The sequence below is a fragment of the Vombatus ursinus genome, unplaced genomic scaffold (genome assembly GCF_900497805.2).
Source record: "Vombatus ursinus unplaced genomic scaffold, bare-nosed wombat genome assembly UNPS02014768.1, whole genome shotgun sequence".
Lineage (NCBI taxonomy): Eukaryota > Metazoa > Chordata > Mammalia > Diprotodontia > Vombatidae > Vombatus > Vombatus ursinus.
Window position 1 is genome coordinate 21,867,499 of NW_020954546.1, and position 144,179 is coordinate 22,011,677.

Genomic DNA, 144,179 nt, shown 5'->3' on the forward strand with positions numbered 1-144,179 from the left:
TAAAACGAGAGACTTGGCTAAGCTGACCCTTGGGGAGTCCCAAAGTCCATCTGTGTCCAGCAGAAGCCTAGAGGAGGGCTGGATTCAAGCTGGGAGCAAGAGGGAGCACCCCCTCCGGCATCCCGGGTCTATACGACCAGGAAGGCAGAAGAGATGGCCCTCTGTGCTCCCGTCCATCCCCAAATTCACCAAGTATCCAATCATCGCTAAGCCTAGGACGCTTCGCCCCATCTGAGCCCCGATCCGGGCGAAAGCCAGAGCCTGCGAAGGGCAGTCCTGTGAACCGAGGAGCGGGAGCAGTTTGCAGGGGGTCGCGCCTCTGACTGCAGAGACCGTGGGAGCTGCTGAAGGCTTTGGAGCAGGCACGTGGGGGGTCCAGATCTGTGTCCTGGGGAAGATGGAGCGGAGCCGAAAGAGACTTGGAGGCAGACTGATTCCTCACTCCTCCTGTGATCTTGGACGAGCCCCTTCCCCATTGCTCCCGACCCCCGTCTGAGTCTTAGTTTTTCCTTTGGTGACCTGAGGAAGTTGCGTTAGGCACCCTGAATTTCCCTTCCAGCCCCAGCCTGTCCAAGTGGAAGGACACAGGTTACGGCCTGGGGGAAGGTTCTTGCATTTGCCTTCAGCTCAAGGTCACGCCGGAAGCCCCTCCCCTAGAAGTCTCTAGCCCCGAGCGTGTCTTCACCGGCCCGCCCCAGGCGCCCTTCCGAGGCAGCGCATGTCCCTTTAAGGCGTTCGGCAGCCGGGCGTGCGCGAGGCATTTTGTCCTCGGCCGGCCACCGTGCGCAGGGGCGGTGTGGGGGCGGGGCCGAGGCCGGGGCGGGGAGCGGCGGCGGCGGGGTCAAGGGTGACGCCGCGCACCACGTGGGCCGCTGCCTGACTCCGTCCTTCCCCGCAGGAGTCGCCGCGGCGCCAGGGCGCTCGGCTTGGGTTACAGGCGCGGCCCGAGCGAGCGCGGACGGTCCAGCGGAGCCCCAGCCGAGCCCGAGCGCGAGCCCCAGCACCGGCCCGCCATGGTCATCAAGACGGACGAGCTGCCGCCCGCCGCCCCCGCCGAGGGCCCCCGGGAGCCCGGCCCGCAGGGCGGCGGGAAGGCCCGACCGGGCCCGGCCGGTGAGCGGGGAGGGAGCGCGGGGCGGGGCCGGCAGGGCTCTCCCCCGACACCCCCTCCGAGACCCCCCGGGTCCGACCTGGGACTCTTCTCACCAGCCTTTCCCCTGAGCCTCGGTCTGAGACACCCCTAGACTTGAGCCTTTCCTGTCTTCCTCTCGACCTTGGAACCCTCTCCCGGTCTTTCCCTGAGGACGCCCCCAGGCTTCACTCCCCCGTCTCCTTCCGTCTTTGGACCCCCTCTCTGCCTTTCCCTGACCCCCCCATCTGAGCCCCTCCCCCCCCGGCTTCAGCCTCTCTGTCTCTTTCCGTCTTTGGATCCCCTCTCTGCTTTTCCCTGACACGCCAATCTGAGGCTCCCCCAGGCTTCAGCCCCCCTGTCTCCCCCCGACCTTGGACCCCCTCTCTGCCTTTCCCTGACACACCGATCTGAGACCCCCCCCACTTCAGCCTCACCGTCTCCCACCACCACCACCTTAGATCTCTCTCCCCTGCCTTTCCCCACCCCAATATGAGACCCTTCCCCCACTTGAGCATCCCGTTTCCCAACCTTATGTCCCTCCCCCACATTCCTGGCCTTTCCCTGGTTACCCCCAGACCTCCCCGGCCCTAATATTTCTGCGCCTTCTCTTGTCTCCCCCTATTTGCCCATGGACCCTAATCCTCCCAGGCCTCCTCCCCCCTCGGCATCCTTGCACTTGCTCTCAGACCCATGTTGTCCCTGCACCCCCCTCCACCAGCTCCTTCACCTTCCCTGGGCTGCCCAGCTCCCTTCCCTCCTCCCCTTGACCCCCTCCCTCTGCCTCGCACTGGACCCTCCCCTCCTAGACGTAGCCTCTCTATCTCGCTACCCTTCCACCTCTGGCCTCGGTTATGAGGAGGGGGCTGGGCTAGCCTGGGCCCTGGGGCTGAGTGGGGCCTGCTGGGCTTTCCTGCCCCACCCCCTTCCTGAAGGTCACCTTCACCACCCACCGGGCTGGACCCTTCCTCCAGCAGCGGCCCAGGGGAGGCAGAGGGTCACCCCTCTATCTCCCATTCTTGTGCTGTCCCATCAGGGGATCCCTGCCCCCCCCAACTCTGCACGTGGTCCCCCCCCCCCCCCCTGTTAAAGGGACATGGTCTAGATAGATGTTCCCCCTCCTCCCCTTTCTGCTCCCAGGGCCTTCCAGTGGGGACAGGGGATACCTGGCTGCAGTGGGGTGGGGGTGGGCGGCTGTCTTGTGGTTTCCTTGAGCATTTTGGCAGCTGTCATCCATCCAGGCCAGGGGATTGTGGGGACTAGTGTGTGGTAGTGGGGCTGTCCCTTCCCTGCCCCCTCTCCTTCTGCCCAGAACCACTTGGGCCTTTGCTGTTTGCCCTCCACCCGCAAGGGTCACTCTCCTCGTGTGGTGGGGGCCACAAGGGGGATCCGTGGAGGCCTGGTCCGTGGTCCCTTGCCCTGCTGCCAGGCCTATACAGTCTGTAGGCCTGTGCTTGCTGATAGGCCCCAAGTGTTAGCTTGTGGAAATGCCAGAGGCTCCTGGGGCCCTCTCCAGGCAGAAAGCCATCCCCCTGCCCCAAACTGCCGGGTGTCCTCTGTCCTTCCCCCTCTGCCCCACTTCTCTGACAGTGAGGGTCCTGGTTCCCTCAGTGCTTTAGGGGTTCATTTGTTGTGGCCCACGCTCCTCTTGCTTCCACACTTCCCTCTTTGGTGGGAGTGATGGATGTGTGTTGGGGAAGGGGAGGAGACCGGCCCTGTGCTTCTGAGTTTTTTAGTGTTTAGCACAGTGCCTGACACACAGTGAGTGCTGAATGGGGCCTGGTGATCCCAGCTCTGTTCCCCTGCATGGGGGAGCTGATCTGACTCCGAAGCCAAGACCAAGATCCTCTGCCAAGGGTCTGCCCATCCCTTGGTTTTCAGTGGATGGTTGGAGGCTGGCCAGGACCCTGTCCTCCAGACCCACTTAGGTCTAGTCTTTGCAGTGACCCCTCTTCTCCCAAGCACTTTCTGTGGTTGATATGAGGCTCAGGTGTGACCTTCATGTCGCTATGGGCCTGGGCAGCTTTTTAAGGATAGAGTGAATTTCTGGACATGGTTTTTCTGGGTGGGGGAGCCCTAAGGGCTTCTTGGTTCAGTACATGTGCTTTCCTTGTTGAGTGTCCCTGTTCCGTAGTGTGTGGAGCCAGGCTGGGAGGAACCTCTTGGATTTATGCTTTTTTTCCCTTTCCTATGGTTTCATCTTGGCCTGGCCCTGGGGAACATGGAGGGATGGGGGTGGCAGGGAAGGCATTTGCATCCTAACTTGATCATTAACCCACTGTATTGCGAAAAATGGGTCAGCTCCAGAGCTGCTGTTTTTAAACCAAAGTTCACTGGTGTGGATTCCCCCCCCCCCCCCCCCCCCGCCACTTTTCTCCACTCCCTTCTTTCCTCCCCTCCTTCCTCTCCTCCCATCACGGAACCCATCCCAGTGGGGCAGGTGTCAGCCAAGAAGGGAGTGGCAGGGGTGGGGCCAGCTTTCTCTGACTTTCACCTGAGTCCCTTCTGCCCATCTTTGGCCCACCTAGTCTTGTGCTACCAGAGTCTTTGAGGACCTGGGCCTCACAACTCCTTCCTAGTTCTGGGATGCCATGGAGTGAACATCCTAAGTCCCTGAGCCTGGGTTGCCCAGTTAGGGTTCAGCCAGTCTATGTGGGCTCCTCATTCTACCCTGGTGTTTGTTAGAGTAGGGAGTGTGCCTTCTGGCTCTCTCCCAGTCCTCTTTTTCCTAGAGGAGTGAGTGAGCTCTACCTGGGGCAGCCTCTGCTCTGGTGTGTTGCTGCCCACAAGAGTTGGGACTTTACAGGCACCTCCTCCTTTGCTGCCCTGAGTGAATCCTTGGGTTCTGGCCAAGGCCGGAGGACAAGGCTGTAGCGGAAGGCTGTGGCATTGCCTATGGTGAGCAGCTATAGCAGTCTCTCCCCAGGACAAGCCGGGGTGGAGAGGTGGAATTCCCCAGTCAGGGTCTCCAGGCTTCTCTGGGCCTGGGCCCAGGGTTGAGAGGTGGGGACAACTAGCCCAGATTCCTGTTTGGGAGAGGATAGGGCTGGTGTCAGCCACTCACCAGCAGAGGAGGCGTTAGGATGTTTGCACCAAGGTATGGGCCTAGAGTAGTCAGGGAAGGTGGCAGCAGACAGGACCCTGGAAGATTTTGGCACTGGAGATTTTGGGGGATGACCTTTGAGGTCCCATCCAACTCAAAATCTCTGCTCCTGTGATGACTCTTTTACAGCGGAGAAAATTGAGAAGTTCAGCCCAAGGACACACAGTTAAGTTAGTGGAGATCCAGGCCTAGAGTCAGGGGGAGGAGGGACCACCTAGGGTGTCTGAGTTTCTTTTACTCTTCTTCCCCTCCATCCAGTTTGCTTTGACAGGGAAGCATAGTGTATTCACATTATAAATGGAAAATATGAGCTGCAATTTGGGGTTGTTCCGTAGGGGTGGTGCAGGGGGTGGTCATAGAATCTCTGTGGCATTTGACCTGAGGCCCTCTGAAAGCCATCCCTTCTAGGGGAGCCAGCCATGGAATGTTAGAGCTGAGGGGAGCTCAGTGCCCTCATTCAGAGAGGAGGAAACTGAGGTTTAACAAAGTGGTGCTTAGGGGCCCTCTCCTCTGTCTGGCGAAAAGATTAACTTGTTGGGGTGAAGAGAGCAGGCATGTTTTTCAGGTTCTTTCTAATATGTTCTGTGTTCTTTTCTAAGTGGCTGATCACCTTAGGGAAAGCCAGCATTTTGTCAGGCTGGGAGGTTTTGGGGATTAAACTCTAGGGGAAGACAAGGGGGCAGCCTCCTACCCGAACTCCAGAGATTCCAGGTGACCTTCTGGCTTCTGGTCTGGAGCAGTAGGCTACTGCCCCGATCAGCTCAGTGCTTCTGCCAGCAGCTCCCCTCACTACTGTACCCAGGATCTTCTCATTTCCCACCCCCTTACTCTCTGGAGTAGAATGGGAGGATGAAGCCTGCTCGCTGTCTAGTCTCCCCTTTGTAGATTCCCTGAGGCAGGGGCGTAGCTCCTCACTAGGCAGGGTTACCTCCTACTGTGTTTAAGGGAAAAGTGTTGAGGCCTGGCTGGGCCTTGGGAGGGCCCTGGGCCCTGATCCAGACTCCAGGGAGAGAAGCTAGGCCAGGTGTGTGATAGGGGTGGGAGGGGGGAAGGAAGGAGTAGCAAAGAGCACGCCCAGCCACCTCGCTCATTTCTTTGCTCTGTGTGTGCGCATGTGTGTTTCTTGGTCAACTCCATTCTAGGCCTAATTTCTGTGTCAGGTTTGGGCCCCATCTGGTGAGGGACCTTGTGGGTCTGGACCCACCCTAGGAAGCTGTTCTTGATCCTGATTGCACTGATGGAGAACAATCAGGCAATGTGCAAAGAAGAATAAGATACTATGAAAACTTCATTTCACTCCCCTCCGTTGCTTGTTGGACATGAGATTTGGAGTAGAGTGAATAGGACCGCTGAGGGGTGGGCAAAAGTGATTTCGGATAGCTGGGATTCCCCCTTTTCTTCTGACCAGCCTTTGTTACCCCCCCCCTTCCCAAAGAGGCCCCAAGAGAAATACTTGAATACTTCCTATGTCAGGATGATGGGTGGGCTGGGTGGAGCACACAGGCCAACCCCCTTCAAGGGTAAAGGCAAGAAGCTGCATTTCGTTTCTTTGGTTGGGGCTAGGGGTTGGGGGAATGGTGCTGCTGACAAGCTGTGTGACCTTGGGAAAGTGAACTTCTCTGGGCCCACTTTGTAAGGTGAAGGGTGAAGGCTAAATGACCTCAAACTCCCAGTGATTTCCTGAGTATCCTGTCTTCTCTCTGTCCAATCCCAAGGAGAAGGAAGTGGGAGAGGGGGTGTGTCCCACAACCCCCCAAGTGAGAAAAGGAGCCTTCAAGTTCCTTGTAAGAATGCAGGCCTGTTTGGCCTTCAGAACTGGGCTCACCTTACAGAGGGGAAGGGGACTGACCTTTGTGTAATGGAATTAAGTTCGACTCTCACATTCACACTTTCTCCAGTTTCCTGGCCTAATTTCTACCCAGAGAATTTCCATGGTGGAAGTTAGGAAGGTGGAGAATGAGGCTTCTGGTTAAGAAGCTTAGAGGGTGAAAGGCCCTAGGGGCTTTTCGGGTAGGGGTCCAAGACACTTGTGCCTAGCTTCTGTGGGCTCCTTTTTTAGGAGACAGTGCCATGGGTTAGTGAGAGAAGGGAAGGCCTTGAGTAAGGAAGCCTTTTTTTTTTTTTTTTCCCAGGGGTGGGAGGAGGCCATATAGTGTCACCAAAGCCCCTCTATCCCCCATTCTTGGAAAATGGGGATGTGAATGAGTAACAGAAAACTCAGCTTGCAGCCGCCCTCCTTCCCCATCTCTCTGGATTAGTTAGCTCAAGATTGAGGGGAGGGAAGTTCCCCCACCCCCAGTGGACATTGTGGAGGGGAGCCTTGTGTGATGGGGATGTTCTACCACATCTATCTTGAAGTAGCCCTTGTTAAGGGAGTGTCTGACAGATAGCATCCTAGAGTAGGAGCCAGAAGGGACCTTGGAAGCCAGTGAAAGGAAACTGAGGTTCAGAGGGGTGAGATCTAGGATCTCTGACTAGGATCTTCAGGGGGCTTGGCGCCTGTGAGGAAACATTTAAGATTGTAGATCTCAGCTTCCTTCCTGGACTGATTTCTGCAACTGGGTCTGTGCCAAGGCCATTTTTGTCCTGGGGAGCTGTAGAGATGAGCAGAGGTATATGTTCTTTCAAATGGGGCTTTGCCCCTCTCCAAGCTGTGATCATTCCTGAGCATCAATGCCTGAGCACTTCTAGCCAGGCCCTGGTAACAAGGAGTCTGTCAGCCCAGGCTGGCCTGACAGTATCACTCCCACTGGGCTGGGGGCTGCTTTCCTTTAGCCTCTCTCCTATTCCTTTCAGGGCTTTACATTTTCCCTGCTGCCAACTGGGCTTCTCCTGGGAAAATTGCAGGGAGGAAAGAACTGGCTTCATTCCCCTCCCATCTCTGAGGCTAGTATTTCTCAGGGGGTGGGAGGGGGCAGGCTAGCTCCTCATTGGGGGCTGAGAGGCTGGGTCACGAGATCAGTAGTGAGGGAGAATTCACATTCCCCTTCGAGCTCCCTTCCTGCCCTCCTCTCTTCACGATGTGTGACTTATAAGGGAGGGGCACCAGGGCTAAGTCACCTATGGGGTTCCAGACAGACCTCCGGGCAGGCAGATCTAAGAAGAGTTGTGAGGGTCTGGGAAAGGTCATTTCCTCCCCATTCCACCACACCCTAGAGGAGTTTACAAGAGGATCTGGAGGAAGGACGTTTTGGTGAGGCCGTCCCCGATGTCCTGGGCTGGGGTCTGTGCCAGCTGCTGTTGGCGGCTGGCAGAGGCTGTTCTGTCTGCTCCTGCCAGAGATGAGGAGAGGGCCCCCCTCCTTCCCAAGACGCCTACCATTGAGAACCCTTTGCCAGTGCAGAGCGGGCCGGATGCTCCCTTTGCCAGGGACCCTTACCCAGATATTATCCCCAGCAGTTTAGCCATTAGTGAAGGACTTAGCGCTGTAGAGAGAAGGGTTGTGGGTTCCCTTGGAGTAGAGATGGCTAGTGATGGAAACTTTCAGGTTTTAAGAGTAGATTCAGATGCCTGTCCTGCTGCTGTCCTTCCAGCCGACCTTGAGCCAGGCACCAAGTGGGGGGAGTTAGCCTGTCCTCAGGCCAGTGGAGCAGAGCAGGGCCTTGTGAAACCTGAAGCTAGCAGTGCTGGCTTTAAAGAGGGCAGCTGGGCAGGGTCAGCTGGTGGGGTGGGTCTTGCCAATGAAGCCCCATTCACACATAGCAGCCATGAGTCCCGGAGCTGGGGGCCCACACATAAACTAGAGGCAGAGAGACAAGTTTCTCCTTGGCAGGGTGGATGGGGGGCTCCAGAATCAGATTCAGCATGCACCGGGAGTCCCTACCTCCCCCACGAAGAGCATTCCAGTCCCAGGGGCCCAGGGCCCTGTGGGGATGAGAGCTCTGAACTACTAAAGCAGAAAAAGGAGGAGATGCAGCAGCTGCTGCCATCACCACTGCCGCTGCCTGGACAAGGTGGGTCCAGGGTCAGGAGGGGGTCCTTGTGTCCTTGGGTGACAGGGGGCTGTACCAGAGATTTCTAAGCAGCATAGAGTCACATCCTCTAGCTGTTTTGTAGGGGGTTGAGTGGCCATGTGTATTGAAGGGCACTACCCCATGCCAGCCTCTGATATGTCGATATGTGTGGCTGGAACACGTGCTCTTGGTAGGTGAGGGAGGATCGGATTTCTGTCTTTGGCTAGTCTGCACAAGAAATGTGACCCCGGGCCCCAGTGAAGGGGGCCTCTTCATCTAAAGTTCCTGTGAGTACAGCTTAGGTCCCAAGCCCTTCAGAATGACTGGGACAGCCACCCACCCCTCAGAAACTTGGCCCTTGGAATGCCTTCACAGCTTAGATGTGGTGAAGTTTTGACCTCAAGAACTGGGGGCAGTGTTTTAGAGTGTGTGAGAGACTCTGTGTGTGTGTGTGTGTGTGTGTGTGTGTGTGTGTGTGTGTGCACGCCATGTGTGTATGTGTGCAAGTGTGAATGTGTTTGCATGTCTGTGAATGTACTTGTGGACACACTGCATGTGCGCATGCAGGTGTGTCCCTGTGAGTGTACTGTGCGTATGCACCATCTGTGCTCTGTCAGTATATACGTGCATCTGCATTCTGTGTGTATTCTTGCGCACCATGTATGTGCAAGTGTGTGAGAGTGTCTGTGTGTCACCTCCCATGACTGTGCTTTATTGCTGAAGGGGTGCAGTGCTGAAGCCGGTGTGTCCATGTTTGGGGCACAGACATCATGGTTGTTGGGCAGAAGTTCATTTTCTCCATTCTGTCCTCGTTTTCTGGGTGAGGAAACTGAGGTTGAGCAAAGGGGGGAGAGCTGGGTAGTGTGGCCTTCCAGAAGGCTTCTTGGAGTTTGCTGTTGTTTCACAGTTTGGAGATTTTCTTATCGTCCAAGTTCTGAGGTCTGTTCTGAATGTCACAGGAGAGCCGAGGGCTTGCCTCGGAGATGGCCCCAGTCAGCATCGCTCAGGTTTACAGAGCAGAGGCTTACATGGGCCCTCGGTCCCATTTTGTGGCAGAGCTGGAGGGCCCTGGCTTTCTGCTGCTGAGCCCAGTGCCCTTCCCGCTGTCCTGAGCTGATGTGCCCAGCACCCAAGTTTAGGGCCTCAGGCCTCAGAAGATTCTTTGGCCCCTGCCATGCCAGGCCACACCAGGCCACGGCCAGCTTCTCTCTCTTGCTCCCCTAGTCTTGGGTAGAAAGGAGCCATGCCCCACCCTTGGGCTAGGTAAAGAGCCATGTCTTGTTCCGTCCCTTGGGTGGTTTCTTGTGGCCTTTCACATTCAGGAAGTGGAAGGTTAGCTAGACCACTGGCTATTTCCAGAATACCCACCCATCTGCTGTGGCTGTTTGTCCTGGACCTTGGTTTCAGGCATCTGGGCTGGAGCCTGCAGGTAGCTCTGCTGCTGTCTTCAGAGATCAGCCCCACGAGGGGATTCCCCTGGTGTAAACCTGGTCAGTGTGTCAGATGCTGTCGAGCTCCCCCCTCTCCATTCCTGTGTGTGATGCCTGGAAGAGGGAGGGGGTCATCTTGTCACCCCACCCCCATTCTTTGTTGGGGGGTGGCTTTTGGACTCTGTATCTCTGTCTCCCTGTGGGTGGGGAGTGTCTCTGCATCTCTTGTCTGTCTCTTCCTCTGCTCCCCCACCAGGAATTGAGCCTGCTGTGTTCATATGGCTGACTCGCTGTCTTGCTACATTTGGCTCTGTCTGCCTCAGTTTCTGTGTTTTGTTCCCAACTTTGGCAGGGGGTGACTGGGGAAAAGGTGGCTTCGTACTGACACATGCTTGCTGTCTGCTCAGATGAGCAGATTTTCAGGATTGAGAGGGTCTGCTTTTAGACTGAGGCCTTGGGACCCGTCCTCCCCAAGCTCCCCTGTATGCTGGCCTCAGGGAAGAGAGAGCAGGGGCCAGACCCCTTGGCCTTGCTTCGAGGACCAGAGAAAGAAGGGGATGTTGGTGTCATTCTGCCCACGTCCTCACTGCGCAGAGGCCAGAGAAAGGGAGTGAGGTGGTCACCTGGTGGAGCTGGGTCAAGCATCCAGCGGCTCCTTCTACTCCCGAGCTGGTCGGGGTGGGGTGTGTGTGTGGGGGGGCACCTTCCAGTCCAGGCCTCCCAGCCAGGAGACCAGGGTTCAGATCTCACCTCTGTTCCTCATTGTCTGTGGAGGCACAGGCAGATGTGACTTCTTGGCCTCAGCTGCCTCTGTAAAATGGGAGAGGTGGACTAGATAACTAAGGGTTTCTCCCAGCTCATTGGCTGATTCAGGTGAGTCCGCCATATTAGAAATGACAGACAACAGGCAGGCAGGTCCTGAGTCCCAGGATCACATCTCGCCCTGGAGGATAAGTTTGGGCCATGATAAGTTCCCCTCAGTGGAGGCAGAGGCAGCTAGATGCCAGTTTGTGTGCTTGGCCTCCCTCTATGCCAGGCATGCTGCCCACTAGTAGGGGGCTTCTGCCATCATCTGCCCATCCTCAGGGAAGTCCTTCTAGAGCTGGGCCTGTTGGAATCTTTTCCTCTTCCCCCTGCATGACTCCCAGCACAAGCTCAAAGTCTCAGCCCCAGGGAAGAAGGATCAATTGATAGCAGACCCTGGGTAGGAGCTTGAGCCCTGGGCCACAGCCTGGGTGGATGGCAGTGGATGGTGAGTGGACTGCTCACCAGGCTGGGCATATCGCTGCTGTCCCAAGGAGCCCAGGGGGACAGCAGAAACAGGGACACTGAGTATTGAACACAAACAGATGGCCAGACTTGGGGTGTGGGCTGTGCTGAGGTCTCATGCCTGCCCAGGCCGGGTGCCAGACAGGAAGGGCGCCTCTTTGGGCCTGAGGAGCCAGGGCAGGGAGGCAGTACCTCCAGGAGGAATGGACCTTGTTCTGGTTCAGTCAACCAGGCCCTTCCTTCCCTGGAAGCAGAGGCAGCTGGTCCATTTAGGTGGGCCAAAGAGAGTTCTCTGAGCTTCCTTTATTGAGACTGGAGGTTCCTTGAGGGCAGGGACCATCAACGCTGGCAGATGAGTGTCTTAGAGGCACCCTCATGCAGTCCTCTCCTTTTACTTTGCGATTTCATTTCTTTCTTTCTTTTTTTTTTTTTTTTTTTTTTTTGGTGAGGGCAATTGGGGTTAAGCGACTTGCCCAGTCACACAGCTAGGGAGTGTTATGTGTCTGAGGCTGGATTTGAACTCAGGTCCTCCTGGCTCCAGGGCGGGTGCTCTGTCCACTGTGCCACCCAGCTGCCCCGTGTGATTTCATTTCTAATGTCAACTCCCCTGGTGCCGGCGACTTTGGATTCAACAGGAAAAAAAAAGGGGATTGTAAACAATTTCTTAGAAATATGTTGAACTCATAATGTAAGGTCTCCTTGATGGGGGTCTCCAGAACCATGAGAATGATGGGCTCAGGGCGGGGGTGGGGTGGGGTGTGGTGCGCACAGCCAGATTCCACTCCCCCTCACTTAATGGTTCCCATGGTCCTCTTTCTTGAGGAGTATCTCATTGGACCTCTTGGGTGTGAGGGGTGTAAGGGAAGCAAGAGTGTATGGGAGCAGCAGAGGCCTGGCCTGGGCTCCTGGAGGATGTCTCTAGCATGGTTGCAGGGTCAGGGAGTCCTCAGCCCTTGTTGAGCCAGAAGGCTAGTGTGGGACCCTGCTCCCCTCTGAGCTGTTCTCTTCTCCAATCTCAGAGCTCCCGGCAGTCATGCTGCTGAACGGGGACTGTCTGGACAAGAAGAGTGAGGAGCCCCGGGAGAATGGGTACCAGGAAGCCGAGGCCGGCGACGAGGCCAGCGGGCAGGAGGTCATCGTCATCCAGGACACTGGCTTCACTGTCAAGATCTTGGTCCCAGGGATTGAGGCTTTCTCATTGCAGGTGAGTAGGAGCTTGAATTAGGGGGTGCTCGAGGAAGCGGGGAAGGTGGGGCGAGGCAGTTTGGCCTAGCAGATCGAGGGTTTCAATTGGGGTCTGAGGATCTGTGTTCGGATCCCACCTCCAGCACCTAGTACCTGTGTGACTTGGGACAAGTCACAGCCCTTCCCCATCTCTCCCTCCAGCCCTCAATTGAGGATCCCGTGGTCCTACTTCAGGTTTGAATATCTTCTGAGCTTTATGGTCTGTGATTGTGGGAAAAGCTATCTGACCTTGGACCCTCAGCTTCCTCATCTTTAAATACTAATTCTTGTACAGTATACATATTTGTTGGGGGAACTTTTTTCCAGTTTTCTTTATTCACATTTTTTGTTTTTATCTCACTTTAATTTATCTACCACTCCCTATCACCACCACGCTACCCCCACCCTCCAGCCCCATGTCCAGCCCAGGAGAACATTCCAGGCAAGGGGTAAAGTCTGTGCAGACGAGATGAAATGTGTGTACCCATGGTTATAGAAGGAAGAAAAGTTAAGCCAAATGAACTTTTCTATCCCCTCTGTATGACAGGTGTGTTTAACATTCCACACTCATAACCCCCACCTCTGCAAAGTTGGGGAGAGGTCGCAGATAACATTCTGTGACAGTTGGAACATAGGAAATTCCCATGCTGGGGGTGGTTGTCAGAAGCCTGAGATGGGGAAAAACTAACTAGCTGCACATTTTCAAGATGGCTCTGGTTGTGGAATAGAATTTGAAGAAAGCGTTTTTAACTCTTAAAGCTCCGTATGAAAGAGTTATCAGATGGGCACAGGTGCTTGGCAGGAGGTATGGGCATCCAGTGCTTGCCCTTCTGGTCTTGTCATCCTGGAGGCTCCTAGACACTCAGAATACCAGAGCCAAAGGGGGATTTTGGGGGCCTTCTCGTTAAGCCCCAGTTGTCTGCTCCAAGGCTGGCATTGCCACCCTCCCCAACTCATAGGGTGTCCCTGGCCTCCAGAGGTGGAGGGAGCAGTGGGGGAGAGAAGAGGAGACTGTGGTTCCCCACAGAGGCTGCAGGCTCTCACTAAGGTGGTAGGGGATCTTTGTGAACTGCAAGGGGTGTGACCTTGGGCAAGGAACATCTCCCTGGGGCTCTGTCCCCATTTGGGAAAGGTGGCAGTTGAAGTAGAAGGTCTGTCGTGCCTTTGTTCCAGTTCTGAACATTTATGTTCTTGTGTAAGTTTGCTTGGGGGGGAGGGGGAGTGGGAGTGTACCCTGTCCCCACCCCACCCCCCAGTTTTGTACTTGGTATCATCCTCTCCCTATCCCTGTTGAAGGCTCTCTTGTCACTTGGGCTCTGACCCTGTTCCTGGGGAGGGGAGGTGACCAAGGCCACATCTTGAGGCTGCTGCTGCTGCGGGAGCACCTTGGGCCTAGACCCGTCCCTGCAGAGCTGCCTGCACTCTGGGCTCTGCTCCAGGCAGCAGCAGGAGGAGGGAGCTGGCTGCCGTGGGGGCCCCGCCTCAGTTGAGGGGGGAAGGGGGTTTGGATGGTTAGAGGAAAACACCAAGACAAATGATAAAATTCTCTTCCTTCCCTCCCTCTGTGCTTTACACACCTGAAGTAAAGGCAGTAGGAGCATCCATGTGGGCTTCTGGGAGGAGGAGTCAGGCAGGGCCCCTCCCTGGTGGCGGGAAAGACCAAATCTCTTTTGGGATCTAGCTTAGATCCCCCCACAACCTTGTTTGCCCTTGAGCTCTTCCTCTCTCTAGCCCTCCCCTGCCCCTGCAATTTTTTTTTGTTTTTGTTTTTGTTTTTGTTTTTGTTTTTGTTTTTTTTTTCCCTGCAATTCTTGTGGGCTCTTCTTAGTTACTGTACTTCCTTTCATGTGTGTGTTTTTCCTGCCCCAGTCCATTCTGGAGAAGCCAAGCTGGACTGAGCAGGCATAGAGCCAGAGGAGAAGCAGTCTTGGTGTGGGGGAAGGACCCCATGCCGGCCCTTAGTTGACTGAGTAACCTTAGGGAAGTCCTCAGAGCCTTTGTTTCCTTATGTACAATGTACATCATCTGATCATGGAATTGTGTTGTATGTGGCAAGTGAGGTTATGAATTTAATAAAGTCCTTTGTAAGCTAACCTTTTTTTCCCCCAAGAATATTTTTATTTTGTTTTTTTTTTCTTCAATTACATGTAAACCAATTTTCAACATTGGTGTTTTTTGTTTTTGTTTTTGGGGAGGTAATCAGGGTTAAGTGACTTGCCAGAGTCACACGGGTAGTAATGGTCAAGTGTCTGAGGCCAGATTTAAACTCAGGTCCTCCTGACTCCAGGGCTTCATCCACTGCACCACCTAACTGCTCCTTTAACATTCATGTTTTGTTGTGTCTTTTTGTTTGTTTGTTTTTTATAAATTTTGAGTTCCAAGCTCCCTTTCTCCCTCCTTCCTTTCCCTTCCCCTCTCCTTGAGAAGGCAAGATTGTGCATGCACAGTCACGCAAAACATTTCCATATTAGCCATGTTAAAAAAGAGAACATGGACTAAAAAAATACCCAAGAAAAATTATTAAAAGTATGCTTCAGCCTTCATTCCAACTCCATCAGTTCTTTCTGGTAGGTAGAGAGCATCTTTCATCATAAGTCCTTCAGGATTGTCTTGGATCATTGTATTGATCAGAATAGTTAAGTTATTCACAATTGATCATCATACAGTGTTGCTATTACTATGTACAGTATTCTTCTGACTCTTCTCATTTCACTTTGCATCAGTTCATGTATCAGTCTTCCCCAGATTTTTTCTGACACCTTCCTGTTCACTTCCTATAGTAGGATAGTATTCCATTGTAATCACATGCTCCAACTTGTTTGGCCATTCTCCAGTTGATGGGCATCCTCTAGATTTCCAATTCTTTGCCACCACAAAAAGATCTGCTATAAATATTTTTGTCCAAATAGTTTTTTTTCTTAATCCCTATGGAATACAAACCTAGAAATGGAATTGTTGCGTCAAAGGGTATGCACAGTGTTATAGCCCTTTGTGCATGGTTCCAAATTGCTCTCCAGAATGGTTGGATCAGATCATAACTCCACCAACAATGCATTAGTGTCCTAATTTTTTCACGTCCCCTCCAACATTTGTCATTTTCCTTTTCTGTCATATTAGCCAGTCTGATAGGTGTGAGGTGGTACCTCAGTGATGTTTTAATTTGCGTTTCTCTAGTCAGTAATGATTTAGAGTATTTTTTCATGTGACTGTAGATAATTTTGATTTCTTCTGAAAACTGCTTCATATCCTTTGACCATTTATCAATTGGGAAATGACTTGTATTCTTTTTTTTTTTAATTTTTAATTGATCTATTTTGAATTATCAACATCACTTCCATAAGCTTTTGAGTTTTAAATTTTCTCTTCCTTCATTCCCACCTCCCTTCCCAAGATGGCACTCAATCTGATATAGACTATACATATACATTCCTATTAAACATATTTTCACATTAGTGATGTTGTAAGGAAGAATTAGAAGCAATAGGAGGAACCACCAGAAAGAAACAAAACAAAACAGAAGAAAAAAATAGCAAAGAGTATGCTTTCATCTGCATTCCAAACTCCATAATTCTTTCTCTGGATGTGGATAACATTTTCCATCATGAGGCCTTTGGAGCTGTCTTAGGTCCTTGTATTGCTGAGAAGAGCTAAGTCTATCAACGTTAGTCATCGCACACCGTGGCTGTTACTGTGTGCAGTGTTCTTCTGGTTCTGCTCACTTCACTCAGCATCAGACCATACAAATGACTTGTATTCTTATAAATTTGACTTGTTTTCTATATATTTGAGGACTGAGGCCTTTATCAGAGAAACCTGCTATAAATTTTTCCCCAGTTTCCTACTTTTCTTCTAATCTTGGCTGCATTGGTTTGTTTGTGCAAGAACTTTTTAATTTAACGTAATCAAAATTATGTGTAAACTTAACATTTGATAGAAATAAGTCACTAGCGTTCTTTGTCTCATGTGTGCACACTTATGTATGTAATAATGCCCATTCAATTGAATTGTTGAATTTGTGGAGCAGAATAGATGTCCAGTAATTATTTGCATATTGACACTTCCCCTCGGGTTAGAAAAGGCATAGATTATGGAAGTCAGACCCAAACACAGATTGTCGTTGTATTTTTCCCCTGGAAGTGTGGTTGGGGTCCAGGTCCTCAGACTGGGAATCAGGGAGCTATCTTGCCCTCTCCCCCACTACCCCCACCAAGGGAGGTTCTTGATCCTATGTCCGGGTTGGGGATCAGGACCGGAGACTTCTTTTTGCCTTGGGGATGGCTCTCCAGACCATGGGGGAACTGGGAAGGCTCTCACACTCAGGTCGGGGCCTCTCTTGTACAGGTTTCTCCCCAAGAGATGGTCCAGGAGATCCACCAGGTGCTGATGGATCGGGAGGACACCTGCCACCGCACATGCTTCTCTTTGCAACTGGATGGCAACGTGCTGGACAACTTCTCAGAGCTGCGGACCATTGAGGGGCTGGAGGAAGGCTCTGTGCTGCGAGTGGTGGAAGGTCAGAGAAAAGGGTCACTTTTCATCCATGTGGATCCTTTCAAGCAGAAGGGGGGGTAAGGGGTGGGAGCTGGGGGCGTAGCTAATATGTTAGTGATCAAACCAAGGTCCTCAAAGGATCAGAGTCAGCTGAAACTGAGATAAATAATACTGTAAACATCTCAACATTGGTTCAAAAAATAATTAGTGTGCTACCAGATTGGATTGTTCTGGCTAGAAGACAGCATGTGGGAAGGCCATGGGGCTCTGTCTGAGTCAGCAGCTAGCTGGTAGCTGAAGAAGTTTCATTTCTTTAATGGCCTCAAAGGTTCTGACTCTAGGGGGCTGCCGTGGGACCCAGGTCTCATGCTGGAGTGGAGGTGACGCTTTTGCTGTATTTCCCCCACCAAGAAGAGTGAATTGTTCCTTGTCATCTCTCTTTGCCGGGGTTTAGACCAGAGGTGGAGACCCCACCTCTGTCTCCATATGGATTTAGAGATGGAAAGTGGGGAAAGTAAGGTTTCCTTCAAGCCTTCTACCTCCCACGTCTCTGGAAGTAGTCCTTTGCATTCCCCTCTAGGTCTCGTATTTTACCTCCTGTCTCCTTTTCTTCTGTTCCCATTCCTGCCTGAGGGTCGGGGGTCAGAACTTAACCAGGCTTTCCCGCATTTGGTCAGAGTGCTGGGTACAATAGCTGCCTTCCAGTTCTTTGAAGTTCTGTAGGGTTAGGCCTGGATTAGAGTCCTAGCTTGCTGCCTCCTAGCTAGCTGTGTGGTCTTGGGCCAGGTGCTGAGCTCCCCAGGCCAGGCTATCACCGCCTCTCAGATGGGGACTACGCTTCCTGCCCAGCTTTGCCTCTCCTCCTGTAGAATCTCATCTCCCTGACCTGCAGGCATGCCTGGCCTCCTATTTCAGAATGCTGGAGGATGTCAGTGAAGAGTCAGGAGATGTTTGAGTTTTTTCCCCCACTGTAACTTTCTGCTGCATAACCTGATTGTTGCTCTGAGGTCCTAATCTATGCTTGCTCACTGGCCTCACCAGGAAGGCCAGTCACCGTGCCCCCAGTCCCTACATGTATGATAGATGCCCTAGCCTCTTGCTTCCCTGGGAAGGTAGAGACCACTGGGTGGGAGCTGCCTTCCTCCTCTTTGTCCACCCCTGAGATTCTGGTTTTTTTTGATGTCCTTAGAGTGTTGAAACAAGTTTTTCTGTTCCCTGCGAGGACCATCCTCATGTATCTCCTGCTTCCAGCTGCAGGCTTCCCCCACAGTCCCTCCCCCGTCTTGGACTTCTTCAGCCTTAATTTCTCCATTGGCTCCTTTCTCTCTCTTTACTCCATTACCAGCCCGGCTTCCTCAGAAGGCTTCCCTGAGTCCTTTGGCCCCATGCAGCTGTCTCCATCTCTCCTCCCCTTCATGGCCATGCTTCTTGCACAATTCAGTTTCGGGTCTCTTTCCAGCCTCATTTTGTCTTCCTCCTTTTTGCACACTGCTTTGCAGGCAGATGGGCCTCTAGGCTGGTCCTGGGTCCAACATGCCACCCACTAGTAGGAGAGGAGCTTTCCATTCAGTTTTTGGGGATCCAGCGCTAGGGACGGTGCCTCACCTTTAGTAAACATCGGTGCTGGATTCGAATCTTCAGTCTTGGCCCTCTGGTTTCTGCCTGGCCACCTGAGAGATCCTGTTTTCAGAGGTCACTTGTGATCCCCTCGTCCAGCCCTTGGGTCCTTTGTAGGACTCCTTGGTTTCTCTGGAGTATTTGACACAGTCAGACAATTTCCCCCCTCTCCTTGGCTTTTCTTTTTGTTTTGTTTTGTTTTTTTTTGTTTTAGGTAATTGGGGTTAAGTGACTTGCCCAGAGTCACACAGCTAGTAAGTGTCAAGTGTTTGGTCTGAGGCTGGATTTGAACTCAGGTCCTCCTGACTTCAGGGCTGGTGCTGTATCCACTGCGCCACCTAGCTGCTCCCTTTTCCTTGGCTTTTCTATCCTCATGTCCTGCTCTCTTCTGGCTCCTTTCCATAGAATAACGACTAAAACCCTGGCTTGGTGTCATGGGACTTGGATTCAAATGCTGGCTCTGCCACTTCTACACTTCTACATGTGGTACCTTGTGCAAGGCCTCAGTTTCCTCATCTGTAAAATGAGGGGATTAGACCTGAGGGCATCTGAGATGGGTTTCATGATCATCAGCCCTGAAAGATAGATGTTCCCTCAGGCTCTACCCTCCCCGCCCCCCTTCCCTGAGGAGCCTCATTCCTTCCTATGCTTTCAACCTTTCCACAGACCCCCACCATCCCACCCACTTTCCCAAACAGCCTATTTCCTGCCTTCCCATCACTTTGGCAGTTGAGAAATGCACATGTCTCCAAGAGTGGCTCTTAGGGTTTGGGATGTTATGTTGTTACAGATGAAAGCCGATTTATAAGTAATTTTATTTAATACACATTTTACTCACCCATCATACCCAGCATGATTAGTAATAAAGCCTGCCAATTAAGTGCACTCATCCCCCAGACCCTGGGCTCAGACCCTGGTGGCACCACCTCCCATAGGCAGCGTGTTGCAGCGAGGCCTGGAACATTCAGAGCCCCTCTCTCAGGACGTCCCACGGAAGCATGGTTACAAATGTTCCAAACTCATCCTGTTCTTCCCCCCGGGCCAGTCAGCTCTGTACCTGTCTCAGGCACAGGCCCCTGGCCTCTCTCTCCGCATGGAAGCTGGTGCCAAGCTCCAGCAGCTCTGCCTGCTCGGCCTCTCTGGACCACACCCCTTGTCCTCTCCTCCTGCCCACCATCCCCAGACTGTTCACAGAGCCCCATTCCTCAGAAGTCTTTCAGGGGTGGTGGCCAGAGTGCTAGCCTTGTAATTGGGGGATGGGGGCTCTAATGCCAGCTCAATTGTTTAACCAGCTGTGTGACCTTGGTTGGGCAAGGCCTCAGTTTCCTCATTTATAAAATTGAGAGGTTTGGACTAGCTGACGTCAGAGGCCCTATCTAGCTCCACCTGAAGTGTCTTTGTGGCCAATCCTGGGCTGGGCAGTGGTTTCTCTGTCCTTTTCTGTGCTCCTAGGCCTTTCCTGGCTCCTTTTGGTCTGTGGGGTCCAATTCTGCCTCAGGCCAGTAGTCAGGGCCTCCCTTGAGCAGATTCTGGCCTTCCCCCTGCCCTGGGCAATCCCTTGGGCTGGAAGGATATCCCTTCTCTTCCCTCACCCCACCAGGGAATAATGACCTTTCCTTGGCCTTTGTATAACACTGTTTCTGCTCTTTTATCATACATTACAATACAACAGACATTTAGGAACTGGGCTAAGCATGCTGCCAGAGGAGACAGTGCTGTCTACACTGTCTCTTGCCCAGGGCATGGCTGCACTCTGCACGCAGTGCTTTGGTCAAGTTGAACTGAGGCTTGTGGGAAGGGCCTTGAGCAGGCTCCAGGGTGGGCAGGGCTGGGTGCCTTGTGGCAGCCAGGCCTGCCTGCTCGTCATCACACCATCACCTGTGAAGCGAGGAGGTCAGACCCATGACCCCTGAGGCCTGGCCTCGCTCTGCATTTGTGCTATGATCCTGTGACTTTGGCCTACCTGTGATGTGCCCTCGCTTCTTACCCAGAGCCGTATACGGTACGGGAAGCCCGAATCCACGTGCGCCACATCCGAGACCTTTTGAAAAGCCTGGATCCCTCAGATGCCTTCAACGGGGTAGACTGCAACTCCCTCTCCTTCCTCAGCGTCTTCACAGACGGCGACCTAGGAGGTACCCATCCCCATGGCTCCCCGGGGGTCCTCACCTCACATCCTCCTGGGGCTCCCAGCACTCTTGCCCTTCAGGGGCCCCTGCCTGGGCCTGAGGACTCTGTGTGTGTGTATGTGGGTGGGGGGAGACGACAGAAGAGCTTGGCCTCCTCTGCACGTGGGAGTGGGGGGACATGTCCCGTCCTCATGGCCAAGCCCCGCTTTGTCTCCCGATGAAACCTCCAGAGGCCTCAGATGGGCGGCTCGTCTGACTGGGCTGGCTTTTTTGCCTCTTCAGACAGTGGGAAGAGGAAGAAGAAGGGTGTTGAAATGGAGCCCATTGACTGCACGCCACCTGAGCACATCTTGCCTGGGAGCAGGGAGCGGCCGCTGTGCGCTCTGCAACCCCAGAACCGGGACTGGAAGGTGAGGCTGTCCAGGGCAGCCCCGGCTCCCACTGAGGGAACTCGGGCAGCAGCCTTCCCACTCCCCCACAGCCTGGACTCTTTAAGCTCAGCACTGAATAGGTCTGACTGCAGACTGCCCCTGTGGTGTTTGGGTTTTTACCTTTTTGGTGAGGCAGTGGGGTTAAGTGACTTGCCCAGGGTCACACAGCTAGTAAGTGTCAAGTGTCTGAGCCCTGACTCCAAGGCCGGAGCTCTATCCACTGTGCTACCCAGCTGCCCTGACTGCCCCTGTTCACATACACCCTGGTCCCCACAGCCCCTGCAGTGTCTAAAAGTGCTCACCATGAGCGGTTGGAACCCCCCACCTGGGAACCGCAAGATGCACGGGGATCTCATGTACCTCTTTGTGATCACGGCTGAAGACCGCCACGTTAGCATCACGGCCTCCACGCGGGGCTTTTATCTGAACCAGTGAGTGTTCCCCTTGTCCGCTCGGCACAGCCCAGCTCAGAAGCTCTCCCCGCCCCTCCTCCTCCTCCTCCCCCATTCCCGCCTCATCAGACCCTTAGCTCGGGGCCATCTCGGCATGGTTTCTGGGCCCTGATGACAGGGTTGGGGGCATGACCAGCCTGTGACCCCAGATGTTGCCTCGGCAGGTCCACGGCGTATAACTTCAACCCCAAACCCGCCAGTCCCCGATTCCTGAGCCATTCCTTGGTGGAGCTGCTCAACCAAATTAGTCCAACCTTCAAAAAAAACTTTGCTCTCCTGCAGAAGAAAAGGTAGGGTCCCTGCCTGCTTGGCCCTCCCCTCCCCCAGCTCTTCTCAGCCAGGCCCTAAGCTGGAGGGGCCAGCCCCATCCTCGTCCTCGTCCACAGCTGCTTCCCCTCTTCTCAGACCAGAAGGTGGGGCACAGTGACAGGGTGGACCTGGAGCTCACGTGGGGTACATTGGAGCCCTCCAGGAAGGGTTCTGCCCATCCGAGGCATTAGGGGTTCATTGCCTTGCATTGTGACTGCTGAGCCCGTCTGGACTGAGGGCACTTGAGGGCTTATTTTTACCTTCCTGGGTCTTGCTAGGGCCTGGAGAGGACAGTCTGGGGACAGGCAAGGGGAGAAAAGAGACAGTTTTGGAGAGCGGTCCAGCACAGGGAAGGCCAGAGGGGAGAGGGGTGTTAGGAATAACCTCGCTACGGTTTGCCGAAGGCTGTCCTGACTCATTTTATGTGCTGGAGTTGGAGGAGGCATATGTGGTGCTGAGGATATGCGGTGTGTGCCCCGGATGTAGGGTCCAGCGCCATCCTTTCGAGAGGATCGCAACCCCGTTCCAGGTTTACAGCTGGACAGCCCCCCAGGTGGAGCACGCCATGGACTGTGTGCGGGCTGAGGATGCCTACACATCCCGGCTGGGCTACGAAGAGCACATCCCTGGACAGGTGCCCTGCCAGCCCCCCCTTCCCTCAGCCTCTTAGCTACTTCTCCGAAGACCTTCACTTTCATGCTTGTCCTCTGTGCACCCCCCTCCTATGCAAAGGGAGGGGTGAGGAGGGAGGGACAGGGGGCTCAGGACAGCGACCCCTCACCTTGCCTAGGGGTAAGCACTGATGTCTTGTGAGCCGATGGAGGCGAGGGAAGGGAGCTCCCTAAGCCTGGCCTCGGGGAGCTGCAAGCTGTGTCCGGAGCTCTCTGACCTTCCGTGGGCTGTGGCCTTTCCTCAGACGCGAGACTGGAACGAGGAGCTGCAGACAACAAGGGAGCTTCCCCGCAAGAACCTTCCTGAGCGGCTGCTGAGGGAGCGCGCCATCTTTAAGGTGTGCGGAGGAGGGTTGGGAGTGCTCGTGTTCCTTGGCCTTGGCAGGATCACTAGGGGCTGGTGGGGGGGCTGCTTGCACCCTTGTTGGGTGCTCTGGGGGGCCCTTGGTATTCCTCGGCTCTTTGAATCTCTGATAAACTAGGACCTTATTGGGAAGGTTTGGGGAACAGAGTGTGTCTGACCATCTCCCTCTCCACCCCCTGACTTTCCATCTCACCCACCCCACTCTTCTTTGCTGCTGACTGAGGCCAGCTCATGGTGTGAGAGTTAGAGGAGCCTTTAGCTGTCTAGGTCCATCTTCATCTCAAGTTGTGGAAATTGAGGCACAGACAAGAGGAGGGAGTTGGCCCAGGTCATCTTGGTAGTTGAAGCGTGGCTAGAGCAGGACACCTGGGTACCTCTGACCCCGTCACTCCCATTCTCCAAAAGTTCTGATAGCTCTGCCTGTCTCTTGGAAAAACTACAACCTTCTGACCTTCTGTGTCCCTTCACACCATGGCTCCAGCCTTCCTTTCTGGCGTGATTGTACACAGATATCTTGCGTCCTCTCTACGTTGCCGTTTCCTCCCCATGGCGTTATACTTTCACCTTTGTACCTTCACATGGGCTCTCCCCCTGCGCCTTGAATGTGCTGGGGCCTCGCCTCGGTCACTTGGCACCTGTGGCTGCTGTCTTCGAGGCCTTTTCTGAGGCCTGTCTCTCCGCCTTCCTGCCTGTAGCACTCTGTAGTTACTCACTGACGTTTTGTATATTAATGTTGGGGGCCGTTTCCCCACTAGGATGCAATCTTCTTGGGGATAGAGACCATTTTTATGTTAGCACTGTGCTTGACCACCTCTGGTAGGCTTCTTACCTTGGGGCTGAGGATAGATTTCAGGAAATTTGTGAACTTGGGTGGGGAAAAAATGACCCCTGTATTTCAGCCTAATCAGTTTTCTTTTGCAGTCCCGTGCATTTGGTTTTACGGGTTTAAAAGCATTCCTCTGAGAAGGGATCCGTCCCCTGGGCTTCACCAGGATGATGCCGAGGGGTGGGGTCTGTGACACAAAGAAAGTGAAGACCCCTGAACAAATGCCAGACTGTCTCAGTAAGGGGGTCCCCTTGCCCAATAGGTCCATAGTGACTTCACAGCAGCGGCCACCCGGGGGGCCATGGCGGTCATTGATGGCAATGTCATGGCTATCAACCCCAGCGAGGAGACCAAGATGCAGATGTTCATCTGGAACAACATCTTCTTCAGTCTGGGCTTTGATGTCCGAGACCACTACAAGGACTTCGGTGGGGACGTGGCTGCCTACGTGGCCCCCACCAATGACCTGAACGGGGTGCGTACGTACAACGCGGTTGACGTCGAGGGCCTCTACACCCTGGGCACGGTGGTGGTAGACTACCGAGGGTACCGCGTCACGGCCCAGTCCATCATCCCCGGCATCCTGGAGCGGGAGCAGGAGCAGAGTGTCATCTACGGCTCTATCGACTTTGGCAAGACAGTGGTGTCGCACCCGCGCTACCTGGAGCTCCTGGAGAAGACGAGCCGGCCTCTGAAAATCCAGCGGCACCGAGTGCTCAATGACCGTGAGGAGGAGGTGGAGCTGTGCTCTTCCGTGGAGTGCAAAGGCATCATCGGCAACGACGGCCGGCACTACATCCTGGACCTGCTGCGCACCTTCCCCCCTGACCTCAACTTCTTGCCCGTGGCTGGCGAGGAGCTGCCTGAGGAGTGCCGGCGGGCCGGCTTCCCCAAGCCTCACCGCCACAAGCTCTGCTGTCTGCGCCAGGAGCTGGTGGACGCCTTTGTGGAGCACAGGTGAGTCTGGAGATATTTACATGTTTACCCTCCCCTGGACAGGGCTGATGACCATGGAGGGGGGTAGAAGGGTGGGGGAGTGGGGGGGGGGGGGTTTCTCATCCACTAGATTGGCTTGCAGAGCGCCAGCCCTGCCCTTCCCACTTGTGTCTGTGTCTGCGTGACGTGGCAGACAGTGTGGAGGACCTGGGCTCAGGCCCAGCTGCTCCGCCTGTGGGACCCGAGGCTGCAGCCACTTCCTGGGCTGAGGTGCATGGTCTAGAGGAGGGGGAGGAGGAAAAGGGGGGATCGGTCCTAGAGCTCTGTGTTGGCACTCTCCTCCGTCCCTGGGGCTGAGGCTGGCTGGGGCATGGGAGGCCTTCTGGCCTAAGCCCCAGGGGCCTGCTCCTCTAGGTACCTCCTCTTCATGAAACTGGCAGCCATTCAGCTCATGCAGCAGAAGGCCAAGAGGGTCGAGAGCCCGGGCCCTCTGGAGAACGGTACTTCTGAGGCCGGGGCTTCAGAGACGCCAGAGGCCATGGAGGCTGCAGGGGAGGAAGGGGCCAGTGGCCTAGCCAAGGTGAAGGAGCTCGCAGAGACCATCGCCTCTGACAATGGCCCAGGTAGGGCTGGGCTGGGAGGGAGCTCGACACTGATTAAGCGCCTGCTGTGTGCAGAGGACCGCCCTCAAGGCACCTCCCTTTGCCTATGCTCCTTTCTGCTTTGTGGCGTCAGGTTCATGAGCCTTCAGAATCCTCTTGATTGTCTCTGGCTGGGGCTTTGGGACAGGATCTTGACGTGATCTTCTCTTACATCTAGGGATGTGATTCATCTAGGGGCTAATGAGTTTATGGTCACTGAGTCCATCTCCTAGTTCATTTTACTCAGCCCTTTTGGGTACATCTTTATCACTTTCTAGTGACCCCAACTCCTCCAGAGTCAGAGCTAAGCAAAAGGGATAATCGTGCTGGCTGTGCCCCCTCAGTGTCTCAGCCACCACCTCTGTGAGGGCGTTTTGCTTCACCAACAATAGTCTTCAGGCCATGTCCCAAATCTGGCTGGCTCTCCCGCTCCCCATTGGCTGCTGTTAGAGGGGATGCTGAGTGAAGAGTGGTCATCTGACCTGAATGCAGCACATTGCTGCTGCTGGTGCCGTGGCCCTGATGACCAGGCCGAGGTGGTGGGGCTTGCTGCAGGGACGAGGGTAGAGCCTCTCCGCCACCCCAGCTGGTATTCCCCCAAGGAAAGCCAAGGTTCTTTGTGCACGTTCTGCCCAGAGGAGGGCGGGTGGGCATTTTTGGTGTCACTACCTGTGAGGTTTGGTGTTTGGAGCTGGGAAACCAGGCCTTGCTACCTAGAAGCGGGGCAAGCCTCTGGGCTTCTTCCTCATCTCCCCATGCCCTTCAATTTTCCCCAGCAGTGGACCCCAAGAGCCGGGAGGTGATTCAGAATGCCTGCAAGGCCGTGGGCTCTGTCAGCAGCACCTCCTTTGACATCCGCTTCAACCCTGACATCTTTTCACCAGGTATGGAGGCCCAGGGCAGTGTGTGTGGGTGGGTAGGAGGTGGTGTTTTGGAGAGGGAGCAGTAGCCTGAAGTCAGCCTTTTGTCACCCCTGACCTATTTGAGGGCTGAGTGCTTACCCCACCCCTACTCCGGCCCCAGTCACCTACCATTTACTGCGGATCGCACCCCATTCCTCTTATCCTGCTCATAGGTGTGAGATTCCCAGAGTCCTGCCAGGATGAAGTTCGGGACCAGAAACAGCTGCTGAAAGACGCCGCTGCCTTCTTGCTGTCCTGCCAGATTCCTGGCCTGGTGAGGAGCTGAGAGTCTGCTTGGGGCCCTTGAGGAAGCTGTCTCAGAGCAGGACACCCCCACCCTGTGCTGGGAGGAGAGGTGCACAGCCTCTCTAAAAAGCCATGGACACAGTGAACTTGAGCCAGTTGAGGAAAGGAAATTTTTTTTTAATAGAAAGCTTTGTATTTTCAGACTTTTCCTTTGTAAATCAATCAAAAGCCATTGTGTATAGTAATAGCTCCCATCCGCATTGTGCCTGACAAGTGGGAGGGGGCCTTCCTCGAAGTGGGATCATTGTGGTTTGCCCCGGTTTGGTGGAGGCAGTGTGGCTCAGTGGAGGGATAACTGGATTTGGAGTCAGAGGGCCTGGACCCGGCTTTGAATCTCACCTTTGCTTTTAGCACCTGGGTGACTTGGACAGGCCATGTCTCTGGGCCTCAGTGTCCTCATCTGTCAAAGTAGAGGGCTGGATTGCACGCTGACCCCTCTGGGGGCTGTCTAACCCAGAAAAATGGCCTTTGGGGAAGGAAGCTCGGTGCCATCATTCATCTTGGGGGGCCCTCGAGGAGGGGCAGTGCAGGGTGCTCAGCACTTGCTTCCCGTCTTGCTGGGCTCTTCTCGGGCAGTTTCCAGGAGAGTCAGGATAGGACAGGTGGCTGTTTTGAAATCTGGATTGAAGAAGCACCAGAAAGGAGAAGGGAGGGTGCTTGGGTTGGGTTGCTTTTGGAGTTTACGGGGCCCCGGTGCCATCCTGATGCCTCTGCCGATGCCCCAGGTGAAAGACTGCACAGACCATACGGTGCTGCCCATGGATGGGGCCACGTTGGCAGAAGCCATGCACCAGCGTGGCATCAACATCCGCTATCTAGGCAAGGTGCTGGACTTTGTGCTCAGGAGCCCCGCCCGACCTCAGCTGGACCACATTTATGTGAGTGGCATGGCAAGGGAGGTTGGAGGGGAAGCAAAGGAGAGACACCCTACAGGGAGCTAACAGCTTGTCTCTCCCCAACCCCTTGCAGAAAATTGGCATCAGTGAGCTCATCACACGGTCTGCCAAGCACATCTTCAAGACATACCTTCAGGTAGCCATGGCCCGGGCCTTCCCAGCTTGCCCCAGGCATCTCCCCTGGAGCTGGCCCAGAACAGAACAGGGGGCCTGGGCCTGGGGCTGGGGCTGGGGCTGGGGCTGGGGCTGGGGTGGGGGTGGGCCTTGGGCCTCATGCCCCGGGGCAGGCCCTGACCTCCAGTGTGCTTGACCCAGGGTGTGGAGCTCTCAGGCCTCTCAGCAGCCATCAGCCACTTCCTCAACTGCTTCCTCAGTTCCTTCCCCAACCCTGTTGCCCACCTCCCTGCTGATGAGCTTGTGTCCAAGAAGAAGAACAAGAGGAGGAAAAACCGGCCCCCAGGAGGGGCCGACAACACGGCCTGGGCTGTCGTGACCCCCCAGGAGCTCTGGAAGGACATCTGCCAGGAGGCCAAGAATTATTTTGATTTCAGCCTTGAGTGGTGAGGGAAGGAGGAGGGGGGAGGTACAGAGTGTGGGAGGAGTGGGGGTGGGGGGTGGCTGGGAGCAAGGCAGGTCGAGGGAATCCCAGGGGCTGTAGTTACACAGGCCAGGGACCTAGGCCTGAGGAGAGCTGTTAGTCTGCCCTGCCCTTTTCTGTCAGGGACAGAGGTCTAGGGACATTCATCTGTTTGGCTCATGAGCACAGATGTGTTCTGGGCACCATGGGAGGTGCTGGGAATATGGCTGTGAAAGAGAGACAGACCCCAGTCCGCAGGAGCCAGAGAAGGCAGGGGGATGCCCCGAGCCGAGCCCGTGCAGTGTGGTGTACGAGAGCCCTTCAAGAGACCTGTAAGGTCCAGTCTGGAGCCAGGTTCTGCCCATGTCCAAGGTCCAGGCCGTAGGCGCGTAGGAAGTGGACTGCAGAGCAGCAGATTGATTCCCTCTCCAGGGAGATTGTGCTCCTGCACCAGTAGATAGAAACCAGGAGCCCTGCCTGCCAAGGGGCTCCAGGGGCAGGTGACGTAGCCACTTCTCAGCACCCCCAGAGCAGCAGCATCCAAGGACCGGGGACCAGGATGCCACCCCCACCCCCCTTGTCCGGGACTTGGCCGGAGCAGGGGGCTGGGGAAGAGGCAGCCACGGGACCCCACCGGGGCTCAGAGGCACTTAACCCTTGCTGTTCCCCAGTGAGACCGTTGACCAGGCTGTGGAAACCTTTGGGCTGCAGAAGATAACCCTCCTCCGGGAGATCTCCCTGAAAACTGGAATCCAGGTGGGTGCAGAGACCTCCCCTGCCCCCCTCAGCCCTGCTTCAGACGGGCCACGTGGAGCTTCTGGCCTGGCTGGGGAGCTGTGAGGCCGCAGGGTTTGTGTGGCCTTGGCATGCTTTTCCTCAGGCCTGGCCAGTGGGGTAGAGGTAGTGACTCTGCAGAGCAGAAAGCCCCTTGGGCTCACCCTCTTCTCCTCCAACACCCCCTCGCTGCCCCCTGCAGATCTTACTGAAAGAATACAGCTTCGACAGCAGGCATAAGCCAGCCTTTACCGAGGAGGACGTCCTCAACATCTTCCCCGTGGTTAAGCACGTCAACCCCAAGGCCTCTGATGCCTTCCACTTCTTCCAGAGTGGCCAGGCCAAAGTGCAGCAGGGTAAATGGGGCCAGCCCAGGCCAGACCGCAGTGGGGAGGAGTGACCGGGAAGGGGGAGGGAGCAGGGAGGGAGGGGGTGGAGGCCACCAGGATCACAGGCCTCTTCCCTGCCAGGGTTCTTGAAGGAAGGCTGTGAGCTCATCACGGAGGCCCTGAACCTTTTCAATAACGTGTATGGGGCCATGCACGTAGAGATCTGTGCCTGCCTCCGCCTCCTAGCCAGGCTTCACTACATCATGGGGGACTATGCAGAGGTGGGTGCTTCTCCCTTACTGGCTGAGTCAGGACCTTGGGGCTTTCCTGCCCCAAAGTGGAGGGTGCGGCTTGACTTCATCAGCAAAGACCTTGGCCAAGATGTGGTGCGAGGGGGAAGGAGGTTATGTCCGTCGGGGGGGGGGGTGGCAAGCAGAAGGAGCAGCCTCTGTCCTGCCTGGGTGACCTCAGGCATGTGCCTTCCTCCTCAGTAAAACTGACCAGAGAGAGTGCTGTTCACATGGCTGTGGTATGGCTATGCTGGGGAGGGGGCTGTCTCTTACATGTGGGTGCTGAACAGTCTGACTTTTGCCTGCCGACTAGGACTTGGAAATGGCCAGTCTGAGGTGGGACAAGGCCCGCCCCCCCCCCCCCCCCCCCCCCCCGCGCCGGCCCCCCCCCCCCCCCCCCCCCCCACCCGGCCCAGGAAAGGGCCGGGGGGGGGGGGGCCCCCCCCCCCCCCCCCCCCCCCGCCCCGTGTGTCAGGACCAATGATCTCTCCTTTTCCTTCTCCCTCCAATGCTCCCTAGGCCTTAAGTAACCAGCAGAAGGCAGTGCTGATGAGTGAGCGAGTGCTGGGAATCGAGCACCCCAACACCATCCAGGAATATGTGAGTGACGGTATCCAGAGGCGGCGTCTGCCTTGGGGGGTGGGCAGGAGGAGGAGGTGGGGCCGGGGAGTCTTCTGGCCTCTTCAAACATAGGCCCAAGTCTGTGGTTCCCAGCTTTGGCCAAGGCACCAGACTTCTCTTGACTTGGGAGGGGGCTGTCGGTCAGTTGATGCATTTCTTAGATTTGCGTAGGGAAGGGGCAGACACACGCCTGTGTGTGTAAAAACAGAAACCCAGTATTTTTCATTTAAAGAATGAAGGGGGTTGGGCTGATGGCCTGAGTTGGTGCCCCCACAGGCTGTGAGCTGGGGGTGCACGGATTGGGGGTAGTGCTGACCCTGGTCCTCCGTCTCCCCAGATGCACCTGGCTCTCTACTGCTTCGCCAGCAGCCAGTTGTCCACAGCCTTGAGCCTGCTCTACCGTGCCCGCTACCTTCTGCTCTTGGTCTTTGGGGAGGACCATCCGGAAATGGCTCTGCTGGATGTGAGTGTACAGGGCAGGTGCTGGGGCAGGGGGGCCTGGGAGGCAGCGCCTGGCCCCTGCCTCATGCCTGGCTCCTCCCCAGAACAACATTGGCCTGGTACTGCACGGGGTCATGGAGTATGAGCTGGCACTGCGCTTCCTGGAGAATGCTCTGAGCATCAACGCCAAGTACCACGGGGCCAAGTCCCTCAAGGTGGCCCTCAGGTAGGGAGGGACCCCTCCCCAATTCTCTGCTCCTTTCCTCCCATCTCCTGCCCAGGCAGCACCGTCCCCTCCCCTCAGTCGGCGGTGTCTTCTGAACTCTCAACCTGCTCAGGTCTCTGCCTTTCTTCCTCGGGACTCTGGTCCCTCTTCCACAAGAAGACTCCCAAGGGAAAAACAGTCCACGCTTAGACTGCCCCCCAATAGAATGGATGATCCTTGAGGGCAGAGCCTGTTGGCCATTTGTCCTCGCAGCCCGAGGGCCTCCCATGGTGCCTTGCAGGGGGTCTGAGTTGGTAAATGCATTTCTCCAGTCCAGAGAGAGCACACTTTTGTGTTGCTTGGTCCTTGAGGAGATGAGTGATAGACAACAGCTTATAGGAGGCAGAGTCAGAAGGGTTCTCAGAGCCCTGGCCACCCTGAACGAGACTCCCCGGGATGTGATTGCTGCCATTGGCACTCCAGTTCCACTTGGGGCTGACTGCTGGGATGTGGGAGTCAGGACCTCCTGAGGACAGTCCTGAAGCTAGGGATGCTTCAGTGCAGGGCAGGCCCCAAGAGCCTTTCCCTTAGATTGTGAAATAGCTCCTCCTCCACCTCGTCCCCCATGGAATCCCTGGGCAGAGTGGAGGCGGTGTTACCTACCTCTAGACTGGGCCTGGGCTTTCCCTCATCTGGAAAGGAGACCTCTGTCTCCTGGGACTGCGGGGCAGGAGGTGGAGTCTCCCCCTCCATGGCTCCTGTTTGCCTCCACAGTCACCACCTGGTGGCCCGGGTCTATGAGAGCAAAGCCGAATTCCGATCAGCCCTGCAGCATGAGAAGGAGGGTTACACCATCTATAAGAGCCAGGTGAGGAAGCTGTCATGGCTCCCATGGCTGGCGGTGGGGACGGCAGGCTGGTGACAGGCCGGCGCTCAGGCCCCCTGACACTTTCTCTCTGCAGCTCGGAGAGAACCATGAGAAGACCAGGGAGAGCTCAGACTACCTGAAGTGCCTCACCCAGCAGGCCGTGGCCCTGCAGCGCACCATGAACGAAATCTACCGCAATGGCTCCAGTGCCAACATCGTGCCCCTCAAGGTACCCGGGCCCCACCCTGGCTGGGGCAGTGGGCCTGCCCGAGGTCCCTGGTCTCACGAGTGCCCTTGTCCATCCCTAGGTCACAGCCCCCAGCATGGCCAGTGTCCTGGAGCAGCTTCACATCATTAACGGCATCCTCTTCATTCCGCTCAGGTCAGTTCGAGGTTGAGGGGAGGACTGAGAGTCCCCTCAGGGAGCCTGGGGGTGGGAGAGGGAGAGGGGCCTCTCTGCCCTCTGAAACAGGATATGGAGCTTAGTTTAGTCTTTTCTTGATGACTGTCAGGAGCTTGGAAAGCAAGTCCACTCTGGGCACATGGAGGTGTCGCAGGCTGTTGGCCCTACCCTGAATGCCCCAGATTGCTGGGCTCGGGGCAGACTCCCTGCTGTCAGCCCAACTTCCCATCTGCTCATCATGGCAGGTCTTCAGACAGCACCTGAAAGGAGTGGAGCTCTTCGGGAGTGCGCTAAAAGGTGGCCTCCCAGGTCCCTTCATTTGGGAGATCTTTGAAACTGCTCAGTGCCAGCCTAGAACAGTCTTTCCCATTTGTTGTGGCCCAGGGAACCACATAAACAAACTTTATCATCCAGTTTCAGAGTTGGAAGGAACTTTGCAGTCCAGCTCCTTCCCTGAAGCCAGCTAGCAAGAATCACTTTGCAAGTGGGCTTCTCCTTAGGGATCTACGTTGGGGGGGGCAGCCCATTCCTTTGTATTTTTCAGCCAACAGAAATTTCTCCCCCTTCCATTCCTTTCAGTTGACAGTGAAAGAATAACAAAACTCATTTTGCAAATGTGTAGTCAAGCAGAAAACATTTTCTGCATTGACCCTGCCTAAGAACACATACTTCTCATTCTCTGTGAGGAGGTGGGTAGCTTGTCATGAGCCTTCTGGAACTGGAGTTGGTCATTAGACCCATCAGAGCTCCTTATGGTCTTTGTCCTGTTGTCCTGGTTCTGCTCACTTCACTGCAGCAGTTGATACAAGTCTTCTCAGGTTTCTCTGACCACCCTGCCCCCTCACACACACACATCATTTCTTCCAGCACAGTAGTATCCATCACATTCATAGGCCATGACTTGTCCAGCCATTCCTCAGTTGATGCCTTCCCTAATTGTTGAGTTCTTGTGTGAAATTTTTTCTCCCTGGTATCTTCATTCTGACTTGACAGGAATGTCCAAGGTCCTGGGGATGTTTAGAGGAACCCCCTGGGGGGATGTGAGGGATTGGCTTTCCCTCAGCAGGCCCTAGAGGCCAGGGCAGAACCAAGGAGTGGTAGGCACTGCTGAGCATTCTGTTCTCTCTCCTTTGTGGCCAGGGCCCCGCTGGCCCCAGACACCCATCTTTGTCTTCAGAATATCCCTTCAGCCTCCTCCTGGGGAGCTGGTGTTTGGTATCCGAGGTGTATGTCTCATTAGCTGGAGCCATCAGGAATTTCCCTGCAGTGCCATCTCCCACCCTCCACCCCCCTTTTTTCCCCCCTCCTTGAACATCTCTCCTCTATTAAGCTGCCTTTCCCTTAGAGAATTTAGTCTGGCCATGGGCTTTTCCCATCTAAGTCCACAGATTAAATCTGGCTAAGTTTTACTGTTTTCAGAGCTGGAACGAGGACCATAGGAGTCGTCTTTGTGTTTAACCTTCCCTGGGGTGACTTTGCCTCCTTTTCCTTTCTTCACTAAACTCTAACATGACAAAGTTCCGGCCCTTTTTGTTGGCCGGAAGTAGATTTTATTACAACTGTATGTAAAGTAAGGGAAAATGAGACTTGAGTGTGTCTTCTGACATAAGATGCCCAAGTTTCTGGGAATGTACGTTGTGGCATATTTTGGCTTTTTAAAGTCTCCTTCTGGGTTCTCAGCTGTGTTCTGGATAGGGGGGATCATGAGAGAAGGAGTCTCTGGATAAGTGAAATGAGTGTCCCTGTAAATCACCCCTCAAGCTGTTAGCACAGTGTCTGATGCAAGAAAGTTAAATACCAAGAGGGTAACGAAATTGAGTCTGCATTTCTATGAGGACCTGGGTCTGAGTCTCAGCTCCTCTAGCCAGCTCCATGACCTTGGTTGGCCAAGTTCTTTCCTTTTCCTGGGCCTCTATTAGAACTTTAAATCCTGTGCCTTCGTGAAGCAGAGCATACCATAGCAAGTGTGAGGGAGGTGACAGGGGGCTGGGGTTGGGCAGAAGATCCCCAGTTCCCTCTCTCTGACCAAGCGTGTCCCCCCTACCAACCCTCCTCCCCAGCCAAAAAGATCTGGAGAACCTGAAGGCCGAGGTGGTGCGGAGGCACCAGCTTCAAGAAACGAGCAAGGCCACCGTGCGGGATTCAGATGCTGCTGCTGCCGCTGCCGCCGCTGCCGCCGCTACCGCCGCTGAGTCTCGAGAGGAGGCAGAGTCTAGCCTTTTGCCTGGGGACGATTCCCCCACCTTGAGCTCAGTATGATGTTTCTAGGGGCAGAGAGGGAGAAACTGGACACTCGCCCCCCCAATGATTCACAGAGGGCAGGTATACACCATGCCCTGCTGACTGGGGAAGGGGTCACATCCCCTTACTCCTGAGCACCTTGGCCCCCAACAAAAATGTTCTTGCACTGGTACAATTAATACACAATGCAAAGTCCTTCTCGGAGACCTATAATTGGATGGAGCGTGTGAGCATGTAGCCGCTGGCCAGGGACAGTAGGTGCCAAGAGCAGCCTCTGTTCCCTCCCTTCTCCCCATGTATTATTGATCAGTCCATTTCTCATGTGTACATAGCCCCAGCTTATTTCCCCAAATGGACTCTGTGGAGATGAGATTGTTTCTCAGGTCATTTGTATGCTTGACATAAGGACGCTGCTGCTACTTCTGTTGCCGCTGTCACCACCACTTCCTAAGGGTCTGCCTGCCCTCAGCCTGGGCATCCAGGTTCCAAGCCAAAATGAGGGGACTTTCCTTCTCCACTGTCCTCACATGCCACCCTGGAGGGGATGGAGCATGCCCTGGTGTGTGGCTCGCATCCCCCAGGGCACCTTTGGGTCTGGGAGGGCCAGGGCTAACGTTAGCTTTTCTGCTTTAGGAAAGAGCCATCGCTGCCTCTGCAGCATTGTGTCGTCGTGACCATTGCCACAGGGGGTCCTAGTTCCCGCTTAGTGGGCCTAGTTGGGGGGAGGGGGGTGTTGTCTCTGTGATGTCTCTGCTGGGCCCCTTTGCCCACTGCCGCCCATCTGTCTGTCCGTAGTGCCTCATGTGGTGCTGAGGACTGTCTCTGCGCCCTGGCTCAAATACGCACAGTCCCATTCCTGCCCAACCCCCTCCCAAGCTTCTGAGCTGAGCACCCCCCCTTTCTCCAACTCCAGGTCCTCCTCTGGGACAAAGAGTAGGGGGAACACCAGGGGAGGGGAGGCTTTCAACGTGAATGTATTTTTTCTTCCTCCCCTGTCTCTTTGTCCTAAGCTGTTTGATGAATAGTACGGGGAAGGTGAGATTTACTGGGGGAGGGGAGAACCCCAGGAGGGAACCAGCGTGGAATCATGAGTGGAGAAATCAAACCCCCTCCCCCCCAAAAAAGGAACCTTTTTTAAAAAATTGTGTTATGTTGCTCATCTTGGGAGTCCTTTCTGTCTCTTGCTGATCATGGTCACTACTGAGGATGTTAATGCTGGGACACAGGCGGGGGATGGGGCCTGCTGGAGAGGTTGCCACTGTTTTTCCCAAGTGGGCTGTTTGTTGGCTTACTACAGGGAGCAGGGAAGAATGACCTCTACGCTGGGTGTGTATGTTAAGAGGGTGCGTGGCCTAGGATGTGAAATGCCACCTTCTACCCCTCACTTGAAGCCCTCGGGCCAAGGGTCTTAAGAGGTCCAGTCCATCCAACTGCCTTGTTTCAAAAAGTGTAGAGTGAGTGTGAGCGAGAAAGTGAGTGTGAGCGCGTCCCCACAGGCTGATCAAGAACTTGGTTTTCTTGTTTTTAGACCATCACATCTTCGTTTCACATTGGAATAAAGTGAATTTTTGAAACCTGCTGCCCCTGCCTCAGCACTGTGCTTTGTAAATTATGGGAGGGACAGGTCAAGGATGCTTCAGAGCCTCTGGGTTCTCTCCAGACTCACTGACCTGGCAACTAGCTCCTTTTGCTACTCTTAAAGACTGGGAATAGCTGTGGGTGGGGAGGCAGGACACCTGTGACCTCAAACAAGTCACTTCAACTCTCTGGGCCTTACTCAGTGGCCTCTTCCGACGTTTTGTTGTCCAGTGAGAACTGCAGCCGGAGCCAACGTGGCTGGACGTAGAATGAGGGAGGTGAGGCTTGTATTTGAGTTGCTTTGAGGTCTCCCAAGTTTTCATCGTGCCCTCCATTCTTGATTAAAATCTCTGGAGTAATTTCCTCTGGGTATGTGTAAGGGGCAGACTTGGGCTTCAAAAAAGCATTGGGACGCCGTGAAGGTAGGGCATGAGTGACTGGTGCACTAAACCATGTCTTTTTGAGGTCCTTGGTGACCCCAAGAAGTAGTACTGAGTAGAAGCTTCTGAAGAGGAAAGAACGGGGGCGGGGAAAGGAATGGAAGAACTAGCATGTTTCACCAAGAAGGGAAGAGAAGCTGAGTGACCAAGATGGGAGACCCTTTGCATGACAGCCCAAGCCTTAACACTGCTGCTGGCTAGTCTGTCCTTTGGAGAAGTTTCTGTCAATAATTGCTTTGTTAAGTCTTAGAAACCTGAGAGCACTCAAGGGGCTAGTTAACTTTGTGAGTCCTCAGTGACTTTTTTTTCCTTAGGTCCCCTCCTCCCTCCATTACTTTGGGATAGAAGACATTCATAAGTTTGTTTTTTCATAGTTTCAATGATTTACATACCAACATTTTCATCTTGTGCCTTTTTTTAAACTTTTAGGAAGCAAGCCTTTCACTGGATCCCATTTGCTTTTGGAATGGCCATCTGCCATTTTAAATGGCATTTTTCCAACACGTTAGAAGAAACCACCAAAACACACATTTTCCTTAAGTTACAAGAGTGGAGATAACTCCACTATCTTCTGGGGTATGTGCTCTGGTCTAAGGTCTGGACAATTTCTTGTGCTCAACACTAAAAGCACATGCACTGAGAAGATGCTAGATATTTCAGTCCTAATTCTGATCTTGGTCCAGTAATTTTAAATTAGGCTTTCAGTTTACAAAACTTTCCTCGCAACTCTTCTACGTTCTTTATTTTGAGATGAGGAGACAGAGTCAATGAAGCCGCAATCAAAATCTAGGCCTTAATGGTAGAACTTCACTTTGCACCATCCACCCTCTTCACTCACTTTCTCCTTCCTGGTCCACGTTTTCCTCGTGAACAGTTGAATGAGCTGTTCAGGTCCCTCTAGTACTATGTTCCCACCAGCCTAATCTTAAGAGTTTAGGGACACAACTACAACATGTTCCAGCCAGAGGGTGGCAGCAAAGAGTCAGGAAGAGCAGTGATTCCAATGGAGATGGTGCAATTTAAGTGGTTTCCCCAGATCTGGTGATTCTGAGGATTTCTGGGTGAGACCAATTAATATAATTCAATCCTAATTAGCACTTCCAGCAAATAGGGGGTTGGAAAGTGGAGAGAAGATGCCAGGATGGTTATCAGGTTCTTCCATGGATGTTGTGGAACACAGTCAAAGGAAACCAAGGCTAGCCAAAAATATCAGGAGACTCAATTTAATTCCTTGATTCCACAGCAAAAATATGATTTTTGGAAGGCAAAAAAATGCTTTCCATCTGAGGACAGGAATAGGGAAGGAGAAGAGGTAATGAAAGAAGATGGGGATGTCCGTGACTGCTAAGTCTGCTACCGAAAAGCATTTGAAGTCTCCATCAAAATCCACCAAAATATCTGCCCCCCACAGGCACTCTCAAACAACATTCTGCACCACTATACTTACAAATAAATCAGTAAAGTTCTCATCTAGGGGGGCCTAGAGATACTGCATTGCACAATGTCCAAACAAAGAATTTACACTGAAAGATTTACACTGAAAAGCATTTTGGTGGGTAGATGTCAGAGGTTTCTCCTGAGGACTTGCCCCCTTTATCTTCATATTATCAGTATTTCTCTTAATATCCTTTCTTGGCGTCAGCTTTCTAGCTTCCAACGGTTCTTGGTTTGCCTGTATCAGGGAGTAAAGGAAGCTACTGTGTTTTTAACTTGGTTACTTACACCCCAGAAAGATCAGCTCATTGGGGATGCAATAGCTACCCGCCTGAAAAATATGGTGACTGAAGGGGTCTGAGTCAATCTTAGGCTATTTCCCTGCAATCCCACCTGGATCCGAAACAGTGCTGGTTTGTTTAGCTGCCTTTTCCTCCTGGTTAGAACTGGGTACGTGGACAGGGTCTGCAAAAGCATCACAAGGACTTTAAAAGGGCTCAGCAGGCCACAGCCACAATGAGCTCAGAACAAATGGAGCACAAGATCAACTCCTAAAAAGTCTCGTAAAAACAATACTCTGAGGATGCTCAACACATCTACCACTTCCTACAGCGTCCTGATCAAAGATCAGATTGCTGGGTTGTTGTGGGAAATTCTAAGAATGAGGTTTTTTTTTAACCTTTTAATTCTGCGTACAAGGAGACAAAAAAAAAAAAAGCACACCTAGTTTTATATGCATTTAATAGTTTACCAATTGGTACAATAAGATTTTTAATATGCAGAAAACATGAATAAATTTTGTTTTACACAGTCTGAGCGCAACAAATCTTACTGTAAAACACAGAGCAATATTATATACATTCCTTTACTGATTTTTTAAAAATGGTGTCATTATCTTCAGTCTGGGGAACTGTTTTCTCCAATTATAACCTCGCCATCGTTCTTATGAAATCAATGCTTGCCTTCATGTCAGTGTCAGGATCAACTTCTATTTAGCTTCAAGATTTTTTTCTAACTTATCTTCAGAATGCGCTTGGGTGTCTGAAGGATAGGCAGGACAAGAAAGCAGCTACTTACATGATACAGTGGAAAGATAAAAAGGCCAGTTCAATCCAGTCGTGACTTGTAAATCCATTTACCCCCCCCCTTCCACCCCCCAAAAAAGGTTTTCTCCCCAACAATTTTGTACACATTGGCTTCTCTACCAGGAGAGTCTTCTTTGTGTCAGCTATTTTAATTCACACATTGGACTTATGTACAGCTGGACAGAAAATACGTAGCCATTTTAAGTGCCTTTTTCCTTCATTCAATTCAGCAATTAATTTTTTTTAGTTTAAGGATTATCAAGCCACCACTGTCAACAGAACAAAATTTCCTTTATTTTTTTAAATAGTTTTTAAAAAATTTGTTTTTTTAAAAAACTATTTAAAGAGTGATATTACCACCAGGCAGTTCACATAAAATCAGAAAGAGGCAGACAGGAGAAGCAGGGACAATAAAGGAGATGGGGCTTGGTGCATCTATAGCCAAAGCTCTCAAAAACATTAGCGTGCTCCACAGCCCGGCACAACTCACTAGCGACTAGTTATTTTTAGATGAGTGCCCTGGGCACACCATTGGTCACACCACACACATACACAACAGCAGGACGGTCTTTGTCTCCTAAAGTGCAAGATGCTAAAAAAAAAAGCCGTCATTTTCCAGACTGTGTCTAAAGCACGCGCTCTCTCTCTTTCTCTTTTGCACTCTCTTCAGAGTGCCTGTGAGACTTCTCCAGCACTTCACATCATTGTGGCACAGGAATGTCTGTTCTCTTAACAAGGAGAAAGAAACTATCTGAGAATGCAATTCTACTTCTTTAAAAAATTTCTTAAATTAATAGCCAATCTGAGTAAGAAAATTGACAAAGCAGCAGTGAACCTCTAAACCTTCCAGATATTCCTCTACTTACAATCCAAGCCAGTAACCTCATCATTGTACTTATCGCAGGCAAGGCACAGGATTAGACAGCTAACAGAGAAAACATAGGAAACAGTGAGAAATGTGAATCAGCACAGTCTATAATGGAACATGGCAGGAAACCTTTGTACATCTGACTCCGGCATTGTGGATGGGATCTTTTCTCCCCCTCTGCATTATGATTCAAACAGGGCTTAGGACATTTTGATCCAGTTTGGGACCATCCCTGAGATTCAATTTTCGCTGCTTTCAAATGGAAGAAGTTGGGAAGGGGCACAGTCACAAATTATTTAAATAGCAGGGTGTTACACATTCCCAAGTACACAATTTGCTGCTTCTTCCTTTGTCCGTGAAAGTCATGCTATGCTATAGGGAGAGAAACCCACTGGACACAGCTTATTTATTTCCTCAGAAATCGGTACCTTTTTTTACCATTCAAATCTGCGAATGGCATGCATATTGTGGCTTACCCTTAAGTAATTCCCATCGCTACATTCCAAAGAAGAATTAAAACACAGAAAGAACTACGTTTGTTTACATTTGAAGATGTACAGACAGAGGTCAAGATGCATTTCCGTGTTATTTCTCATTCTCAAAATAGGAGAGAAAAATAGCAGCAAATCAAAACAAGTATCTTTTCCCAAAGCTTCTGTAGAAAATTCCAGTCAGAACAGTTGAGGGGGGGAAAGCCATACCACCTACGTTTCAGCAGGAATAGTATGAATTAATATTGTCCTGAAAGTCATTCTCCATGATATTTAAGGAATTATCTTGAGTTTTCATTTTTGTCCTGAAAACACACATTAGTTTTCAACAAGTTCCCTCCCAGAGACTTCTCTCAGGGGAAAAGAAAAGAAAAAAGGAATAGAAAAGAAAAGAAGCTGGACTCAAATCTGCTTCAAGTCAATATATGGCCCATTCTCTGTGACTATGGGAAATTAACTTATCCTTTATCATTTTCAGTAACCTGCAGCCCAATGTTTTCTGTTAAATATTTTCTTCTATAGGGGCAGTCTTAAAAGCCACATATTACACAAATGAATGAAATGCAGACAGAATAAATTTACTTCTATTAAAATGTCAGACTGTTAGTTCATTATACTGTAAGTTTTCAAGTGGACTGCTAAAAGACCTCATTTAGCTAAGCCAGGGGGGTTACTACCTACAACAGAATTTGTAAACAAAAGCAGTCAGATTAAAATTCTCTTAAATATATCAGTCAAAAAAAGTAAATCTTTCCGGGATATACAATTAAAACATTTTCTACACTGAGATGGCCACATAAGGAATAATCAACTTCTCTATCCAGCTGGATGGGATTTTTCTTTTGCTGGAAGAACAGATTTTCTAGAGCCAGAGTCTACTGAAGAAGCTTCTGGATCAAAACTATTTCCTCCAGAGTACTGCACTCCTCCAGGACAAAGCTTATTCTAACCTATGTGTTTTAGTATTTCAAAGAACCAAGATGCAAAACATGGAGGGCACATGTATGTAGGGAGTGATAGATGAACATTGTACACAATCATGTCTATATGCTCTGGATATAGATACATCTCTGCCAGAGGACAAGACAGTGTTTGAATGCAAGCTCTGTTAAACCCTGTTTTGTTTTTAAGAACCTAAATGAAACAGTGTCAAGTAGATGTTAGGGTAACAGAGATGATCCCCCATATTCTTCCCATTTCCTGCAGAATGGGAGAAAACAACCTTTCCAATAGCTCTCTGTTCTTATGTAGTGTGCACTACGCATCCCTAAGAAAACATCAAAAGTGAACTGTACTATGATATATTCTCAATGGGAAGATTAAGTTCTACTTGGAAATCACATCACTAACGTATCTAACAGGACATAGGGGACAACTGGAAAGACGTCTAGTGTGGAAAAGAGAAGCTTAAAGTGTTACAGTGTTGTTTTTAAAACCTGTTTACAAAAATTCAAGAACCAAATAAAATAAATGGTTGATCATATTAGCTGCTGAGATTTTTCTTCTTATTTGAGGTTTACAGTCATTTTCGTATATAAATATACCACTAGTCTTTGCTTGATTGGCTACCAAAACAAATGTATCCTATTGTTTTGGCAAAAGTGTCATGACAAAAATTCTAAGGTTTCATTCCCATTAATTACATAGAAGGTTCAGAAGATTTTCAATTGCAGCCTTATTATCTAGCATCCTTAGAGAAGATTTATTAAGCACACTTAAGTGATGTTACATAGATACACATTTCTGAAAGAGCCCTAACAACAACCATTCTTTTTTTTCCCCAAATGAGGCCACCAACCCAGGCACCAACAGACAGCAGAAAGAAAAACAGGAATTAATAACCCGACATAGAATGACACCATCAACTCTTCAGTTTAGTGCCCTAGTTCAATTTATCCAACTTCTGCCTTCTTAGGCCTGGTGTGACCAATGCCAGCCCAGGTTTTTAACCCTATGGTACTTCTAGACAACGTATGTAAATTTACAGTATACAATTTGGATTCACCATGCATGAATACTTTGTGTGTAACATTTAATAAGCTCAATCTACATCCAGAATAATTTACATGAAAGGACAATATTTATTTAAACAGAGCTCAATGGGGGTAACCATGGTATCTGAGTGCATCCAGGAAAGGGAGGGGGAGTCATCAAATGTGAATCAATCAACGGCACTCCCACACTTTTACTGTTTGATCTACACTTCCAGTAACCACGTATGGTGCCGTCTTGTGGAAATCTGCAATTAAAAAAAAAAAAAAAAAAAAAACCAAACCAAAAAAACAAACAAACAAACAAACAAAAAAACAGGCAAAAAAAAGAGAAAAGAAAGAAAAGGCTCATTTGAAACTCAAGTTGAGTTCAATCAATTACCAGGCCAGGGAGTGCCCAAAACCTCATAAGGAATAAACAAAAGCCAAGGGGACAGACAACGGCTCAAAAACAATCATTCTTTCTTAGACAATGGTGCCAGACATGCTAGCTCATCTTGCTTGGGGAATCAACTATCTCAATTTGTGCCTTAATAAGAAAAAAACTCAGCAGCTATTTTTAAAAAAATATTTAATTTCTCTCCCCAGAGTACACCACAATTATAAATTATAAGGCAAATGTGCCAGTTGGAATTTCCTCCTGGAATTCTAAGGGAGGGAGGAGAGACTTTTGAAATGTTTTCCTTAGTCAGGACACTTCACCATCCCCACACACACATGTACAACTAAAAAGAAAAAAACTCTTACTGTTCCCCAAATGAAAGTTAAAGATAACCAGAGAATCTTGTCCGCTGCCCAAAAGAGGGAAACAAGGGTGCTAAATAAAAGCTCAGACTTCATCTTCAACTAGTGACAAATGAATCCAGCCATGAACTAGATCTATGCTAATTAAAGGATCAACTCCAGAACTTGGGCATTAACATTTTAGTTATGGTGATGAGGCTAAGTAGGCATCATACCAGTGAGAGATATGTTAAGCAAAGGAGAAACAGCAGTCAAAGAAAAAAAAATTTACAAAATTCTATCTGCTGGCTTTCTTCTCCAACCCTAAAATCACCTCAGGGTGAAAGACTCAGATAACTGTAACTTCCATAACTCACATAATATCTAACTTTAGCTCTCTGTAGGGCACTCCCCAAAATAACAGCTCAAAAACCCAAGCAGTCCTAGTACATACCCAAGGAGGTAACAAAGTGTTCATGCGCGTTGAGGGTCTTCATGCATCGTTTGTTCTTATAGTCCCACACACGTAGGGTCTTGTCATCAGCACAACTCAAAATAAACTTTCCCCCAGAATGGAAGAGAACTCCACGTACCCAATTATCATGGCCCACCTTAAAAAACAGAAAAGTAATCTAAGTACTTGGGTCTCTGTAGAAAAATGAGCAGTAACTTAAATAGATCACAGGCTAATAGATTTCAGGCTGGAAGGGATTTTGCAGTTATTTAGTCTAACTCAATTACTTTACAGATGAAGACACAGAGGCCCCAAAAAGACAACAGACGTGCTCATGGTCGCAAGGGGGGCAAGGTTCAGCTCTGAACCCAGATCTCCTCTGGTTCTAAATGCAGGAGTCTTCCCATTGTACCATACAGCCTCCATGGCTAACATGTGCCTCTCCTGGGAACAAAGTACCTGCTTTAATGGCTGTGACCTACTTCCTATCTGCCAGAGGAAGGAAGGAAATCACAGCAAAATAAGTTTATCCTAGTTGTTTCAGGCAGACCTTCAGAACCAGCGTCAACCACTGAGTCATGTAGACATTCAGTCATACATTCATCAAATCTGTGAAGGGACCTTGGGTCATCTAATTCAACTCCTACATAAAATGTGAAGCAAGAATACTCTCTAATGTCACTGACAGATAAGATGCTTTATGTATGAAAACAAAAGGATGGAGAGCATAACATTCCCTGCTTTGAAATGTGTAGGCTCCAGTATTATGTTTATTCTAAGTAGCAGAAAAATCCCCTTAACACACAAATTACAACTGAACTAGCACCAGTAAAGTAGTGACAGGCTCGAGAGCAACTTCCCAATTATTTGACACTTTCACATGAATATTCACAAGACATATGCTGATATGTGATCTTATTAAAATCATTCCCCCACATATACACACATACCCACATTACAGAAATGGTTACCGGTGTTCTAGATTAACTTGCTCAAAAATTCATTCAGTATTCATTCCTGTAGCCAGACAGAGAACTTATTAAGAGGGTCATCCACATCTCCTTTTCATAATGAAACACAGATATTTCTGTATTAAAGTGAAAATTCCCAGGACATCCAAATGGGATTATTAACTTCAGAATGCTAAAATAAATCTCAGGAGGCTGGTGTCACATGAATAAGTAAGTGAATGTGACCAAGTAAAGGCTTCACATCCAAATGAAACACTCTCTATGTGAATAAAAAAACCAGCAGGCTACAGACTTAAACAGCAGCAAACTGCGTTTCAGTAAGAAGCTTCTCAAAGTCTTGTTCTCCTTCACAAGGAGAGCTACCCAAACAGTGATCTTGTGAACATCACTGTGTTATGAAATCTTAACGATTTTGGTGAGATTTTCAAAAAAAAAGATTCTCCTTTGAAGGAGATTGTTTTGCAGAGCCTCTTTATACAACAACACAGCCATTTGCACAGACAAGATTCCTAAAAGAGTGACAGCCAAATATAAAGGAAAAACATAACCCTTCAGCCATTACTAACTGCTTGGGGGGGGGGGGGGAAGGGGAAAGAAAGGAGAGAGAAGAGAGTAGCCTCAGATTTAATGGATTACAAGCAGCTCAAACCCCGAAGTCGTAAGTGGCAAAGGGTAAGAAAACAAACAAAAACAAAAGAACTTACAAGGGTCATAAGGCACATGCCAGTGATAACGTCCCACATCTTAATGGTCTTGTCTCTGGATCCAGACAGCAAGATCGGCCCAGGTTTGCTACTTTTTTTAGTCTACAGAGGCAATATTTCAAAATTAGACTTCCCATGCAAGAAAAAATAAAACCACGTGAAGGCTTTCTAGAGTTTCCATTTAGCAATGACCTATATTTCTAATTCAGTGAAGCAGAAATTTAGTTTTAACCACACATACAAATACAGATGAACAAAAGCAGGTGACTGAAGTTGTTTCTGAAAGTAAACAAGAACTGGAAGCATAAGAATTGGTTGGAAATTAGCTGGATACAATACACACTCTCACACATCAGACCAAGATTTTTTTGAAGAATGATCACCATCATTATCAGCTAGCATTTATATATGCCAAGCACACTGCTAAATGCTTTACAAATATTATCTCATCTGATCCTCACAACAACCCTGGGAGGCAGTTGCTGTTATTACCCTATTTTACAGATGAAGAAACTGAAGCAAACAGAAGTTCCCTCACTTTTCAGCTGAGGAAACGGAGGCCCAGCAGATTCAGAAACTTGTCCAAGTGTGACACATAATAAGTAAGTGTCTTAAGCAGGCCTCATACCCAGATAACTCCAAGTCCAGTGCACTCCCTACTACTACGAGTACTCAGCTTTTTCATTGGTATAATGCTTCACACTGTCCAAATATAGTTAACAATTCATAATGGAATGTGATCTTAGAGGCCCCATCCAGTATAAATCCATCAAGTGGATACCCTGCATGGTACAGAGAACTAATTATCATAGGAGGCAGTAGTTCATTCCTGTTCTAAATGTTAGAAACCTCTTATAGTGAGTTTTTCAAAAATCTACCTGTCACTTCTATCCATTCTTTTACCTAGTTTTGTTAAAACTCTCTTAAAATGAGTGATCCAAAATTCAGTGATATAGATACTACACTATTACTTTCCTTGCTTCTGAAAATTTTTGGGGGGAGAGAGGAACTGTTCCTGGGATATCATTGGGGTAGGGGATTCCCAGTGAAGAGATTCCTTCTGCAACATTATGGAAATCACACTCTTATTAATGCAGTATTTGTTTTGGGGCAGTCACATCATACTTGCTGTCGGCTAAAGTAAAATCCCTTCTTTAGGATATTAACTGTAGGCTAGCCAAGGGTCCCCCATTCTCTACTTGGTCAACTTACTGTGAACCTGTGGGCAAGACTATCTTGATCCTATTCCATTATGTCTTCCTACCTTTCTGTCACAATCCTTTTAGAACCAAATTCTTTACCCCAATTCCATCCCTTCCAGCTGAGTCTTCATTCACAAAGTAGGTAAGTATTGTTCGCATTTAAGACTTCACCAGAAGCTTCACTAAAATGATGACTGGAAGGATGGCTGAGGGAAAGGGTGGCTCATGTCTATTAATCACTTCACATTTGGAGGAGGATCTAACTTTGATCAGTTCTGCCTCCATCCAACAGTCTCAGATATTTCTTCTTCCACAATCCTATGTGGTTAACAGTAAATGTAAAAGCTATATCTTCATTATGAAGACTCTTTAATCTGGCCTTTATATAAGGAATGGTGTGGTTTTCAACCAACCAGTAAGGTTAATGCTAATTACCCTTAGTAACTACTAATTAGACTACCTCAAGAAAGAAGTAAAGAGAATTTTCCAGGGAAATTAGCTGGCCAATAGGGATTATTTAACATTCTGATTTTCATCAAAACAAATGAGTATTTTCTTTGCTGGAACACATTAAAGGTAAATTTATGAGTGAATCTGTTGCCACTTAACAGGCAAGATTTTAGTGAGGAAATTTAATAATTTAAAAGAAAATGACTTTTAAACTCCTTACTGAAAAAATGTCTCTATATTACAGAAACCCATTATTTCTAATCAATAATAAGGTGATAAGGACTGGTTCCCTGTGATTTCAGTGATTTAAGGAACTCCCAGGTGAGGAAACTCCCTCCACCAAGGCAGGCTGGCACCTTCTCTGCATGTCCTATCATTTAAAGATTGATTGACTTGCTAGGGTCACACAGTCAGCCAGTGTCAAAGGCAACACTTGAACCCAAGTCTTTTTGATTTGGAGGCCAACTGTCTAGCCACTTTACTATGTTGCCCCCTTGACCTTCTAATCAATACAATCACAACTGGGGATAAAATGTCTTCTTAAAATATATGAACCTGGACTTGCTTCTGAAAGACCAAAAATAGCTCCAGAAATTTACAAATAAAAATTTCTTCAATTTTAAAGCTACTTAACAAGTTTCTTTTTCAAACGGCTTCCTCTAATGAAGGCTCAGTAGGGTGCATGCACCTCACTCTATGTCATGTTGACCACAACATTCAGGATTCAGTTTCTGTCTACAAACTCCATGTCACAACAGGGTTACATGAAACCAGGGATGTGCCAACAGCATGGATACTCACTAGTTTACACCAATATCTACACACCTAGAACGGGTTGGAGGCAGCTGGGGCCCAATCATAGGATAACACAAACAATATGGTGTACCTCAGATCCTGTAGCTTCAGAGATAGAGGAATAAGAGCTTTCTGGGGCCCAGGAAATGCACTCGACCACATGCTCATGTTCTCGGAGCTCAGCTTTGCATTCCTTTGTGGCTACTACCCATACACGTACTGTCTGGTCATTAGAACAGCTGGCAATTAAGGTGCCATCCTGATTTGGCCGCACCATGCGTACCCATTCTCTGTGTCCTGTGAAAGTCTTCACACAGTAGCTACAAAAAAATCCAAGTCATATTGTAATGAACACGGCACAGTTTCAAATGATAAAAAGTTACTGAGGCTACTGCTTATGGTAGAGCTCCAAGTCAGGGAGTGCACATACAAACGTGGGGAAGAGGAAAGTTAATTTGTTCACAAAGGAAGGAAGCTAAAATGACTGAACACTTGTGGGGAAGAATATGGAAGACAATTGACAAAATATATCTACAGGGGATACCTAAAACATATTCGAGGGTGAAGAGATCAAGGAAAGAAGCTCTGTAAAGCAAGCATAACAAACCAAATCAAACAAATCCTAACTCGGCTGGGAGGGGAGAAGGCAAATACTATGTCAGGAGCAAAAACATGAGCTAATGTCTTATTACAAGAATTGTTATTCTGAACAAAAGATGAAGAAATTCAGTCTGACAAAGGAGGGGCAGTTTTGTGAACGTGGGGATCTCCTCAAATAGACCTCAAAGAACATAAGCTAAGACACATTACTTGAGTTCTTCAAGTCTCTCTTTCAAGACAGCCCTTAATGTTCCAAAAATCCCACCCCCAGCACACATAGCTTAAAAACTGTTTTTTAAGGTTAACTCTTACTTAAAGTACACAATCTTATCAGGCATGATAACTACATTGGGTTAAGGTTGAAATCTTTACCAGTAAGTCCAACAAGCATTTATTAAGTGCTTACTATGTGCCAAGTACTATGCTGCCACACACTGAATAAACTGTTCCTTATCACTGACTGTTCTTTTTTTTTTCAACTAGATTCACTCACCCAGTTTGCACTTCCCACATTTTTATAGTTTTGTCCCTGGAGGCAGATACTATATGATCTCCATTAGGCATGATGGCTACTGAAGAGACATTGTGATCATGTCCTGAAACACACAAATGGGAAACTTGAATAATGTCCCCCCAGTGGTACATAAAAGTCCACATTATTCCATTAGGACACAAATTCCAGAGAATTTAAATAACATAATTACAGATATATACCTGAAGTTAAATAAGCCTGGAATGACAAATCTATTCACACAAAAGAAATGATGATGCCACTAAACAGCAAGCTTTCCTGACACATTTAAAATGAACCTTTAGGAACATGTCTCATCATCAAGAAACATTTATTGAGTTATCTATAAATCTCTACTGTCTGAATGGTCACCAGTAAACATTAGAAACAAGAAGACCAATTAGGTTCAAGATTTAAATTTACCCAGATGGGCAGGGAAAGGGGTGGGGTTTTTTTGTGTGTGCAATTCTGCAAATACTTGTTATATGTAAAGAAAGATATATTTTAGTTTAATGGTGATAAGAAATTGTATTCACTTCTGTATAGCTTTCAATAGACCACACTTCTGAATCAGTTATCCTATTTCTAGTTATGGGGCAAGCCCTGGATATCCTACAGAAACAGTGAATTTTCATTTCCTTCAAGGAACACTCAATAGATGAAGAATAGCTTTTTCCTGCAAGTTGGAAGGTAAAATGGTCAACTTTTCACAATACTCCATACTCTAACCAAACCTAATATGAAAATTCCAATGGATCACTTATCACTCCACAAAAGGATTTACCACAGAATTATCATTAATAGAAAGTTTTCCCACAAACTTTATTTACAAAATTTGATGGCACAGACCTGAAGATATTCTCGTCAAGGTTCAGAGTATATTTAGGACTGTGTGGAGATGGAAAATTCAGTTTTCAGCTTTAACCCTATGCTTACTCAAGTGAGGCTTCAGTTTCTTTTTCGATTTTGTTGTTGGTTTTTTAAAAAAGAAACTTCATAAAAAAAGGGGGGGGGGCAGCTAGATGGTGCAGTGGATAGAGCACGGGCGTCCTAGAGTCAAGAGTTCAAATCTGACCTCAGACACTTAACACTTACTAGCTGTTTGACCTTGGGCAAGTCACTTAACCCCATTGCCTAGTCAAAAAAAAAAAAAAAAAAAAAAAGGAAAAGAGAAAAAGAAAGAAAGAAACTTCATCACCATATTAGTATAAGGGTGTTTACTTGTCCTTGGAAATATTTTAAGTCAAAAATGTCTTTTTAAAAAATGGAAAAGGCTAATATTGTAAAATTTCAGCTACAGGCATCTCTTAAATAACTGTTAGTTTATTACACAAACGATCTGTTATATTCACCCACACACTCCAACCCCACCCTGCCAATGTGGATAATCAAAAGATGACTTTAGTCAGCTTTGGTACTCGTAATTACAATTTGACATCAAAACAACTAATTATAATTCAACCATGATCAAAATACAAACTACACACTCATGAGAAGGCTTAAGGAAAGCCTGTGTGTGTGCTCTGTGTTTCTCTTATGTGTTCTCTCTGGGTCAAAATTTGGATGTTCCCCGCCTTTCCCCACCCCCCCACTCCTGGTCATTTACAGCTCACTGATGAATCCGTCTCCTCTATATCTTACCATGCATGGTTCTGATGCACTCAAAGCCCTGGAAGTCCCATAGTTTAATGGTCATATCAGCAGAACAGGAAGCCAAAAGCTTGCCACTGTGGTCAAAGGAAATGTCCTGCACAGAGTCTGTGTGTCCCTTAAGGGTTCGTTCAAAATCTCCAGTTTCATAATCCCACACCTGCCAATGAACAGAAGATTAGTTAACACCAGCCGATCACTCCTCACACTCTCTAGTCTTACATTTGCACTCAGCAGGCCAGTCGGACACCTTATTGAATAATTAATTGAACAAATGACAAAGGATGCCTGTTCTAGAAAATCACAGGGTGAGAGAAAAAAATAAATGTTATAGCATCAAAAGTCTAAATTACCCTTTGATTTGTGATCTTAACAATGACCAAGTACATGTATTAAAATATTTATAGATAATATTCCCTTTGTAAAGCACCAATTTTAGAGGTCAGCAATTATCTGACCAAACACTATCAAAACGAAGAAACTGTTCCCACATTTCTTAAAGTAATTTCTTTAAAAAAACATGAAATAGATAGCCAAGATCTTACTATACCTAGCACTCAATGATGTATATATCCTGACAGGTGGTCAAAGTATTAGATAAATTGCCAGATTCAAGTTAAACCTTCAAGCACTGCCCATTGTTATCCTCCTTATGTTAGGCAGGTCTAATATATAGTTCGTCCCCATGATCAAAGACATCTGCATTAAACTGTATATAAATCAGTCTTAGGAAATTGAAGAACTGAAATAAGTTTTTAAAAAAATGCATCTTTAACAAAACTAATTGCTTCTGGCAAAGACACTGCTCCAGTTCAGACATTCATAAAACTCAGTCACTTCTGTGCAAAACATTTCATCCTTTGCTAACTACCAATTAATATTTAACAACCACTCAATTTTCACCTCTTCAATTAGATTAGAGCTTTATTATCACAAAATCACATAAGACAATGAAGGGTTTTCTCATTCTTGAAAACAAAGGAAAAACATGATTCAGATGGTCAGTTCTTTCTATACAGAACTGATTAACAAGCATATTTTTAGTGCCAAGTACAAACTAACATTTTAGAAACTGAAAAGAAACATGCTGTGATCCTATAACATAATCTGTCTCTAAATTTCTGCGTGTTTTCCACGTATTTAATACCATACTCCTTAAAAAATTACAAGGCCTTAGTTTTTAAATGTTAATTTCTGGACAACATTCTTTAGATAAAAAAAACCCTATTCTGAATAATTTATATTTAAAAGAAAAATTCTAGTTTAAATGCTCAACAGTATTACTTTCCAAATAGCCCATCCTTTCCTATTTCGGGTAGTAAATAATGCAAAGTTAATAATACAATTACAAATTGTTTTAAAATAGGTTTTCCTATTTTTGAAGTATTCCAAGAACAACAAAGATTGTGGGTTTTGGTTCCCCCTCTTCCCCTAATATAATGAAAGGAATACTTTTTCCACAGCAAACATCACTTAAACACAGAAGTCAACATTATAGCAACCAAAGAAACAACTTCACACCAAGTACTATTTGCTCACATCTTCCACTTCCCCCAAAACATGTTATGCATTTTCCCCAGGAGACTGAGATAATACCATCACAGGTGATGATCATCACTTAAACACATAGGATCTGACATCCCATGATGGTATTATGTTCTCTGTGATCCAGAATCCACTAAATATTTTTTTAAGTAATTTAAAAAACATGAGATAGATAGCAAAGATCTTTATTACACTCAGCACTCAATAATACAGTGAGTCTTTACAGGTGGTCAAAGTCTTATAAAATTGCCACATTAGAATCTAAGCTTCAAGCATTGTGCTTTACACATATTACTTGTGCATGACAAGAAATCGACTTGTAAGTTGATCTTTAAGGTTCCCTTCTAGATCTAATATTCTTTAATTCTAGAATATATTTTTGATGATACATTTATATGATATCATTGGCCAGTCCAAAAAGTTGAAACTAAAGAGGCCACAAGAGAGTTGGAAAAAATGAATAATTTTATTAACATGAATATATCATTTCAGCACATTTCAAGTGATCCCCTTTTCTTTTCTCTCTTTTTTTTTTTTGCTAAAAGATAAAAATACTAATTATACTAAGTAAAGACCATAAGATATACACAGTAAGTCTAATGTATTCACAGGAATATTTTTAGGTAAAAATTAAAATTTGAAATCTAAGCATGCAAAATCCAGAACAATTCTTCTCTGAAAAGCATGCATATACAATTCCTTTAAATATATCAATGACACTTGCCATTTAAAGGAAGCCTGTGGTATACTAATCTCTTACCCTGCACTTTATCAATATTCACTGATTTGCTAACTATTTCAATAATAACCATACTTTATATTTCTAAACCACTCTAAATATTTTCCATAGCACCTGGATACCCATTATCTCATTTGGTCTCCCGTTTTAACAGATGAGGAAATGTAGGGCTCAGGGGGTTTGGAGAACTCCTTTGGACTTGCAAAACTTTGGAGTGCCCATGCAACATCTGAACATCCAAGTCTCCTGACTTCTACTGCTGGGTCCCTTTAATTAAACCACATTGTTGTTTCATTGTTATTCCCCATCTGACAGATAAGGAAACTGAGGCACAGAGCAAATAAGTTGTTTAAAGACAGATTAGTCCAGTAGTATTTTCACTATACCCTCTTCATTAGGGTTCTTCCCCACATATGACTAGAAACTTATTCAACACAGGTGACTAAATGCCTATGAGGAAATACAAGAAATGTAAGTTAGGAGAGCCAGATTTAGGAAAAGTGCTGGAGCTAGCTCCAACCAGCTCTCAAGAGCTGATTATGAAATTTACAGTGCGAGCATTTGTACAATGAAAAGCAGCCAATACTAACAAATCAAGTTTGACTTTTTATTTTGTTGACTGTCTAGACTTATTAAACTTAAAGAGCTCATTGTTAACCGTCTTCCCAGCACACACATCACTGGCTGGATTCTAGAACCACTGACTGCTGACTATATGAACCTCTCAATGTCCTGCCACCCTCCCAGGGCTGCCACGCAGCTGTGCTGAGAAGCTACAAACACCAGGATCCCAGACTTCACAAAGAAGGAACCTGGGCTCCCAATCAAGACTCTGCCATGAAAACACAATGAATGTCTGAAGAATAAGAACCCTTCTCATTTAAGATCTTGATTCACTTATCCACAGTTTCAAAAACTTAAGAGAGCCTCTTCTTTTTTCCTCCCATTCTCTAAATGTCTATAATCCTGCCCTAACTGGGCACTTAAAAAACAAAAACCCCAACTTACCTTTATTGTAGCATCCTCGGAAGCAGAAACCATAACACTGAAAACTGGGTGGAAAATGACACGGGTCACTGGACTCCTATGTCCACTCAATGAGTACTTTTCTGGAGGTCGAGGAATCCATTCTTTTGGGTCTCGTTTCTGACCAAGAGGTCCACCTGACGTAAATTCTTCCTTTGCTTCGTTTAGCTTTGATTCTAATTCCATAACCTTAAAATGGAACAGAAGAGTTATTTCCAAATTTGTTTAAACTCTAATGAATTTTTAACTATCATTCAATATCTGAAAAAAACACTCAATGGCTACAGATATGTGCAAACTCAGCAAACATTTCAGAACTGTTATTAGTTGATAGCTCTTACGTGCTAAGTGTATTTTTGTTTTTCAGTACTAAATTAGCTCTTATATCAATGCCCGGGGTATTTGTAAAAATTCAGTAATTTACATATATATATATGTGTGTGTGTGTGTGTGTGTGTGTGTGTGTGTATGTATATATATATATATATATATATATATATATGTATGTATGTATATATATATATATACCTCCCCCCCAGATCTAACATAAAACTTCTTATACTGTACTCCCCCCAAATTTCTTAAGTCTTGTGACTAAATCCCCAACATGATGAAAGTCTAATTTTCCATACAACTATACAGATTACTTATCTCAGATCCAAACAGAAGTTCAGTTTTCTTTCTTCTCAAACATGACATCCTCTCTGACATGTTGGCCAAGATGCAGAAGTCTCAGGGCCTCTCTAAGCAAGAACAATGCTGATCCCAGTTCCCCCAATAATCCCTTTCTTTATTTTGCACCAGATATTACTTTTACTGAATATCCTTTGTTCCATAGGTGCTACCCCCACCCCTCACCTCAGCCTGTAGCACTGCTGTGCTGTCACCCCTTCAAAAAGGGTCAGTGTAGGTCATATTCAATCCATATTACGGACAAAGTACCGTAGGCAGAAAAAACCCTGACAAATACCTTTTGATTAAATATTTCTAAGACTTCAAGTAAAAATTTGATTTATATACTCAAAAGGACAAGCATTCATGATAGTATTTATAAAAGGACATTATCTTAGAGCATACACCTAAGTTAAAGAAAAAGATAGTTATCTTTCAAGAAGGAGAGAATGAATAGACTCATAAATCTGTTAAAATGAGACATTTCTAATGGCTGAAGACAACTCAGCAGGATTTGTTTCTTACAAATTCAGACAAGTTACCTTCTTTTGTAATCTGATAACTGATGTCCATTTTTTTTCCAAAAGGCCAGCATATTTCTTATCTAACTCTTCATTCTGAAGGGGGAAAAAAGAGGAGTTTAAAAAACCTTCCTTTTGTTTCCCTTTGTTTTGGCTTCGGTTTCATTCCCAAACACACTCCTCTTCTCCCCTTGACCCCGTGAGCCTCCCCAGCTACAAAGACTCAGATAAGGAAAAACACAGCTCAGCAGGCAGCTCAGTTAGGTCAAACCTGCCTGCTGGTGCATATACAGTAGTATATCCAGTAGCAGCACCCACACCCTTGGGCCCCCACCTCTGAAGATGGACGGGAGGTACACTCCTGAAGTGTGTGTTCTCTGTGCTCCACCCTGGTCATTCCTGGCTTTCCATCTGGCCTCAGTCCTTCCCATTTCAGGCACAGTCTATGCACACAGCCTTGCAGGTCTGATGACTTCCTTCTGTTGCATTAGTTCCTACACTCCCAACTTGCCAGGCATCTGGGACTAGTCCCAGAGGCCCAGCACATGAAGCGCTCACACATCCCCACATTGCAGTACACCACAGACCCTATCAATGGGCCTTGGTTTTGTTTTCAGTCTATTGCCACAAAAACCATTGCTCTGAATGGTCTGTGGATTTGGGACCGTTATTTCTGTCTCCAGTAGTGGCAGCTCTGGGTCCTTTAGTCATGTGAGCATAATTCCAAACTGCTTTCCATAAGAGTGGCTAGGCCAATTCCCAATTCCACCAAACATGTGTCTGTGTGCCTCATGCAGTATTTCTGAATGTCCCAAAGAATGCAAGCCTTCTTTTAGTGTAATACAGACTAAGTTCAGGGTGAGGAAAGAGAACATACCATATCTAATTCAGCTTCTTTTTTAAAAACCGAATATGCCTCTTCGTAGCCATTTGAACGAAGATAATCTGCTATAGCTCGATTTCTAAAATGAAAACAAAAATGCATAATGACCAAACGTCTCATCATTATTTTGAAGCATTTATTATTTCTACAAACTATTTAATAAACATTAAAAACAATTCTTTTAAATTTCTTTGTTTTCAAACCATTAAATGAATAAAAGTCAATATTTTGCAAAGGGAACAAAAAACTAATAGTGCCTAAGACACTCAGCCTATGCTGTGATATATCAGCAGCTTAATTCCTGGCTCTAAATTCTCAGTGTGTTACTTAGAATAGAAGTTCACATTTCTCAATCTGACACTCAAGCACTGCTGTAATATGGGCCCTATACCTACCTTTCCAGCCTTAACTCCCAATATTCTTCCCCAAAACGCTATGTCTTAGCCAAACTAATGATTCACTAGTCTGAAAATATGTTCCCATGCTTTCCTAACCACATGCCCGCGGGTTTTCCTCTATTTGGAATTCCCTGTCCCTCATTTTTGCCTGTAAAAATTGTATCCATTTTTTTCAGGTCTACCTCAAGTTCCACTTTTTCTATCATAAAACTTTTCCTAATGTTCAACCTCCTTTTTCCCAAAGGGATAGGCTTCCTTCCTTCCTCCTTCTTTCTAAGTTTATTGTGGTACCTGTATCACAGAACTTTAGAGAAGGAACTTTAGAAGTTATGGGGAGAATGGGGGGAGAGGATGGGGAAGCAGGACAAGCATTTATTAAGACTTACTATCTGCCAGGCACTGTGCTACATGCTTCAAAATTATTATCTCATCTGATCCTCACAATAGCTCTGGGAGTAGGTGGTATTACGCTCCCCATTTTACAGTTGAGGGAACTGAGGCAGACAGATTCATTGACTCACCCAGACTCACACAACTAGTGTCTGAAACCAGATCTACACCCAGGTCTTCCTGACTCCAGGTCCAACACTCTATCCCCTGTGCCACTAAACCATTTCCAGGCTATCTTAGCCACCACTAGGCTATCCACGCTACCTTCCATCTCTTTATAAACAAGGTTACACAGGTATTCAGTGCTAGAAGCTAAGATTCATATCTTTAGAATCTCAGAGTTGGAAGGGACTTAAAAAGTCAACCAGTCCAAGAATCTCTTCTAAAATTCCCCTTAACAATAAACCACAGCTTGAAGATCTCTAGTAATGGAGAACTCATCCATTCTACTTCTAAATAATTTTTAATATTAAGGATCCTTTTCTTGGTATTGGAGCAAAAGGTGGCCTCTCTGTAACATTTCCACCCATCACTTCTAGCTCTGTTTCTACAGCCAAGTAAAACAAATCAAAGCTTTTCTTCTGAAGACATGACAGTTCACTTTTCACCATCGCTGAGTCTTCTCTTCTGTGGGCTAATTATCTCAATTCTCTGGATGCGGTAATAAAAAAGACTTTAACAATATCCTTCCCAAAAGGTAAAAGTCTGTCCAACCACGGCAGAGTACAGTGGGATCCTCATTTTCCTTGTTACAGACTCTAGCCTTCTTTTAAATGCAGCCTACAATAGAATTAGCCTTTTTTTGGAGGTGGGGGGGCGGCCATCTGCTACACCAAACTGTTAAGTCACTGAGCTGGTAGTTTACTAGCATCCCCAGATCTTTTTCACACAAACTCCTTTTCAGTCCTATCTGCCTCGCCACCCCCCCCTTTTTTTTACATTGTTAACAGTTCATATCTGGAACCCAACTTTTACATTTCTTACAATTACATTTTATTTTATTAAATTCAGTCCACTGTTCTAGCTAGCCTGACAAGATCTTTTGGGATTCTGATTCTGTCATTTAGCACCCAATTACTCTTTGCACCTTCCTGTTCACGCAAAAATTTGATTAGCACTCTATCTATACATTCATCTAAGGCAATGATCAAAATTAAGGCTCAAGGACTCTGGCTCTACACCAAAGACATGCCTCTCGGCTGACTATGACTAATCACCATTTTCTGGGTCCCATTATTCAACCAGTTCCAAATCCACTTAACTATATCCAGCATACATCCAGCTTGTCCATCAAGATGCTAGATTATATGTCTTTTGGAAATAAAGGTATCCTATATGGCTCTACACCATTTCCTTGATCTACCAGTTTAATAAACCCTTTCATCAAAAAAAAGGAAATGAGTTTTGTCTGACATGACTTCATTCTTTGATGAACTTCTGGCTCACGGTGTTCACTATATCCCTTTCTAGAGGGTACAACTAGTCCTTTAATGTGCTCTAGAATTTTACTAGGAATTGAAGTCATTCAATTCTATATGAACTTCAATTCTTCATAAACTCTATGTTTTTGAATGTTATACTTACAAACTCTTTTCCATACCTGACCATTTTTATTTTAGAACATTGTCTATACATCTTTATCATCATCATCCCAAAATTATAATGTTTAGAGTATTAAAGGCACTTTCAAAGTCATAAGACATAATCACCTAATTGATGAAGAACTCTTTCTGCTGTATCCTTGATGGTTAGTTACCCCAGTCTCTGATTAAATACCTCCAAATAAACAAGAATGAACTAATTCCCAGAGCTATCAAAGGCAACTTTGTGCATTCAAAGTCACTTCCACCCAAAAGCCCTTTTGAAAACTGACTGAGGTTACAGCCAACCCATCTTATCTTCTATTCTTCAGGCCTAAAAATATACAATTCCTTTAGCCATTTGTCAAAGGACATGGTTCAGTTCTCATGGTGAATTTATCTTTTTAAAAGATACATCTGGTGATTTTATAAAAGGTATGTTATAACAGATAAATTGGAAGTGTGTGAAATGAGTGGTGGGACTAGTTAAGAATGAGATATGGAAATAATCCAGAAATTAAGGAATAGGATTTGGGCTAGGGTGATGGCAGTGTAAATAAAAGGAAAAGAGAACAAAATTAATTTGAGGGCCCACTGCTCACCCCTAAATCCAACACATTTTCAAGGTTAGTTTTATATAGAGCATACTTGTAAATATTTAAAGTTATTTCTCTACCTCTATTTCCATTTTAGGGTAAAGTACTAAAACCTAGTTCTTTGTCTGGGAAAAATATGGTAAGTTTAATTCCCTAAAATAATAGATTATACTTGTAACACACATGTAAGTTATGATTATTACAGATTTCTTTGATGTTTAAAATATTATTTTTCCCTTTAAAACACTTAGCAAATGATTGCTGCCTTAAGATTTTTCTTCCTACTTCAATACATCAAAGACATGTTATTTAGTCAGTGTGGATACATTCTCTATGGATGCAGATAACAATCCTACAGCTTGGTTGCATGAATTGTGGAGGCTGAAAAAATTAACTACCTCAGAACCAGTGTGTTCTTGTGATAAGCCTCTCTAAACTCAGCTAAACTGAACTCAGCTGGATCCGTACCAGAAGCCTTTTGAGAGGGCCTAAGAGAGAACCTGGATTACATTAGCACAACCTTTTTCAAGAACCCAGGGTCAAGCTCTACCTCTGCTTGATGAGATAGGGAAGTATGACTTTTGCAGAGTTTTCCTTCTGCAACTTTAAGAAAATGTTTCAGTTGTTTCTCTAATTCAAAAACATTTTCATCTGAATTCTATGGGACATACCCATTCCTGAATCTCAGAATGCCAAATAAAAGGCTGGAAAGAACAAGGAAAAAATAGTTTATTTGAATATACAGTAATAAAACCTCAATCACACACTAAGTAATATAAGAATGGGCAATATCCAGCTCATGCTTCCCAACATACATAGTATCTCCACGTACTCAATTCTGTAGCCACACTTTCACATCCACTACACAACCTTATTTGATCCTTATAGTGATCCTCTAAGTAAGGAAGGAGAGTTATGACCATGGAAGAGATGATCTCTAAGATCCACGTGAGCTCTATGATCCTAGAATTTCTTTGATCTCCAATTTACAAATGAGAAAACTCAGGCTCAGAAAAGGTGACTGACTTGCCTAAAACTCTCAGGTAAAGTTTTATTTCAGAGCCAAGAACCATTACCCACAACTCTTGATTCTCAGACTGACAACTCCACGTGTGATTTGATATATGAATATAACATTTCTAAACAATTGGAAAGGGAGTTACATTCACAACATAGCATCATACCTAGGCCACTACCTGGAATGGGCTGCCTTGAGAGGTAGTGAGTTTCCCCCTCATTGGAGGTCTTCAAACAAAGGCTGGATACTGCTTGTCCGATATGATGTAGAGGGAATTCTTTTTCAGGTATAGGTTGGACTAGATGGCCACTGAGGTCCCTTCCAACTCTGAAAATCTGTGATTCTGTGAATTGGATATGCTCAGGCTGAAGAAAAAAAGACTTAGGGGGACATAATAGATGTCTTCAAGTATTTTAAGGACTGTCATATTAGATTTGTTCAGCTAGATTCCAGAGGGCAGATCTAGGAGTGTTGGGTAGAAATTAGAGAGGTTTCCTGACCGTTAAGGGACATTCATTCACAAGCGGACCAGAAGGCCATAGGAGGTGGTTGTGGGTCCCCAGGACATGAGATTTTTGAGTAGTCTAGACGATCATTTGTCATCCAGAAGGGATACAGAAGGGATTCTTAGTCTACTATACATTAGACTAGGTTATATATTATAGATCAGAGCTTCTGGGCTCCTCTCCAAAGCAGACTCTCCAAAGTCACCTACATCTGCAGTTTCTGAAGAGATTATGACCAAACTAGATCCAACTTGGACATGGCCACACCCCCACCAGATCCCAATATTAGATATGTTGACAGGTTTGGGGGAATTGGCGGCCAGACTAGGAAAGGCTGGTGGAGATTCCTCTCCTGTTAAAAAACTGAGCCCAGCCCAGTTTTCCTTGTTCATATCAACCGTTAAAACATTTACCTGATATATTAGGGATACAGAACTCTGATAAAGTACTACAGCCCTAGCTAAGTACCTATACAAGGCTGACTTACCTCTTGCATCTCCAAGCAGCCTACAGTGTCACAGTCATAGAATAGAATATCAACCCCTAATTACAAACCATTCGCTTTCATCTAAACTGATTTTCATCAGATTGGATAACTAGGTGGCACAGCAGAAAGAGCACTAGGCCCTGAGTCAAGAAGACCTGGATTTAAATCTGGCTTCAGATCTGGGGGACCCTGGCAAGTCATTTAACTGCCATTTGCCTCGGTTATCTCATCTATAAAACAGGGATAACAACAGCACCTCCCTCCTAGGGCTTATGTGAGGATAAAATGAGATATTTGTAAAGTGCTTAGCACAGTGCCTGGCACATAATGTTATAAAAAAGTTAGCTCCTATATTATTATTATTATCATAACCAACATAAAAGTACTAGTGTGCTTATTATCATTCCTATAGAAGCCAAATACACATGCTTCAAAGCATCATAAATTTAGAGCTAGAAGGGACCATGAAGGCCATTCTAATCCATTTCACAGATGAAGAATAAGAGAACCATCTGGAGTTATACAACTAGTGACTAGCCGTGACAGGATCTGAACTCAGGTCTTTCATAACTTCAAGTTCAGCACTCTACCCACTACACCAGACAGATGCCTCAGAGATTTTATTGCCCTAAGATGGTATAGTAGAGTCTTGACACTTCCACTTGTAGGATGACCTTGGGCAAATCCCTCAGTTTTCTCATCTCTAAAATGAGAGTTGGACTTGATTTCTGAAGTCTTTTCCAGATCTAAAAATTATGCTTCTATGATTCCTAGTGATGGGAAAACAAGCTCATCAAAGAGAAATCCATGTGTTCTCTGTATAGAACTGTACAATCACTGATTAAATTGCTCTGACAAGTGAGTAGCACTGCTGACAAGAATGAGCACCCTCACGAACGGCAAAAGAATGAATATCAAAGCCCTCTTCCCTGCCAATGCAGAGATCCTGATAATGACATTACTTCAGTCCTAGGTTTAAAAGAACCCTACACTGGAATTATTCTAATGTTTCATGAAATTCCATGTTAAGTTATTTTAACTGACAGTCTCTTCTACCTATCTTCTGATATTTAACAAAAACTACGTGATGATAATATTCTAGGACATCTTACCCATTTCCTACTACTCTTTTCATCATTTCCTTTTCTTCTCAGTGGAATTTTAGCAGAGGAAAGATTAGCGAGAAAATATCACACTCTCTCTTATAAGAGCACTCAGATCCAGTTACTCAGTTACCTTTCATAGGTTTTCAACTATTTAAATTAAAATGTTCTGCTTTTAAAATAAAGGAGTCTCATATCTATTCTCTTAAGAAAAACTGAGGCCATGTGCTATGATTTCCCCTCTTCTTCCCGATGCCATTTCAAAACATTTTACCCATACTCTCCTCCTATATTCCTGTCCCTGGGGAGAAGGGGGCTCTTCTTTCTTCCAAAGTCAACCTCTCAAGGCCTCAATTTCTTCATCTGTGAGATGAAGGGGTTTGGATTAGATGCCTTTGAAGGGTCACTTCTAGCTCCAAATCCATGATCTTATGCCCTGAACCTCATTTATCATCACTCTTTTATAGGAGTTCATCCCATCAACTGTTTTCATTGGCCCTAATCACCATCTTTAACCTCTCCCTATCTACTCTTCTCCCCTCCCTAAGTCTCTAATATACCCCTAAAGCTTTGCCTTCAGATACTATACCCCAAAGTCATGATCTTCTATCTCTGCTCCCTCTTTTACTGCCTAACTGCTAGAAAGTGCCTCCTATACTACCCCACTCTTCATCTCCTTCAATTTGGTTTATAACTCCACCACTTGAACCTGCTCTCTCAATCATTTTACCAATGATTTCATTTGCTATAATCTAACAGCCTTTTCTCACTGTTTACCTTCTTTGACCACTCTTGTAAGCAAACTATTGATTCACCTGACTTCTTTTCTGCCACCCTGATTTCCAAAACAATTTCTTTCATTCTCTAGTTAAGTGGAAACAGCATTATCTCTGGTATCAGAGGACAAAGGTTTATATCTTGGTCCTGCTCCCTGCTAACTGGGTGACCTCAGGTAAATAAATCACTTTACCTCTCTGAGCTTCCCATTTTCTCCTGTGGAAAACGAAAGGGTGGATGAGTCTGAGGTCACTTGCAACTCCAACACTCTGATCCTATGAATTTACCCACCTCTAATTTCCTCATTCACCCTCTCCTGCTCCCATAGCATGGATCTATCCCCAAACCTCTGCTGCCTTCTAATTCTAGACCTAATCTTTCTCATTAGTCCAAATCCTATATTTAATATTTATAATCTACATGGCCTTAAGTGAGTAAACAAGTGTCTCCTTAGACCTCAGTTTCCTCATCTGTAAAATGAAGGGCTTGGACTAGATGGCCTTTAGGTCATTCATTTCAGCTCTATATCCATGATAAGCCACCACAGTATCAAAAAATCTCCTTACAGAAACCTTGCCACATCCTGGTCTCCTCATTTAAAGAGATGACAGAAAACAAAATTTTCAGCAGGTTAGATCCTGATTAATCAATCAAAAAGTATTTATTAAGCACTTTATGTGCCAGGCATTGTGCTATATGCTGAAGATAAAACTACAAAAGATAGTCTCTGGCCTCAAGTATAAATTCTACTGGGGGTGGGTAACAGCACATTCCCAGACAAGTTGAAATAGGACATTTACATAATGAATACAAAGTGATGTTCGGGGGACAGCAAGGAGATGAAGGAGCCAATGACAACTAGGGGGAAATCAGGAAAAACCTTTTGAAGGAGGTAGTACTTAGGTTTGAAGACAGACAAGAGTTTCACAAAGCTTTTGACTAAGCTGGAGTAGGGAGGGTGAGTAGCTTAAGCACAGGGGACAGCCTGTGCAAAGGCAGAAGATGGGACATGTTGTGCACAACAGCAAGAAGACCAATTTACCTGGAGAATATGGTATCTATGTAATCTATGTAAGGTGTAATCAGCCTGAAAAGATAGGTTGGAGCCTAAAGTTAGAAAGGGCCAAGTGACTGTGCAAAATTATTTTGTTGCATTACAATCTGGCTATATTGAATATGTATGAAATAAATGGGGATTATCTGCTGGTTTTATTTCAAACTACCATCTTGTTTTTTAAATCTTTTTATTTATTTATTTAATCTGTGTTCCAAGAAAGATCCATGGGTAAGAGAATATTTGGAAATATGTAATCATACTAAATGTAAAAAACACTGTCCCTCTCTTTAGATAAATTCCCCATTATCTCTAGGATCACATAAAACTCCTCTGTTTGGGATTAAAACCTTTCACAGCCTGGTTCCAATACACTTTTGCTGCCATATATACATAATTCCCTTTCACATACTCTCTACTACATTCAAGCTGGCCTTCTGCTCAACTCCTCTCATGACAGTCCATCACTCATCTCCGTACTTTTTCATCAATTATTGCCCCTTCTCAGTTCTGCATCCTAGAACCCTTAGTTTCCTTTAAATTTCAATAAGCTATCTCCTACATAAAGCCTTTCTCAATCTTTCCAGCTGCTAGTGTATCCCTCCAAATACTTACATGTGTACCTGCTGTTTCTCTTGAGAAAACATAAGCTCCATGTGGCTAGGTACCAGAGCCTAGCACATTACCTGTTTGCTGATCAATTAATGAGGATTTGACATACTGAAATTTTGTTCTGTCATTTTTTGAAATAAAGCTAGAGATAAAGCACAATTTCTATAAGGAGATTTTTTTGGTAGTATGGTTGAGCAATAAAATTTTAAATGGAATAGGAAACTGATAAGAGTTTTAAAATGTCTCAATCTGTGCTTTCTAGATTAGTACAATCTGTGATAATTTTTAATCTGGGAGTAGAGCAGTCATCCTTAAAACAATGCAATCTACCCTTTATTACCTTCAGACAGCATCACAATTTCATCTTTGTCTTTGTTTTCCAAACCACATTTCAAAAAAATTTTTAAGCTGTCTGAGTTTAATCTCAAAATTTTCACAATTTTGCAATGTCCTTCATGCTTCATTATGGCATAAGTGATAGCCAGAAGCTCCACAGTGCTGAGTTTTGTCATTTTATATAAACAATAAAGCCAAGATATTTTTCCATCAGAAATGTATTTCTATTATTGACAACAGGAAAACTTTACCAGTGTTTATAAACTAAGAAAATAACATTCTATTTACACTTAACACTGTTAATGACCATGGTTTAGGGAATGGACTGCTCTGCTTATTAATCAAATAATCTGATTAAATATATTTGAATTTTGCAGTATTTCAGAATTGTAATAATCACTATCACTAAAAAGAAATTTTAAGAGATGTCCAATTGTTTAGCAGATGAACCAGTTTTTGCTGTACATGCAAATTCTGATAATTCCCTGCAAAACTTTGCAAGAAAGACTAAAATCTAAAACTGAAAACTTATAAAACTGTAAAATGCCCAATATAAAATTTCCTTAGACTTAAGTTCACATTTTCTGTAGTTTACAGGTAGTGTAGAAAATAATATAAATACTTTCTTTAGCTGCGAAATGGTTTTTTATCTTCTGATTAGTCATATATACCAGGGCTTCTTAAACTTTTTCCACTCGAGACCCCTTCAGCGCTTTTTAAACTGTGGCATACAATTACATAACCTAAAATTGATGTACTTTTCACTGGGGGTGGGGTGCAGCTAGGTGGCACCATAGTGTACAGAGCACTAGGACTGGACTCAGGAAGACTCATCTTCCTGAGTTCAAATCCAGCCTCAGACACTTACTAGCTGGGTGACCCGGTTTGGCAAGATCTGGCAAATCACTTAACCTGTTTGCCTCAGTTGTCTCATCTGTCAAATGAGCTGGAGAAGGAAATGGCAAACCACTCTAGTTTCTTTGCCAAGAAAGCTCCAAATGGGGTCACGAAGAGTTGGACATGACTGAAACAACTGAACAAACAACACTTTTCACTTCACATTTTTGCATGTCATACATGCTTGAAATTTATTCAATGCGAAGCATATTCTTGACTTGGTATCAAACATCCACATTGAGTGTGATAGTGAAAGAGCTTTTATTTATTACCATGCATTTATTGTCTTAGTATTGTCTTTTCTAAACATTGTCATTCTTAGGAACCTGAATATCTAGAAAACACAGCAAATCACAAAACGCAGCATTGGGTAGAGCCTCAATGGAGAATTTATGGTAAAATTTGAATGACACATGATGAGAAGGTGTAGAAAAGTAAACACATAAATCCAAGTATATTTGAAGTACAGTATTACTACTATCTTCCCTTTGTTTACTAAAGTGACTCATGTCAACAATATTCCTTTTTCATCTCAAAGATACTACAAAAAGCAACAGATGTGACAGAGATACATACTACAAAGATTCCTTTTTGTCTGATATTTCTGACACTGAAATCATCATTTAATAATAGTTCAGAATCTTATTTAGTAGTGATTAAGCAAAGCACATCACTCACTACTCTCCTACCATGAACCCTGCACATAGTAAGTGATCATGGCTAGTGTTACCAACTAAGACTTAAAAAAAGTATATCAAGATTACAAGTGTTCAATCCTTTTGATTCAAAAGTTTAAATAATAAACACTTAAACTAGAGAAAAAAAAATTTAAACTTGAAAAAGGCTAACTCATAATTCTCTACCCATTCCTCATCTATAAAAATGAAAGAATAGGTCTAGGTTAGAGGTGTCAATCGCCCTGCAGGCCACATGTGGCCCATAACACTTTCAAATGCAGCTGAACCAGATTAAAATGTAATTGGGAAATACTTAAGAAAATAAAAATACAGTAGAACATAGACAATATAAAATTTTAAAACTGTGTCAATATGCAGTCCATAGGGATCCTTCCATAGGGATTAGGGACCCCAATATCTATCTGAGTTTGACACAACTGGTCTAGACCCTCTTGAAGGTGCTTTCCAACTCTAAATCCTATCACCATGGCTCTCCATGATCCATCCAGTCCCATTTATTCCTACATACAATACACAGTAGAATTTGATTCAGATTCGAGAACATTACAAAAAACTTTGACTACTCAAAGCTGTCTAATCCATCTTACTGAAACAAGAATCATTCATTAACTGCCACTCCTCTGGTGGCAATGTTCTAAGTGCAGGCAAAACAGGGAGGAAAAATGACCTGCTTAATGCTGGCCTTGCAAACACAAATCTATAAAATGACAGTAACCCAGGATAGCCACTGTTTGTTTTGTCTCACCATTTAGGTTGCAAAACTTCAAAAACAGGAACTGTACCTATATCTTTTGCATTTCAACAGTAAATATTGTCAACTAATTAAAGGAATTTAGGAGTAAAAGTAGAGAAACAACTGCAAAATTGTAGACAGAAAACTACTAATAGTTTATAAAACCTTAAAAGCTTCAAAGCTTCTAAGAATTTTCCAGATGAACAATTAGCTGATTTCTACTTAAAAAGTCTACCTAGCTGGCAAATGATAGCTCCCCAGCTTGTACACAAAAGCTTCAACAGTTAGCCCACATATAATATACATAGATAGACATAGTGTAAGTCCAAGAGTCAAGGTAGTATCTTTACACACTTTCTTACAACATGGTTTATAGAAATTACTTCCCATCATGCCCAGTCAGATCAAGTCCAAGTAGGCCAGCTTTCATCATCATCATCCTTTATATAGCATCTACTATGTGTGCTAGACACTATATTAAGTACTTTACAAATACTATCTCATTTGACCCTCATAATGCCCTGGGAGGTAGGTGCTATCATTACCATCATTTTATAGATGAGGAAACTGAGGTAGATAGGGATTAAGTGACCTGTCCAGAGTCACATAATTATTAACTGTCTGAGGCTGAAACTAAATTACTCTAGTCCTAGAATGCTATCATCTACTCTGCCACTTAGCTGCCTTAGCAACTGTAAAGTCCATTTTAGGAGCAGCAGGGTAAGAAACAAGATAAGGTAGATCAAGTAATCTCAGTCAGTCTTCCTATATACTTAGGCCATTCTGTTTTCTATCTGGTCATAAATAATGTCTGCCATGAGCAAATTCTGCTTTGCAACCTGAAAGTGCTATATAAATGTTATCTATTTATTATCGTCTTTTATTATTCTCAAGAAAATTAATAACTAATCCTTGCTAGACTCAAAAGTCAGTGTTGAAACCATACCTAGGTTACTTAAGTTTTACTTTTTTGGCTTATTTTTCACAGGAATAACTAACTACAAGTAACAAGTAACACTTCTAAATATTTACTACATTTCATGAGATTGAAGATTTAGTGCTGGAAGAGACCTTAGAGGTCACTGAGTATAACCTCTCTTGTTTTACAGATGAGGAAACTGAAGCCCAAAGATGTTAAGTGATGAGCCCAGGGTGACAGCTATTAAAGTATCTAAGGCAAACTTGCAACTCAGATTCTCTTGATTCTGAAACCTGAGCTCTATACACTGATACCTTGCTGCCTTTTAACTCCAATGAAATTACCATTTTGCCTAAGAATGAGAGGAAAAGCTATTCCATTGCAAGAAAACAGCACAACAGGCTGTCCCCTATCACTTTGGATCAGAATAACAAAATAGAACAAAACATAAGAGTGTACAAATAGAGATTACAACAGATTCTCCAACTAATAGTTAATACTTTACTGTGACCAACTTTTGCTTCTGTCATGATAAAATCAGAATGTTTAGATATATGATATTTTAACTGTGGTACTCAAATGACCAAAAATGACCAATATTCTTATGAACTTCCTTGACTCTAGAAACCAAGTTCATAAGATCTTTTATACAACATTAAACAAACAAGAAAATGTTTATTGAACTCTTTTGTTAGATAATCATGTTTTAAATCAACAATTGAAAATATAAAACCAAGTCTACCACAGATCAATAAAAAGTCTCATATATATGCATACATCTAAAAGTATTTTTAATAAAAAAAAAACTGGACATAATTTCAGTCAGAATATATTAGAATGGGAGATAAAGAATTAGCATGTTTGAAAAGCACAATTTGAGGATTTTACAATGTTATTCATATGTTCCAGATAATATTTTAAGCTTTTCTTTTCTTGAAAGTTTAAAGGTCACTAAAGAACAATGAACAACTAGGACATTAAGAATAATTCCCCAGAAATTACTTTACCTATCTTTAAAATTAATATGCTCCTTCACGTACAGACCTGAATAATCTTTCCTCAATGGTTCAACATTGCACTATGTTCCCTATATAAAACCCAATTACATCTAAATTCTATATTTAATAGCACAAATTTGAGAGTATGCCACTTGCAAATCTTGGGTTGTTTTCCAACATGGCAAATCCCTGAAATGTAACTCTTGATGCTTGTGAAAAATGTAAGCTTCTTGAGGGCAAGGACTTTTAGCACAACATCTAATGAAATAACTAATGTCAAAATCTGAACATATTCCATTTATTTTCATTCCTAACTGGGCTACAACAAGACTGCCCAGAAGATGCGATTTTAACAAGCAAAGAAATGATACCCTCACATGCCAAAGAAATCACAAAAATGAAAGTACCTTTGGGATAGTTTTCTTCAAGAAGTCACTCATGAAAGAATGTTCTTCCTAAGATGGTAAAACTACTAGGTAAGTAATTTCATGAACTGTGCTCTTCTTGAATTTGTTTATAATTTAGGAAAACATGTCAGACTAGCTTAAGTGAAAATTAAATATCACCAGATATAAAATGTGGTGATCTTTTAAGTCTCTCACATTGTTTTCAAGTATTATTGCCCAAACAATCAGTTTCTGACCTATCAAAAGTTCATCATTTCTAAATCTAAAAACATCTCCAAAAGCAGTAACTATGGTGCACATTGTTAAAAATTCCAAGAACAAAACAAAGGCTGAAGACAGACAAATTTTCAACTTCATAAGAAATTTACAAATTGTTAAGATAATTCAGTGTAAACATTTGTAAACAAAAATAGGTTCTGCTTGGCCTGAGAGGAAAATGGGTAAAAGTTATAGCGAGAGACACTTCAAATCCATGTTGTTGTAAAAGCATCTTAATGACTGCAGTTGTCCTCTGGAGGTTTGGAGGAGAGGTCATGTTGCAGAAGAAATTCTTGGTTATGTACAGATTGGATTAGATCACCTCTGAAGTCCCTTTACACTCTAAAATCTTGTGGCTCAGTTCCATTTTCTTCTTATTACATTGAATATGTGTCTATATTAACTTAAGGATCTCCAAATCTCTATCTCTCTTTTATATTTCAGACTTGAACTTTCACCTCTGATTGTGAGAATAGACAAATCATTACTTCTGAGCAGTTTAGGGGGAAATGCTACCTAAGCACAGAGGTACGAATAAAAGAAATGGGCGGGATGGGGAGAAAAGACCTTTTGTACACTGGTCCAAACTGCTCTAACCAAAACAATCATTATGAATGAGAATGGTCAAAAGCAGTGAAGTCACTTCATACTATTCTCATTTTATAATACTTGTCATGAAATGTCATAATTACCTGTCAAACTACATTACACCAACAACCAGATATAAGATGATACTGAACTAAACACTAAAGCATTTTGTAGAGAAATGACTTCAAATTAAATAATCTAATGAAAGGAGCATTTTGGGATTACAAATTCAAGTTACCTAAGTATGCTACTGATGGCATGCTTAAGATAAAAACCCTTCTAACTGTTAATATTTAACTGTAAACATACATTACATAAAGCCACAAAATCAACAGTTCACAGTATTTAACAAAGGCTCAAACTTAAAACTTACATTTTTACCAACACTACAAACTATGCCATTATTATTAACTTAGACTGTTCATGATTAGGGCTTCCTGTACAACATTTGAAACCAATGATGTTTTGAATGGCTAAACGTACATACTATTTTGCCTCTTAAAAGATGGTAAAGTGTTGTTTTTTTTAAGCCCAAATATAACTTACAGTTCATCTCGTTGTCTCTGTGACAGCACCATTGTGGCTGTGATATCAAGTTTTCTGATACAGCAGCAACTGCCTCCCTTCTTCAGGAAATCAGGAAGCTTTACAATCCCTGAATCGGCAATCAAATATGCCACAGAGTGGCGTCTACTATTGGGAAAATAGTTCTTCACAGGTGAGATCCAACTGGTAACCAGGAGACATTCAACAAGGAAGGTTCATTCCACCTAAACGAATAGGGGAAAAAACACACTTTAGGTCAAAGCAGTATTCCACTTCAATTTTATACTACTACCCATGTTGCCTACCTGACATATTGGTTCCAATTTTAATAAGTTTCAATTTGTAATGTGTGGCCTCTCCAGACAACAGTAGTATTTATCCTCCTTTGTTCTACCAAAGACAAGGATAAAATATTTCAAGCAAGGCAAAGTAAGGTAGGACCATGAACAGAGGAAAGAGATGATGTATTTTTTGCTAAACTTACTGTAGGTACATCCTCCTGACTTTTTATTGTACAGATGATATCGGGGCAGCTAGGTGGCGCAGTGAATAGAGTGCCTTGCCGAGAGCCAGGAAAACTCATTTTCCTGAGTTCAAATCTGGCTTGAGACACTTACTAGCTATGTGACTTTGGGCAAATCACTTAACCTTGATTGCCTCAGTTCCTCATCTGTAAAATGAACTGGAGAAGGAAATGGCAAACCACTCCAGCATCTTTGCCAAGAAAATTCCAAATGGGGTCATGAAAAGTCAGACACAACAGAAAAATGACTTAAAAATAGGTATCAGCCAAACATCATATTCTCAAAGCCTCATTTTCACTTTCCCCAATTGGTTAAATAAAACTCTCTAGTATAATCTCTAAGTCATTTATAACTTTGAAATTCTATGATTCCATAACTCTACTAAATACATATTAAGAACAGATAAGAGCATTATCTATAATGGGGATAAACTAGAAGCCTTCCCAATCAGAGTGGGGGTGCTCATTATCACCACTATTATTCAATATTGTACTAGAAAATGCTAGCTATACATCTCTTTTCTGGTAGCAAAAAACTGGAAATTGAGGGGATGCCTATCAATTGGGGAAATGGCTGAACAAATTGTGGTATGTAATTATGATGGAATACTATTGTGCTATTAGAATGATGAGCAGGATGCTTTCAGAAAAACCTGGACTTACATGAGCTGATGCAAAGTGAAATGTACTGTGTACAAAATAACGACAAAACTGTAAGATGATCAGCTGTGAATGGCTTAGCTATTCTCAGGAAAACAATGATCCAAGATAACTCTGAAGGAATTATGATGAAAAATGCTATCTATCCCCAGAGAAAGAACTGATAGTGTCTGAATACATATTGAAGTACAATTTTTTACTTTATTTTTCTTGAGGTTTTTTTTTTTGGTCTATGTTTTCTTTCATAACAGCCTGTATCGAATTGCTTGCCTTCTCAATGAGGGGGGTGGGAAGGAAGGAGGGGAGAGATTTTGGAACTCAAAGTTTAAAAAACGAATGTTTTAAAATTGTTTTTACATGTAACTGGGGGAAAATAAAATACTAAAAAGAAATGCTAGCTATTGCAGTAAGACAAGAAAAATAAATTGAAGGAATCAGAATAGGCAATGAGGAAAACAAAGCTATCACTCTTTCTAGATGATATGATGGTATACTTAGAGAATCTTAGAGAATCAACTAAAAAACTAGTTCAAATAATTAACAACTTCAGCAAAGCTGCAGAATATAAACATAAGGCCAAATAAATCATCAACATTTCAATATATTACCAACAAAGTCCAGCAAAGAGACAGAAAGAGAAATTCTACTTAAAATAACTGCAGACAATATAAAATACTTGGGAATCTATCTGCCAAGATAAACCAAGAACTATATGAACACAGTTACAAAATACTTTTCAGACAAATAGTCAGATCCAAACAACTGAAGACACACCAATTGCTCGTGAGCCAAATAATAAAAATGGCAATTTCACCTAAAATAATTTATTTGTGGGGCAGCTAGATGGTGCAGTGAGATAGAGCACCGGCCCTGAAGTCAGGAGGACCTGAGTTCGAATCCGGCCTCAGACCAAACACTTGACACTTACTAGCTGTGTGACCCTAGGCAAGTCACTTAACCCCAATTGCCCCCCCCAAATTATTTGTTCAGCACTATCGCAATCAAACTACCAAAACAATATTTTATATAAATCATTCCCTAATTGATAAATGGTCAAAAGAGACCAATAGTTTTCAGAAGAAGAAATCAAAGCTATCTATTGATATATGAAAAAATGCTCTAAGTCCCTATCGATTAGAGAAATACAAACAAAAACAACTGAGGCACCTTCTCACACCTATCAGATTAGTTAATATGACAGAAAAGGAAAATGACAAATGTTGGAGGGGATGTAGGAAAATGTGGACACATGCATGGCTGGTGGAGTTATGAACTAATCCAACTATTCTATGGAACTATGCTCAAAGGGCTATAAAACCGTGCTTACCCTTCACCCTAGCAATACTATTACTAGGTCTGTATCCCAAAGAGATCAAAGAAAAAGGAAAAGGACCTATATATACAAAAATATTTATAGCAGCTCTTTTTATGGTGGAAAAGAGTTGGAAATTGAGGGGATGCCCATAAATTGGGGAATGAATGAACAAATTGTAGTATATATTTATGATGGAATACTATTGTGCTATACGAAATGAAGATCAGCATGGTTTCAGGAAAATCTAGGAAGACTTATATGAACTGATGCAAAGTGAAGTGAACAGAATCAAGAGAACACTGTGCATAGCAACATCAATACTGTATGACGATCAACTGTTAATGACTTAGCTATTCTCATGAATGTTCAGTCGTTTCAGTCCTGTCCAATTCTTCGTAATCGCATTTGGGGTTTTCTGGGCAGAGATACTGAATGACTTGCCATATTCTTCTCCAGCTCATTTACAGATAAGGAACAGAAGCAAACAGGGTTAAGTGACTTGCTCAGGGTCACAGAGCTGGTAAGTGTTTGAGGCCAGATTTGAACTCAGGAAGAGTCTTCCTGACTCCAGGCCACTTTCACTTTGTCACCTAGCTGCCCCATACTCTCAGCAATACAATGATCCAAGACAATTCCAAAGGACTTATGATTAAAAAAAAATACCCTCCACTTCTAGAGAAAGAACTGACAAGAGTCTGAACCACACTTTTAAAAAAACACCTTTATTTTTCTGGGCTTTGTTTTTTCAGGAGTGGGGGAGTCTGTTTTCTTTTGCAACACGGCTAACACAGAAATGTTTTGCATGACTGCTCATGTCTAATCTATATCAAATTCCTTGCCTTCTCAAGGAGGAGAGGGCAAGAATTTAGAACTCAAACTTTTTTAAAAAGAACTTTAAACATTAAAAACATTAAAAATTGTTTTTACATGTCACTGAAAAAAAATATAAAAATTTTCAAAAAATTGTTTTTAATATATAATCAAGAAAAAATTGACTAGAAAGCAAAGAATTTTTTTTTTATAAAGTCACAACTCCAAAATGAAACATTTAATATGCATTAAGTACTTCCCATGTACCAGATACTGTGCCAAGAGCTGAGAATACTAAGAAAAAACAAAAAACACCCTAGCCCTCAAAGAGTCTGTATACATTTGTAAAATGGGAACACATTGGAGAAGGAAATGGCAAACTACTCTGATATCTTTGCCACGAAAACCTTTGGTCCATGGGGTCAGGTAGAGTTGACATGCCTGAGTGACTCAACAACACTGTTAGGAAGATCTCCATAACATCAAGCCTGAAGCCATCTATCCAATCCCACTCCTATCTAAATCATTTTATAGATGAAAAAAAAAAAAAAAACCAAAAAACGGAAGCCCATGAAATCACTCAATCAAGCAATAAGCATTTATTAAACACCTGATTTGTGCCAGGCACTATGCTAAGTGCTAAGGATACAAAGTGAAACAGTCCCTGCCCTCAAAGAGCTTACATTATATAGGGGAGCCAACAAGTACATACAGAATATATACAGGCAGTATGGAGGAGTACAGAGCAAGTCTAAGAATCAGGAAGACCTAGGTTCAAGTTTTACTCTTGATCTATGGATCTACGGATGTGACCTTGGGGCAAGTTATTTAATCTCTCAGTGCCCCAGGCAACTCTATGACTAGAAGATGCTCATAATGGAAGAATTTCCTCACCATCGAAAAAAACACAGGTCTAGTTTAGAAAAACAAAAAACAATATCAAGAATACACATATATACACAGTGAATTACAAATATTTTTAAAAGGGAGGGTAAGCTAGCAGCTGGAGGAAGACAGAAAATATTTTATTTCACATAGAAGGTGGTGTTTGAGCTGAATTTTGAAAACCAGTAATTTCAAGAGGTCACTATGATAAGGGTAAGCATTCCAGGATTAGGAGAAAGTCAGTGCAAAGGCATGGAGACAGGAAATAGAGCACTGAGTGTGAGGAAAAAGTAAGTAGGCCAGTATGGCTGATCTGCAGAGTTCATGGAGAGGTAACAAGTTGTTTTGGATATATTGCATTTGAGATATTTATGGGACATTCAGATCAAAATGTATAAAAAAATCAGTCCATGCTGCTTAACTGGAGCTCAGCAGAGAAACTAGGACTGGATATAGAATTGGAAGTATTTGCAAAGAGGTAACTGATACCAGAAAAACCAATGAGGAGGGTCATCAAGTGAGAGAATAAAAGGGGAGGGGGGGTAAGCATGATGCATATGATGATGCAACCAATGAGTCTGAGGAGTGGGCAGATATGCAGGCAAAGCAAAAGAAGGGAAAATACTGTGAAAATCCAGAAATGAGAATCTCCAGAAGGGAGCCAAGAGCGTCAAAGACTCTAGAGAAGTCAAGAAGGATGAAAATTTTATAAAAATCCATTTGATTTGGTAATTAAGAGACCATGGTTGATATTTTGCTGTACAAAATGACAAATATGATGAATGCAAAGAAGCATGGAAAGACTTATGTGAAATGATGCAGAGGGAAGTAACTAGATATACAGAGTGACTACAACAATATAAATGAAAAGAACCACCACAAAACCGAAAGTGAACGTTGAAAAATTACTAAGAATGTATCACTTGGCCCCAAAAAAGAGATGGTGGAAGATACCCCTTCTCCCTTCACTACTCTGCAGAGGTCCATGTGGAGTGGAATATTACAAATATTTGCAGCCTTTTTTTTTTTTGGATGTACTGCTCAGTTTCTCTGACTTCTGTTCTCTTCCTCTTTTTCTTTCCTTTGAAAAAAATTCTTTATTATATGGGAGGTAGAGGAGGGAGGAATTTAGGTGATGGAAAACCAAAAGATATAAAAATTTATTTAAAAAATCACTGATAACTTCGGAGAGGGCAGTGTCAGTTGAGTGATATCATAAATCAAAATGTAGATGATATGGATAGAGGCGAGAAGGTGAAGGAATTGACTGTAGATGGCTTTCTCAAGAAGCTTGGCTGAGAAAGGGCGAGCTATAGCCCATAACTAGGAGGAATGGAAGGATTCAGAAAAGTATTTTTTCCTTTTTTTTTGGTCTAGGCAATGGGTTAGTGACTTGTCCAGGGTCACACAGCTAATAAGTGTCTGAGGCCGGATTTGAACTCAGGTCCTCCTGAATCCAGGGCCAGTGCTCTATCCACTGCATCACCTAGCTGCCCCTGTAGAAAAGTATTTTTTAAAGAGGAGGCAGAATTGGGCATTTTGTCGGTAGCAGGGAAAGAATCAGTAGATAAGACACTGTAGATTAGAGTGAGATGATGATAGTAGGTTCAATTTTTGGGAATTAGGTTGCAGGGATAGGGGGGTGGAGGGCAGAAAGGGGTAGTTGGTTGTGAGATGAGAAGGGGAGAGGATTCCTGCCCAACAGCCTCAGTCTTCTCTGGAAAGGATGAGGCAAGGTCCTCAGCTAAGAAGATGGAGAAAGGAATACTGTGGGAGAATAGAGGAGTGAAGAAATCAATGATGAAACTGTGATATCAAAATAAAAGACTGACAGAAAAGATGTAATTAAAGTCTGATGCAAAGTTTTCACTCTGAAATCTATACCCCCCAAAACTTTACTACTGAACATACTAGTTCCTTTGGCATTTCTAACCCAATATGTCTGAAACAAAACTCCTGATTTTTTTCCCCTAAAACCAAGCCCTCTTCTTAACTTCTCTATTTCTATCAAGGGCACCACCATTAGTCATTCCATTAAACTTCTCAATTTCACTTCACCCCACGTATTCAATTAGTTGCCAAGTTTCATGCTTCTATCTTTACACCTCTTACATCAGTTTACTTCTCTCTAACTCACAGTCACCACACTAGTACAGGCCTTCATAACCTCTTCCTTCACCATGTCAGGTCACTCCTTTACTCAACTTTTCAGGGGTGAAATCCAAACAACTTTTCACAATCTGGTATCCAACCTACTTTTCCATTCATATTACACAGTTATTACTCTTCATGCCCTCTCAGCCCAGCTGAATGGGTTTTCTTGTTCTTCATACACAACACTCCATTTCCCAAGTAGGCAAGGACTTACTAAAATATACTCTTACCTTTGTCTTCCAAAAAAATCCCTATGTTCCTTCAAAATTCAATTCAAGCATCACTTTTACATGAGGTACTTCCTAATCTCCCCAAATACTAGTGCTGTCTGCTGTCACTATCCTACATTTTATATATTCTTAATATTATTCAACTATTTTTAAAAATGCCACTGTTGGGGCAGCTAGGTGGCACTGTGGATAGAGCACCGGCCCTGGAGTCAGGAGGATCTGAGTTCAAATGTGGCATCAGACACTTGACACTTACTAGCTGTGTGACCTTGGGCAAAGTCACTTAACCCCACTACCTAGCACCCCCCTCCCCCCAAAAATTGGTAGCACCAAGGCCCTTATCTTAGGGGCAGCTAGGTGGCGCAGTGGATAGAGTACCAGGCCTGGAGTCAGAAGGACCTGAGTTCAAATCTGGCCTCAAGACACTTGACACTTACTAGCTGTGTTACCCATGGCAAGTCATTGAACCCGGACTGCTTCACGCCGCCCCCCAAAAAAACCACTCTAAAGCCACTCTTACCCCAAACTGGTTAGATACAAATACACAAAAATGGGCAAGTTATCTCTCCTAAAAATTAGCAACTTTTGATTATTTGTTCTGAGAAGAGTGGTACTGATGATCTAAAGACAATACTTACTGTGTGCTGTACCCTAAGAATTAGGAAGATGTGGCTACAAAACAAAATATTTTGTTTAGCTAATATAATATTAAAAAGCAGTCTGTGTACTAGGTACATACCAACTGATAGTTCTGGGGAAAAACTTTAAGTATATTAGACAGCAATGCAACCAGGCTAAAATTTTTACACTTAAAAACAATCTATGCTAAGAGCTACATATAGATAAGAGCTGACTTTTAGACACCCATTGAATTAAGTTACATTTTTATATGTGTCAGGAGAAAAAAAATTTCAAAAGTTCAAAATTATAAAGGAGATTTCTCTTTTCTGAAATATATTTTGGCAGTGTTTCAAGATGTACAATTTGCATTCCCTTTAAAGGCTATTTATGTAGATTACATAAACATATTTCAAAGACTAGATGAGTATATTCATTTGCATATCAATATCCAGAATGTTCTTCCAGCTTAGATCAGTGTTGCTATGAAATTGCTGCCTAAGCACTAGAAACAAACAGAGATTCAAGGATGCTTTTTGGCGAACAGAATTCATGTATTCTATATTCCATTATCAATTCTAGTTGTCTATTGCACTCTGAAGACTAACTAATCTACTGAAATTATAATTAAAAAACAGGCAAATAATATGTTATTGCTACCACTTTGTTAGGTAAATCACTACAGTGAGTAGAAAATGGACACATAGGAAACAAATGACTTAACAAGCAGCATAGTACAAGAAAAAAAAGTAGGGTGGTCTATTTGAAATGAGCCCCATTTTAAGTGGCTCTATAGTAAACAATGACTGTCAAAAATTCCTTAAAATCTGCCATTTTAAGTCAGACAACAATGGTTCAGAAAATACACAAAGGATGGCTCTATATAAGAAAATATATGCAGAAAAACCACTATATAACAATAGACTACAATCACAAATAGTTTTTGTATTATTTAACTAGAACAATTTCACAATCACTGGATGCATCTAGCAATTTTACAGTTATCATGACACATGTATCAAAGTAAAAATGTAAATAATTTGTCAAAGGTTACTCTGGTTAATAAGCGCTCTCATCTCACAAAACACCAGTCTACTTAACCAACTCATTTTAAATGGACAGTTTTTCTAATTTGCCCGATATTAATATGCCTCCTAACCTAAAAAATATTGCAGAATTCCATTAAAATATTTTCAAGGGTAATAGAGAAAACAAAGTAGTGATTAGTGTCAATCAATAACATTATTATTGTTAACCATATTTCAGGGACTTGTTCTACTTTTTCTTCAATAAAGTATTCAAAGCAAATTTTTACCAGTAACACAAAACTAGCTTCAGTCACACGGCAAATTACTGAAAGTTTTATTACTATATTACTAGAAAAAAGCAGAAAATTTCAAATTCACTAATAGGATAGTCCACTAACCTGTACTTAGCAAAAACTTTTATCAACTTTGGTTTTAATATTTACAGCCTAAAATATTTTGATGTTTCCAACTTTAGAAAAGTATCTAATAAAACTAAGTATCACCCAAACCTCTTTGTACAGAATCGAACTGAAAATCAATTGACAGAGAAACTAAAAATCTTATGATGAAGAATAAAGAGTTGTATCTATAGTTCTATTAAAAATCATCAGTTAACTTGGAGGCGTGAAAGAAAACCAACTACCTCATTGTCCCTTCATAGATTATGTGATCTATGAAAATTAATATGAAATCTTAAGTTTTAAGTAGAAAAGATGATACTTTTTTTGACACTGTAGAAATAAGAAAGAATGACAGGACTGGCCGATTTACCTTTACATGTCATAATCCCATTACCTAATATTCAGTCCTTCAAGATGACAACAAAGGAACGATGAAGAAGTGTAAAAGGTTAAAGGGTGGAAAGGGACAAACTGAATTAAGGTGCATCAGGTAAGAACCAGACACTTAAGGCTCAACAGTGAAGGCAGGCAAGCATTCACCTGTAAAGCACCACTCTTAAATGAATATTCAAGATGTACTGTTCCACTGGTGCATTAACCAAGGAAAGCACCATGTCCTGCATTAGATTTAGGCAGTGAATAACTTGTATTCCCAAAGGATACATGATGAACTCTCCATTATCCAAAACAAGGTTAATTGTGGTAGAGTGTTGAAGCTTGGATGAGACAAAACTTTTGGTAGCCCCTTTTAGCTGGACCTTTAACATCACAATTTAGTCACAACAATCAGTCCACTCAACCATGGTTTTTGCTTCAGTGCTCTACCTGACCTGAGAGTTATATAATGCAATAAAACCTGGACTAACCTAAAAAGTGAACAACAGGTTTCCTTCTGGAAGAGAAACATGAACAGTCTTTTAAGAATCAAGGGTTTTTAAATTTTTAACAATTTCTTGATGGAAAATTATTTCTAAAATTTTGAACAGTTTAATGTTTTTGCTAAATGAAAAACTCTTCAAAGTATTAAGTAAAGCAAACCAATAAGTATTTATTAAGTGCCTATGACATACTACTCTTCAGTAGAGGTTTCTCCATGAAATGATTCTTTAATTAAATTGTGTACAAAGATGCTTAGATAAAATTTAGTTTAGTACACATTTTTCTAGAAGTCAGAAACACAGATATTATAGTCAATGTTGATAATGTGCTGATAGTCACATTATACAAAGACCCTTACATTCTACAGAGACAATGTTCACATAAGAATATAAAAAAACAACAACAACAACAAAAAAACCCCCAAAAACAAAAGGTCATTTTGGGGAGGAAGTACTGGCAGCAAGGGTAATCTAAGAAGAGCGTCTCTGGCAGGAGGTGATTCTAAGTCGAGTTTTGAAGAAAATTAGGGATTCTGAGAGGCAGAGCTGAGGAGAGGCATGTTAAGACAGAATGTGCACATATGAATAGTATGAGTGCCATTTGGACTTCAATGTAATGTATATGAGAGAATGATATGTAAGGCTGGAAAGTCAAATTGGAACCAGGCTGCACAGGATTTTAAATGCCAATAGGGAAGTTCATATTTGAATCTAGAGAGAACAGGGAGCACAGCCATTGGACAGACAGACTAAACCTGTGCTTTAGGAAAATCACTTTAGCAACTGAATGGAGAAAGAAAAGAAAGGAGAAAGGCAGCATGGTACAGTGGAAAGAACATTGGATTTCAAGTCTGCCGACCTGGGTTTGAATCCATCTCTGTCACATTATTTTTCTATGTAACCTTGGAATAGCTGATAAACTCTTCTGGGCTTCAGTTTCCTTATCTGTAAAATGAGAGGGTTGGATTAGATAGCTCGAGGTCCTTTCCAACTTCCAACTCTAGGACAATCATCTCCAAATTTTTGATCACACATTTATTCCCATCAGAAAAAACCTTGTTATATACACTAAATATTAATTTATACTTATTTGTTACAAATACAAGATACAACTACACCAATAATTATGTTATAAAACATAAAAAATTCTGAAAGGATGAGATAAAGATGAAACAATATTTGATCAGACACTACAGAGTCACTGAAACGTGTTAAGAGTGTCAATCAGACTCACCCTAGGAAAATCATTTTAGCAGGTATGTGGAGGACAGATTAGAGTAGATACATACACACTTGAGCAGGCAGACAAACACTTGAGCAGGGAGACAAAGGTGGCTACTACAAGAGTCCAGGCTAAAAGCGATAAAGCCTAAACCAGGCTGGTGGTTATGTGAGAATAGAGAAGGAGATACTGTGGAAGTAGACTTGACAGAGTTAGAAAATTAAGTGGATATGTGGGATGAAGAAAAATGAATTTAAGAAAAATTTAAGGTTGCAAACCTATGCAATCAGAAGGAGGCTGGCGCCCTCTTTAGAAACAATGAAGAGAAGAAGGGATGGCTTGGGGGGAAGGATCTGGGATACAGAATGCAACCCACCTATACCTACTCAACCTATGAGACTCATTCTGTGCCACTGAAAATGAAAAGAGGTGTGTGTGTGTGTGTGTGTGTGTGTGTGTGATGGGGGAAGGAGAATCACAAACAGGAGTCGGCCAAAAGGGGGAATTTTCCCAACAGCACCTACACAGCTGCTGGTGCCCAGCCCAGGGGACTAATTGGGAGCCTTTCCTGGAGATAAACCCCAAGAAGTGGGGAAGAGAAGAACAGTTCTGTTTCAGATATGAGTTTGAGATGCCTACGAGACATAAAGATTGAGATGTCCACTAGGCAATTGGTAAAACAGAACTAGAGTTGAAGAGAGATCCTTAGGGTTGGCTATTGAATAGAGGTGGTAACTGACTCCATGGTAACTGAAAGAGAAAGACCAGAGAGACCCTAGGATCACATAGTCAGAGATTTAAAACTAGAAGGAACCTCAGAGGCCACTTAATCAGCCCCCTCCGCTGATCCATGATAACCAGGACCAGAGAGGAAATGTGACTGGCCCAAAGTCGGAGAGGAGGTAAGCGGCAGAGCCAGGCTTTGAACCACAAACCTAGAGGACAGATGGAATAGTACTGTAGGGCAAGAAACAATATATCTAATGAAGACAGAGAAGCATGGGAAGACTTACATGAGCTGCTGCAAGGTAAGCATGAGTGGGAAAAAAACACACACAGTGGCTACAACAATGTAAAAGAAAAGAATGATGATGAAGCAACTGAAACCAAGTGCTGCAAAGTTATCATGACCTCGCTTGTCCTGTGCCTCTCTTCTTTGAAGAAGTATGGGGTATGGGTGTGGAACACTACAGATAATGTCCAACTTTCTGATGTCTTGACTAGTTTTGTTGAACTACTGTCCCCCTTTCCCCTTCTGTTATAAGGTATTGCTTCATATGAGAAGGGAGGTGGGGGGAGAGAGTTACTGGGAAATATAGATGATGGAGAAACAAAAGATTGGTAACTTTGGAGAAAGTAATTTTAGTTGAGTGATGAAACTGAAAGCCAGACTGTGAAGTGAAAGGATAATTGGAGGCATTTGTTAAAGGCTACCCCATTCCTAGAATTCACCCTCCTTGTTTCATCTCCACCTTTTAAAATCCCTAGTTTCATTCAAAACTCAGCTCAAGCACAACCTTCCACATGAGAGGCCTTTCTTAATCCTCAACCTGCCCCCAGATGCTGGGGCCTCCCATCCATAAATTACTATACACATAACATAAATGGCTCAGAGAATAGAGCCCTGGACTTGGAGAGATGAGAGTTCAAATCTGGCCCCTAATATTTACTAGCTGGGTGACCCCTGTTCCCAGGGGCAAGTCACACTTAATCATCTGCTTCAGTTTCCTCATCATCTAGTAAACGGGGCTAAGAATAGCACTTACCTCTCCCCCCACCTCTGCCCAGGTTGCTGTGTGGATCAAATGAGATAATATTTGTAAAGCACTTTGTAAATTTTAAAGTACCATATAAATGCTAGCTATTAACACCATCATCATCATTATTAATCTATGTTTCCTTGTCTGACAAAATTTAAGCTCCTTGAGGAAAGGGACTTTAATTTTTGTCTCTGAATCCCCTCTGTGCCTAGCACACAGCAGACACTTTAATCAATGCCTACTGACTGAAGCAAAGAATGTAGACAGCTTTTTCTAGGAGTTTGACTGTGAAAAGGAGGAGATATAGGTTGAAACCTTGAGGAGAAAATAGTGTGGTGAGACCATAGGGGGGCCTTGGATTGAACACGATTGTAGAGGTAGTCTGCCCCAGGAGAAAGGAGGGAAAGTAGTGAACAAAGAAGATCTTAGCAAGGAAAAGGGCCATCTCTCTATCAGACTGAAGTAAAGTATACATCATCTCCCTGTCACATTTGAGAAGCCTGAGGTAAAGCCGCTAATTCAAGGTCCCTGGATGACCCATTTAGAGCTGGAAGGGCTATTGGAGGCCATCTAGTCCAGCACTTCTTAAACTGTGGGTCGCAACCCACAACTTAAGAAGCACTGAAGGGATGGCAAGCAGCAAAAGTTTAGGAAGCCCTGAATTCTAGTTCAATTCCCTCATATTTCACTAATAAGGAGAGCTGACAAACAGAGAAGTCAAGTGACTTGTCCCAAGGCACTATGGCAGAGCTGGATCAGCTCAGGGCCTTCTATTCCAAATCCAGCATTTCCCCCCCCACAATGATACTACGTACACAGTTAAGTAGTAGCAGTTTAAAAATCCAATTTAGTGAATCCTAATCTGATTTCCTTTGTGTGTGTGTATATATATATGTGATATACATCTGAAAAAGCTCTCTCCTCCAGGTGATTTTCTCTCCCTCCCATAATCTTCAAGGTTGTTATAAGTATCCTTTGATTTGTCACCAACACACAAAATGTTCTGCATTGCTAACATAATGAACTTCAGAAACCACTTCACCTACCTCATCGTACAACAGTGTTAATGAGAGAGTATCCCTTACCCTTTGAAGAATTTGAGCAGGAATTATGAAGATGGTGATTAGACAGGGATCTTTATTTCAAAGGCTGCAAATTCTTTACCATCAAAAGATGTGCTACCACACCATATTCCCTTTTCTCTCTTTTACTACCAAACTTGTGAGACAAAGTTGCCTATAACTGATGAATCTACTTCATCAATTCTGTCCTTTCAATCTACCTTCCACTTCCCATGTCATCCAGTCAACTGTGTACTACCGACACCCAAACATCCTATTATTTCTTGCTTCAAGTGCCTTTGTTCAAGTTATGCCTAGAAAATCCTCCTTCCTTATGTTAAAAGCTATTTTAAATGCCCCTCCTTCCATGAAGTCGCCTTTGATTTCTTACTATTGGTCAGTATCTTTCCCCTCAAACTGCATTTTTTAGTACCTCTGTTAACAAAACACTGGCATCCTTCTGTACTACTAATTTATGCATTACCTTATCCCTCCAATCCAAGATAAAAGTTCCATGAGGGAATTTATCAGAACCTTATATCTAGGACAGTAGTCTGAATATTAATTGCTTAGAAGTTCTCTGAATTGAAATGAATTTTCTCTAAGTTCTTCCATGTTCAATTTTGAAAATAACTCCATTAAGAAACAATAAAAATCACTTCTTTAATGTTATAAGACTCAAAGTCCTATATTGCATGATGAAGCAACTGTCATAGACTATTCTGTAATAAAATGTCAATATTCTGTTCTTCTTCTTTTTTTTTTTTTCGGTGAGGCAATTAAGGTTAAGTGATTTGCCCAGAGTCACACAGCTAGTGAGTTACATGTCTTGAGACCGGATTTGAACTCAGGTCCTGCTGACTCCAGGGCCAGTGCTCTATCCACTGCATCACCTAGCTACCCCAAAATGTCAATATTCTGAACTATGTCCCGGTCCAGATTAAATCAATGCAGTGGAGGTACAGGAATCTAGGAGGAAAAAAAAAAAAAAAACCAACCCTATTTCCTTAAGTTAAGTTCTCCAATTACATAATTTTCAACAACTTTGCTGTCCCTTAGGTAACTAGACAGTTCTAAAATGATCTTTCACTAAAGATACAGAAAAAAGGCAATCAGAAAAAAGTCATACATTAATGCATTTGTTAATTTATATTCTGTAAGCAATGAAGTTGACACCTAGGTGGTGCAGTAGATAAGACTTCTGGGCTTGGAGTCAGGAAGACCAGTCTTACTGAGTTCAAATCTGCCTTCAAAAACTTACTATGTGACCCTGGGCAAGTCACTTAACTCTGCTTGCCTCATTTCCCTCATCTGTAAAATGAGCTGCAGAAGGAAAAGGCAAACTACTCCAGTATCTCTGCCCCCCCAAAAAAACCCCAAATGGGGTCACAAAGAGTCACACACAACTGAAACGACTGAATAACAAGAAACCCAGTACTGTTAATGAAACAATTTTATAAGGCTTAAGAGCTATGATCAACACACCAAGGGATGCAGAATAACATACAATTTCAGACAAGATCCAAGTATAGATTTTTTTCTTACTAATCTCATTTATTTTATTTTATTGCAAAAGAGGCCTTTTTAAAAACATAGCTGAGGGAAAGTGAAGAAAAGGTTAATTATAGAGACTGTCCCTCCCTCCCTGCCAAAATGTAATAGAAGCATTTTTTATAAAATGCACATAAGATAACAGAAGGAAGTTCAGAGGGAAACGTAGACAAGCAGGGGACAAAGCAGTTTCAAACAAGCAGTTTCAGGGACAACTTTGAAACTACTGAATTAATAATAAAAAATGAAAAATTTAAATAAAAGGTTCTAGAAGATACACAGCACTTTTGAAAAACATCATTTGATTAGAAGCTCCAAGGAACAAGACTATTTCCTCAAGACACCAAAAACAAATAAAATTGCTTAAATGCTTATAAGATGACAACTTAAAAAAAAAAAAAGCAAACAAAATGAGTACTGAAGACATTGAAAAGAATAAAGTCTACTAAAGACACTGAAAAGAATAAAGTCCCCATATATGTCAAAATATTTATAGCAGCACTTTTTATGACAACAAAGAAACAAAGTAGATACCTATTGATTAGGGAGCAGCTAAACAAAACATGGTATATGAATATAACAGAATATTATTGTGTAATAAGAAATGACAAATGTGAATGGATACAGAAAAGTACATAAAGATCTACATGAACTAATGCAAAGCAAGCAGAGCCAAGAAAACAACATATATAATGACTTCAACAACGTAAATGGAAGGAACAAAAATATTAAAAGTGAATGATACAAAATTATACAAGTATACAAGATACAAGTACAGCTTGAAATAATAGATATGTGAAGACATCTTCATCACTTTGCACATATTTTCATACTTTTTCAATGTATTCAACAGTTTTGCTGGGCCCCCTGGGCAGAAGGGGGAAGAGCCTTTAAAAATTTTTATTCATTATATGAGATGATTTTCTGGGAAGGGAAAGGATACTTACTGAAGTAGATTATGGTAATGTAAAAAAATGAAATCAATGAAACTACCAAAACAAAACAAAAAGACTAGAGAGAATAAAAAAACTAAACAAAAACTCAAAATTCAAATGATCAAATTTCAAAACTATAAGGTAAAATTATTCTAGTGAGTAGTGTGCATTATCAAAGCAACAATAACAAAACAGTTGATTGTGTTTTATGATTCAATCCTGAATTAAATCTTTCCTAGAGCCATATGGTTGCTGCTGTGATGCCACAAATGCCCCATAGAAGTGCTGAAATAGCAAGAGCCACCCAAAGAGATACATGCTATTCAGTTCTCTCATTTGTAAAATGAGGGAGTTAGATTGAGATAGCACCTAATGTCCCCCCTAATTCTAAAAATAGACTTGAGGCAGCTATGTGGCACAGTGAATACAACACCAGCCCTGGAGTCAGGAGGACCCGAGTTTTCAACCGCCGCCTCAGACAATAGCTATGTAACCCTGGGCAAGTTACTTACCCTAGATTGCCTTCTCTCCCCCTATCCTTACCCCAAATGCTGTGACTTATGACCACATTACTAACTAACCAGAATTAGTTTGGGAATCCCTAGAGCCCACAGAAATTCATGCAGTGGTTCTCCAAATCAGAGAATATTACCAAAAGACTGAAAAGGGAGGAGCTAGGGCAAGATGTGTTAGAGATGACACTCGGAAGAAAAGAATTAAAGCTGCTAGTTAGTCATCAAAGAAGAAAAATTAAAAGGTAAGAAACACATGGAGTCAATAATACAGACATGGAGAGCAATTTTCCAGGAAAAATTTCACACAAGTCTTTCCAGAGGAATCAGGTAAATAAAAGTTCAATGTGATATTCACGGAAGGCTTAAGCAAGAATTTATCAGCCATCTCTTCCTTCATACATGAGATATGTTAAAAAACAAACAAAACCAACTATTTACCTTTATGGTCCTGCATCACATTTTGTTGCAGAATCAAGCTCAGGGAGGACAGCAAAACTTAAAGACTACCTTTCTATAGAAAATTAGGCTCAACATTCTTGGTGAATTAAATGACTACAAAATTTCCCTTAATTTTTGGTCTATTTTGTTTGTAGATAAACTTACTAAACTATTAAATTTTCTAATGCCCCACAGTTAAGCATAATCTCAATATCAATTAAGGGAAAATAACTGCTTGGAAAATATAAATAAATATACCCTGTTTCTTAGTGCCAAAGCTCCTCTAATCCAACTGGGCTATAATGTCATTATAGCAATTAGATATCAGATAAATGCTAAATTACTTATTGTACTTTATTCAATGCCACAAAGTTGCTCTAGAAATTTACTATGTTCAAAGTTGCTCTAGTAATCTTATCATGCTAGGTTTTACAGTTACCTAAAAGGTTCAGAGATTGTGAAAGAAAAGATATGAGAAAATATTTCAATTTTTCCTGATGCCTATTTCAAATGTCTTCCTCCCTCCAAACACACGTATGTGTGTGGTTTCTATTACCAATGAAATTACAAAGCCCTTGAGGAAAGGAAAAAAATTTATACATTTATATTACTGGTAATATTTAGCATATAGACATTTAATATTTGTTTAATAACTTACATATTCAAACACTCCTGCTCTCTTCCTTTTAAGATGCAGTTCTACATAAACTCTGGTGCCCTTCTTCCCAAACTACCTTGTTTTTAACTGCTTTTGTATATATCTTTATATCTATGCTGCATGTGCATGCACATACACATACACATACTCTTACTCATACATGCTATCTTCCCTATTAGTAGGTGAGGAACTGTTTCTTCTTTTGTACTTGTATCATCAGTGCCTAACACACTTGCTGATTGATCAATTTCTTTGAAACTATCTATGCCAGAGGTTTCAAACTTGCTGCCTTGGCCACACTGTCAGAATCAGATTAAAATGTAATTAAGAAATGATTAACAAACAAATAAAATACAATATAGGTAATATTAATTTGTGGTTTTCTAAGTCAATGTGAGGCCCATAGAGATCCATTTCTATTTAAGTTTGATACCGATGATCCATACTATCACTATTTCTAGGATAGCAGTACACTGATGAATAAATTTCCTACTTCACAAACAAAAATTTATAGTTGTTATAGTACATATCTACTATAAATACATATATGTGTGTGTGTGTATATATATGTACACATATAGTACACATACCTTATACTGTGTTCTTACACACTGGATTTGCTAAGAGAAAATGAAGAATGGCTACTAAATGTTTGAGAGTTTAAACAAAGCTAGCACTAAAAGGGTCAAAAGTAGAAATATAAAAAGCTATCAGTGTTGAAAAAGGTCACCTAGGTTTCTAAAGCAAAATCAGACACAAGGAAAATAATTATAGTAGTCAAATTTCAGTGGTAATTCAAAATACTAACACACTAATCAAAAGAAATATTTATAAAATCTCTTGGGTATTTTCTTGGATGGATTTTTATACTAAATGGAAAAAGATGCTGTCCAACCAATCTGAAATAATAAAACACCTCTAACCCTCATTTGCAGTTTAAAGTTTTAGTCAACAAGTCATTTTTATTCATCAACAAAATCTCTCAGCGACAAAGTCAACTAAGTTTTTTGAAAGTGTGATTATGAAATGTGCATCAATGTATAAATAATAGGAATGGGGACTTATGTAAAATCATTGATAAACTGACATTGATACTTGGATATCTAAGTATTCATTTAATTATAATAAAAGGGGAGGGTTATTCTTCCACAAATATAGAATACCACCAAATTGTTTTATTCTGGCAGTCAACAAGTATTTAGTAAGCTCTCCTTATGTGACATGCACTATGCTAAGTGATGGCAATATAAAGAAAGGCAAGCAAAAACATGGTCTCTGCCCTCAAACGGCTCCTAAAGAAGGTGGGAGATTTAAATTGAGTCTTGAAGGAAGCCAGGGAGCAGATGTGAGGAGGGAAGAACAGTTCAGGTTTGGGGATCAGCCAGTCAACAAACATCTATTGAGTGTTTACTATGTTCAAGATACTATGCTAAGCACTGGGGAACAAAAGAAAAGCAAAAGACGTCTTGCTCTCAATCTAATGGAGGAAACAACATGCAAATAACTAAGAATAAAGACATATACAGGATAAAATGGATATATCAACAGCAGGAAGGCACTAGTATTAAGGGGGATTAGGAAAGGCTTCTTGTTTAGAAGGTGGGATTTTAGTTGGGACTTGCCAGAGTAGCCAGGAGGCAGAGATGAAAAGACTAGCCAGTGAAAATGCCTTAAGTTGAGAGATGTAGTGTCTTGTACAAGGAACAGCAAGATTAGAGTCACTGGATAGCAGAGTATGTTGGGGTGAAAGAAGACTGGAAAGGTCAGAGGGGGCCAGGTTATTTAGGGCTTTAAATACCAAAGGATTTTATATTTAATCCTGGAGGTAATAAGGAGCCATTGGAGTTTATTAAACAGAGGAGTGACATAGTCAGACCTGCACTTTAGGAAGATAAATTTGATGGTCAACAGGAAGATGGACTGGAGTGGGCAGAGATCTGAGGCACAGAAACAAATCAGCAAGCCATTACAATAATGCAGGTTATGAGGTGATGACGGCCTGCACCATATTGGTGGCAGTTTCAAGAGGAGAGAAGGGGGCATATATTAGAGATCGTGCAAAGGTAAAAATCAACAGGTCCTGACAACACATGGATATAGGTTAAAGAGAGTGATGACTCAAGGATGATAAGTAGCATGTCATCCTTGGGTGACTGCAAGAATAGTGGTGCCCTCAATAGTAACAGTGAAGTCAGAGGGGAGGGAGTTTGGAGGGAAAGATAACGAGTTCAGTTTTAAACATACTGAATTTAAGATGACTTTGGGATGTCCAGTTCTAGATGTCCAATGGGCAGCTGGAGATGTGAGGGGTGCAGGTCAGGAGCTATGAGAGCAGATCTAAGAATCATCTGCACCACAGATATTAAATCAGAGGTGATGAGATAATCAAGCAAAAAGTATAAAGGGAAAAGAGAGGAAGAGAGCCTTGAAATACCCCTATTTTATGGGTGTGACCTAGATCCAGCAAAGGAAACTAAGGAGTTGACAGATAGGATGTAAACCAGGAGAAAGTAGCCTCACCAAAACCTAGAGAAAAGAGTATCAAGGATAAGAGGGTGATCAACAGTGTCAAAGGCTGAAAAGAAGTCAAGAAGTATAAGTATTGAGAAAAGCCCATGAGATTTTTTTTTTTACAATTAAGAGATCACTGGCAACCTTTAGGAGAGAGAAGTTTTGAGTCAATGATGAGATCAGAAGCCAGACTACAGAGTGAAGAGTGTGAGAAGAAATGAAATGGAGATATCAATTGCAGGCAGCATTCTCAAAGAGTTTAGGCACAAAAGGAAGGAGAGGTATGGGATGATAACTAGTGCAGATGAATGGATCAAGTAAAGGTTTTGTGAGAAGGGGGAATAAAAACACAGGCATATTTGTAAGAAGCAGGGAAGTGGCCAGACAGAGATGAAGATAAGTGGAAAAGTGGGGAATGATAAAGGGGACAATCTGCTGGAGAAGACAGTAAGGAATGGGATCAACTTGTGCATGTAGACAAGTTTTGCCTTGCAAGGAGAAAGGCCACCTTTTCATTCAAGGCAGCAGTAAAGGAGAGTCAATGCAAATGGCTGGAATTGGGAGATGAAGTGCCATATGTGAACAGCAAGTAGGCCAGTATACCTGTTAAGGGTATCATCATCCATTTCCCAGCTGACAATCTAGGTATCACCTTCAACTCCCTACTCTTTCATCCCCCATATTCAATTGAACTGTCAAGTCCTGTCATTTCCACCTTGTAACATTTTTCATATACTGTCCTTCTCTCCTCAGATTAATAATTATACTCTTGAGTTAGTACCCATGCTTCAGGCCTCTCCCCACTCCAGTCCATCCTCCCTCCCCAGAGCTGTCAAACTGATCTTCCTAAAGCACAGGTCTATGATGACTCCCTCACCCCAACTCAGTAAACTCCAGAGGGTCCCTATTAACTACAGGACCAAATATAAAATCTGCTGGTTTTTCAAGTCCTTCATCACTTGACCCCTTCCTAACTCTCCAGTTGTTCTATTCTTTACTTCCACCTCTAAGCACTCTGTGATCCTCTATGGTCTCCTTTCAAGTTCCTTGCATACATACCAACCTAGCCCCATAACTGGGGCTCTCTCCCACCTCATCTCCATCTCCACTGCTTTTAGGTCTCAGCACCACCTTTTTGAGAGAAGCCTTTCTTCCTGGTCCTGTCTTCATTTTGAGGCTACCTTCTTTTTATCCCGTTTGTACATAACTGTTTGCATGCTGTATCACCATTAGACTCTTTTCTCTCCAGGTTATACTTGGGTCTTCAACCACTATGCCTCAGAAACCTCTTCATCCTGGAAGCTCATTCCAGCCCTGGAATTCACATACTTCCTCTCTCCTCCTCTGACTGGAGGGATCCTACCTGAACTTCATTTAAGAAAGATGCTCAGACCAGTCATGCCTTCATTCCTCTCCAGGCTGCACTATGGACTTTCTCTACCATGACCCCTAGTAGGGTACACCACCACTGACCCTTTTCAACTTCCTTTTATGTATTATCTTCCCCCATTAGAATGTAAGCTCCTTGAGGCCTAGAACTGTCTTTCTACTTGTATTTATATTCCTTCCCAGTACTTTTCAGTGAGGCCTGACTGAGACTAAGCTCTCTGAGAGCAGGGACTGCTTTCTGCCTTACTTTATATCCCCAGCCACTGGCACATCAGCTGGTATATGGTAGGTGCTTAATAAATGCTTGACTTGTTTTGTAACTGAATCACAGACTACCTGGAAAGGAGTGAGGACAGCTAAAGGTCGGGTTGTGAAGGACTTTAAATGCCAATCACATACTTTTATATTTGATCCTGGAGATAATAAGGAGTCACGGTACTGAGTGTATGTGCATGGATTTGTGTGTGGGAGGGGGTGTGTGGTAGTGGTGACAGGGACTTATCTATTGTTCAGTCATGTCTGACTCTTTTGTGACCCATTCGAGTTTTTTTTGGAAAAGATACTGGAGTGGTTTGCCATTGCCTTCTCCAGCTCATTTGACAGATAAGGAAACTGAGGCAAACAGGATGAAGTGACTTGTCCAGGGTCATCCAGCTAGTAAGTGTCTGAGGCCAAATTTGAACTCAGATGTTCCTGACTCTAGGCCTGGTACTCTATCCACTGTGCCATCCAGCCGCCCTGACAATGATTTGTATTTTAAAGCTGTAACTTTGGTGGGTCCATGAAGGATACATTGGAGTGGGAAGAGCCTTGAAGCAGAGAGACCAAGCAAAAGACTACTGCAATGGTCCAGGTACATGAGGTGATGAGGGCCTATACCAGAGTGGCAGTAGCTGTATGAGTATGAGGAATAAACTGTATGAGTAGAAAAGATGTGTGAGAGATACTCTGAAGGTAGAAAAGACAAGATTTTGAAAAAAGAATATTCTTTTTTTTTTTTTTTTAGAAAAGAATAGCAATGGTCAGGATGGTGACTCTTTGTCAGTAATAAGAAAGTTGGGAAGAGGAGAGGGTTTAATGGGAAAGATAATGAGTTTGGTTATAGACATGTTTTAGTTCATCTTTTACTGATGCTATGTTCTCTGGTGAAATAAAAAGGAAAAAATTCTGCTACTTTTTCTATGTACCATGGGAGCATGACAGGAGAAGTCTAAAGACTCACAAAAGCTTTTCAATTTGCTTGTTTTCCTCACTGCTGATCATTCAATAAGAAGTATAAGCCTTCCCTAAAATCTCACCATTGGTGGTATACAAAAGAGCTGACACTAAGTGGAACAAATGAAAGAAAAATGATGAATTCTAAAACAACTCTTTCTAGAGATTACTTTTCAAGCTCTTTTATTTATGGGATGCTGCTAGGAGGAAGAAAACTTCTAAATGAATTTTGTATTTTTTTAAAACCCATACCAATGACTTCATTTGATTGAGCACCATTTTCTTTTTCCTTTCATTTATATCAAAAAAAATATTATTTTATTTATTTTAATTCACCACTATGCTGTCACTTGAAAAATTTAATATTTCAACTATTTAGATGCCTACTACAAATGAAGATGACCAAATCAGAAAAATTAATGGTGGACAGGTTACAAATTATTCTCAGGTAAAGATACCTGGTTAACTACTAAACTCAAGAAAAAGGGATAACCATTTTAAAATTTCACTTTATCAAAAGAGAATCTGTCTCTAGACACTATTATATTACGACTAAGATAATGTTTCAAAAGGCCAAATGAAAAGTTTTTTCTTCTTTGTGAATTATATTATCTTTTCCTAAACAGCATCCAGTGTGTGCCTCCCTGTCCAAGGTGTGAAGAAATAATATCAATGAAAAACATTTTTAAAAGGCAACCAGAGTTCTCAGGCAAAGGCCACCAATTCCCAAGATGAAATTACCCTAATAGCTTCTGAAGCTTCTAAATAATCCCAGTGTGGCTTCATATGCCAAATTCAGATAAAAGTAGCTGATGTTTTAAAGGATTTGGAGAAATCTCTCTTATCTATTTATATAATCAAGAGTGACTCTATAAATGTCCAACTTCAGGTTCAACTGTTTAGCTTACCCAAAAAATATTTTTATAAACCTTAATTACAAGTAATTTATATCTCTTTATTTAAACTTATATTAAATATGCAAATTAATTCAGCTAGCTATTGTGACAGAGAGCAAAAAAAATCTTTCATTTACTTATAAAAAGATAACTAATCATTTTTGGCAAAGGGGGCAATTTTCAACAACAAATTTTTTTAGGGGAAATTTCCCTCTATATCCACATTTGCAAAGAACCAACCTCCAAAGGATTTAAATATATATATAAATAACCCTTTTCACTATATACTAATGGTTGTATCCCAATTTATTCCAATGACCATAAATCATCTGGGTTCAATTAAAGAAGTTTTTCCAAAAACATTAAGCCCTAAGTTAACAATCTTCCTCCATCCTTTAACTCTGACCATGAAAAAAACAGAAACTAAGATAAGCTTTACTACTTCCAAAAATCTGGGAGTGTCAAAACAGCATCCCTATTTTTACAATTATATAATGATTATCAATGGTACTGGCAGAAGAAAGATAATGCTAATACTTTAAGTATATGCTGAAATGCTACAAATTGAAACAATCTAAACACTTTAGTTAACAAGCCTTTCTGATGTTGGCAATTTGAATGGACTTTTAACTTATTTTATGTGACTACTCAGTTAACAGGCTCAATTTTAAAACATTAAGCAAAAAGTACCAAATACTACTAATACCACAGCAATCCTAAGATCAAAATGGATAGTTTTATTAGTAGAGGACAGAACACTGGATTCGAAACCCATTTCTGACATTAGTTGTGTGATCAAGAGCAAGTTACTTCACTTCTAAAATTAAAATACAAAGTTGTAGTACCAATCTCACAGGCTTGATGGGAGTCTTAAATAAGGTAATACATGCAAAATGACTAGCAAACCTACAAACACTACATAAATATAAGCTATTATTTTTACTTATTCCCCCTCCTCCCTCTTAATTAAGGGTGACCAGTTTCTTAGAGTTGCTAAATCAAAGACTTGAAAAGTGGCTGTGGGATGATAATGAAAATATATTTTTTAATAAAAAGAAACTTGAGGATATGAAACTACACCTTGTCATGAGAACCCAATTCACTCTAGTTAATCAGTCAGCATTTATTAAGTACTTAGCAGGTGACAGGCGCAATATTAGGCTCTGGAGATACACATTTTAAAAGTGGGGTAGTTTTTTAAAATCACTTTATCTCGTATATCCATGTATCTCAAGAAGCTCACATCCTAAAAAGACCACTAATTGAGTAATACCTGCTTTAAATGAACTCTAAGAATTAAAATGTAAAAAGCCTTTCAACTTTCCCAAATGGCCAAAACTAGTTGTGACACCCTTCCTCATTTTGGTCAGTGCCAATTAGACAAAATAAACACAACCACCACAACCAAATAACTATGATGGTCTTAAAAGACCTTGTCACAATGGGTTAACTGGACTTTTAAAAAATCTGCTCCTGTTTATATATGCCAACATATATACCTTGTTCAAATATGCCTTGTTTAAAAAAAAAAATCCCAGAAACAGAAAAGAGTGAATATTAATTGAAATAGCTAGACAAAAAGCTTAAAGAAGTTTAGATTTCATGATAAAGGCAACCCGAAGTCACTACCAAGCCTTAAGTTCGATCAATGATGCTAGCGGGGGAGGGGGGGAGGAAGGAGGAGAAATAGAGGATCATTCTTCACAATCAAGACAGTTGTGAAGGGGGAAAAAAGGTGTTTTGTCAACTGTCAGTTAGCCAGCTATGAAAAGCAGGGGACAAGTAGAACAAGAATGGTTGGAAGGTCATCCTTCGTGGATGAGCCAAGGTGGTTTGACAGTAGAGTGAAAGACAACTAAATTTACATAAAGCCATATCCCAGCTATGCACAAAGTGCTAACTATTTGTTCATAGTCTAGGATGTGACTCCCTCTGGAACACGACCCTGCTCTCAGGAGTACAGTTCCTTGTCATGAAACCCACTGGTAGTTGCTAGAATGCTTTGCCTAACCAATTGGAAACCACACTTAGTCGTCACGATGGTCATACAGTTCGCTACTATCCACACCAATGCTTTCTTTGATTGGGGTAGATAACTGAGAACTAACTAAGGAGCTCAATTATTAAAGTTAACTATCAAGCACCTATGAAACAGTACAGTCTAAAGGGTATAAAATAGCTTAAGATAGTCCCTTGTCTACAGGATACCAGGCCCAGAAAGTAATTAATGAAAATGAGAACATTATATTTTGAGTACTAAATTGTACAGAACAGTATGAAACAACACCACTAGAAAACAGGACCAAATGAAAAAATGTACGTGAGGAGAGTCTGATCAATGTGGTCTGGTATTGTCGAGAAAGGATTCAGAGAAGGTGGGTTAGAACCCTCCAAGCATGGGTAGAATAGAATAAAAGAAACTGAATACCTTAGCCACAGATATGGGAATGACCAAAACAAACATGGAATATGAATACCTGTTTGACTGGAGTGAAAGGTTTATATTAATGAGAAATAGGGTTGTGATATGCAGGGTGGGATTGGATTACCAACAACTTTGGACACTAGGCAGGCATTTATGGTTTATAGTTAAGTACACAACAGGCAGCCACAGAAGGCTCCTCAACAGATTAATAGTACAATGAAGATTAATCTGATAGCAGTGTGCAAAATGAATTCACTGGGAGGTAGACTCCAGATGGGACTACCTGTTAAGAGGTAAGGAGGGGGGCAACTATAGTAATCTGGGCCTAAGGGGATAAAAACTTGGACAACAGTAATGGCAAAGGGACAATTACACAAGATATAGCAAAGGATGAATCAAAAGGGCTTGATGACTACATATACAATAGGAACAAAGACGAGGGAAGATTCAAAGATGCTTTGAACCTAGAAAAGAATAGTATTAACAGGGGGAAAAAAAAGAATCAAGGAAGTGGGGCTAGCTAGTTTTAGAGGGAAAATATTGAGTTCAATTTTAGACTTTCAAGTTCAAAGTGAAAATGTCCTACAGGAGTGAAAATACAGGACTAGAGTCTGGCTGAAGTGAAGACTAGTGATGATGATTCAAGTGTCATCAAAATAAAGGCTGAAGGCATGAAGACAGGATGATTTCTTCAGAGGAGTGAAATAAAATGAGCAGATACCTAAGGAGAGAGCTTCTGACTACATAATAAGGAGTAAGAAAAAATGGCAGAATAGACAAAGAACAACTTACGGAAATAAGACAAAGAATGAAGTTATAGAGTATATCGTGCAAGCCTACACAAAGGCAGTGTCAAATACCCAAGGGACCAAAATGAGAAATTAAAAAAAAAAAAAAGCCTTTGCTATCTGGCTTTGTTCATTTATTTAAATGTCCATTTACATACTGATTAAAGTGAAGCACAATTTATCAAAAAAGAAGGGGGTCCCTTTCCCTTGAAATGAGTTTCCAGTCAATGAAAATTTATTAGATGCCTACCATAGGCCAGGCACTGTGTTCATCTCTGGAGACTCCAAAGAAAGAAAGAAATAGTCCCTGCTCTCAAGAGTTTACATCCTAATGGAGGAAACCAGAAAACTGTCAGTAAGCTTTCAAGTGGAATTCTGTACTGTAGTAGAAGGAGCATTAAAACTTTAAGTTATGCACTAAATGTTAGTACTAGTTCTATAAAATATGTACTACTGTCTTTTGTTTTTCTATCACCTTCATTTTCAAATGTACCTCTTCCTCTCCCTAGAGGGTATATCCCTAGAAACAAAACATGAGTAGGGGGAAAAAAAATTCAAACCCAAACACACCAACCAAGTGTAACAGTAAATGTTACTGGCTCCACACACCCAGTCCCCTTCACTTGCTTGCTGACTGATGGTAAAGAGGAGAAAACATCTTCTCCTCTATTCTCTTAGGCCAAATTTGATCGTTGTAATTGTATAGCTGTTGTGCTCTAGGTCTGAGGTCTGATCAGGTGGTCCCATACATATTCCCCACCTCCCATCTTTTTTGAAACTGAAACATAACAAGACACTCGTAACTCATCTAACAGTTATCAAAATGAGATATAACAGGTGAAAGACAATTAGAGGAATGAAGAGATGTCCATCAAGGATAAAAGCCTTGAGCTGAGCACATAGCTTTCTGGAGCAGGTATGGATCATATTGCTGGGCAGTGGCCAGAAACTTAAGAGAGAAGCTAAAGCCTCTTGTGTCCAGGCTCTTCTTGTATTAAGGTGACTAGGAAGCTAAATCAACAGCCTGATCCTAGGTCCCTTTAACCAATTAAATCTCAAGACCAGTTTTTAAGAAAAACTAACCCAACCTGCAAAAAGTAGAGCCTTAGAATTTTGCTCCCACCACAACAGCCTTTTTTTTTCCCTTCTTCTTTCCATGGTAATGCTATCTCATTTAGCATCAGTTCACATAAATCTTCCTACTCTTCCCTCACAATTAATAATTAAATTACTATTCATCTTTCTTTTTTTAATGGTGCAATAATATTCCAACTACATTTATGTTCCAAAGTTTGTTTAGCCATTCCACAACTGATGGGCACCTACTTTGTTTCCAGTTTTTTTTGCTACTAAAAAATGATGGTATAAAATACTTTAATGTATACAAGACCTATTTTGGACATCCTAAGGGTACAGGTCTAGCAATGGAATTTCTGGGTAAACGGGGATGGATTCTTAGCTCTCTTTAACATAAATCCTAACTGCTTGTAGAACAGTTTGACCAATTAACAATCCCACTAATAGTGTTTCTGTATGCCTAAGCTCCCACACCCCCAACATTGACTATTACCAATCTTTTGTCGTTTTTCTAGCTCCAACACTCCCTGGCTGTGTGATCACGAACAAACAAGCTCTCTGTTTTCTCATCTGTAAAATAGGGAAACACAGTTATTATGGAGAAAGTGCTCTGCAAACCTTAAAGTGTAATACAAACAAAGGACTGTTACTAGAATGATGAAGATGGCAGCCAAATGATAAGAGTGTGACCATGGACCAGTGTCTCAGTAAGCGAGGCAACAAAGGGAAGGAGAGAAAGAAGATGCTTATAATGAATTATGAGCTCCTAGAAAGTAGAATCATGGTTCATACACCTTTGTATCACACATATCAACTCATAGAATGTCTTGCACATAGCAGGTACTCAAAATATTTAACGAATGAATATTAGGGAAGATGTAAGAGATGAAATCATTAGTTTTGCTAGGAATCTTTCCTCCGCTTTCTGGAATATAAAATGGGAATATAAACTAGGGAAATTTGCCAAATCGGTAAACCAGTGAGGAGAATAGGCTTGATTCAATCAATCAATAAACATTAAGCACCTATGTGCCAGGCACTGTATTAAGCACTGGGGATTACAGAAAGAGTCAAAAGACAGGCCTTGCCCTCAAGAAGCTTACAACTGAATGGGAAGACAACATGCAAACAACTATACACAAAGCAAGCTATATAATAATGTAATACAAGATAAATAGGAAATAATTAAAGAGGTGCTGGGGAAGGCTTCCAGAAAAAGACAGCCAGAAAAAATGCCCAGAGCTAAAAGATGGAATGACTGAAGGTAGGAGGAAAATCTGGAGTATGGAAAGAAAGTGAGCTTGCTTTTCTAGTGACCAAAGGGTCTCAAGTAAATAGCTCAACCTTGACTAGAAGAGTAGAACTCAGAGACTAACAAGTAAGAAAAAAACAAAGGGCCTAGAAGATACTGAAAAAAAGCCTTAAGCCAAAAAAACCTGAGTAACATATATGGCATACCTGTTAACTATCTTTGTTACCACCCCCAAATCCCCTCAGCTAACTGTATATGTTCTTCCTGCTCTGGACACTTTAAAGCTAATCAAAAGAAAGGATTAAAGTCCAGGATTTAGAATCTGGAGAAGAAATTTCCCCTTATTCTCCCTCCCCCCAACCTTCCACCAGAAAATTACCCCAATAAGCAGCGACAGAACCTAGCCAGGGAGCCTTCTGCTTGGTGGCTTGGTATGAGTCTTGTTTTGTCACCTAACACCACTAGTCTCACTATAAAATTTCAAGGATTACTCTAAAGCAATTGGCTCCAAAGAACAAACTATGGTCCCTTTTGTGGGGTGTTGACTTGACTTCGTAGAGATCAACCAATACAGAAGTGGGGAAGATAGGTAACATCCTACCTTCTTCCTCAACAATAGCCCTCTTTAACACCCTGCCCTCTCTCATGGCTTTATCCAGCTTGGGCCCCCTCAGGACAGTTAAAACCAAATGCAACCCTGACACCCACAACAGGTGTGCAGACAAAATTTCCTGGAACTGCCCCCATCCCACTCCCCAATCCTACAGGATCCCCATCTTCCAGGTCATCTGTTCCTGGTCATAGCACAGGCAGAATGAAAGGGTTGCAATTATACTATCTTTCTACCCAAACCTACCCACACATCTTCAAAACTTCCTTCCCTTTTGCTGTGAAGGGTGCTACCATTGTTCCAGTCTTCTAGGTTCTCAATTTGCTCATTATCCTCCTTAGCTGAAACGGCTCTCTTCAACATTACCAATAATCTCTTAAATGCCAAATCTGCTGACCTTTTCCTCACTCAATCTTTCTCTTTCTTGATTTCTTTGCAGCATTTAATACTGTTGACCATTTCCCTCCAGATTGTCATGACACTGGCCTCTCAGTACTCCTCCTAGTCAGTCAACAAGGAATTATCTATCAAGTGCTTACTCTAAAGCCAGGTATTACACAAAGCATTGGGCAAAAAAACAGTTCCTGACTTTAAGGAGCTCACATTTGAATGGCCAAAAATTGTGGATACAAAGATTTACATGGTGTAAATGGGAGATAATCTCAAAGGGAAGATGCTAGCAGTAGCTGGGGGACTTAGACAAATGAAACCCTTAGAGAAAAATGCAAGTACAGCATGTACCTAAATGGCCTAGTATATTAAAAAAAAACCCAAAACCTTACCTATTCGGTACCATAGAATAAGTAAATATTAAAACTGGTGTGCAAATTAAATGTAGGTACTCTAGTTTTCCAGCCAGCTGGGATTAACCTGTTAAGAACCCATTTTTAAGCTGGGTAATTGTTCTAAAATGTATTACATATATCACTATGTTTTAAAAGATGATACTGAATATAATTTTAATGACCAAAAATTTCTCAACAATTGTGTTGAATTATACAATTCTATAATTGTCTCATTCAAGAAGTCCTCCAATGTTTCATCAACTGAGGTAACTCTGGCTTCTTAAAGACAACATCAACTATGCGCCAGTGCTGGCCAAGTTCTACAACTAGAAAGGGCTCTGGCAATTGCTTGACTGAGCAATTATGAAGCATCATGGTCTTAAAAAGTTGGAGAGAGAGGCTGTGATCTGTGTTGGTGGAGAAAGTGTCCACACTGATTACAGATCTTGATTCACTGATGTTCCAGTGATGGTCTCAGGGCTTACTGGTCCCTATACTAAATGCTCCTAGACTGTTGTGCTTTTTGGTCTTTAAAATATATTGTCTCTTCGCTTATCAGTTCAGACTAGAACCATTATGCCTACTTACAGCAGTCTCCTCCCCTTTCTAATTTGTCACTTCTACATCGGAGCGGGCTTATAAATAAGGTAAACCAAGTCCTGGCTCTCACTCCTAATAACGTATAAAAGCTTTAGTGAATAGGCTTTGGCACACCTATTTTGGCTTTGCCAAGGCCTTTTTTTGTTTACTTCCTGATTCTTGGTGGTGTTCCATAGAGGTGACCTATTACTATAGTTGCCAGGGGCTAATTTTCAGTTTCTAGAGACACTTCCTCTCCCTTCTCCAACTTCAACTTTTGTGCATTTGACTACTTACTAAAACTTCTCCAAGCATGGAGAGGGGCTAGAAGAAGAAACAATTCTATACAGTTACATATCAGCAAATCAAAATAGTTGGACAAGAAGCTGAAACCACTGGCTCTAAATGTAACAATAAAGACTATCATTTCATGAGTATTTCTAAGAATAAAATATATTCTTTCCCTTCTGAAACCTGTAACAAAATACTTCTATTTTGAAGGTGGAAAGTTCTGTTTTAGGGCTTGCTAGAATTGAAGATAAGGGTACAGAAACAACTTTCATATGGTATAATCTATAATAAAGACTGGAAGCTGAGAAGAAAGAAAAACCTTATAATTCTATCATCTCTCCATCCCTCTCTGCACTATTCCCACAAACTCAAACAGTTTATAGAAGATACTGTTATCACCAGGTAAAACTACAGCTAGAGCCAATACGGAAATGTTAACAAGACCTTCCAAAAAAAAAAAAGACTCATTTCTTGATGCTGAAAACATCAATATGCCAACACATGATGACTTACAAGTATCTACATGGAATCCACTGAAAAGAAAGTAAATGGTAAATAATGATTAAATTTCAAGTCTCTCAATTCAATTGTTTACAACATTCAAGGTTGACATGTTTTATCTAGTGTAGCTTTATTTATTTTATAGCAAAAAACTGAGCTTCTGTCATTTACCACAGCTAAAACTGGCCCTTACTGAATCTTAGAACGTATCTATAATTAAAATTGAATATAACTAATGTCAATGTGCCACGAGTCTAAACTTCCTGTTAATGAGGACGTAATTAGCTTCTTAATTTTATACTTTCTAGCCGTAAGACAGATATATTTAAAAAAAAAACCTAAAAGAACAAGAGCTTATAGTCACAATTCCTGTGTTCAGAAGCACAATTCTAACACAATACTACAACGTATCATGGATACCTCTTTTTTAAAAATGTTTTTAATGAAGGATACCTTTCTATATTTTTAAAAATTCAAATAAATCTTTTAACAAAGATTTTTTATACTCTATTTTAGTAATATCAACTGTTAACTAAATATAAAAATTCAATTTCCAACCAAAAGATAGATGCTCTCATTTAAAAATTGGTCTCTGCCAGGACGACAATCTATAAAATAACAACTCTGAAAGACTTGGATCTCTGTTCAACACAATGACCAATTACAGTTCCAGAGGCCTCACGATGAACCATGCTATCCACCTCCAGATAGAAATCTCAGCAACTGATTCAGAATACAGACTGAAGAATACTTTTTTTTGGCCATGGCTAATGGGGGATTTTATTTTTCTTGACTTGGCTAACATTTATGATATTTAACAGAAATGGATGACCAATTTGAATGCAATAAAATATGCTTATCACTAAAATTTTATTGAACTTAATTTAACAATACTTCAAAGATTTATAAGGCACTTTAGAATCTCTGAAGTCTATCTAAGGGTTGTCAAACACTAATCCTCACTATAGATACTGTAGAGTATCAAGAAAACTTATTATTTGAACTTTCTAGTCATTTACATATAGTATAAAAGAGAGTTTTCTGTACAACACTGTTTTATATTTAACGAGAAACTGCCTTCATCTACTGGAACGAAAAACAGTAAGAGCCTATAGCCTATATATCAGAATTGAGAGGTTTATGTTGTTGTTTTGTTTGTTTTCCCCTAAATCTCAGACTCACATCTTAGGCTCCATTATGTTCCAATGGATGTGATCTCATTGATTTAGGTATTCAGTCCTTCCAAAGGTTCCGACAGCAATCCACGTATTCCAGGTTGTACTGTGTGAATGTCTGTCCATATTCTCCACAGGTCCCTCACAACTTCGTCATCTAATATACTAGAGTAGGTTTTTCTCAAGAGCCTTTTCTCTTTTGCAGGTATACCAGTCCCAGACTTGGGCTTTCCATGTTACCTCATCTTCACTAAAGGAGCCCTCGCGCTGCTTTCCTTAATGAAATCCTTCTATGAAGCCCTACTCATAACACAAAGTACCCCTGGATACTTGAAAGTCAGGCCAACAGAGGATAAACTCTTCTGGTTCTACCATGCTGTAAAGTCTCCGAGTAAGATTCGAGGAGGTACTTAAAAGACAAACCCAGATAAAAAACAGAGAGGTATTTATCACCAATCATTTGGCCACAGGTGAAGAATTCTTTGGTCAGTACAACCTATTAGACATTTAAGACTGCCATAAGTACTTTGAAATATTCACAAAACGACTAAAAGAGTCAGTATGAAATAAAACGGAAACTTTCTACAACCACAGATACCAAACTGAGTAAAGGACAAGGTCGTCAAGATACAAACCATTAAGGCAGAAGTCTAAGACACTTGAGTCTCACCCATATGAATTTGTTAAGTGTTGGATGACATTTAAAAAACAAAACCTTAAGTTTCTACACAGTCAAGAATTTAAATTAATGCAAATGTCTCTGCACAAAATTAAATAACACACATAAAAATTTATTCAATTCATGATTAGGTGTATTCCACAAAATTAAAACCTCTTAATTTCACTTTTCAAAATTATGAATTCTAGTTCTCTCCATTAATCTTCCACAGAAAATCCACCCAATATGCTGAAGGTCTTTACATCTTATCCTTTTGATGTATCTGGGTTTTACCAGTGTACCATTCATTCATATTGTGCTTTTCTGATCATTTATCTATCTGCTGTATCTTTTATGCCACTTCCTGAACATTATCCTGTAGCCAACTCTTACCAATCATCTGAGTTGTTCATTGCCCAAGAGGTTATTTGCAATCTGGATTCTTCAGAGATTATGCTGTTTCATCATTCACTGCTGCGAAGCACCACCAGAATATTAGTGTTAAAGAGATGAGCTTTTACAGCAATGAGTGCAATTTAGAGTGATTTCTTCCCCTCCTATCCAACATTAATCCTAGGCCAATAATGCACCATGGCTTCTGCAAAGAGTCCTAGACATCAATATCGATGAACTGTTAGCAAAAATCTGTTGCCTTCCCCACTCCACCAGCTGCATGTCCCCTTTTACTTCTTGGTTAGGATGGTTACATACGACTTTCCTACATGGCTATGGAATATACTGTTCCAGGGCTCAAAACAAATTAGGTTAACGCCATCTATACCAACTGCAACATTTGGAAAAATTCTCTATGGATAAGAAATCTTTCTTTTGCGGATTTTGTGGCAAGTCCCCAAGATGAAGAGATGTTTCTCCCTGTTTACGTATTTCATTAGTCTACATAACCAAACATCAATTTCGGCAGGCAAAATCGATTTCTTGGACTTTCAAAGTGGTTTCTGTATATAAATGATACATTTCAATGTGACTTCTTCAAAGATTCTCTCTGATCTTTCTTCTTCAAACTATTCTAAACTCAACCTGAAAAAATGCCTTTTTTTTGGGAGGGGGGAAATAACGGAAATTTTTATATCTCCAGAAATACTTTTAGAATCTTTTACAAATTTATCTCTTTGGAACAATGGTATACACTGTGATTTTAAACAGATATCTTAAGAAAACTCTAAATAGCTGAATTTAGCATTGGTACGCATATCCATAATAGACCTTCATCTCTACCAAGAGCTGTGCAATTCTAATTCTTGATCAGTTTCAGATATGTGAAGTGGAAAAAAGATTCACTTCATAAAAAAATGAAGTAATATTTTTAAGTGGCCAATTTCTACATCAAATAACAAGAAATCATATCATCAATCCAACTACAAATTAACAGCAATTCCCTTTTTGTGAATAGAGAAAGCCTCCAATAAACAGATTTAATAGTTTGCTAAGATGCCTAATTAATATGATGCTAAATAAGTATTATTGTTTTTCCCCAAAATATACTACTTATAACAGCTTCAGTTGTGATATAAAAGCAAAGACAGAAATTTAAAAAAAGGGACAATTTCAACCAATACAAAAGTCCAATGCTATAAAAATAGCTATACCACTTCAATCTTACACTTAAGAATGTACTAATGTAGTCAACAATAGGTAAGTTTCAATAAAAACAGCCAAAATATACTGAATCTATTCAGAACGGCTATCCCTGCTTTTCATACAATTACAGGATTTTTCTCAGTTTTCTCATTTAATATTTATTATGATAATCCAAAAAAGTGCTACTCTGATACTTTCATCATGACATGGAGACCAAGGTTACTGAGCACAGCCCAAGGTCTGACATAACCTAACAGAACCTAAAAAGGTGCCTGACAACATACCTGTAGGGCCACAATGCAAGCTTAGCTAAATTTGAAAAGCTTCATCCCACCAAAGGATTGGTGACCAAGAGACGATTTTTTTTCAGACAGAGGAGCTCATAATAAGCCTACTAAGGCGGGGTAGAGAAGTTGGCAAGAAACACTTGTGGAAGAAATATCCACACATCAATGAAATCATCAATCAATATAATGCAAAACTGGTAACCAAAAATGTCAATCCTCAATTCAATTCAACAAATATTTATTAAGCCCCTAAGGCAAGCTTGCTAGGTCAAGCACAGAAATTGAATGAAGGAAAGAAAGAAGGAAGAAAGAAGGAAAGAAAGAAGGAAGAAAGAAGAAAAGACTAACAGTCTGTGCCCTCAAAGAGCTTACATTTCCCTGGGATATAACTACCTGAAGATGGACAGCACTAACGATTAGGAGAATCAGAAAAGGTTTCCCATAGAACAGCTAAGCCTTGACTGAGTCCAGGGATTCTAAGAGGTAAAGATGAGGAGAGAGTGCATTCCAGGCATGGCAGGCAAGTCCATGTAAAAGCTCACAGGCAAGAAACGTCAAGTCAAGGGAACATCCAAGCTTCAATGAAATGCAAAGTGGGTTAGAGAGAAGTGTGAAATCAGTTTGTGAAAATAGTTGGAGGTGGGATGGAGTCAAGATTGTGGAGAGATTTAAAAAAAAGGAATTTTAATTTTATTCTTAAAGCAATGGGTGATGGAATATTACTGTGCTGTAAGAAATGACGAACTGGATTTTAGAAAAACTCGGGAAGATTTGCATGAAGTAGTGAAAAGTGAGCAGAACCACGAGAATGCTGTATACAGTAACAGCATATTCTTCAAAGAATAATTGTATAAGACCAAGTTATTCAGAGTATTGTAAATATGCAAATTAACTGCAAAGGACCTACAAGAAAGATGCTATCCACTTACAGGGAAAGAACTGATAAATGTAAGTATGTATAGTATGGTTTTACATTATTTGTAAATCTGTGTCAAATGGTAGCCTTCTCTAGCACAGGGTCGGGAAGAAGGGAGACAGTTCAGAATTTAAAATGTAACCTAAAATAAAATTAGATTTAAAAAAAAGCAATAGGAAACCTCTGGAACTTTCTGAGCAGACCTAATCAGACCTGTGCTTTAGGAATATCAATTTGACAGCCCTGTGAATGAGACATTGGAGTAGGGAAAAGACTGAAGGCAAGCTACTGCAGCAGTCTAGGCAAAAGCTGATGAAAGGCTGAACTAGGACACTAGCTATGTATGTAGCAAGAAGGGGACAGACATAAGAAAGGTTCAGGAAATAGAACTATCATGACTTGGCAACTGTTGAGATACAGAAGATGAGAGAAGGGGGAAGAATCAAAGGTGACCCCAGACTACAAAAGGTAGTGCAGACTGGAAGCTCAAAAGACAGCTGAGGGCTGGACTATAGATTTAGAAGTGATCTCCAAAGGTAGGGTAATGGAACTTATGGGAGCTGTTGAGGTCACCAAGGGAGTATACATAGAGAAGTGGGCCCAGGATAAAATCTTGGGGTATATGCATGATGCCAGGTTGGGGCGCAGAAAACTGACCCATCAAAGGAGACTAGGAATGGATAGAACCAGAAGAGAAAAATAGTGTCACCAAAACCCAAGGAGGGAGTAGTCAAGAGCATTAAATTTGGTAGAGAAAGATGAGGAATGAGAATAAAAGCTACTGGGTTTAGCAATTAAGAAGTGAGTAGCCACGCTGTAAAGCCAGAATGTAAGGGGTTGAGAAGTGAAACCATATTTGGATAATTTACCCAGCTGAGTCTGTGTTTCTCATAACACAGTTGATATAGGGTTTGTTATCACTTCACCCATAGCTGTGATCCTGTTCCCTGTGGCACAACTTTTCCAGGGGAAGTATACCCTCCCATTACTTGCAATGTTACTAAAATACACTGAAAGTTGATTATTGTAAAGAACTCTAAAATAAGAATGGGTAATTTTTCCTTCATCTTGTTTAATAAGTATTGACTGATGACCTTCTGCTGACCTCTGCTCAGCACTTTAAGGGATACAAAACTTCCTGCCCTCAAGCAACTTTATTATAAACAAAAAAATGTAACAAATAAGACAGCATATGAATAGCAAGAGGAGTGATACAGTTAAGTGCTACGCGATTTGGGGGGAAAATGAGAACAATGAGAACTATAGTAATTAAGTAAGGCTTCATAAAGGGTAAGATCTAAGCTAGCTAGCCCTAGAAAGACAGCCTAGGTAGCAGAGAACATGAAAGCAAAGGTTCCTTCCAGCTCTCAACCTATATGATGCAATTTTGAAAAAAAGGAAAAAGAATGTGCTGGACCATATATAACAAAGCATTTTAAAAAGTCCCAGTAGCTAAGCAATACACTACTGACTTTAAGGCCTATGGTTACCCTTTCTCCCCTACTAACCCGCCATATGACCATGGTGAAGGGACTTCCCTATATCTCAGCTCTCATAGGTTAAAATAAATAAATAACCTACCTCAAAGAGTACTTGGGAGAACAAATGATAATAAAAGTACTTTGAAAACATAAGGTGCTAAGGAAATGTGTAATAGTAGTAGAAACTTTAAGGGATTACACACCTCACTAAAAATTGGCAGGTATTTTAGAGAGATACATAGATAATTTTAACCAGGCAGGTTAAGCTTGTGCCAAAAGCCAGCATCTTTAAAAAAGAAAACTGTAAATCAAAATAATAGTTACTTGTGATGGCTTTATCCTAGGATTGCAAGGTATTTCACAAATATTAAGTTTTTTAACTGTGGAAGGGAAAAGTAAATATTATATATTTGAAGAAGTTGTAAACTAAGGTTCAATTCAAGTGACTAGTTTAAGGGTCATGCCAAAAGTGTAGTTCTGTAATCTTAACTTTCAATGACAGTTCATCCTTGAACTAAGCTTTTTCAGAAGACTGATCAAATCTTTGCTTCTCTTCAAACATACATGAAAACACATATTAAGCATAACTTAAGCACAACAAATAACGAATTTCTTAGGTGAAGACATTATACTGTTTGAGCTGGTGAAGAAAAAGTAACTAGCAGATTTTCTATCAGTGTAGCCCTTCTAGAATATAGGGGAAAATGCTATACTCGGACAAGTACAAAGATCTTTGGAACCAAGCAGACCCATGGTCATTGGTTTTCAGCCAACTAACAGCACCAAGTCCCACTGGCAACACAGTATGAGTCACTCCTTGGGAACCCAAGGAGAACAGTATCAAAACGGAGTCTCTGACATCTAGGTTTTCCTTAGGAGTCCTTCATCCAAATATTGACTGGACTCTTATGATTCAATGATGCATATATCTGATCAAACCATGATCTGGCTATATTTGTCACTGAGTGGTTTCAGTAGTGTCCAAATCTTTATGACCCCACTTGGGGTTTTCTTGGCAAAGATGCTGGAGTGGTTTAACATTTCTTTCTCCAGTTCATTTGACAGATGAGGAAAACGAGGCAAAAAGAGTTAAGTGACTTGCCCAGGATCACACAGCTATTAAGTATCTAAGGCTGGATTTGAATTCAGGTCTTCCTGACTCCAGGCTTGGCGCTCTACCCAAAGTGCCACCAATCTGACTACATAGTATGTAGTAAAGTTTTTTTTTTTAAATTCCAGGTCAAGAAATCCTGCCTTCCGGATGATAAACTTAGAAGTAAAAAAAAAAACATAAGGTAATTAAAGTTATTTATATCACTCATCTATTGTTTAGTATATTACTCTGAAGATTCATTTGGATCCTGCTTTTAAAGCTAATGTATGGAATTTAAACCCTTTAATAAGAGAAAAAAGAAAACTGTGGTATTAAATATTTTCCCCTCTGAAATTTCTCCAACTCTCTATCCTAGAACATTTATTCAAAAATACCTTATCAAAAATAACTATCAGACAGAGGATCTTTCCAATCTTATGCTGAATTTTATTAACTAAAAAGACTTCTAAAAATTGACCTCACAGAAGAATGTAATTTTTAGAAGTGGACGGCACCTTAAAGATTATTTCATCGAGCCCCTTCATTTGACAAAATAGGAAATAGAGAGTTAGAGGTGAATAACTGAAGTTCACTCAGGTATGATCTTTCCATTAGGCCACCGTGTACTTTAAAAAAAAAAAACAAACAACAACCACCAAAAAAAACTAGAAATCAAGACAAAGATCATACAAAGCTCAAATTCTCGTATATTAGAAACATAACATTTGGTAACCAATAGGCATCTTACCCAAAAGCCAAAGCAACCTAAATCTCAAAATCAGTCCTCTCCCCACCCCACCCCCAAATCTACTGAACAAGATCATTATTAGGGAACATTACTAATGTCTTAGCTTGGGGTATGAAAGGTTTTTAATGTTATCTTCAATTCCTAACTTTATTCACACAATATATTCTTTTAAGGAAATTCTCCTTTCCTCTTGTCTTTTTCCTAATTACATCTACATAAAACATGAGAAGAGAACTAAATTAGTCAACTACATACCACATAAATTAGTGGTCACCAGAAATCACTCTTAGAACTCGAATCTCGAACTCCTTTTAAGATTTCATTTTATATAGTTCTTTGATTCAAGATATTTAAGTCACCTACTCCCTTTTATGGTGGTACCTTTACAAAAAAATTGCCCTTCTGGGGGCAGCATAGAGAAAAGGTTAATGCTAACTAGCTTTTACAACGCCTATTTTATACTTTATGTTGTGGTTTTAATGCTCACTCAGGAAAATACATCACAAACAAATGTAGGTAAATGCCAGTTTATACTGAACCACAGTAAAAAAAAAAAAAACTGTGGCATTCACCTTGGGTTTTAACAATATGTCTGGCCATCAATATTTTTCTATATTATTATTTCTAGCAGAGATACATTCATAGGCATCTGAATAAAACAATAAAAAAAGAACACATCTATATATAAAATATATAACCAAGCAGTAAGTGCCTGCTTTAGAATAGTGACTGATCACTTCTCCCTGGACTCCACAAAAAAGATGGAAACCAAGAGCATCAGATTATTTAACAAAGTCCCTTTTGCTATTAGGTTTACTATATAGAAATACAATTATTGCTGCAATTAGTATTAAAACAGCCCAACAAAAAACAAGAGAAAAATGCAATGAAAGGGCAATCTAGCCATTTCCCAGCTTCCTTACTCCACCCAGTCTTCTCAAAGGTTGTACGCAGCATCCGCAAATATTATCCAGTTTTTTTTTCTTCCAAGGGGAGGAGGATTTAAAAAACGAAGGATGTACAGAAATTAGAACTCTGCTATTCAAGCATTTATTTGAAGAATTTTTCAAAATAATCTTCCTTTTTTATTTTACATCACACTTAGCTTCAGGTCAATTTTTAGTAGGCTACTTATTCTCCCCTTCTTTGATATCCTAAACATTGAAGGATCCTTTTTATAAATTAACCAATCCAAATACACAGATTCAATAACTGAGATTTACATGTCCCCTATTTTGTGAAATAATATCACCCATTAAAGATTAAAAACCTAATCAGTATGCTTCAGCCACAAAGATTGGTTAAAATAAAAGGTCAAAGAAAGCTCTCAATGCGGAATCAACCTTATTTCATTCCCTACTGCAACCAAAAAGGGTTGTTCTCTTGATAAAGGATTTGACCTGCAACAACCAAGCCCTGCTGCAGTAGAAAAATTTTACCCAAACGCTACCATAGCAAAAGGAGAGGGATGACATTATTATTGGTATCAAAGGCCCAAGTACTGTCTCCTCCGCCCTAGACTCAAAAAGGAAATGCACAAAACAACCCCACCCCCAAACAAGAATATAATAATAAAAAAAAACCTGCAGTAATTTTACACTTAATCTTTACATCATTCCGATACCAGAGATCTACTTTTATGTACATAAAGATCAAAATTACAAAAACATCTTCATTCTCTCCTTTTCACCTCTTTAAAATAAAGGAGAAACTCTTGGTATTTACATCTCCCCTCTTTAAACAAGAAAACACAAACCAGGCCCCTCTCCCCAAAAGCACAAATTTCTTACCCTACCAAGGATTCCAAGCTGGCTGCCCACCCCCCAACTCCAAAGGAAAATTTCCTACCCTTCTCCCAATGAGTTTCTTGCCAAGTCACTAAGGAATGACCGAGTAGCTAATAAATAAAGCAAAGACACCTTCTGACGCCTCCACCCGCAGAAACGGACAACCACCTCTCTCCCTGACGGTCTTCAGTTTTCAGGGATGCTCTTCTAGTCCCTATAACAATTTGACCACCCGCCCTTAGAGCCATTTTCTCACCTGAGAGGGCCGGGGGCGGGGAATGGGGGGTCGGGCTGGGAATAATAACAGAGAGAGGGAGAGAGAGAGAGAGAGAGAGACGCTTTATGTCCCCAAATGGGTAGGGTGGGAAAATGGCAGAGGACCCCGAACCGGAGGACTACCACCATTTAAGCCCCCCCAGTTCCAGGGAGGGGGCCCCATCATGTACAAGAAGCTGCACCTCACCCCATCTGGTCGCAGGCTGCTGCCGCTAGGGATGGGGGGGGCTTTCGGATCCCCCCCTCCCGGCTGGGGGGGCGGGGAGGCCGGCCCTGCGCCCGGGGTGGCGGCCATCCGGACGCCCAGAGAGACCTGGAGCGCCGCGGCAGCGCGGGGCCGGGGGCTCCCTCGCTCCCCAGCCGCTCGGGTCGGGTCGGGAGGTCGGGGCGAACCTCTCCCCTCCGGGCCCCGGGGACAAGAAACCTGTTCCCCGAGCCTCCCTCCTCTTCCTCCCCCTCCCCTCAGTCTTCCTGCAAAGTCACCGGGGGGGGGAACCACACACATCTTTTCTTTTCCTCCCCCTTCCCTCCGAGGCGCGGGCAGGGCCGTAACCTCCGTGCCCCCCCCCAGCCCCAGGCCCGGGCCGCCCCCTCCCGCCCCTCCCGGGTCTCTCACCCAACGGCCGCCGCGGCCGCCATTTTGAGAGCGAGGAGAGAAGAAGGAGGAGGAGGCGGCGGGGGGGAGGGGAGCGGGAGGGAGGGGGCAGGGAGGGAGGCTGGGGGGGAGGAGGAGGAGGAAGAAGAGGAGAAGGAGGAGGAGGAGGAGGAGGAGGTGGAGGAGAAGGGAGGGGACCGGCGCAGCCACATCGCCCGCGGAGCCCCAGGCCGGGCCGCAGCCTGCGCCGGCGCCGCCCGAGGGGGAAGGGGAGGGGGAGAAAGAAGCCAGCCCGAGGGCAGGCCCCGGCCGCCGCCTTACCCGAGAGCCCGCCGCCGCCGCCGTAGTCTCCGCCTCGGTGTGGCCTCTTCCGTCCTTCACTCCCATCCACCGGCGGGGGAGGGGAGGAGGGGAGGGAGGAGGGAAGGGAAGGGAGGAGGGAGGGAGGGAGGAGGGAAGGGAGGGGGGGGAGGAGGAGGGGGGACTGGCGCGCAGGGCCCGGGCCCGGCGCGGGCTGGCGGGCGTGGGGGGGAGGGGAGCGGGCGGGCGCGCGCGCGGCTCCTCAGCCGTTCGGGGGCTCGCGCCGCAGTCCGGCCGGCGCTCGCGGCCTTGGCTCTCGCTCGGGTCCGGCTCTGTCGCTCGCGCGCGCTCCTCCCTCCTTTTGGCCTTTTTGCCTTCCTTCGGTTCGTCCGTTCGTTCGTCGGCCTGTTCGCTTTCTTTTCCCCTCCCACCTCCTCGGTTCTACTATCGCCGCTGCCGCCGCCGCCACCACCCCCGCCCCGCCGCTCCGGCTCGGTCTGTCACAGGAGCTGCCCCAGCGCCCTGACGTCACCGCGCCGCCGCCGCCCCAGACCGGCCGAAGAGGGAGGGGGAGGAGGCGGCGACGGCGCATGCGTGTGGCCGGGGCCTAAAGGGAGCTGCCGTCACCCCGGCTCGACGCGCTTCCCGGGCAGCGCGTCACCGAATGGAAGCCGGCCCTCCGCGGTCCCTCCCAGTCCCGCCCTCAGCCCTCGGGCCCGGGAGCTGGGCCCGAGCCGTGGCAGCCGCAGCTTTGAGGTCTGGGGCCCGCAGAGGCTCCCCCCCTCTTCCCCCCTCCCCCGGCCATTCTCTTGACTGACCGTGACTGGCTCCCCCCGCGCGCAGCTCTGCAGAGCGCTTTACGTAATGGTCTGCTTAGAGCGGGGGACACCCCGCATAATAACCGACGTTGAGGGGGACGGGCCGCAGAGACCTGTCATCCCATTGGCAGAGGTAGCTGGGGGGGGGAGCGCTCTCCACCAGGGCAGGTCAGCACCTGCGCCGGCAGGTCAGCGATGGGCTTAGAGAGCAGGAGGGGGTGGGGGTGCGAGGAGGGGAGCTCTTGAACCCAGGGCCCTCCTGGCTTCTCTCTGCACTACCCGCGCCGCCTCTTACTGACATTTAGACAGCGCCTCCAGGATTCCAAAGCACTTTACGTTCCATTTTCTTTTCAGCCCCCAAAACGGAGAGGCCAGAGACACTCCAAATTAGAAGGGCCTTGGTGTTTGCCCAAAGCTTTGTAAGGTAAGGGAGACAGATCAGACACATCAAATGATAACCGGCATTTCTACGGCGTCTTCGACGAGCACGGCTCCCTTTAATGACTTCATCTGAGCTCCAGCAGAGATAGATGCAGCGAGATGAGCCAGCCAGTGAAACTGAGGCACACACAGACTACTAGAATGAGCTCCACCCACAATTCAAATATGGAATTTGAGGAAGAAAGTTTAGATAAAGCTGAGATTGAACTAGCTGTAGCCATGGCATCCCCTCCAGTGAGGCCTGACTTCTGGGATGGCCAAGGCTTGCCTCTTCTTAGTTTTGTCTCCTGTCCTGGTTTGGTCCCTTTTTCTTTCTCTGTTTGAAAACAAAGGAATGAAATCTATGGACTTGGGAGGTTGGGGTGACTTTCTTTACTTAAAGCAGGAGGCGAAGGACCTCACTTTCTGACTCCAATTTGTGAGATGGGCTTGATTCAGTTGCTACTTACATCTGAGTTGTATGTAGTCAAGAAGCCGTGAGTTCAGGCCCAGAGAAGATAATTCCTTTTTTCCCGTCAGTACTTTGATTTCTCTTGGCCTCTTTTCTGGGTTGAAAACAGCATGAAAATGTTTTGCAAATCTTCAAATACCATATAAGTGTGAGCAGTTTGTCAGGTGAGTTGTTATGTCACATCCTTTCTTTCACTTTGGTTGCTTTTGTGATGATATATTGGTGACAGAGAGGATCCGCTGGGCTATCCAGCTAACTTGTTCTAGGCAGGCAGCTTTTCCTTAACTGGTGCTGAGGAAATCGTATTTGAGATTCAGTCTTTAGATACTGATGGACCAGACATCCACCTTGGTAAGATTGGACAAATTCCCAGGAATAAAGGGTGCTTCGTTGAAAGTCTAACGTTGAGTCAGAAATTTCATCCCTGCTTGATAGGATCCTTGGAAAGATGGGTGAAGCCTTTCTTCTTCAAGCTTGAATTTTGACATACTGTTCTATCAGTTCCCATTGAAATTCAGGATTCCAGCAGCTTTTTTTTGTTCATGTGCTCAATGCCTTGCACACAGTAGATATTTAATAGCTTGTTGTTGAATTTTAGTTTGTTGAATGGGATTAAAATTAAGGTCCCAGTCCCTGAGTGTTTCTGTCCCTGCAAATATTGAAAAGGAGACCATCTGTCCTGAATAGCACTGCATTATAAACTCCCAGAGGGTAAATATCCTTTGGTTGATTTTAAAAAAAAAAAATCTTTGTACCTCCTCCAGGGCCAAGCACATCTGGGTTGCCACATAGTAGGTTCATGACAAGCAACAATTGCATCAATTGTTTGAACATTTCACCTATCTGTAGCCAGAGGACTGTTGTTCTTCCTTTGTCTTTTTGCAGAGGACCAATGACATCACTGGGTGATGTCTTGACTTGCACATGAATTGGATTTAAGTGAGGTAGAGTTGTGCAAAGTCGTCAGCTTTTCCAGAGTCATCCAAGTCCAGTGGCAAGACAAAAGTCAGGCTGACTGGTGATGGACCAGGATAAAGTAGATGGCCTTGGCATCTTCAGTATCTGACTAAGCTCTGAGCTGTCTGTTGTGTGTGGGGGAGGGGTTTGTCTAAACCCCCTACAAAATTCCCCAGTAACTCACCTACAGGTTTGAGGCCTCCACCTGGTTTAGCCCGTCTGCCAAGACAGATTTACCAGGGTGTGGATGATGTACATGCTATACCTTCTTGGAGACACAAGTGAGAGTTGGGTGGAAGGTGTAGACACCAAACTTGGATGAGCAGTCCTGGAATAGGCTCTCGTGCTAATCCTCCCTCAATACCCCATGCACCCCAGAGGGGTAGATGATCTCTGAAAGGACCAATCCAGTTTTATAATCCTCAACTTCTCTAATCGAGTACAGTTTGACAAAGCAGTTCAGTGAAATTCCAGACCCTACTTGACATTGTTACCAACTGACTCAATAAAAGTCAATAAGCATCTCGGTAAATTAACACATCCTTTGCTCTAAGAGCCCACCCTTCCTTTCATTTTAACCTTTTAAAATATTTATCGTTGCCCAGTACCAAGCTATTTAATATTTAAACAACTGAGTAAATCAGGTCTCCTTTATTTTTTAAATGCTTGCTCTAAAACTCAACAATTTTCTCTTGAAAGATCACAAAATTAATATAAATAAATAATTATGTTTCTAATTGAATAAGGATAATTAGTGTTAGCCAATCTAACCTGAATTCTTAGACCCAAAACATATCCTTATGCTGTGATTAGAAACAATAAAATTGGTACTGAGCATTATGACCTACACTAACTGTTTGAGATCTGGTTTCATTTTCAGAATGCCCCTTTTAAAAGAATTCCCTTAAAGGAGAAAAATTGAAACTATTGGCCCCCTTTTTGGTTTGTGAATTTCTGAAACTCAATTCAAAAAATAACTGAAGGACTTTTGTGTGTCAGCATATGTGCTGTATTTTGGGGTATTGTATGCTTGTGGGCACTTTTTGTCCTGATGAATAAGATGATGGTTGCTTCCTAATGCAATCTCCTCTCCTGTTCTGTTGAGTATGAAGATTTAAGGGACATCTTTATATGTCCTTAAATTGAAATGTGGAAAGATTTAATACAACAACAGCTACTATATGTATCTTGGGGGTAGAGAAAGGAACAGATGTCCTGGATTTTGGGGGAGTAGGAGAAGGATTAGGGAGAAACACCCACTTTATTTGCTACAATCTAACAGCTCACCAATCCACTTCAGTTGAAAGCATTTATTTTGCCCTTTGTTGCAGTTGCTACAGAAGAATTGATGTATGTTCAAAGACTTTTGGAAATAGCAAATAGGCTGATTAGTGGAAACAATTTTTATAAATTGTGCTAGGGCAAAATGTTTTCAGAAGTGAGCAAAAAATGTCATCTATGAGAAAAGGCCCACTTGCACAAATTCGAAAATGGTTTACTCCCCAGATTTAAACATACTGTATTATTTTTAGGAACATATGTTATAGTGTATTTACATTTGATAAAATCAGTAAAATTTTGATAAAATTTGAAAATTGAAAAAAATTTGATAAAATCAGTAAAATCATATATAAAGAGGGTGTAAGGAATGTTGTGACCATTCTGATGGTAAAGGATATATTTGCAAGAGAGACTCATTCATCTTCAAATTATTTAGACCAATTATCAGAGATGCCTGCTTCTCCCTTAGGCCTGGACTTAGTTAGCATTGAAAGAGGGCAGGTCCTGCTGGACCAGTCACTCTTCCCTTGAGAATCATAGCACTCTGATGTGTCATAAAAATAGAACTTGAAAGCAATTCAAAGGAAATTAAAAGAGTGAAACTCAACTTGAAAATATATAGTATGATGTTTGGATTTTTGAATTTTAATTTTTCCTATGAAGTGAATTTTGAGAACTCAATGGAGGCAAAACACCATTTAAAAACATATTATTCATAAAGAATGTCATGATGCAAATATTCAAGGGTTTTCTGTCTCCAGTGAATAAAAGGGTCAAGAATATAAAATTATTTCTAAAGGCACATTTAAAAAATAGAAAATATTCATCTCTACTAATAAAAACATAAATTATAGTAATTTTCACACCAAATTGGCAAAAAATAACAGTGGCAATTCAATACGGATAGGATTGTGAGTGACCACCTACATTTCGGGTGGAATTGCACATTGGTTTTAAAAAAAATCTTTTAGGAGAACAGTTTGATGGCATAGGAGGGTTTTAAAAATAATCCTAATAATTCTTATATTGAAATTTGCCCCCAAAATTGTGGTTATGGAAAAAATTAAGATGAGGAGAAGTTATCTTTTCAAAGATATTTATGGCAGCATTATTTTGTCATTACCAAAAAAAACCCAATAGGGAAAACACCTAAATGTCCAAGAGCTAGGAATGACTGAATAGTATCTTCTCACAGTACATATGTGGTGAGTCGTTCCCTATTGCTAGCCATGTACAGAAAGTAGCAGAGAAGATATCAAAAGCATGTATGACCAGAAAGGGAGGTGGGCCAAGCCGTATAGCAAAGCTGAGAGTAACAGATTGACGTAGTGCCAGATACTACTGTCCTATAAAGGAGACCATTGAGTAGATCCCATTTGTGGTTTCGACTGAAAAGGCGTATATGGTTATGATCTCTACCAGTAGGGTACCTACATTAAAGAGGTTCTAGAGCCATTGAAGTAGTGGAGCACTGTAATGCAATTAAAAAATAATATGTGTGAGGGAAAGAAGCTTCCTAAGCAGAAAGCTGGCCTCGGAGCCAGAGAGCCAAGTACAAGTCCTACCTCTTACACATACTAGCTGTGTGTCCCTGGGCAAGTAAACAAATCTCTCCATGCTCTAGCCAACACTCTTAAGACTAGATTATAGGTTGCAGAAAAAATGTGGACCTGCATTTGTAGAATTTCCTTATGCAAGAGTTCTCTACACCAATGAAATCACAGATCCAGTCCCTATCATTTATATCCCCTCTACCTGTCCTAAGTGGAGGAATATAGAGAAATTTTAAAAGTCATATGAAGTGATGCAAAGAAGAAAAAGAAACATACATGTTATTTATATACAGATATATATGTATATTATTTTATACATACACATATACACACAGAGAGATACAAATGAATGGACAAAGGAAAATGCAGAGGGAATAAACATATATTGAAATTCATTTTTAATGTAAATAGTATAAGTGTATTTTTAATTGTATTTGTCTTTCAAAGTGTATAATTATTTTATTTCAAGAATGGATCATTACTTCACAGAAAAATAAAAGTCAAGACTAATTTGTAGAGTGTTGGCATAAATTCATAGAATTGGAGAGCTAGAAGGGACCTTAAAAGTCATCTTCTCTAACACATTAGAAAATAAATTCCATAAAAGAAAAAGGAATGTCAAAAATTAGCTGAGGACATCACCTCTCCTAAATATATAAGAATAATTGGGCTAGGCAAAAAGAAAGAAGCTGCCTTCCCTGTTTTGTACTTCATATACCTAAAAGGGAGATTGGTGGTAAGAAGAGATCCCCAGGTAGAATCAACCTTAACCAGAAAAAGACACAGAATTGGGGGAGGGGAGAGTCAAGAATGAAAGGAAGAGGATTATCAAGGTTGGAGGTTGAGGGAAACCGGCCTTTAGCAGGACCAAATAAATTAGTCACCTAAAATGGTCTGGCTATTCATTCTACCATAGCACTTTTTTTACTTCTATAAGAACTTTCTATCTAAGAATATAAAAGATAGCATGGAACTGTTCATGGATTTCATTATTAGGTATTAATTTAGGAGTTTTAGCAGTGGGTCACAGAGAAAGCCATATGGCTGTAACCAAATGGCATGATTCCAATGGCAAATTTGGATTTTTTTGTAAAGCCTCTTGAAGTAGAGAAAGGACCATTGAGAGCATTACCATTCTTCATTTTCCTAGATTCATAACCTTGTCATTATCTCTGATTCCTCACTGTCCTACATCCTACACATCTAGTGAGTTGCCTAATATTGCTGTTCTACAGACACATCTCTTGCAATCATCTCTTCCCACTACACATTTCTACCACCTTAGTTCAGGTATCTATCACCCCCTTTGGATTATTGCAATGGCCTCCTACTTGGTATCCTTGCATCATTTCTCCCCTCTTCAAGCCAACCTCCACACATCTGTCAAAGTATTTTTCCTCAAGTGTGTGACTATGTTACTCCCCTCCTCAGTAAACTTTAGGGATGCCCTGTTACTTCTAGGATAAGATGTAAACTCTTCTATTTAGCTTTTGATGCCTTTCACTACCTGAACCAAATCTGTCCTTCCAGCCTCATCATCCATTACTCCCCTTCCTTCACTCTATGGTTGAATTAATTGTCCTTCCCTCTTCCTTGTACATAATACTCTGTCTTCTTTCTCCAAGCCTTTGAATTGGCCATCCCCATATGGCTGAAATACTGTCCCTTCTTGCCTGAGACTTGTATAATCCCTCACTTCCTTCAAAATTCAGTGTACTTTCTTCTGCATGAACTTCCTGATTCTACTGAATATTAGTGCTCTCCCACCTTCCTTTAACAATATATTACTTATGTCTGTTCTGAACATTTTTATAGATAATGTCTCTTCTGATAAAATATAAGCTCCTTGGGGACAAAGACTTTCGTTTTTTGTTTCTCTATCCCCAGTTCTTAGCACAGTGCCTGGGACATAGCAGGGGCTTAATAAATGTTTGCTGATTGATTTAGTACTAATATAATGCAGTAACTGAAATAATTATAAACTGATGTTCAGGTCAGTTCAACCAGCATTTATCACGCCTGTACTATGTGGCAGACTCTGCTAGGGATACAAAGACAAAAAATCAAGCAATCATTTCCTGAAGAAGCTTACGTTCTGCTTGAATTTATATAGCAATTTAAGTTTTACAAAACACCTTGCAGAAGGCTGACCTTCTATCTTTAGTAACAAAGACAAAGAAGGAGGGCTCCCCAACCAAACCTTCTTTCCTAGGGACCTAAACAAGACAACCGTATCCTGACTCAGTGAACTCTGCGTGATGGGAAGATACAGGAAAAGATAACCAGGAAATAGGGAATTAGCCAGCCAGATATAAAATGCAGTGCTTTGATTCAGCATGACCACTAGTGTACTTGCAACAGAGTGATAGGGATGGTTGGGTAGATAAGGAGGGGATGGATATAAGATGGGGTGGGGGAGGAGGAGGTCAGGCAGAATAGGAGACGATAATGCACATTTGAAAAATTCCCTGGGATGTTCTTAATAACTTGTTGCCACAGCCTCCTCTGATCTGTGATCTTCAGTAAAATTCAATGTTCAATGCTTTCCACCCTAAACCTTACTTTGTATTGATTCTGTGTATGTTGTGCATTTACGCTCTTTATACGTGTCTTTTTCCCCAAGTAAAATGTAAGCTTCTTGAGGGCAGAGACTTTTATTTTTGTCTTTGTATCCTCATTTCCTAACACAGTGCCTGGCACATAGGATCATAGAGCTAGAGCTGGAAGAAGCTTTAGTTTAAAGGATATCTAGTTCAACCCCGTCATTTTACATAATGAAGAAACAGAGGCCCAGAATGGCAAGGTAACCTGGCCAATGTCACACAAACATTACAAGGCAAAGCCAAGATTTGCATTGTTCTGATGACTTCAAGCTCATGACTCCAGATTCAGTGCTCTTCCCACATAGTAGGCACTTAATGCCTCCTGAATTGAATAGAATAAAGGGAGTGGCCCCACCAGTCCTTATTTACTGATGGTCCGCGGCTGTGCCCTGAGGTCCCCTCGTAGCCCTGACGTTCTTCAACTCTACAGAATCAGTTCTGAACATCCGGAGCCCAAGGCCGATACAAGTCATTGCAGAAGTGCGGTGGGTTTGATCTGCTGCAGTTTTAACTCTGGACTCTAGATGGCCAGTATCTGTGACTCCATTAAATGAGATGATGATGCATTAATGGCTGTTAAAGAACAATCCAGGTTACCCAGCTGGAAGTGATACATCCCCCCCCCCCCCCCCCAGTGATGTAAAGGCTTGATCTGTGCAAGCTCGTCAGGGCAGCTTGTTCAGCCCCCTGAACACGATGAATTGGAAAGCCTAGGAACATGCCAGTGGGAGTGGGGCTCAGAACCAGGCTTTAATACTCATCTCCCGCCATCAAAAATGGATGTTTCTGTTGAGACAAAGCAAGACAATAACTACATTTGGGCTCAGTCTGCCCCCGAGAATAAATGTGCTAGAGTCTGGATACAAATATAAAAGTCAAAGCTAAGCCTGGCACAAAAACTGATACCTGCTCTGGGACCTTAAAATGAAGTTTCTTGAGGAAAGCAACAGCTATGTGAGAGCCGTCAATAACATCCCCAGCTTATTTGCCAGTTTTACTCTAAGCACCGTTCTGGGACCCAAGTAGTTGTGTCTCTGAATCACAATATCAGAGCTGGAAAAGACCTCAGAGGTCGTCTAGTCCAACCTGTGTCTAAATAAGAACCCCCTTTACCAGGATCCTGGTAAGTGGTCATCCAGTCACCGTTTGAAGCCATTGGGTGAATGGGGAACTCACTACTTTCCAAGGCAGCCCATTCTACTTTTGGTTGGGCAGGGGGGGACCTCTATTATGAAGTGCTCTCTTAACAATCTGTTATCTATTCTCAACAAAACCCTCACTGCAGAGAGGCGATCGTCTTAACTCTTCCCTAGTTGACTGTCATAATTCCCAACAGAAAGTCAGTTGCAAGCTGCTTCTTCTATCCTCCAGCCTCTCGTACACAGTCCCCCATTCTTTTCCCACATAACCACTGCCCTGTTTCAAGCCCTTGTCACTTCTTCATCTGATTATTGCAATAACCTTCTACTTTGAGTCTCTCCCCTTTCCCCTCTCTTCTCTCCCCATTCTAGTCCAACTTCTATTCAAAGCTATCAAACTCATCTTCCTAAAGCACAGGTATGACCACATCACACCCCTCCGGCATTCAGTAAATTCCAGTGGTTTCCCATTAGTTCTAACATCATGTATAAAATCCTCTGTCTGGCTTATAAAGCCCTTCATAACTTGGCCCCTCCCTACCTTTCCTCTTCTTACCTTTTACTCTCTGATACAGTCACAGTGGCCTCCTTGTTATAAGTTTCAACTTCTGACTCTGAATTTTCACAAGGTATCTCCCACACCTAGAATTCTCACCCTTCTCACATCTGCCTCCTGGCTTCCATGGCTTTAAGTTTCAGCTAAAATCCCACCTCCTACAAAAAAGTCTTTTTTGATGTCCCTTAATCTTAGTTCCTTCCCTTTGAGACTGTCTCCAATTTATTCTTTATACAGGCCGTCCCCAAAACTCGTAGTGCAGTTATAAGGTTACAAATGCACAAAAACATTTGGAATACCTTGTATGTTTTGTTTGTAGAGGTATGCATGCTGCCTCTCCCATTAGAATGACCTGCTTGAAGCCAGGGACTGGTTTTGCATTTCTTTGTGTCTTCAGCACTTAACAGTGCCTGGGAGATAGTAGGCACTTAAATGTTTTGTTGAGTTGACTGAACAGAGGGCCTTGCCTTATACTTTGCTGAGAAAAGAGGATATTTACCATGAGTTCCCAGTCCTCCCCTACCTTTTATTCTATCTCCTCCTGCCACCTCCTGGAGCTTGTTCCCAGAATCATCTTCTCTCTCTCTAATCTTCCATCTCTCCATAATCTATTGTCTCCTTTTCTCTTGCCTACAAATTTGCTCAGGCCTTTGCCAACCTTAAAAAACCAAACTATCATGCCATATCTTTCCTTCTTTTCTTAGCCAAACTTGTAAAAAATCTGTCTTTACTTCTTGCCTCTGTTTCCTGTCTTCTCAATTGGCAACCCTTGTAATCTGGCTTCCAGCCTCATCAGATGAAACTGACCTGTCCAAAGTTATCAGTGATCTCTTAAACTGGCTAATATGAAGGCCTTCTCTCAGTCTTTATCCTTGTAAATGTCTCTGTAACATTTGACACAAACTTTCTTCTCTGGGTTTTGCTAACATGGCTCTCTCCTGGTTCTCTTAGCCGCCTAACAACTCCTTCTCACTCTTCTTTGGTAGGTCATCATCCACCTCCTGCCCACTAAGTGTAGTCATTTCTCCAAAGCTCTGCCCAAGGTCCTCTTCTCTTGTCTATACTTTCCCTATTGGTGATCCCATCCACCACCCTGAGTTCAATTACCAGCTTTATGTTGATGATTCCTAAATCTGTAAATCCTGGTCTGTTCTCTGTCCTAAGAGCTCTAGTCATGTATCATCAGCTCTCTATTAGACATTTCCTTCCAGTTGTTCTATAGGCATCTCAAACTTTACGTGTCCAAAGTTGAACTCATCTTTCCACTCCAAACCTGTTCCTCTTCATAATTTCCCCCTACATCCTCCTGCTTCGATTGGTGAGTTCCTCCCCAGAACCTCCCTTTGAGGAAGCACCCATCATAACCACAGTCATTTCAAATCCATGTCCCTAATTCCCCAGTCAACTTCTCCGCCTCTCCCCTCTTTAGTTTTTCAGCTCCCGTTTTATGTGTTGTCTCCCTCTCCCTCTATTAGAATGTAAGCTCCTTGAGAGTAGGGATTGTTATTTCTTTTTTGTTTGTACTCCTAGTGTTTAGCACAGTGCCAGATATATAGTAAGCACCTAATAAATGTTCTATCTATCATCTTTATTTCTGTCATCACCATCCTTCCGGTAACACTGGTTTGCAATCTTGGAGTCATACTCAACTCTCCACTGTCTTCCCCCCACCCCATATCCAGTCTGTTGCTGAATCTTGTCAATCGTGTCTACATCTCTTGCATCAGTACTCTTCCCTCTCCCCACATGGCTACCACTTTAGTTTAAGTTCTTAACACCTCTCAGACTACTGCAATAACCTTTTGATTGATTTTCCTGCCTCAAGTCTCACTTCTTCCTCCTCTAATCCATCATCAACACAATTGTAAAGGTAATATTCCTAAAGCTCTGATCTGACCTTGTTACTCTCTTGCTCAAAAAACCTTCAGTGACTTCCTATTGTCGCAGGGTAAAATGCAGACTCTTTAACTAGGCATTTAAAACTCTTCATAATCTGGCTGCTGCCTACCTTTACAGATTTATTACGCATTATTCCCCTTCACACATTACATTTCATCTCCTGTTTCTACCTTTGCATAAGCTGTCCCCCGATTTATGGAATTCAGTCTCTTTTCACCTCCACTCTTCTCACCTCTCACCTCCTTGGCAGCTGGGTGTCACAATGGGAAGAGTACTAACCTGAGTTCAAATTCAGCGTCAGACACTTACTAGCTGTGTGATCGTGGACAGGTGGCTTAACCTCTGTTTGTCTAAGTTGCTTTATCTGTAAAATAGGATAATAATAGCACCTATTTCCCAAGACTGTTGTGAAGATCAAATGGGATAAGAATTGTAAAATACTTAGCACATTGCCTGGCATATATTAATCATTATATACATGTTAGCTATTGTAATTTATTAGTTATTATTCTGCCTCTTGGAATCTACTAACTACCTTCAAAACTGAGCTCAAGTACTGCTTCCTACAGGAGACCTTTCTGGTGCTTCCAGATGCTAGTGTCCCCACCCCTCCCAAAAAAAACTACTTGTATTTAGTATATGTTTTATACAAGGTATCCCTAAAGTCTCAGTGAAGTTTTAAGCTATTAAAGCTTTAATAAAACAAAACTTTTAATTTAATAAAGCTTAAAATTTCACTAAGACTCTGGAACTCTCTAAGCTTTAGTAACTTAAAATCACTACTTTTAGGACAGCCTGTATTTGCTTATATGTGTAGATGTTGTTTTCCCTGATAAAATGTCAGTACTTTGAGGAGAGGGTCTGTTCATTCTTGGTTTTTGTATTGATACCCCAAGAGGCAACGTGAAATCAGAAAGACCCAGAGTCCACTCCTGCCTTTGGCCCATACTGTTTAAGTGACCCTGGGCAGGTCACTTAACCTCTTAGTGACTCAGGCAACTCCCTTAAGATTGTAAGTTGCTGAGTATCAGGTGTCAGTGTGTATTGGTAGATGCAGTTTTCTCACTGGGAGCTCTCTACACAAATGAAATCATAGTTCTGGTTTTTAAAAAATCCCTACTTCTTGGCACATAGTAGGTACTTTATAATTATTGGTTAGTGATTGCTTAACTTACATTTAGCCAAAATCTCCTTCTATATAACCTCCACACAGTGCTGCTGGTTCTGCCCTCTGGGCCAAGCAAAATAAGTCCAATCTTTCTTTCACATGACAGCCATCATGTCACCCCCTAAATCTTATCTTCTTCGGACTAAACATCCCCTTCAGCTGATCTTTGTGTGACAGTGAGTCCCTCCTTGAGCCCTTTCATCATCTGAACTGCTCTCTTCTGGGCATGCTCCAGTTTGTCAATATCCTTCCTGACAGATGACTCCCAGTTCTGGACATAACACTCAAGTGTGATCTGAGTAGAACAGAGTTCAGAGAGGACTGGATCATCTCACTTATTCTGGACAGCATCCTTCTCAATACAGCCTAAGACCGTATGAGCAGGTTTTTAGCTGCTGTGTTATACTGCTCACTCAGATTGAGCTTGTAGCCCTTTAAAAATCTGGCATCTTTTTCACATCAACTGTTGCTTCTCTCTTTCTTGCCAGCTGTTCAAAGAGTTGACATAAAATTTATTCATCTGAATATCTTGGTGCCCCGAAAAAAGGCAGGGGATGGGAAGATAGGAGAGCATGTTTTTTTTTGTGCCTACGACAATTCCTTGTTTTCTAAGGCCATGAATCAACCCCGTTGTCTCATCAGCCTCCATGCATCATCCATTCTGTTCATCCCAGCTAATGTCAAATGCAGCAACATTGCAGGAAAACTACAACTTGGGTGCAGAGGCTAGTAACATGAGGCTACTGTGTTTAAAAATGCTTGTTAAAGGACTGAAGATTATACCCAGGATGCCATCTTCGGAGGCCTGGAAGAATGTCAAAAGGCTAATCAGGTGAGCAATAGCTAATAAAAGTGTTTGGTGATTGGGCAGCCTCTTTCCTTCAAGGATAAAGAAGTTCTAAATGTGAGTGAGTGAGAACTTTCCCTGAACCTTGTATCTCAGGCAGTCACAGCACATTAACCATTCAACCCCCAACCTCCTTCAAATCTCTTTTCTTGGCTCTCCTGTGTTTGCCTTCTTTCTCTCTTTCCTTTCTATCTCTCTGTATTCTGTCACCCTATCTCTGTCTCCTTTTTTCTTTTTTCTCTGTATTTCTTCTTTCTGCTATCTCTCTGTTTTCTTTCAGTCTTTCCTGTCTGTCTTTCTCCTCTGTGTCTTTCTGTCCCTCTCTCCTCCATTGGTCAGACTTTCTCACAGTCTTTTTTTTTTTCATGCTTTTGTCTCTCTCTCCTCAATTTCCTCTTCTTTTCTCTTCTCAGTCTATCAAGCTATCTAGGTCTCCTGTCTCTTTCCTATCTCTGTCTCTCTCATACCAACTCCCTGTCCCTCTCTCCTCTGTCAGTTGCTTTGTCTATCTTATTCTCTTTTCCCTATCTCTTTCTCTGTCTCTCTGTTTTTCTTCTATCAGCTTGTCAGTCTGTGACTGTCTTTCTGTCTTTCTCTTTCTCTTTCTCTGTCTCTGTCTCTGTCTCTATATCTCCTTGACTCTCTGCTGTCAGTCTGTCAGTGCATGCCTGTCCCTTCTTCTATTTTCACCTCTATCTTTTTCTTTCTCTCGGTGTCTCTCCTGTCTGTCAGTCTCATGCAGCTCTCTGTCCCTCTTTCTCCCTCTATCTCTCTGCCCCTCTCTGTGTCACTATCTTTCCCTCTCCGTTCAGTCCAGTTGGAATTTGCATACTGTTGAACCTGGAGAATACTCCCTTCTTCTTATTGTCCTCATGAGCCTTTCATGAACAATGTTCTTCCAAGAAAAAGAGAAGAAATTCCCCAAACCCTCATTCTCAGTGATGCTGCTTACACCTCCCAAATGAGTCAGGCTGAATGAATGTCCAGCCCTTCTCCCAAACCTGACAGGCCTGTCTAAGACCTTGCCTTTCAACCTCCCATAACTTAGACATAATTGAATAGTTTCCACATCTACAAAAATCTATTGGAATATTAAGAAACATATATGCTCCTGAGAACAGTATAGGAAGGTCCCCATCCATTTCAAAAGGAAATTTTCCCATTTTACTTCAATACAAAAATCAATTTCACATTTCTGTAAGTGGCTCATAAACAGGGTTATCAGAACCTGCCTATTTTCTACAAATATGTTGGTCTTCTCAGGTTTCAAATATATCTTGTGTCCAGACATGCCAGATTTTAAAGAGAACTTGCTCCCCATTCCCATGGCCTTCATCTTCCAGTGATACTAAGCATAAGAATATCGGATTTACATTTGGTTGTTTTTACTGAGAAGTATGTTTTATTAAATCCTGATTCTTTGATAATTTGTAATAATAATAACATTCTCTAACATTTTCAGGCTTACCAAGGACTTTCTGATATGATTTAACATTTTGAAGTTGGCAGTACAAGTATTTTTATCTTCATTTAACAGATGAAGAAGCAAACCCGGAGAGGTTAAATAACTTGTCCAGGGTCACACAGCTATGGCAGGTCAGACTAAAATGCAGGTCTTCAGACTGGGTGCTACTGAGACAGAATTTTGAACTAGAGGTGTAACTTCCACAGATCCTGCAATGAAAAGCTGGGCAAAGGTGGTCATAAGGTTATAGAGGATAGGACCAGGATGGGATGGGAAATGGTGGGAAGAGAGAAGACTGAGGTGGGTGGGGAATGATAGAACTGCATGCAAATATTTGAAAGGCTGTTAGGTGAGGAGAGATTGAGTTTGTTCTGTTTGGCCCCAGACCTGACCAGGAGCAAAGGCTGGTGGGAGCTGGCAGTTAAAAAAAGGCTGATTTAGTCCTGACATCAGGAAAAAACTTTTGTCGTTCAGTTGCGTCCCCATTTTGGGGTTTTCTTGGCAAAGAGACTGGGGTGGTTTGCCATTTCCTTCCTTAGCTCATTTTGCGGCAAACAGGCTGAAGTGACTTGCCTAGGATCACACAGCTAGTAAGTAAATGTCCGAGACCAGATTTGAACTCTCAAAGCTGTCTTCCTGACTTCAGACCCTGCACTCTATCCCCTGCACTACCTACCTACCCCGCAGAGAAAACTTAAAGCTGTCCAAAAGCACAATGAGCTGCCTTGGGGGCTGATTAGAGTCTCCTTCGCTGGAGGTCTTCAAGCGAAGGCTGGATGATTGCTTGATGAGTATGTGATATCAGGGATTCCTTTAGGATGTGCATTGTAACAGTCCTCAAGGTCTATCCCAACTCTCAAATTCTATTTGTTCTGTGAGATTGTGTTAGGGAGCAAAACTGAGGAGTAAAGTCGTAGGTAGCAGTCTTCATGGCTATCACTTGTGTGTACATTGGGGCTGTTGGTTAGTTAGAGGCCAGGACTCAATGGACAGTAAATCAAGAGAGGGGTTCACTAACCATTTCTAATTCAATTCAAATCACCAAGCATTTATCATTATTATTATTATTATTGTGTGTTAGGTATTGTTGCAGGCATTGGGGTTAAAAAAATTAAAAAAGAAAAACAGTTCTGCCCTCAAGAAATTTATATTCTACAGGGAAGTGGATATGATGTATACCCAAAGAAGAAAAAACAAAGTCTATACAAAGTAAATAAAAAGTTATTATAGGCAGAAGAAGGCTTACAACTGAGATCAGGAAGGGCTGCACTGAAATCTGAAGGCACTAAAGGTTCCAAAAGGCAAGGAGGAGGAGGGAGCAGTAAGAAATTCTGCTTCATCTCTTCCTTTCTCTTAAAAAAGTTTGGACTTGTTACATCTTTTTTTTTTTTTTTGGTGAGGCAATCAGGGTTAAGTGACTTGCCCAAGGTCACATAGCTAGTACGTGTCAAGTGTTTGGTCTGAGGCCAGATTTGAACTCAAGTCCTCCTGAATTCAGGGCCGGTGCTCTATCCACTGCACCACCTAGCTGCCCCCTACATCTTTTAAAAAATATAAATTTAACTTTCACTCTCGTTGACAAGTGCAGGCATTCAAATACATAAATGAGAGGATAAGAAATAAAAATGAAAAAGAAAAAGAGCCTGCAACATGCTGTCCCTCACCCCGCCTCAACATTGTGGATGTCTGTACACACGTCTGTACAATTTCACTGTTTCCCCTTCAGATGCACATGTAGTAAGTAGAACATGGCTCTGGAGCTCTCCCGATCCACATTTGCACTAATAGGTTGGTTCCCCGAGGACCTTTAGAATCCCAAGGGATTGATGTGGTGTTTCCCCCTTACAATTAGTATGAAATGAAGTGGCTGCATTTTTGAATTTGCACTGCATATTTCCACTGGGCTAAGACCACATTTTTCATAATTATAACTTTGAATACATACAGCCATTTCAGGGGATTCATTATTTGCACTAATTGGTACCTAACTGTACTGTCACTCTTGAACCCCCATCTGGTGTGTTCCCTCCAATATCAATCACCAGATAATATCCACCTGATATGATTTAACCAATTTACGTTGATAGGGGTAGCTAGGTGGAGCAGTGGATAGAGCACCGGTCCTGAAGTCAGGAGGACCTGAGTTCAAATCTGGCCTCAGACCAAACACTTGACACTTAGTAGCTTGTGTGACCCTGGGCAAGTCACTTAACCCCAATTGCCTAAAAAAAAATTAAATAAATAAATAAACCAATTTACATTGATATATCAACCTGCTTTTACAAAGGGATATTTACTGGGAAGATAACAACAAGAGCTGAAGTATTTTTGTTGTTTAGTCGTGTCCGACTCTTCGTGACCCCATGGACCATGCCACACTAGGCCCTTCTATCCTCCACCATCTCGAGTATAATAACTTCTTGAACTGAGGGCACATTCTCTTCCCCGACTTCTGTCCTAGAGAGTGGTTTCTAGAAAACATTCCCCGCTCGGAGTTCACATCTGGGTATGTTGTAGATGGTTGATGAGTTGCTCCTAAGACACCTTGAGACATGTTGTCTCAGCTGCTGAGTCAGTTCACTTCTGGGCTGGGTCAGGAAGGTCACTCCTCCAGGCTAGTTCTGCATTGCGATTAGCCACTGCTGCTATTGGCTCCAGCTGCTGAGGGCACAAACGATAGCAATTCTGACCTTACAAGGTCATAACCTGGTCTGTTCTGTTTCTAATTCTCATTTGCCAAAGATCAGGAAAGAATAAATACAAAATGATCCAAACATCTTAGTGCTGTCTCAAGCTTTAATTGCTTTAATGGTCAATGTATGTCTATGAGAGTTGGACTATAAGGAAAGCTGAGAGCTGCAGAATTGATGCTTTCAAAGTGTAGGGCTGGAGAAGACTTTTGAGAGTCCCCTGGACAACAGGGAGGTCAAATCAGTCAATACCTAAACAAATTAGTTCAAACTATTCACTGGACCTTCTTTGTTATGTGGAAGACCAAGGTTCAGTCTCCCTGTGGGGAGGTTTTGTCATATTTACAGCAGCTAGATGGTGCAGTGGATAGAGTTCAGGACCTGAAGTCAGGAAGACTCCTTTTCCTGAATTCAAATATGGCCTTAGACACTTACTAGCTGTGTGACCCTGGGCAAGTCATTTAACCCTGTTTGCCTCAGTTCTTCATCTGTAAAATGAGCTGGAGAAGGAAATGGCAAACCACTCCAGTATCTTTGCCAAGAAAACATCTAAATAGGGTCATGAAGAGTCAGACACGAGTAAACAACAGCATTCATTGAAAGGTCAAATACTGAAGCTGAAGCTTAAATACTTTTGCCACATAATGAGAAGAGAGGACTCACTGGGAAAGAACCTGATGTTGGGAAAGACTGAAGGCAAAAGAAGAAGGGGGTGGCAGAGGAGGAGATGGATAGAGAGTGTCATGGAAACAACAAACATGAACTTGGACAGACTTTGAGAGATAATGGAGGATAGAAAGGCCTGGTGTGCTGTGGTCCATAGGATCATGAAGAGGCAGACATGACTGAAAAACAACAAACTTTAATGTTCACCCTGTAGAAGAAAAAGAGACAATCCAGAGTCCCATACCGTATTGTCTTTCCAGTCAGGCAATCAGTAAATAAGCATTGATTAAGCACCTACCATGTGCCAGACCCTGTGCTAAGCACGACTGGGGATACAGGAAAGGCAAAAGACAGTCCCTGCCCTCAGGGACCTCATAGTCTAACGAGGGAGCCAACATGAAAACAACTGTGTACATAGACTGGGAAAGGTTTCTTGTGGAAGGTGGGATTTTAACTGGGACTTAAAGAAATCCAGAAGGCAGAGATGAAGAAGAAGAGCATTTCAGGCAATAGGGAGAGCTAGTGAAAATGCAGAATCAAGACACAGAGGCCAAGTTGGAAGAGCATTTGGGGATGAAAGAGGCCAGGTTATACAGAGCTTTGAATGCCAAAAAGAGGATTTGATATTTGATCCTGAAGATTATAGGGAGCCACTAGAGTTTATCAAGTGGGGCAATGACGTGATCCATTCTGAGCTTTAGGAAGATTAATTTGACAGCTACATGGAGAGAGGTGAGGCAAGGAGGCCAACTGGCAAGCTGTCGGAATAGTTTAGGTATAAGGTGGTGAGAGCCTGCGCCAGGAGGGGGGGGCATGTCAGAGGAGAGAAATTGGCATAGAGTAGAGATGTTACTAAGGCAAAATCAACAGTCTTTGGCAAGCTCTGGAGAGGGTAGGGGCTTGAGAATGAGAGTGAGGAGTTGAGCATGGCACCTAGGCTTTGGGTCTTCGTGGCTAGGAGGATGGTGATGCCCTTAACAGTGATAGGAAAGTGAAGAAGGGGAGCAGGGGAAGAGAATGAGTTCCATCTGTTTTGGGCACGGTGAGTTTTAGACTTTTATAGGACGTCTGCTCAATAGGCTGTTGGAAATATGAGTCAGGAGGTGAGGAGGGAAGTTAGGTCTGGAGAAGTGAACCTGAGAATCATGAGCATAAAACTAATCATTGAATCTATAGGAACCGACGAAGTAGGCCCTTTTTTCACTGTGCTGTACTGTCTCTTCTATGTTTGCTTGAATTCTTTAAACTTTGGCTTCTGATATCCCCCTACTCCTCAAATCAATTCACTTGGTATTTCTTTAGTGACTCCTCTGTGCCCAGCACTGGTTGGGAACTGCAAATATGAGGTTATGAATGAAGTTACAAGCCAATAGAAAAATACATAGCTGACATCCTTAGTGAATTCAAGCCTTTAGGGAAGTCATTGAACCTATCTGAGACATACTTCCCTCTGTAAGATGGTAAAAAGAAGGAGGCAGCATGGTATTGTGGAAAAAGCATTACTTTTGGAGTCAGAGGCTCTGAGTTCAAATTCTGATGCTTATTGGCCAGATGATGTTGAGCAAGACACAAGGGCCTTACTCTACCCATTTGTAAAATGAGAGGGTTCAACTATGTGGCCTCTCTCTCTCTGTTTTTTTTTTTTAGTCCAACATCCCTACTTTTCTTTTTCAAAAATTTTCTTTATTTTTTTAAAAAGTTTTCTACATTCACTTTTATAAGATTTTGAGTTCCAAATTGTTTTCTTTCTCTCCTCCCCCCTCCCCAAGAGAGCATACAATCTGATATAGGCTATCTATACATGTACAATCACTATGTGGCCTCTCTTGATAAATAAGCAGCATGCATCCTTTCTGGGTGATTCATTACTTGGATGTCTTTAACACCACTTTATCATCCTTAGTAATAGGATGCACCATACTCATAGCCACCATGTCCTTTGGGTCACTTGTGACTTTGATTGTTCTGAGATCATGGTATTCCAGGATTGTTATCCATAGAGCTTCATTCAAGAAGTTGGCATGTAAAAGTTGGATTTTCATGTCAGGTAGCCTCTTGGGATCACTGAAAACACTGCGTAAGGAAGCACCTTGTTGAAGTGCAACGTCTAAGTTATATTTTCTTCTACAGTCATCTGTCTGAAGTTTTCTTTTTATGTCATCAACAAATAATAAACATAATTTTTGTTGTTGTGTCATTTTTTAGTTGTGTCAACTCTTTGTGACTCCTTTTGGGGTTTTCTTACGAAGACACTGGAGTGGTTCTTTTTTTCTGGTATTTTTTTTCTGGTATTTTCTGTTATTTCTTTTTCCAGCTCATTTTTACAGATGAGGAAACTCATACACACCTAGCGAGTGTCTGAGGCTGGATTTGAACTCAGGAAGAGGAGTTTTCTTCACTCCAGGCCTGGCACTTTATCTACTGTGCCACCTAGCTGCCCAATAAACATAGCAGCATACTCTGTTTTCTCCATATTTCAATTATTTCTATGACTGTGACAAAGTAGTCTATTTTGAAAGTTTATTGGTAAGATCCTGTCCATTTCTTTTTCACCTTTTTGTTCATCAAGGATACATTTAACACTTGTGGACAGGTCATCTTCATGAAGATTTATAGAAACAACAAAGTAGGTTTATGAATCCAAGGTCACTTTTGTCTTCTCAATTTTCTGTTTCATAGGACTGTAGATCTAGAGTTGGAAGGGAGCTTAGAGTTCATTTAGTCCAATTCCTCATTTTACAGAAGGGTCAACTGAGGCACAGAGAGGTAATGTAATTTGCTCTTGGTCACACTATTTTTAAGTGTCTGAGCCAAGATCTGAACCCAGGTCTTTATTTCATTATCTAATTAATTTCATTATCAGATTAACTACATCATGCTGCCTCTTTCCTGGAGAATGATAATATCATTATTTATTTTCTCCGAATATTTTGATATCTTCTCTTTCTTTAAAAATCTTTAAAGACTTTAAAAAATCAGTTCCTTAATGCTTTCAAAACTGTCACTTCCAACACTCCTTTCTAACTTCCAAAGAAAGTATTTGTCAAGGCACAGTGCCTGGCATATAGTGGGCACTGTATAAATGCTTGTTCTCTCCCCCAACACCTCATAGAGTATTTCTCTTCTTTAAAGACACAGCCTAAGTACCTGTCTGAATGAAGCCTTTCCTGTTTCCCCACCCCTAGCTGCTAGTGTCATATATATCCAATATATACGTACACAGATGATATATACATTATAGTATATCATATTATTATATGTTCTATATATAATGTCTGTCTATGTGTGTATATGTAGACATATATACATAATATTATTAAAAGTTATACTGAGTCAAGGACCCATTGTTCTCAGACCTGCTTGTCAATCAGTGTTGAGGGAAGGTGTTACCCAGTCTTCTGATATTTGTCATATAGTCAAGTCACCCCCTACCTGTGTGTACCTGGAAATTATCACATACTTGCTACCTTGGGAAGGAACTGAGATGCAAGGGCCCAACCTCTTTTGCTGATGTTGAACTATCGGAATTGTCTTTATCTCATTATGAAAGGTATCAATAAAAGCTGGCCTCCCCTTGAAGCTATCTCTGATCTCCAGTGATCAGCTGGTCAATGTGTTACTACCTTGACATACTTATAATAAACTCCTTTTCATTCTCTTTGTCCTGAAATGATAAAATATATCCAAGAAGATTGTTCCATTTTCTTAGGTGTCATTTCCACTTCCTTACCAGTGACTGAGGTTTTAGTCAATTGTGATGGTTCCACTGTCAATGATGATTAAAATAGATCGCTATGGAAACTTTCACAGGTTCTTCATCTATTTGTTGGTTTTCTTCCAGTTTTGTCTAAAAATGCTTTGGGGATTTTTTGTTGTTGTTGTTTAGCTAAAGCACTTAGTTTTCTATAGATATTCCCCCCTCTCCCCTGCTTTTTTGAGATAATACCATTCATAATCCTCTACTATTCTTTTCTATAACATTTTGCAAATGAATTTATATTCTAAAATGGTATAGTCCTTACCTGCCATGTCTCTCTGCTTGGAAAGGAATTATAAAATCTAAATTTTAGATTTAGAAGAGATCAAGTGTTTTCTGGCTGAAGCAGTTTCTTCAACTTAAGTAGGAAATAGAGATAATCAGAACCAATATTTTTTCCTTTATCAATTTTCTTTCTTTTTTTTTTGGCATCAGCTATTTTGAGTGGATCAAGTTTTAGAAGTATCATCTTATCTTTGTTCTTTCTTATAGTTTATGTTGGCTTTTACTTTTGCTTTAATTACTTGATGGTCAAGTGACACACAGACACCTGATTTGGAAATGATGACTGCCAAGAAAACCCCAAATGGGGTCACAAAGATTTGAACACAAGTGAAAATGACTAACAACAACACTGCTTCATAACCAATGGTTTCCTACATATTAAGACATCCACTCAATTTTATTTGTTTGTGATGTTTTTCAGTACTTATGTCCAACGTTTTCCAATTCTGTTCTTGGATCAAGTATTCATAGGTGTGAGATGTCTGAGTCATCTAGGAGCTTTTTGGCCTCATTTATTAACTAATACCAAATTAGATTTTCTAACATATTTTTCACTGTAATGGTAATGATAGCTAGCATTTAAGTGCCTACAAAGCACTTTACATATATTATCTCGATCCTTACAACAACCTTGTGGGGTTTGAATTCACACTGCATATTTCCATTAGGTTAGAACCAATGATCATATTTTGCATAACTTTAACTTTGAATGGCGCGATTTCAAATACATGCTACTTCTACACAGGATTCATTATTCAGAATAATCAGGACCTAGCCATATAGGATAATTTTCTTTGGAGAGCCTTATCAAGTTCTTCATAGAATTTCTCTACCTCTCAAATTCATTCTCCATCATCTTCCGGGTAGTTTTTTCTTGCAAATGTTGATCTTTAGCATTATGAAATGAAGTGATACTATTTGTTGCCCTGTGAGTGTAAGATGAAGACATCTCTATTTCCTTTGTTTGCTTCTCCAGAGAAAACCAGTGAGCCGTTCTTTCAGTTAGCTTTAACTTTTTAAAGTATAAAAGAGTGGTCCTAGAAAGCTTAGAACCTAATAAAAGAGCTAACTACAAGGTGTTAAAATAAGATGTTAAAAGTGTTAAAAATAAACAAAACAGATGCCCCCCCCCCACCAGGTAGTGTCTTTATTAGGTACAAATTAATCCCTTGAATGAATCAGAAAGGAAACATTGAACTGGATTAAGAATGCCCTGCCCTGCTTCAGGGTCACCTTTGAAAGTCACTTCATTGGATGAAATAAACTAAAGATGGTGGAGTAAGCAGTAAATCACTGTAACTCTCCCATATTCACCTTCAAACAGCTATAAAATAGCACCCTAAAACAAATCCAGGAACAGCAGAACCAGCAAAAAGAAAGGGTGAAACAATCTTTTAGCCCAAGAAACTTGGAAGATCAGCAAAGAAGATCACTTGGGTAAAAAGGGAATGAAATCCAGGACAGGAAGCACCCAAGCAAGCTAGCTTCAAGCCCCACCTCAGCAAACTAGTGGGAGATACTGAACCCCAGTATGGTGGAACAGACAAACACCAACATCAGGAACCCTCCCACTCCCATACACCTCTGGTGAACCAGAAACCAGTATACCCCTGGGCAAACAGGAAGCCATCAGTGGCCAGACCACCACAAGCTAGCCCCAGGAAATGCAGAAACACCCCAAGGGCCTCAGCACACACCAGACACCAGCACTAGGACCCCAGCTCAGCACCAGGTAAGCTGCCAGACCCATACACCTTCAGCAACACCAGCCAGCCCCCATTAACCTACCCCCTCATTGAAGCACCAGACAGGGTAGTACCCCATGGGGTTCAGGGCAACGTCAGTGCAGCAACAGGTAATCAGCCAGGGCCTAAACCCCCCGGGCACAGGAAGTCTGAGACAGTACCCCTTCCACCTCCAAAGCAGAGCTCAAATTTAAAAGAAAGAAAAAAGACCAAAAAAGATGAGTGAACAACAACAACAACAAAAAGAATCCAATCATAGAAAGTTATTACGGTGACAGGGAAAAATAAGATACAAACTCAAAAGAGGATAACAGTGTCAAAACTCTAGTGAGCAAAACCCTAAAGAAAAATGGGAAGTGGTCTCAAGCCCAGAAAGAATTCATGAGCTCAAAAAGGAGCTTAAAAATCATATGAGAGGTAGAAGAAAAATTGGGAAAAGAAATGAGAGTGATGCAAAAGAATTATGAAAAAAGACTCAACAGCTTGGAAAAAGAAAAAAAACTGCTTAAAAAGCATAATAGGCCAAATGGAAAAAGAAGTATATGAGCTAACTGAGGAAACCAACTCCTTAAAAGTTAGAATTGGGCAAGTGGAAGCTAATGATTCTATGAGACATCAAAAATCAATCAAACAAATTCAAAAGAATGAAAAAAATAGAAGAAAATGTAAAACACCTCATTGGAAAAACAACTGACCTGGAAAATAGATCAGGAGAGACAGTGCCAGAGTCACTGGACTACCTGAAAGCCATAACCAAAAGGAGGACCTGGAAAGCATCTTTCAAGAAATTATCAAGGGAAACTGCTCTGATATGCTGGAACCAGAAGGTAAATAGGCATTGAAAGAATTCCACCTTAGGAAAAAGATCCTAAAATAAAAACTCCAAGGAACATTATAGCCAAATTGCAGAACTATCAGGTCAAGGAAAAATACTGCAAGGGGCCAGAAAGAAACAATTCAAATATCAGGGAACCACAGTGAGGATTATAAAGTACTTAGCAGCTGTAACATTAAAGGATCAGAGGTCATGGAACATGATATTCTGGAAGGCAAAGGAGCTAGGGCCATAACCAAGAATCCCCTAATCAGTGAAATTAAACATAGTACTTCAAGGTGAAAAAATGGTCATTCAATGAGATAGAAGGATGTCAAGCTTTCATAAGAAGAAGACCAGAATTGAACAAAAAATTTGATCTCCAATATCAAGACCCTAGAGAATAGGGCCATCTCCAGTCATCCTGATCTGTATCTTGCCACTGGACCCACATGGCTCTGGAGGCTGGTGACATTGCACAGCCCTCCCTCACTTAAATCCAATTCACTTGCAAGTCATGGCATCAGCTTCCTGAAGTCACGGTCCTCTTTGAGAATGATGGACAAACAACAACAACCCAAGAGAAGCCTAAAAAGGGAAAAGGGGAAAAAACATAAGGGATTCAATGGAACTGAACTTTTTATAACCCTACGTGGGAAGATGATACTTGTAATTCTTAAAAATTGTAGCACTAGTAGTACAGCTAGAAGGAATATACACAGATAGAGAATACATATACAAGGTGAATTTGAGGGAATGACATAACAATAAGAAATGAGAAAGAGTAGGTCACTAAGTGCAGAAGGAAAGGAGAGATAGAATGGGGTAAATTATTTCACATGAAGAGGCATGAAAAACCTATTATAGTAGAGGGAAAGATGGGAGGGTGGGTGATGGGCATCAGTTGAACTTTACTCTTGTCAGTATTGGCTCAAAGAGGGCATAATATACATAATCAGTTGAACATAGAAATCTATCTTACCTGACAGGAAAGTAGGAGGAGAAGAGATTAAGTAAAAGTGGAGGGAGGAGGACTGACAGAAGAGAGAGCAGATTGGGGGAGGCAGTAGAAAGAAGCAAAATTGTTGAGGAGGGAAAGGGTGAAAGGAGAGAGAGGACATACAGGAAGAAAAATAGGATGGAGGGAAATACACAGTTAGTTACCATAACTATGAATGTGAATGGGAGGAACTTTCCCATAAAACAGAAGTGGATAGCAAAGTGGATTAAAAACCATAATCCTACAATATGTTGTTTACAAGAAACACGCTTGAAGTAGAGAGACACACAGAGTAAAGGTAAGGGGCTGGAGCAGAAACTATTATGCTTTAGCTGAAGTAAAAAAAGCAAGGGTATCAGTCCTGATCTTAGACAAAACAAAATAAAAAAACAGACCTAATTAAAAGAGATAAGGAAGGAAACTACATTTTACTACTAAACTACATCTTACCTCTAGCTCACTAGAGGTTTGACCATAGACAATGAAGTAATATCAATACTAAATATATATACACCAAGTTGTGTAGCATCCAGATCCTTAAAGGAAATGAGTTACAGGTTCATGACCAAACTAGATAGAGTGCATTATAAAATGTAAAATAGATACATTTGATTGTAGTAAATGAAAAAGCCTTCGCACAAACAAAGCCAATGCAACCAAGATTAGAAGGAAAGCAGAAAGCTGGGAAACAATCTTTACTGCAAGCGTCTCCTATAAAGGCCTCATTTCTCAAATATATAGAGTATTGAGCCAAATTTATAAGAATACAAGCCATTCCCCAATTGACAAATGGTCAAAGGATATGAATAGACAGTTTTCATATGAAAAAATAAAAGCTATCTATAGGCATATGAAGTGCTCTAAATTACTTTTGATTGAGAAATTCGAGTTAAAACAACTCTGAGGTACCACCTCACACCTAGGAGATTGGCTAATATGACAAAAAAGGAAAATGATAAATGTTGGAAAGGATGTGGGAAAATTGGGACATTAATGCATTGTTGGTGGAGTTGTGAACTGATCCAGCCATTCTGGAGAGCAATTTGGAACTATGCCCAAAAGGCAACCAAACTGTGCATACCCTTTGATCCAGCTATACCACTACTAGGTCTGTATCCCAAAGAGATCATTAAAAAAAAGAAAAAGGGCCTACATGTACAAAAATATTTATAGCAGCCCTTTTTGTGGTGGCAAAATGTTGGAATTTGAGGGAATGCCCATCAATTGGGGAATGACTGAACAAGTTGTGGTATATGAATGTAATGGAATACTGTTGTGCAATAAGAGATGATGATCAGGCAGATTTCAGAAAAACCTGGAAAGACTTGCACAAACTGATGCAAAGTGAAATGAGCAGAGCCAAAAACCTTGTACATAGTATCAGCAACATTGTATGATGATCAACTATGAATGACTCAGCTCTTTTCAGCAGCACAATGATCCGAGACAAGTACAAAGGACTCACAAAAGAAAATGCTGTCCACATCCAAATAAAGAACTGATGGACTCTGAATGCAGATCAAAGCATACTTTTTTCATTTACTTTATTCTTTTTCATGTTTTTTTTCTTTTGATTTGTTTCTTCTTTCACAACCATAACTAATATGGAAATGTGTTTTACGTGATAGCATATGTATAACTTATATAAAATTGCCTACCATTTTAGGAAGAGGGGAGGGAAGAGAGGGAGGGAGAAAAATTTGGAACTCAAAATTTTGTAAAAATGAGTGCTAAAAATTGTTTTGACATATAATTGGGAAAAAAATAAAATACTATTAAAAAAAAAACCCAAAAGAAAGTCATTTAACTAAGTCTAAAAAAAAATCCCAAAGAGGAAATGATAAGTGGAAGCAGGGATCTGGAGCAGGAATACATCTAAAGTCAAGAGAATGGAAAGGTGATCACTCCAAAGAAAGGGTCTAGGAGGTATATTGGGTTAAATATTTCCTTTGTCTTTAGAAACAGTGGTAATCAATTGCAATTTTTAGTGAAGTGTGCATTGAGAATACTGATTGGGAGCTCAGAACTAACAAAAAGATAAAAAGCTTTGCAAATCCTTTGATACTTCTTGCCAGAGTCAAGGAGCATTTATACTGGGAAACCCATTTGGTCAGTTAGTTAATAGTAGGATGAAGGACAAATTGGAATGATTGGATAATCTTGATTGCCACCACTACCCCTTTGTTACTGCTAGAAATATCTTCTGCCTTCACTTCTAGTATGCCAACTTTGTACAGGAATCTCACATTTAGGATACCATTGGTTAAATTAATTGAACAGATGGCCAAAAAAAAAGGGTGATTCTTTTTGCTCTTCTTTTGTTCACTTGTTCTCTTTTTCTTTTCTCTGGGGCCACACTGCAGAAGCAGAAGTTTCCATAGTATGGCAGACCATTTTTGTAGTTTTTGTTTTATGTGTTGTCATGGCCAAATAATTCATGATGTAGTGGAAACCTACTGATGATGAGATTCCATGAGTATCCAGGTTGGTCTTTGGATGATCAATAGGTCTACTGGTAGGCTTTCCTACTTTGAGAGAGCTTGCCAGAGCTTGCTCTCTTATAGCACTTCCTCCAGATACCTGGGGTCATCTTCATGCCATCAGATTTGTCCACAAAATGTTCTATGCTGAATTTACCCATCTCCAAACATATATTATGCTTTCCCAACACTGTGCCTTTGTTCCTGCCTGGAATGACATTCTCCTTTTCTTAGTCAATAGAATTTCACACAATCCTTCCAGATTCTGCCTCCTCTGTGATGCATCCAAAATCCTATATTATCACTTATTGTCTGTGTTAAAGGCCTGTGACTTGGGGAGAAGTGCCCTCTGCCACAAAGGGACCCAAGTTCTAGACTCAGGTGGACAATTCAATCCTGAGGGAAGCCTAATCTCCAGAGGAGGAGGAAAAGGCTTCTCTTACATTCTCTGACTCATTATGCCTCTACCCTAGCACTGAACTTGTGGGGAAAATATCTAAAAGCTTAGAGCCAAGAGAATAGTGACCACACCTCTCTTTAAATCATGTCACCTTGGAAAAACTGAAAACTTACAAGTCCCCAGAATTAGCTCTGAAAACAGTAGCACAAAAACCTGAAGCTTGAGACAATGCCCTCTCCACCCCAGGAGCAGATCTCGATGTTAACATAAAATTAAAAGTCCAGAAATATGCTGGAAATGAGGAAATAGGAAAAATGAGCAAAAAAAAAAAAAAAAACCTGACCATAGAAATATACTGTGGTTACAGTGAAGATCAAAACAAACTCAGATGAGTGCAACACTGTCAAAACAGCTATTTGTTAAGTCTCAAAGAAAAATATGAATTGGTGTCAGTCCCCTCAAAAAAACTTCTGGAAGAGCTCAAAAAGGATTTTAAAAATCAACTGAGAGAGGCAGAAGAAAGATTGGGAAAATAAATGAGAATGATGCAAGAGAATCATGAAAAAACAGTCAACAATTTGGTGAAGGAAGCACAAAAATGGGAAAAGATATACAAAAATTCACTAAAGAAAACAACTTCTTAAAAAGTAGAATTGGCCAGATGGAAAAGGAAGCACAAAGATTTACTGAAGAAAATAATGCCTTAAAAATTAGAACTGGGCAAGTGGAAGCTAATGACTCCATGTGATAGCAAGAAATAAAAACAAAAGAATGAAAAATGGAAGAAAATATGAAATAGCTAATTGGAAAAACAACTGACCTGGAAAATAGAGCCAGGGGGGCAGCTGAGTGTGCAGTGGATAGTGCACCGACCCTGGAGTCAGGAGGACCTGAGTTCAAATCCAGCCTCAGACACATGATACTCACTAGCTGTGTAACCCTGGGCAAGTTACTTAATCCCAGTTGCCTAAAAAAAAAATAGAGCCAGGAGAGATAATTTGAGAATTATTGGACTACCTGAAAGCTATGATTAAAAAAAAAACTTAAATATCATATTTCAAAAAATTATCAAGGAATATCCTAGATCCAGAGGGTAAAATAAAAATGGAAAGAATCCACCGATCACCTCCTGAAAGAGATCTCAAAATGAAAACTTCCAGGAATATTATATCAAATTCCAGTGCTCCAAGATCAAGAAGAAAACACTTTAAGCAGCCAGAAACAATTCAAATATTATGGCGCCACAATGAAGATTACACAGGATTTAGCAGCTTCTACATTAAAGGATCAGAAGGCTTGGAATATGATATTCAGGAAGGCAAAGGAGTTAAGATTACAACCAAGAATCACCTATCCCGTGAAAGTGAGTATAATTCTTCAAGGGAAAAAAATGGATGTTTAATGAAATAGAGGACTTTCAAATATTCCTGATGAAAAGACCAGATCTGAACAGAAAATTTTTATTTTCAAATACAAAACTCAAGAGAAACATAAAAAAAAGTAAGCAGGAAAGAGAAAATATAAGGGATTGAATAAAGTTAAACTCTTTATATTATTATATCTGAAGATGATACTTGTAACTCTTAAGAACTTTATAACTATTAGGGCAGTTGGAAAGGGTATACATAAACAGAGGGTGCAGTTGTGAATTGACTATGATCAGATATTATTTAAAAAAACAAGATTAAGGGATGAGAAAGAGGGATGCACTGGGAGGAGGGGGAAGGGAGAGATAGAATGGGGCAAATTATCTCACATAGAAGAGTCATGAAAGCACTATTATAGTAAAGGAAAAGACTGGGAAGGAGTGGTGAGCAATGCTCATTGAAATTGGCTTAAAGAGGGAATAACATACATACTCAGTTGGCTATAGAAATCTGTCCTCCCCTACAGGGAAGTAGGAGGGGAGGAGGATAAGAGAAGGGGCAACTGATAGAAGGGAGGGAAGACTGGGGGAGGTTGTAGTCAGAAGCAAAACACTTGTGAGGAGAGACAGGGTGAAAAAAGGGAGAGAGAGAAGGGTAACCAGGGGGAAAATAGGATGGAGGGAAATACCCAATTAGTAATCATAACTATGAATGTGAATGGAATGAACTCACCCATAAAATAAAAGCAAATAGCAGAGTGGATTAAAAACCAGAATCCTTCAATATGTTGTTTACAAGAAACACATTTAGAGCAGAGAGATAGAGTGTAAAGGAAAGGCCTAGAGCAGAATCTGTTGTG

The 144,179-nt window shown here is 42.5% G+C and overlaps 2 protein-coding genes across 8 annotated transcripts; one reads left to right on the forward strand and one right to left on the reverse strand.

The window, feature by feature from the left end:
• The first annotated feature begins 1,013 nt into the window (after positions 1-1,013).
• Positions 1,014-35,408, forward strand: CLUH (clustered mitochondria homolog). 3 transcript variants are annotated; one of them, XM_027861849.1, is made up of 26 exons: positions 1,014-1,113; positions 11,904-12,088; positions 16,450-16,621; positions 20,208-20,351; positions 20,628-20,755; positions 21,053-21,207; positions 21,393-21,518; positions 22,024-22,171; positions 22,454-22,546; positions 23,661-24,355; positions 24,749-24,957; positions 25,755-25,859; positions 26,051-26,151; positions 26,909-27,061; positions 27,153-27,215; positions 27,395-27,639; positions 28,328-28,412; positions 28,633-28,786; positions 28,901-29,040; positions 29,569-29,649; positions 30,008-30,133; positions 30,216-30,337; positions 31,091-31,184; positions 31,279-31,413; positions 31,493-31,566; positions 33,648-35,408. In XM_027861849.1, the coding sequence occupies exons 1-26, from the start codon at positions 1,014-1,016 to the stop codon at positions 33,844-33,846; spliced, it is 4,032 nt and encodes a 1,343-aa protein (XP_027717650.1). In that variant the 3' UTR covers positions 33,847-35,408. The 3 variants fall into 3 exon arrangements, with proteins under 3 accessions (XP_027717650.1, XP_027717651.1, XP_027717652.1); XM_027861850.1 differs by having other exon boundaries at positions 1,093-1,113; positions 25,752-25,859; XM_027861851.1 differs by lacking the exon at positions 33,648-35,408 and having other exon boundaries at positions 1,093-1,113; positions 25,752-25,859; positions 31,493-33,641.
• A 6,331-nt stretch (positions 35,409-41,739) lies between these two features.
• On the reverse strand, positions 41,740-113,083 carry PAFAH1B1 (platelet activating factor acetylhydrolase 1b regulatory subunit 1). Of its 5 annotated transcripts, XM_027861605.1 has the most exons (12): positions 112,960-113,083; positions 98,499-98,575; positions 70,063-70,286; positions 55,156-55,240; positions 54,300-54,374; positions 53,068-53,274; positions 49,767-49,935; positions 48,108-48,210; positions 47,106-47,334; positions 44,568-44,669; positions 42,893-43,049; positions 41,740-41,963 (listed from the first exon to the last, which is right to left on the reverse strand). In XM_027861605.1, exons 3-12 carry the CDS (start codon positions 70,092-70,094, stop codon positions 41,890-41,892), a joined length of 1,233 nt encoding a protein of 410 aa, XP_027717406.1. In that variant the 5' UTR covers positions 70,095-70,286; positions 98,499-98,575; positions 112,960-113,083; the 3' UTR covers positions 41,740-41,889. The 5 variants fall into 5 exon arrangements, with proteins under 5 accessions (XP_027717406.1, XP_027717404.1, XP_027717408.1 ...); XM_027861603.1 differs by lacking the exon at positions 98,499-98,575; XM_027861607.1 differs by lacking the exons at positions 98,499-98,575; positions 112,960-113,083 and adding an exon at positions 112,660-112,715.
• Positions 113,084-144,179: the final 31,096 nt, after the last annotated feature.

What these genes read in the sequence shown, in the direction of transcription:
- CLUH (XM_027861849.1), top strand. Translation starts at nt 1,014, where the DNA reads ATGGTCATCAAGACGGACGAGCTGCCGCCCGCCGCCCCCGCCGAGGGC. An exon ending in TTGAGGCTTTCTCATTGCAG is followed by an intron (nt 12,089 to 16,449) that starts GTGAGTAGGAGC and finishes TCTCTTGTACAG; the next exon opens with GTTTCTCCCCAAGAGATGGT. An exon ending in TCATGGGGGACTATGCAGAG is followed by an intron (nt 29,041 to 29,568) that starts GTGGGTGCTTCT and finishes AATGCTCCCTAG; the next exon opens with GCCTTAAGTAACCAGCAGAA.
- PAFAH1B1 (XM_027861603.1), bottom strand. Translation starts at nt 70,094, where the DNA reads ATGGTGCTGTCACAGAGACAACGAGATGAACT. An exon ending in AAGAAGCTGAATTAGATATG is followed by an intron (nt 54,375 to 55,155) that starts GTATGTTCTCTT and finishes TTCCCCCTTCAG; the next exon opens with AATGAAGAGTTAGATAAGAA. An exon ending in GCATGTGCCTTATGACCCTT is followed by an intron (nt 43,050 to 44,567) that starts GTAAGTTCTTTT and finishes CTGTTTTTTAAG; the next exon opens with GTGGGCCATGATAATTGGGT.